At 54.3% G+C, this 135,680-nt stretch overlaps 11 protein-coding genes across 28 annotated transcripts; 7 read left to right on the top strand and 4 right to left on the bottom strand.

Moving 5' to 3' along the window:
* The first annotated feature begins 5,638 nt into the window (after positions 1-5,638).
* Positions 5,639-21,978, top strand: PWWP3A (PWWP domain containing 3A, DNA repair factor). Of its 4 annotated transcripts, none has more exons than XM_080935417.1 (14): positions 5,639-5,666; positions 7,326-7,439; positions 7,998-8,083; positions 9,054-9,124; positions 10,761-11,582; positions 12,667-12,768; positions 14,810-14,880; positions 16,714-16,790; positions 17,215-17,275; positions 18,322-18,397; positions 18,789-18,839; positions 19,142-19,578; positions 19,978-20,066; positions 21,631-21,978. In XM_080935417.1, the coding sequence occupies exons 2-14, from the start codon at positions 7,386-7,388 to the stop codon at positions 21,686-21,688; spliced, it is 2,055 nt and encodes a 684-aa protein (XP_080791543.1). In that variant the 5' UTR covers positions 5,639-5,666; positions 7,326-7,385; the 3' UTR covers positions 21,689-21,978. The 4 variants fall into 4 exon arrangements, with proteins under 4 accessions (XP_080791543.1, XP_080791544.1, XP_080791545.1 ...); XM_080935418.1 differs by lacking the exon at positions 5,639-5,666 and adding an exon at positions 5,730-5,770; XM_080935419.1 differs by lacking the exon at positions 5,639-5,666 and having other exon boundaries at positions 6,461-7,439; positions 10,761-11,456.
* Positions 21,979-26,711: 4,733 nt separating this feature from the next.
* On the top strand, positions 26,712-33,678 carry NDUFS7 (NADH:ubiquinone oxidoreductase core subunit S7). 2 transcript variants are annotated; one of them, XM_080935496.1, is made up of 8 exons: positions 26,712-26,769; positions 29,456-29,492; positions 30,109-30,168; positions 30,443-30,566; positions 31,837-32,016; positions 32,087-32,133; positions 32,861-32,949; positions 33,521-33,678. In XM_080935496.1, the coding sequence occupies exons 1-8, from the start codon at positions 26,754-26,756 to the stop codon at positions 33,616-33,618; spliced, it is 651 nt and encodes a 216-aa protein (XP_080791622.1). In that variant the 5' UTR covers positions 26,712-26,753; the 3' UTR covers positions 33,619-33,678. The 2 variants fall into 2 exon arrangements, with proteins under 2 accessions (XP_080791622.1, XP_080791621.1); XM_080935495.1 differs by lacking the exons at positions 26,712-26,769; positions 29,456-29,492 and adding an exon at positions 29,509-29,611.
* Positions 33,679-34,235: 557 nt separating this feature from the next.
* On the bottom strand, positions 34,236-37,091 carry GAMT (guanidinoacetate N-methyltransferase). The gene is made up of 6 exons (XM_080935492.1): positions 36,853-37,091; positions 35,893-36,038; positions 35,729-35,792; positions 35,310-35,377; positions 35,089-35,199; positions 34,236-34,497 (listed from the first exon to the last, which is right to left on the bottom strand). The coding sequence occupies exons 1-6, from the start codon at positions 37,031-37,033 to the stop codon at positions 34,357-34,359; spliced, it is 711 nt and encodes a 236-aa protein (XP_080791618.1). The 5' UTR covers positions 37,034-37,091; the 3' UTR covers positions 34,236-34,356.
* A 489-nt stretch (positions 37,092-37,580) lies between these two features.
* On the top strand, positions 37,581-61,259 carry DAZAP1 (DAZ associated protein 1). 5 transcript variants are annotated; one of them, XM_080935468.1, is made up of 12 exons: positions 37,581-37,666; positions 47,771-47,811; positions 48,125-48,291; positions 48,470-48,535; positions 50,678-50,788; positions 51,479-51,527; positions 54,148-54,230; positions 56,150-56,303; positions 57,426-57,455; positions 57,593-57,733; positions 58,355-58,531; positions 60,396-61,259. In XM_080935468.1, the coding sequence occupies exons 1-12, from the start codon at positions 37,662-37,664 to the stop codon at positions 60,566-60,568; spliced, it is 1,197 nt and encodes a 398-aa protein (XP_080791594.1). In that variant the 5' UTR covers positions 37,581-37,661; the 3' UTR covers positions 60,569-61,259. The 5 variants fall into 5 exon arrangements, with proteins under 5 accessions (XP_080791594.1, XP_080791592.1, XP_080791591.1 ...); XM_080935466.1 differs by lacking the exon at positions 37,581-37,666 and adding an exon at positions 40,611-40,785 and having other exon boundaries at positions 50,681-50,788; XM_080935465.1 differs by lacking the exon at positions 37,581-37,666 and adding an exon at positions 40,611-40,785.
* Positions 61,260-65,633: 4,374 nt separating this feature from the next.
* Positions 65,634-67,155, top strand: RPS15 (ribosomal protein S15). Its single transcript, XM_080935503.1, has 4 exons — positions 65,634-65,659; positions 65,966-66,051; positions 66,690-66,924; positions 67,013-67,155. The coding sequence occupies exons 1-4, from the start codon at positions 65,657-65,659 to the stop codon at positions 67,124-67,126; spliced, it is 438 nt and encodes a 145-aa protein (XP_080791629.1). The 5' UTR covers positions 65,634-65,656; the 3' UTR covers positions 67,127-67,155.
* Positions 67,156-69,188: 2,033 nt separating this feature from the next.
* APC2 (APC regulator of WNT signaling pathway 2) lies at positions 69,189-87,735 on the top strand (the record flags this gene model as incomplete). 5 transcript variants are annotated; one of them, XM_080935402.1, is made up of 15 exons in its annotated part: positions 69,189-69,242; positions 74,669-74,827; positions 74,981-75,071; positions 75,162-75,342; positions 76,845-76,953; positions 77,056-77,169; positions 77,347-77,424; positions 77,572-77,670; positions 78,167-78,554; positions 79,128-79,223; positions 79,431-79,570; positions 79,872-79,949; positions 80,140-80,256; positions 80,990-81,204; positions 82,752-87,735. In XM_080935402.1, 15 exons carry the CDS (start codon positions 69,189-69,191, stop codon positions 87,733-87,735), a joined length of 6,903 nt encoding a protein of 2,300 aa, XP_080791528.1. The 5 variants fall into 5 exon arrangements, with proteins under 5 accessions (XP_080791528.1, XP_080791527.1, XP_080791526.1 ...); XM_080935401.1 differs by having other exon boundaries at positions 77,053-77,169; XM_080935400.1 differs by lacking the exon at positions 69,189-69,242 and adding an exon at positions 74,049-74,132.
* Positions 87,736-89,806: 2,071 nt separating this feature from the next.
* Positions 89,807-91,965, bottom strand: LOC308434988 (UPF0449 protein C19orf25 homolog). Of its 3 annotated transcripts, none has more exons than XM_080935505.1 (3): positions 91,609-91,965; positions 90,882-91,060; positions 89,807-90,072 (listed from the first exon to the last, which is right to left on the bottom strand). In XM_080935505.1, exons 1-3 carry the CDS (start codon positions 91,736-91,738, stop codon positions 90,037-90,039), a joined length of 345 nt encoding a protein of 114 aa, XP_080791631.1. In that variant the 5' UTR covers positions 91,739-91,965; the 3' UTR covers positions 89,807-90,036. The 3 variants fall into 3 exon arrangements, with proteins under 3 accessions (XP_080791631.1, XP_080791630.1, XP_080791632.1); XM_080935504.1 differs by having other exon boundaries at positions 89,807-90,067; XM_080935506.1 differs by having other exon boundaries at positions 89,807-91,060.
* Positions 91,966-92,646: 681 nt separating this feature from the next.
* Positions 92,647-100,256, bottom strand: PCSK4 (proprotein convertase subtilisin/kexin type 4; the record flags this gene model as incomplete). The annotated part of the gene is given in 16 exon segments (XM_080935931.1): positions 92,647-93,226; positions 93,349-93,379; positions 93,382-93,479; positions 94,044-94,168; positions 94,311-94,496; positions 94,749-94,866; positions 94,939-95,042; positions 95,119-95,219; positions 95,948-96,160; positions 96,250-96,422; positions 96,587-96,675; positions 96,773-96,849; positions 96,940-97,068; positions 97,150-97,242; positions 99,764-99,868; positions 100,077-100,256. Coding segments are annotated over 16 exon segments (1,965 nt in total). The 3' UTR covers positions 92,647-93,083.
* Positions 100,257-101,049: 793 nt separating this feature from the next.
* On the top strand, positions 101,050-107,086 carry REEP6 (receptor accessory protein 6; the record flags this gene model as incomplete). Its single annotated transcript, XM_080935498.1, has 6 exons — positions 101,050-101,164; positions 104,415-104,508; positions 104,601-104,739; positions 104,834-105,002; positions 105,549-105,629; positions 105,907-107,086. The coding sequence occupies 6 exons, from the start codon at positions 101,050-101,052 to the stop codon at positions 105,942-105,944; spliced, it is 636 nt and encodes a 211-aa protein (XP_080791624.1). The 3' UTR covers positions 105,945-107,086.
* A 1,958-nt stretch (positions 107,087-109,044) lies between these two features.
* On the bottom strand, positions 109,045-117,393 carry ADAMTSL5 (ADAMTS like 5). 3 transcript variants are annotated; one of them, XM_080935455.1, is made up of 14 exons: positions 117,097-117,393; positions 116,384-116,456; positions 116,123-116,225; positions 114,570-114,763; positions 114,379-114,470; positions 114,108-114,168; positions 113,892-114,000; positions 112,740-112,867; positions 112,088-112,199; positions 111,539-111,625; positions 111,289-111,452; positions 110,972-111,170; positions 110,818-110,889; positions 109,045-110,681 (listed from the first exon to the last, which is right to left on the bottom strand). In XM_080935455.1, the coding sequence occupies exons 4-14, from the start codon at positions 114,699-114,701 to the stop codon at positions 110,380-110,382; spliced, it is 1,458 nt and encodes a 485-aa protein (XP_080791581.1). In that variant the 5' UTR covers positions 114,702-114,763; positions 116,123-116,225; positions 116,384-116,456; positions 117,097-117,393; the 3' UTR covers positions 109,045-110,379. The 3 variants fall into 3 exon arrangements, with proteins under 3 accessions (XP_080791581.1, XP_080791580.1, XP_080791582.1); XM_080935454.1 differs by lacking the exon at positions 110,818-110,889 and having other exon boundaries at positions 114,570-114,761; XM_080935456.1 differs by lacking the exons at positions 110,818-110,889; positions 110,972-111,170 and having other exon boundaries at positions 114,570-114,761.
* Positions 117,394-125,371: 7,978 nt separating this feature from the next.
* On the top strand, positions 125,372-133,784 carry PLK5 (polo like kinase 5 (inactive); the record flags this gene model as incomplete). 2 transcript variants are annotated; one of them, XM_080935453.1, is made up of 15 exons in its annotated part: positions 125,372-125,476; positions 126,740-126,847; positions 126,979-127,095; positions 127,516-127,645; positions 128,009-128,096; positions 128,179-128,274; positions 128,815-129,013; positions 129,099-129,225; positions 129,416-129,484; positions 129,813-129,881; positions 130,116-130,193; positions 131,622-131,778; positions 132,511-132,640; positions 132,718-132,828; positions 133,593-133,784. In XM_080935453.1, 15 exons carry the CDS (start codon positions 125,372-125,374, stop codon positions 133,782-133,784), a joined length of 1,776 nt encoding a protein of 591 aa, XP_080791579.1. The 2 variants fall into 2 exon arrangements, with proteins under 2 accessions (XP_080791579.1, XP_080791578.1); XM_080935452.1 differs by having other exon boundaries at positions 127,504-127,645.
* Positions 133,785-135,680: the final 1,896 nt, after the last annotated feature.

The raw sequence follows: 135,680 nt of genomic DNA, 5'->3' as shown, positions 1-135,680 counted from the left end.
GATTAATGTCATGAGAAAATAGGGGACTTCTGGCACAGACCTAGAAGCAGTGTGGAGCAGAGGCAGGCCTGAAGCGAATCAGCTACCAGCCAAGGGATGTCTGTAGCCCCAGACCCCAAAAGTGGCAAAAACCTTCTCCAAGCCCAGAAAGGAGCCATAATCACAGAGACTATCCACAGCTGGCACAACCACACCTCTGCTAGAACAAAGGGCAAACCGTAGTCAGCTGCTGTGGTCGGTCTGAAGCAGCCCACTTCCCACACCTAAAATGAAAACTTATTCTCACCACATCTCGGTATTTTGGATAAAGAGATGACAAATTTCTCTTTGTGTTGTGTCGCTATGGCATCTCCAGGACAGTGTTGTTGATCTCTGTACTGTAACGTGGGTGGGGCACGATGTCACTGACAGATGTCACTCTGCTTTATGTCTCATGAGGAGTGACATAGAAACTGACCACCACAATTAATTCCCAGGGAGGATTGCTCAGTAGTCTTCAAGTGCTGGGGGAACAGAAAAAAGCTAAACATCTTTTGTGGTACTCCACAACAAGATGGAGGGAAAAGGGCCGGCCCGTGAGCACACAGAAAGCCGGCCCAGACCCTCCGTCTAACCCAGGGCTTCTCAACCTTCCTGATGCTATGATCCTGCAGCACAGTTCCTTATGTTGTGGGGACCCCAACCATAACATCATTCTTGCAATTTTTAAAAGAGATTTATTTATTATATGTGAGTACACTGCAGCTGTCTTCAGACACACCAGAACAGGGCATCAGATCCCATTACAGATGGTTGTGAGCCACCATGTGGTTGCTGGGACTTGAACTCAGGACCTCTGGAAGAGCAGCCAGTGCTCTTAACCACTGAGCCATCTCTCCAGCCATTTTTGTAATTTTATAATTACAAAATTTAATAATCTTAAAATTTATAACTGTAATTGTATTAGTTATGAATCACAATGTAATTATCCATGTTTTCACATCATCTTCTGTGGCCCCTGTGCAGGGGTCATTTGGCCTTCAAAGGAGTCAAGACCCACATTGTGTCTTTAGACACGGTTAGGGTTAGTGTTCCTCTAGCCGACAAGACCTCCTCATGTTTCTCCCTCCGTGGAGAAGCATTGAGATGTGGGGTTCCCTCGCTGTACCCTTATTTCTGCATCACAAACAAGGTGCACAGCACTGAGCAATCTTGCTGCACCAAGGGCACCTGCAGGGGCCAAAGGCACTTACATTCCACAGCTGTGTTGGCAGTCAGGGCTGATCTGGCCTCTCCTCCCTGGGGAGCTCTTGGAAGCCGCAATGTGGGTGTTCACACTGCACCCCAGCAGAACAGACATACACGGTGTGTCTTGGGGACTGGGTGCTCCCCTGGCCAGAAAGTGGTCTCAATGGAGGTTTCCTCCAGTGGGTGCTGGGTGAGGTCTGCACACATGTGGCGGGTACAATGGGGAAGCTCCTGGTATGGAGTGTGATAGGGGCTCAGGACACCTCACCCTAAGCCTTCCTAGATATTTTTATAGACTAGCTATGGGTTCCTAACATACGGGCTTATTTACTGTCATCGTTATTTGTTGAGACAAGGTTGCCTGATAATTCCCTGGCATGGGTGGTGTAGACCAGGCTGACCTGGAACTCAGAGACCTGACTGCCCCTGCCTTCTGAGTGCTGGGATTAAAGGAGTGCACCACCATGTCCTGATTAAGTGTCTTATTTCTTCCAGCAACTCAATTACTGCAGGTCCAGAGTAATACCTTCGAAAAGAAACCAGATGAGCCTGCCCTCGGTCCCTCCTTGGTGGCAGCCCCACACTTGTATCCATCCATGGCCAAGGGCAGTTGACGGAACCAGCGTCTTGCTTATAAACCAGGATGTGCTGTGTGGTGGTACATGCCTTTCACCCCAGTGCTTGTGGGTTAAGGCAGGAGAAGACTCTGAGCTTTGACCTACATTCTGTGTTTCAGAGCCACAGAGACACGGACTTGAACTAACAAAACCCAAGCAAAACAGCAGATCTAATCCCAGCACTCACGAGGCAGAGGCAGGTGGATCTCTCTGAGTCTGAGGCCAGCCTGCTCTACACAGTGAAACTGTCTCAAATTCGCAACCCACCCACACCCACCCTCACCAGGAGCTATGCATGGTGGTGCATGCCTGTCGTTCCAGCAACGCTGAGGCAGGGGAGTCAGCAATTCAAGATTCCACTAGGCTACATGAGACCTTGTCTTAGAACTGAAGCAATCACACTCACACACCCCTCACCAACAAAACAAAGGGCAGGGGGCCTTGGTCACAGACTCATTTCCGTGAAATGAGGCACCAGAGAAGGGAAGGTGGGAGCAGCAGGGGCCCATGAGACCCCGTTCTCCCCTAATCACTTGCCTGGTGTTCCTGGAGTGTCTCATGGACTCAGGACTTATGAATAACCATCTTGGCATCCTCCCTTTGTGGGAGACACGCATGTGTCACTTATCTGTGCATGTCAGCCCCGGGCCGGGCTGGCTCTAGCAGGTCCCTGAATCCTGTCTTCTCTTCCTCCTTTCTGCACAGGTCCAGCTCAGAGAAAGGTCTCGCCAGCCCTGCACTGTAGCCTGAGGGCCTGAGGTTGCGTCGTGGAAGGTGGAATACCACCCCATCTGTTCCTGGCTCTTGATCTCAGGCCCCGCCCCTCAGAGCTGCACTGGCTGTGTCTTTGCAGGTCCTTTTATCTCCTGTCCTTCAGGCCTCCCTTACCACCCCCAGGACTAATTAAGGCATTTTCCTAAACAAGCCTGGTTGCATCTCAGAAAATGAATTCTGAAGCCAGCTGGTGAAATGAATTCCCTCCCCTATCTTCTGTCACACAGAGTGAGTGACTAAGGGGTACTTGCAGCACACCAGCATTCCAGGAACAATGACACACCGCAGGCTGATGATTAGATACTAAGAAGTATCTCGCCTGCATTACAAGGTTGGAAACAAATGACCCCAGGGCTGTGACCAAAGACAACTAAGTTTTTACCTTGAACTCCTGATCCTTGAATTCCTGCCTCTACACCACAAATGTTAGGATTACAGGCATGCGCAGGGGTGAGTTGGCTCTTCTCCAGGCTAGGACGAAGCGTGACTGGCCCTTGCCCAGACAGCTCTGGCCACTGATCCTTCCTCAGGGCAAATCTCCAGGAGTGAGATTCTCTCACTCTGAGGGGTTTGAATTTGAAGGTGTTTGCTGGACTGCACCAAGACACAGGAAGAACTGAGTCCAAAAGTAGCCCAGGGGATGCTTTCTTTCTCTTACCTTTGCTAAACAGTGTGTGTGTGTGAGTGTGTGCTCACGCACACGTGCGTGTGCAGGTGCATGTGTGCCTGTGGAGGTCAGAAGAGGACATCAGATCTGAAGCTGGAGCTACAGGCCGCTGTTGGTTGCCTGATGTGCATTGATTCTGGGAACCAAACTCAGGTCTCCAGAGAGAGCAGCAGACTGCACTGTTAACCACAGCCCACCCGTGTGTGTGCATCTCGGTGTCTGTGTGTGCACGTGCACATGGAGGCCAAGGTCACTCTCCAGTGTAATTTCTCATATGTTTTCCACTCTGCTTTTGAAGACAGGATCTCCCATTCACCACGGAGTACAGCCAGCCAAGCCAGCAAGCTCCAGGCATGCAGAGGAAGCACTGGAGGCGTGCACCATCATATCTGGCTTTTCTCATGGGTTCCCCGGGATCGAACTTGGGCCCTCATGTTTGCACAGTGCTCTACTGCCAGAGCCATCTCCCCAGACTCTTCCTTTCTGTTCACTGAGGGCTGAGAGACGCACTGCAAGCAGTTAGTGAGCCACGGACTCAATCTGAGACTGAGGCCTGCACGCACGGCTAGTCCAGGGAACTTCCAATTGTGGCTGCTCTGGAAGATTACATGCGAACGTCAAGATCTCCTCCGAACTAAGGTGGCTCCAGTATTCCCAACATCCATGACCCCAGTTAGGCTATAAGGGATCTTGGGGGGAACCTAGACCCCTGCCCCACCCCCATTAACAGAGTTACAACACCCACCTACACTGCCCTGTGTCCCTGCTCAAGTTTTACAGTTGGTAAATGGCTAAACTAATTGTGACTGGTTTAACTAATTCCTTACATTACCATATCTGGTCCTCACTGCTTCTGCCATGTTTCCCAATTGTAAACCTACGGAACCAGCCTTGCCAAGAGACCTGCCCATCCCACGAACACCATGGACCTGACACTACCCACCTACTCAGGTTACCCACACCACTGACCCACGCACACCATCTGCCCACTCCACCACTCATAATCTCTAAGCTTATGCAGGCCAGTGTGATGATTCTCACCTCAAGAGAATGACCTGTGGTGCACACACACGGCTCCCTTTAGCCAGTGCAGCTAGGAGGCCAGAGAACTGTCATCTGGGCTTCTGGGCCTGTGATTCCCGACCCCATGGACCTTGGGGCACAAGCCACCATCCATATGTCATCTCACCTCTGTGGCCAACAAAGCTTGTTCTCCATCTGTAATAAGCATAGTAAAAATCTTTATTTTTAGACAGAGGCTGGAGAGTTGATTCAACGGTTAAGAGCATTGACTGCTCTTCCAGAGGTCCTGAGTTCAATTCCCAGCAACCACATGGTGGCTCAAAACTTTCTGTAGGACTCCAAGATCTGACACTTTCACGCAGACATGGATGGAGGCAAAAAAACAAACAAACAAAAAACAAAACAATGGAAGTAAGTAAATCCTTCAAAAAAGGGAAAAAAAGTAGTGAGAGACCAGAGCCTTAGTTAAGAATTTGAGTGTGAGCCTCACCTGCAGTGCTGGTGCAGGTCTTTAATCCCAGCACTTGGGAGACAGAGGCAGGTGGAGTTTGAGGCCAGCTGGGTCTACAAAGTGAGTTCCAGGACAGCCAAGGCTGTCTCAAAAAACAGAAACATCGTGGGCAGCCAAACTGAAAGCTTCCAGTTCTAGAAAAGTCCATGGAGGTCCTGGATGCAGCCCTCCCGCCCCTCCCCCCTTGGCTGGCTACACTTGGGGACCTAGGTCAACTCACATCCTGTTTCTACTCCAGGACAGGCCACCCTCACTGGATGGCTTTTTTTTTTTTTTTTCTCACATGGGTGGCAGAACTGTTTTCTGGGGTGGGTCACCTCAGAAACTGGAAGGTACCAGAAATCTGTTAGGAGCTCGTGAGGCCTTCCTCTTCCCAAGCCCCCTCTGTCTTCACAAAACCGCTCGCAGGCGGGAATCTTCCCTGGAAAAAGGGCCAGCTCTCCCCCACAGGAACCACTGCAGGCGGTGGGAAAGCGGGGGCGTGGACTACGGGCTGAGGCGTGGTCTTGTGAGGCCACAGCCGTCTGTGGGAGGGGTCAAGACGTGAGCTCCGCCTTCTTATTGGCCAGCCGCGGGGGGGTGGGACTTGGAGCGGGCCTCGGGGTTTACCCTGCCTCGGGCCCAGGGAGAGCCCTCGCTGCGCGCTCCACAAGTTGGCGGGAGGGAAGGCGGTGGAGGGCGTGACCCGTGGGTTGAGGCGTGGCCCACTGGAGGTCGCGCGCTCCTGGGGGCGGGGTTGAGGCGCAGGTACGCGGCTCCCATTGGGCGGTGGTGTGGGCGGGGCTCGGCGCCGCTGTGAGTCAGGCCCCGCCCCCAGCCCGCGGGGATCTGCGCGGCGGCGGAGGCGGTGAGCGCGCGGGCTTGCGGCGGCGGTTGGCGGGCGGGTTTCCGCCGTTGGGACCGCCGCGGCCTGGTCGCTCAGGCTCGGACGCCGCGTCAGGCGGGCTGGGGGTGGGTGAGCCCGCTGCGGCCTTGGGAGGGCCGGGCAGGGTGCAGGCGGAGAGCCTGGGGAAGGGCGGCGGCTGGGCCGGACCAGCTGGGCCGCGGCTGGTTCTGCGCAGGGCCCACGTGCGTCTGAGGCCCTTGGGGGCTGAGAACCTCCAGTTTCCTGCTGCGAGCCCTGTATTTCTGACCTAAATCCCCTTCTCTGCAGCCTGAGCCCCCATCCTTGCCGAGAGCCTTATATTTCCAGCCTAATCCCTATCTTCTGCTGCCTGGACCCCGTATTTCCGGCCTTATACCACTCTTCTGCAACCTGAGCCCCGAGTTTCCGACCTTATTCCCCCTCTCTGCAGCCTGAACCCGTGTCCCTGCTGAGACCCTGAGTTTCTTGCTGGAAGCCCCGTATTAACCTGATACCCCGACCTCTGCAACATCAACCCAACATTTCCCTTCCTGAGCAGCCTGAATCGTGAATTTACTGCTTGGTACCCCATCTCTGCAGCCTGAGACTGTGACTTGTTGAGGATCCTGAATTTTCTGACTTATTTTTTCCATTTGGACCCTCTTTGCAGTATAAGCCCCTAATTTGCTGCTCAAACCGTATCCCTGTTGTGAGCCCCGAGTTTTGTGTCAGAATCGCAGTCTTTGTGGCCCACACCCTCTAGCCTAACCTCTCATTCATTCCTGTAATCCCTGTATTTCCTGCTAAACTCAAGTTTCTGCAGCCTGAATCTCAGTTCCTGTATGAACCCCATGTTTGCTTCCTGAAGCTCCCCACTTCTGTGGACCTGATCCCTGCTGCAAACCCCTCCTCTTCTACCTGATTCTCCTACCTGAGCCGCCTCTCCTTGCTTTGGATCCTCTGTTTGCTGCCAGAGCCTCATCTTTTGTTATCTGAATTCCTGTAACCTCTGCAAAACCCTTGCTGCCTGAAACCCCGGCCTGCTTTAATGAACTCCTGTTTCTCCCCCGTCTGCTGCCTGTAATGGTTTTGGGAAGCCTCTCCTGCTTCTGTGAACCCTTCCACCACACAAACCCTTGTTTCTGCTAGTAGGCTCCCTTCTTGTCCCTGCTGTCCTTCCTGCTGTTTTGGTACCCCTCCCCCACCTTTCCATTTCTGTCCACAGCCCTGGCTGCTTCTGCCAGAGGTGTCATGGCATGAGCCCTGCATCTGTCCCCTGTCCTTCCAGGGAATGGGGAAGCCGCATATGTGTAGTGTGTTGTGTGCTGCAGCCGTCCTTCAGGCTGAGGCAGTAGGGTTGTGGGTTTTGCTTGTTCAAAACACATGGCTGCTGCTGCATGTGTCCTGTCAGAATATTCTGTGTGCAACCTTGAAGAGGGAATCTGTTGAATTTTATTTATAGAAAACAAGACATTTCCTCAAAAATCCCAGGACCTGCACTTGACTGTCACTTGGCTTTTTGCCCAACGTCTCAAGACCAGGCTCTGAATTGACCTGTGTCCTAGAAGCTGTGTGTGAGACTAGCCTCTGCTCTCGGGAGATTGTGTCTGTATGAACCTCACTGAGTGCCAGCAACACCTTTCTAAACACATTCTGTTGTAGGACTGCTGGCTTCAGTCACGGCCTGTAGCCCTGTGAGCCCAGATACTCCTCTGAGTCGCGATGGATGCCAAGTATGTCCTCTGCCGATGGGAGAAGCGATTGTGGCCTGCAAAGGTGACAGCCCTTATTCTCTTAATTTTGGGGATTAGAAATGACTTTTGGTGACAATAAAGTCTTTATCAGGCTCTGTTCCCTCGGAGTGACTCTGGGAGAGAGCTGAGCCTAAATGCTTGGCACTGGGATCTGTTGGCACGAGTCCCAAGATTCCCTCTTCTCCACGGGGTTTTGGTCTGGTGCTTAGGAAGCCCTATATCCAGAATTGTCTTTAATTATTTTCACACTAAGGGGGGGGAGAACACCTTTGAAAAAAAGAGTCAGTTATAAAAATTCTTAGAAGGCTATGACCACAGGAAGTGCCTTGCTAGGAGCTCCAGACAGGGAGTAACTGTGGTGTTTGGGGAGTTCTTTCTAGCAAGTCAGCAGAAGTGTAGACCTCCTGCTCTATCCTGGGATGGTAGTGGACTCGGGTGCCTCAGTTTATGCCAGAATGAGAGGTGTTCATATCAGGTTTCTGTTAAATCCTGTGGCTGCCGCCCGTGAAAGTCTTGCCGCCCTTGGTTCCGCCGCTGCCGTAACGAGTTCTTTTTTAAAATTTTTCTTCTTTACACTTAGGTTTTGGCCAGAACTGAGACTTCAGCAAAAAACAAGAGAAAAAAGGAATTCTTTCTAGATGTTCAAATACTCTCGCTAAAGGAAAAGTTAAGTGTGCTTGTTTTTTAATACTATCTTTCCTCTCTGTCTGAGGTTTCTGATATGCTTCTCACAAAAGAAAGACAAGCCTTCCTCTTCTGGGCTTTTTTTTTTTTTTTTTAAACTATGCTTCCGTGTTTTTACACTAAGAATCTTGTGGGGAGAACAACAGATTTTATTTGACCAGCTTCAGGTTGAAGGTCTCACTTGTTACATGAGGTACAGGGGATCTGCAGGGAGAGAGGGAAAGGACTCTCAAGGACGGAGAAATAGAAATTATCCCTAGGGCTCCATCCTGGGGTCTCTGATTTGCCTTTGCCGGGGCTCACTGCTCCACTGAGGAAAAAAAGGTTTTTAATACTGGAAAGGCAGATGGGCGGCAGGACTCTTGTCCTGTGCCTGGTGACCCTTCATGGGTCACCAGCAAGGACGATGTGGGTATGGGCTTGTGGTGCGGTCCTTGCTTTTGAAGAGGCCACTGGCCGTCTCCTGCTTCCCTCCTGGCCCGCTCCTTCCTGCCACTGTCTTCAGAGTCCGCCACCACAAGAGAGTCCCCAGTTTCCTGCTCTCCCTGCGGCAGGGAAGGTAATTGAATACTTGAGTTTAAAAGGAAAGCAAGTTCTTTTAAACTAAAACGCGCCTGCTGGGCTGTAAACAGCTCTCGGTGACATTAGCTGATACTCAGGAAGCCTAACAAAGGAGTTATTTGTGCAGTTGAAAGTCAGATTTGCCTCATGAAAGTCCCAATTTGAATTTATTTTTACTCTTAACTCCAGCAGACTTTTTTTTTCTTAAAAGGGGCAAAAATGGGAGAGTGGGGGCATACCCACCCTGGCTGGCTGTGTCTGTTCCTTTGGGCAGAGCGTCTGTCCCTGTCCTTCCTACATAGTGACTTTGGATGTTAGTAGAAGGGTGAGAGGGACATCTGGACAGTTGGGCTGCAGGCTGCTGGCGCTAACCAGCTCATTGTCATCGCAGGATCCAGGTTAAGAGCTCAGCTGTGGAGGCACTGCAGAAGTCACACATTGAGAACATTGCTGCCTTCTTGGGTAAGAGCTCCAGCCAGGCCACCAAGGTGCTATGCCACAGTCACAGGCTGATCCTTTTCATGAGCTTTGTTGCAGGGAACCTCACAGAAGGAAGATGTGTTTGCTTGCTTTCCGCTCCCTTTTTAAGGCAGGGTCTTGTGTAGTCTTGTTGGTCTTGAAAGCACCTGACCTTCCTGACCCTCCTGCTTTCACTTGCCCAGGGCCTCGGGCACATGCTTGTTAACGCCCCTTAGACCCCCCCCCCAGTGCCGGGATGACGACAGCCACTGAGCTTTGCTGTCTGTGTGTGTGTGTGTGTTTCTTTGCTTTGAGTTAGAGTCTCACACTGCAGCCCAGGCAGTCTTCCTGCTTGAGCCTAGGGCTTGGTCGCCACGCCTGTTTCATTGACTTCCGCCTCAAACCAGATCTGCTAGATGGCAGGAACCATCCTAGAGCCTTGAGATGGGCATAGAAGACGGAGAGGACGCCTGCCCCACAGGAGCAAAGAGCCCTCTGTCCCCTGAACCCCTGAGGACACAATGTGGGGATGGAAATGGAGGCTCGGTCAGGAATGACTAGGAAGTCAGAGTGAGTGGGCTCTCACGTCCTGTCTTAGCTGGGTCACAGACACTCAGCATCTTGAGCAGTAACTAATAGGCTGGGGCTGTTGCCTGTGACAGAGGGAACCCTGCTCACGGGAAGCTTTATACTCAATCCCTGGGACCACGGCATGTATACATAACCTGCAGAAATGCATGCATGCAGACATATAAACAGATACACACATGTGTACATAACAGACAGTTGTATAACATACAGACTAAAAGACAGACATACATGCATATATACATAATATACATAAACTGCCGACTATAAGAAGCCCAGGGGAGTAAGGACAGAGTGGTTAGCTTCCATGCTGCTACCTTTGTGTCATCTGCAGGTGCTGTGGGTGAGTCATGGCGGTTGGGACAGCTTCCTTTGTATGTGTAGATCCTCAGTTCAGCACTTCCCACCATTTCCTCTTGTGGCTGAGCTAGACTTCTGTGCTTCCCGCTCCGGACCTGGCACAGGCATGCATGGCGGGTGAGGGTCACCACACAGCAGAGCGGGTGTTAGCAGCTTTTCCTTAGATTGAGTCACAGCAGCAATGACAGGCCAGCTCAGGGGAAGCAAGGGCTTCATCCTCGGGAGTCCACGGCTGCATGGGCAGCTGCAGGCCGTGCTACCATCTTGCTTATTGGGTACGGGCATCCTTGTTTGATCCCAGAGTGTTGGGGGCTGCTTGCCTGTGAGCAGTGTTTGTTAAGCAGTTGCCAAGTGTCGGTCTGATAGCAGGAGGTGGTGTGCCCAGCAAGTATGAAGCTGTTCTGCCATCCCATTCACATAAACAGTGCTGCTTACATGAGACCTCCATTTATGCAGTGTTGCTCTAAGACTTGGAGGGATTTAGCATTTAGCCAGTCAGGCTGAGGTCCATCAGGGAATGTTGTCTTAAGTCATAGCCCTGAGTTCCTCGTGGCCATCTTTTAGCTTTGTCCTCTTGTTATGGGGATGGACGTGTGACACTCAGTGGTTACTGAGTCTCTTGCTCCATGGCTATGATCCTGAGCCCTGGGCATCCAAGTAGAACCATCACTGTGTGTCTTTGTCCTCACAGCCTCTCAGAATGAAGTTCCGGCTACTCCCCTGGAGGAGCTGACTTACCGACGCTCCCTGCGAGTGGCCCTAGATGTCTTGAACGAGAGGACCAGTTTGAGTCCTGAAAGTCATCCAGTAGATGGGACCACACCGTCTGAGAATCCACATGCAGATGTGGCCTTGCAGGTCTCCAGTGCTCCTTCTCTATCTTTTCTCAGTGAAGATGAGGCAGCCCAGTGTGCATCCAAGAGGAGGTGGGAGTGCAGTACAAAAAGCCTGTTGCCATTGTCTGCCTTGGAAGAGGATCTCAGGTGCGAAGTGGGCCCCAGGACAGGCCTCTCAGAGAATGGAGCCCCAGGAGCTGAAGTGCCTGCCCCCACTGGAGACGAGTCTCAGGATGGTTCTGGGTTACAGCTGGACCATGGACAGGAGAGCACAACCAAGCAAAAACGGAGGAATTTAGGCGAGAAACCTCCCCGGCGCAGAAGAACAGAGTCTGGCCTTTCCAAGGGAGAAAGTGTCACCGAGAGTGAGGGACAGGCAAGCAGCTGTGAGGCCCTGGCTTCACCTAGGCTGCCCTCCGAAACCTGGGAGGACGATCCCTGTGCTGGGGTCAAAGGCTGTGACTGGGTTGAGTCATCAGGCAACATGGAGCTGCTCCCGGCCTCTGAGAGAAGCAAAGGACGCCCCACAAAGAGGCCACGATTAGATGGAGGTCAGAACCCACCCACAAGGCACCTGGGGACTGGATCTGAAGTAGGGACAGCACCCTCCCCTAGGAGTTGTTCTGGGGAGGTCATGATGCTGCGCAGCTCTGGAGACAGTGACAAAGCAGAGGAAGGTAACCATAGGCAGGGACCCCTGTTAAGCAATTCTATGTTGTTCTTGATCACTGCAGAGTTAACTGCATGCTCCTGGTGAGGGTCCTGCCAAGGGGATAGGAGGCCTGGTGTCAGGAGCTGTCCGGAGCTCACACTGAGACCGGTGTGTGGCTTCAGCCAGGGCTTTTTCCCCTCTGAATCTGTCGACCCATTGAGCTCTGGCAGGATGATTCAGAAGTTCAGTGTGTGGTCGGGTGGATGTGAGACACAGTGGGACCCTTCACAAGACCATACTCTGCCCTGTGATGGTGGGGAGCAGCCGGCCCCTCCACCGTTTCTCAGGGAAAAGGACACTGTTTCCTGCCTTATTTGCAGTCATCTTTTGGTTCTAGGGGCCCATTGTCTGCATCCTCTGTGTAGCCACATTAGGCAGGGGCCTCCTGGAGTCTGCACGTTTTCTGAGCACTGTTGGTTTCTCTCATGTTTTTTTTTTTTTTTTTTTTTTTAATGTACTGAGCTGGAGCTCAAAGCTAGGGTGCTTGCCTGACAAGAGCAATACCCTTTGTCCATCCCCAGCACCAGAATTGAAACAATAAAGATGGAGGGCCATGGTGAAGGCTCAGTAAGTGAAGATGTTTGCCACTAAGCCTGGTGACCTAATTTTGATCCCTTGAACCTATAGGGTGGAGAGAACTGAATCCACAGAGTTCTTCTGATCTCCATGTGTGCTCTGGTGCACATATGTGCATACACACATACATAATACAAACAGATATTCATGCACATGCAAACACATGTGTAGGCATATACACACAAAACTCACAAGCATGCATAATATATGCATACATGTACACATACATACAAAATGTACACAGGCATGTACAAACACAACAAGCACACACAAACACAAAATGCATGCAAGCATGTACATAACACAAAAACATGGAGACTTTTTTTAAAAGAAAGACAAACCCAGTTCTGGCCTCAGGGTACACCCTGATTGAATTCTGCTCGGGACCTGTCCTTTTGTCATGGACAGCCCTTTGTTCCTAGCCCTCTGCAGGGTGGAGTGATAGCCTTCTTGGCGATCCTCTGTCTCCGCAGATCCAATGTCTTCAGAAGAACCCACAGGGTTCAAGTCCATCCACTCTTTGCTGGAGGAGGAGGAGGAAGAGGAGGAACCACCACGGATCCTTCTGTATCACGGTAAGAGGGTGTTGTAGTTGAGAGCTGTGGGTTAGGGTACTATGCGCTGTCCCATAAAGCCAGCTACTCGCTTGGTGCTGGTGGAGTTTTTGTTTTTAGACAGGGTCTTACTGTTTACCTCTAGTTGGCCTGGAACTTGCTACGTACACCAGGCTGACTTCTAAGCAGAGGCAGCAGTCTGGGATGAAAATCAAGTGTTCCATACCTGGTGCTGTTTTGGTTTCTATGCTCTGACCTGAGACATGTCCAGAGCCTTGTGTCCTCCTGTCTCTAACAGAGGCTGAGGACCTGGGAGAGGTAACCATCCCTGCATGGAGGCTGGCATTGGTCTTGCCCCTATCCAGCCACTGAGTACAGAGGTAGGCTCCTTTGCCTTCTGTTGGATGGAGCTCCCTTTACCAGCAGTCCAGGAGTTCATGTCAGTCCAGTGTACGTCTGTTCAGTGAGCTATAGGTGTGCAGTAAGAATGACATATGAGTTGGGCTCACAGCTCAGCCACTGAGGAACCCATGGACTGTCCTTTAGCGCACAGCACATTGTGGTGGGGGGCATCAAGGCCCAGCAGGATGTGGCCCTGGTGATGTGGGGCAGGCCGAGGGGCCTGCAGCGTGTTAGGGTTCTTAATGAGAACAGCCAGACACCATCCCCATCTTACCTCCTTTCCCTTCTTGGGCATGTGTTCCCAGGCTAAGTGCTCTGAGTACCCCTGGCTAAGTACTGCTGAGTACTCTGGTCTAAGTACCACTGAGTATCTAGACTGTTAGAAGGGCCCAAGTGCTGATGTGAGCTGAGCTGTGCCTCATAAGTCCTCAGCATTTGGGTCAGATCTGAAAACCATCTCAGATTGGCTGTGGAGAGACCCCAGTTTCCTGACCTTAGGGTCTTCTGTGTCCTTCTATGGCAGGCTTGAGCTGATGGCTTCAGTGACTCACCAAGCTCAAGACAATTGCCAGTTCCCAGCCAGGGTGTCTGAGGTGCTTGGTGCTCTCCTTAGTGGACTGTCACCTTTCTAAGAGCCTTGTCACTTCCTCCTCAGTGACTCCCAGCCTTGGGGAGCCCATCAAAGCCTCTGGGTTTTATGGCAGAGGGACATGATGCTCTCTCCTCTCGCTTTCCTGATAAAGCTTTAACAGTCTATACCAGCTGCTCACCCTGGTATCCTTGGCAAGTAGAAAATGTTCAGTTTTATGCAGAATCCCTGTACGTTGAAGGCCAGTTTGGACTACATAATAAGATCCTGCCTTAAAAATAAATAACAGGCCGGAGAGATGGCTCAGTGGTTCAGAGCACTGGCTGTTCTTCCATAGGTTCTGAGTTCAAATCCCAGCAACTACATCCACATGGTGCCTCACAACCATCTGTAATGTTTTAAAAAAATGACAAAGGCAGGGCTGTGGCTCTGTAGTAGAGAACTTGTCTAGCATTGACAAAAGCCTAGGTTCCAGTCCAGCCTCAGCATCCCGTAAATTAGGCTGTACACGTCATCCCAGCACTCTGGGGCAGCACTGTGGATCTCTTGAGTTGCAGGCCAGTCTGGTGTAAGTAGAGAGACCCTGTCTCAAACAACAGCAAAGAACGTTTCCTCCTCTGAGAACGTATGTTTTCTGCATTTTGTGACCTCTGTTCTCAGATTCTTTGAACTTGCTGTTCCTAGAGAGGGCAGTTTAATTTGTGAGCCTCATGATGATATAATGTACATTTTGGTTCAGAGTTGAACTGGACATGAACCTTACCTGGCGTGGATGCAGGCTTCTAAATGTCTGCTCTCAGAGGGTGCTAGACTGAGAGGTGGGGGTTTTGAGATGGAACTCATCCATCCTGCTCCTGGCTTATCACAGTCATGGCCACGCCCCATGGTGGGCACCGAGACACTGTTCTGTGTGTCTGTGCCCACCCAGTGTCTGGGTTGCTGGGTAGATGAGATAGGTTAGGTTTAAACACCGTGGTGATGGTTGTAGATCTTGTTTCTTCTTGTCTGTACTGTACTTGTGTATGGCAGACTTGACTCATCTGGTTTTTCCCCCCTTTCTTTTAAACACAGAACCACGATCATTTGAAGTAGGAATGCTGGTCTGGCTGAAATACCAAAAATACCCATTCTGGCCTGCCGTGGTAAGTACACCTGCCACCTGCCTTGGACTCCGAGTCCCTCATCCTCAAGCCTGCCCCCCACCCCCTGCTCCAGGAGGTAGTTTGGTAGCTCTGTTAATGCTAGAAGGCTGGGATGCTAATGACTCAGACATGGGCACACAGCCCCCCAACAGCAGGGCCTGGCCATTTGATGAACGCCATTCACATGGCATTGAGTGAAATTCATGCTCAGCCGCCTCAGGGTAATCTGTGAGCAGTGCGCTGCTGAACTGCACAAAGGCACCAGCTGCCGCCTCAACCCTGAGCTTGGGTCCTGTGGTAGCTGTGGGCTTGGTGGCACATGCACACAGAAGGCTGAGGCAGGAAGATCAGGAGTTCATCGTGGTCCACATGACAGCTGCCTCCAAATGTGTCTCAATCCCACTGAAGTTCTGTCATGTGGTCTGTGAGAGAGTCTGCTCTATGGGAAGTCCCTTAGCTACATTTATGCTTAGCATTGGGAACACTCCTGTGGGGACTTCTCTAGGTAGAAATGTTCTGTGCCTGTCTCCTCTGTGCCTGCCCTCATTCCTGTCATGGAAGCTCTCTGCACAGCTAGGCTATTTTGTGGGTTTGTGTCTTGTCTCTGATTTTTTTTTCTTAGCTTTTTCAAGACATGGTTTCTCTGTGTAGCCCTAGCTGTCTTGGAGCTAACTCACTCTGTAGACCAGGCTGGCCTGGAACTAAGAGGTCCACCATCTCTACCTCCAGAGAGCTTCGACTAAAGGAGAGCACCTCTGTCGCCCTCTTGTGGCCATTCTTTAAAGGTGGAGATCCGGGCCTGGAACACTCTAGCCCTAAGACAAATGCTGTGTTACCACAGCCACTGTCCAAGCCCCAGTTGAGTTTTGTCAGGAGGTGTGGGTTTGTAATTGGAATGTTGGCTGTGTATGGTGCTGTGGGAAAAAGGATGGCGAGTCCAAGACCATCCCGAAAGAGGAACAGAGACAGAAGACCTGGGGTGAAAATAGCCGGAATGCTAGTAGCTTACTGATTGGTGTGGGGGCAGGTGGCCTCTCTCAGCCCCGTCTTCACACCTTTCTGGTATGTTTTCTTACAGCTGCCTGTCTCCAGTGTGTTGCAGGGCTGACAGGTTGCTGGAGTGGTAGTCTCCAGGCACAGGGTTGGACCCGAGGGTTGGTGTCTTTGGGACCCTCTGTCTTGCTCAGGAAGACAGATCAGGCTCACTGCTTCATGGCTCCATAGTGGGCTGAGTCGGCTATATACTGTGGGTTCTGTGGTCCCCAGTGCCTACCCCTGAACAGTTTCCATTCAGCCCAGAGGCAGCACCTGGTATTTAGGTAGAGAGACACAGGCCAGAGACATGGACTGCTACTAAGAGACTAAGATGGCATGGTGGCATACACCTGTCACCTTCAGCCACACAGAGTTCAAGTCCAGCTTGGGCTATGGGAGACTTGTGGGTCTGCTCTGTGAGTGACTGGGCTGGAATGTAGTGTGCCTGCATTCTGGGAAGATGGAGGCAGAAGCAGGAGGACCCTCTAGACCCTGTGTCTGGAATGTGCAGTTGCGGTGACAGAGGCCTCATCTCCAGTAAGGTGGCAGGTCAGGGGTGATACCTGAGGTTGTCCGTGGCTTCCACATGCACCCCTTGCACACATGCACCTCGGCACACATGCACAGACAAGGATTTAAGAACAAGATCCAAATGGAGAATTATGGATTTTGCCTCGTAATACCACAGAGCTATGGGAAGTCACACACGCCCTGTCCCAGTCCTGGGAGGGCCTTGGAGGAGGTGGAGACCTCCCGCTTTGCTCCTGTTAATTCTCTGGTGCCCCAATCTGCCCACAGGTCAAGAGCGTCCGGCGGAAAGACAAGAAGGCCAGTGTACTCTTCATTGAGGGCAACATGAACCCCAAGGGCCGAGGGTTAGTGATCTCATAGTTAGGGCATGGGCAGGAGTGGGAAACCTTTGTGTGCCCCTGACTTGAGCTGCTGGAACTGTCAGTCCAGAGTCCACTGTGTCCCTTGGTGTCTCAGCCAGAACCCATTGTTCCTGCATGCTGTACCAGAGCAGAACATGGTTCTTAGTGAACTGGATCTGGCCAGTTTGGCTGAGGGTTCTCACCCCCACATAAGCAGCACACATGAGCTGGCCAGCCTGTTCACAGTGGCCTCAGATCCCCCTCAGGTACCTGTGTGCACCCAGGGTGGCTGGTTGGAGTAGGGACCTGGACCCACAGGTCCCTATGCTATGGAGGTGCTCCAGGTTAGAGCAGGGTTAAGTCTCGGAGGAGGGACCTCTCCTGGGTTGAGGTCACATGTGCTCACCTTGGCCTCTGCTCTGTCAAGAATCACTGTGTCGCTGCGACGCCTCAAGCACTTTGACTGCAAGGAAAAGCACGCACTTCTGGTAGGTGGGGCCGTGCGCTGTTGGCATTGAGAGTTTTGCTTTTGGGGTGCTTGTGTGTGCGTATGTGTTCTTATGAGTGCATACATGTTTGAGTGCATGAGCTTATGTGTGTATGTGCACAATGAATGTGAAGGTGGGTGTGTCCGAGACACCCCTGGTGTTGTCCCCCTTATTTGAGGCCCCATGTACCCCAGGTTCACTGACCCTTGAGCTTCTGTGGACTCCCCGTTGCTGAGCCCTGGCTCACCCTAGAAGAGGTTCAGCACTACCACATCAATTTTATGTGGTTTTGGAGATTTGAACTTGTTTTCCTGAATAATCTTTAGCTCCCTAGCCAGGAAAAATATTTTGTTCTATTGACTCAAACCAAAACCAGATTGTGGGGTGACAGTCTACCCTGTGCAGTTAGGTGCCACGGCTCCTGAATGTGTCTATTGTGGTCAGTCTCTCTGAGAGACAGTCTTGGAAAACACTGAGGCAAAGGCAGGTGTTTGCTGTAGAGGAACACAGATGTGTCTCATCACACATCCAGTCAGTAGTGTGTGCCGGGATGACGCGCTGTCTCACCAGACCCCACCATGGCATGGTCCAGCGCCAGGGAACAGATGAGAGGACCCCTAGTGCTCACTGGCCAGCCAGGATCAGTGAGAGACTGTCAACAAAGAGGTGGCTAGTGATCGGGGAAGGTGCCACATCAGTCTCTGGCATTCACACCTGTGAGCACATACACAAGTCTGGGTGTGCGACACAGCAGCCCCAAGGTGACTAGCGAGTTAGAGGGTGGCTAGAAGCTGAGTTAGGAGGATTGGGTGTTGAAGAGCCAGGCTACTATACAAAGCCTGGACTGCATGAGACCCTGTCTGAAAAGACCAAAAGTTGAGTTAGTTCAGTGGTTTCCTGAAGTCTGAGACTGCCTGCCTGCCATCCCCCTGTAGAAGCCAGGCTGCAGGGGAGTGACTGAGCCCTGGCCACACAGCCTAGGAAACTAAGGTTGAGCGCTTTAGTGCTGCTACAGACACCTCATACCTAGCTTTTGGGTTTTGTAGGACAGAGCCAAAGAGGACTTTGCCCAGGCCATTGGCTGGTGTGTCTCGCTTATCACTGACTACCGTGTGCGGCTGGGTATGTGGGCTGTACCCCAGGGTGTGGATGGGGTGAGGTGGGGTGGTACCATGTCATTGGCACCTATTGAGGGCAGGATGGAGGGGCAGAGACAGATGTGGTCCTAGCCCTATATCCCCTCTCAGTCTTGCTAATCTGTGATGGATGGTACTGTCTCTGTGGAAGGCCTCCTGATTGAAGACCCTATATAGATAGTATACTGCTTCTGTGTGGTGACTCTGGCTGTCACTTGAACCCCTGGCAGCTCCTTCCTGGGGCAGTGGACAGACTCGCACCCCACAGACCTGCCTCAGGGTAAAGCACAAACCAAAAGGCTCCTGGCCAGGAGTCTTGAGCAACAGAACCAGTAGTGCTCAAGTCTGAGCGCAGCCTTCTTTTGTGCCCTCCACAGGCTGTGGCTCCTTTGCTGGGTCGTTCTTGGAATATTACGCTGCTGATATCAGTAAGTATAAATGTGGTCTTTCCGAGACTCCTGCTGTCCTTGGTGCCAGTTCCATCTTGTGCAGAGCTCTGTGACCTCAGCTGCCATCATGCCTTACGTCCCTGTCAGGTGGGCAGCTGTGTGCCGGGCAGGGGCAGAGGGATTTAAGGAATGCTGCTTCACGCTGAGACCTTCAGCGGGCACACTGTGGTTCTCAGGACATTCCTCTGTGTGCACGAGATCTCGGGAGAAAGGCCGGTGAAGGGAGCCAGAGGCTGGGCTGAGGTGAGAACATAGGCTCCGAATTTGTGCCCCTCTTGCAGGCTACCCTGTGCGCAAGTCTATCCAACAGGACGTCCTGGGGACCAGGTTTCCTCAGCTGGGCAAGGGAGACCCTGAGGAACCTATAGGGGACATCCGGCTGGGACAGTGGCGGCCATGCAGGAAGGTGCTGCCTGACCGCTCCAGGGCTGCACGGGATAGAGCCAACCAGAAGCTGGTGGAGTACATCGTAAAGGCCAAGGGTGCAGAGAGCCACCTGCGGGCCATCTTGCACAGCCGCAAACCCTCACGCTGGCTGAAGACGTTCCTGAGCTCCAATCAGTATGTAACATGCATGGAAACATACCTGGAGGACGAGGCGCAGCTGGATGAGGTGGTGGAGTACCTGCAGGGCATCTGCCGCGACATGGATGGCGAGGTGCCTGCGCGAGGCAGTGGAGACCACATTCGTTTCATCCTGGACGTGCTGCTGCCTGAGGTGGGTCCAGGGCCCCGTGCTCAGCACCAGCAAGGCCTTGTATGTGTCCCTGCTTGGGGTTCCAGGAAGAATAAGTGTGGAAGTCACGTAGAGAAAGAAGCTGCCAGCTTGTATCCCGTTCGTCACTGTGATGCTGTGGGTGGGACATGCTCACATAAGTGGGAAGATAAATAGGGCTGTGTGCTCACGTCTTGGGCTGGCCTCAAACTGGCGAAGCTCTTGCCCCCAGCCTCCTATCACCATACATGACCCCTGGAATCACTGTGACTACTGCAGTGTGTGACTTTAAAACTGGGTGGTTTTGACCATGACAGGGCTTGTGACACTGGAAATGGATCCCAAGGCCTCATATCTGTCAGGTTAGCTCTGCCCACTGAGCCATGGCCCATTCTCCCACAGGCCATCATCTGTGCCATTTCCGCAGTGGAGGCGGTGGACTACAAGACAGCTGAACGGAAGTACATTCGTGGCCCCACACTTAGCTACCGGTAGGTCCCTTTGTCGTTTGCTGTGCTATGTCCCCTGTCCACAGGTAGTACAGGTGCTGTGTGTCAGTGTGCAGGTGTGGTAGGGTCAGCTGGGCCTTCTTTCTAGGCAAAGGCTGGACCAAGGCCCCAGTGTGTGGCCTGTGTTTCTTTATGGGCCAGGCTAGCTGCAAGCCAGGCCCCTAGGGCAGGGCCACAGCTTCTTGTTCAGTCCCAGCCCTATTGCTGCTCTGCCGAAACCCCTGTAATCTTGTGAGGACGCTGTGACTGCTGGAGAGTACAGAGCTAGATTAAGAGGCAGCGCAGCCGTCAGCAGGGCAGCAGGTTGAAGCTGCCTCTCCTGTCACCTACAGCACTCCTAAGATGTGAGGCCTCGGAGCCTCTAATCCACCTCTGGGCATGCTGCCAGACTTCAGTGGGAGGCAGGCAGCAACGCAGGGCAGTGACAAGTAGAGGATGCCACTGTAGTCACAAATGGGGGTCTCCATCTAGAGCCACATGCCAGATGCATTGCCTCTAAAAATAAGTTAGCATTCTCAGGCCAATGGGACCACTGGCACAGGGCCTCCTGGTGCCCAGGCCAACCATATTAGGTGGCGGCATCTACTTACCTGGTCGCTCAAGGGTGTTAGCTCCTGTCATTTGCAGGATTCTGACTCTGAGAGAACATTGCGGCCAGGGCCTCAGGACAGACCGTCAGGCTGCAGTCGCAGCTCCACAGTTGGGGCTCCATATCTCAAGTGCTGGAGGATAGTGTTCTCCTTCCCAGCACTTGTGAGGTAGGGAGGAGCCTATCTGGGATGGAGACGCCCTGCCCTCTCAATCAGGAAAGTGCTTGGAGTTGCTGCCCTCAGGCCTAGTGTGAAAGGCTGGGGATGGTTGTGTGTGCCAATTCCAGCCCTGGGAAGATGGAGACAGGACATTCTGAACTCAGTGTCAGCATCTTAATGAGGAAATACCAGGTTCAGAGTTGGAGTCCCCTGTTTCCAAAAACAGGGTGGAGGTGGAGGGACATGCCTGATGTCACCCTGTGGCATCCATATTGTGCATGTGTGTGCGTGGATGCCTGTGTGTGTGTCTGGAGATCAGCAGGTTGCTCCAGTCTGAGCCATTTGTCCAGCAGCTCCTGAAATAATTCCTAAGAGTGTGATTAGGCAGAGCGAGGCCGGATGCTTGCCATTTATTAAGGCCAGCCTGGGCTATGTGAGACTTTGTCACACACATAAAGAGTCAGTCTGGGACTGTGCTCAGTGGTCAGAGCACTTGTCTAGTTTGCATGGAGCCCCATGTTTCATCTCCAGGCCTCCTGGGAAAGTTTAAGGCCACAGATTGAGTGCAGTAACATTTACTGTCTTTGTGGAGTCAGCAGCGCTTTCTGCCCCTGTCACCCTTCCTTCCAGACTGCAGTGTCCCCGTTGGATCAGCCATGGCAGAGCATCTTCCTTCTTCATGGCCTGTTTTCTTTAATGCATAAACGCATGGTGCTTGGCCTGCGTCACTGCCAATTGTTGTAGTTCCTGGTGCCCACTTGGCCCAGAGTCTCATGGCTGTCTCTTGTTTTTTGAAGGGAAAAGGAAATCTTTGACAATGAACTCCTGGAGGAGAGGAACCGTCGCCGTCGCTGATGCCACAGTCTCCACCTGGCCAGCACTGTCTGTGGCCTTTCAGAGGCCTGTGTGAGGATGTGCTAGAAGCAAGAGGCCCAGGAGTCTGCCGACTTTGATCTGTGCATGGGTTCTGCATCTTCAGCCCTGAGTCTGGGAGATCAGATGCCAGCTTCACACTTGAAGCCTGCTGGCATCTATGAACACCTGCTTTCTGGAAGTTTTTTTTTGTGTGTGTGTGTTTGTGTGTGTGTGTGCGTGTGTGTATGTTTTTTTTTTAATTATTAGTTTATAAAATGCGTTTGAATGCACATGTGTCGTGGTCATTGCACTGTGTGGCTGGCATGTGCGCTTAGGTCCCATGTTGCTTGGTGTGTCAGCCCTACAGACATTTCTGGAAAGACTGGTTTGAACTGGCAGCTTCCAGAGCATTGACATGTTTCCCTGGCATTGTTTTGTGTATTTCCTCTCTATGGTTTCTGGAATCTTCTGCAACTCCTGCGTAGTGAGCAGGAGGTGAGGACCCTTGTAGCACAAGCTTTGCAGGTGGGAGATGTTAGGAAGGTGGGAACACATTTGTCTACTGTCCTCGGTGTACTCTTGCGAGGATGGGCAGGCCAGCTGCACTCAGCCCCCACCCCACGCTCCCTGGCCCACCACCCACTAGAAACCTCCTTGGCGGGGAGGGTTTTGGGGATGACAGCAGGACAAGGCAGGTTCCCACACTGGCTGCTACACTGGATGCACGGGCTCAAGGTGGCCGTATAGAAGCTCTGTACCAGGAACGAGGCTGGAGCTACTGGCGACAGCAGCAGTGGACGGTCCTGAGCTCACGAGCTATGCCTGCCAGCCACAATGCCCCATAGGGACACTAATCCAGGTGTTTGGTTACTGGATATGGAGCTCGTTGGTGCTCTTTACACTTGTAGCCATCCGGAGTGAGACAGAGACATGGTTCGATGGGTATGATTAAAGCATCACCCCAGACACCTGCAACTGACAGCACAATGTACCAGGCTGGTATGGGCCTGGTGGGGACAGAAGCCTGTCTGGACAGGCACAGGTAGCGTGGTCTGCTAGCCTCGAGGCTAAAATTATCTTTTTTGAAATTAGGGGTGGGACACAGCAGGTCAGAGGCCTGGTTCAGGCTGTAGCTTGTTCTGTCACCCATAAGGACCACCTGTGGAAGGGACACTGGATTCGAAGTATCAAAATATTGCTGTCGGGGCCTCTGGGCAGAATGACCAGAGGAGGCCTGGTGCCAGGAACTCGGCTTCTAGTTGGCACTGGGAAGTGGAGCTCTGGTGGGAAGTGGGAGGCCGTGCATGTCCCCGTGTGTGCAGGCTTCACTGCTGTGCACCTGGTGATGGCTCTCCAGAACAATGCCCCACTGCTGCCCCTGTGATGAGCCTTGGGTGAACAACACCCGGCTCTTGTCCTGGGTCCCACAGACTGGCCATCCTGGAGACAGACACAATGGTCACAAATTCAGCCAGGGCCTGCAGTAACACCCTTAAAAAGTCCTGCATTCTGTGGGTGACGATGGCCTGTATTTCAGCTTGTCCAGAGGCCAAGTTTCTCTCTGTAGTTGGGGACTTAACACTTTGGGTTATGAACTGGATGCTTTGGAGGGGGTAAGATACCAGATATGATCTGCTCACCCCTGTCTTGAGTGATGAGCCCCCACATCCTCCATGACTTTCCCATGTGCCCTGAGCTCAGGGCCTCGGACCTTCTGGCAGCAGATGGCATCTGAAGCCCTATAGCCGATGATAGATGCTTCACTGGCCAGCCTATGACAGGGATGTCCCCAGTTGGACACATTCCATAGACATTGCCCAGTGTCCCACAGCTAGGATGCAAGTCAGGAAGAGGCCCGTCCTTCTATCCCCATTGTGGTGGAAATGGGCCTGAGGCCTCTTCTGCACATTAGCAGCCCCCTCCAAAAAACCCCTACAATCCCTAGGCTCCCTGGTGCCATCTAGCGGTCTTTTCCCCACCTGTATTTTAGGGACCTTAACCTAGTGTCTCACTGGAAGCTCAGGCACCATAAGGGAAAAAGATTCTAATTCCCTCTCAAGAAGCAGCAGATTGCCAGCAGAGATGTAAGGAGCCTGGTAGCCAGGCATATTAGCAAGTGGATTGTGTATCTCTGACCCTAAGTCTGCCTTGCCTGTCCTGTAGTACCTTGTCCTTCCCCATCCACCCCTTCCTTCTCATCTCTTCCTGTCCCATACTTCCTAACCTTGTCCACAGCTATTGATGAAGCCCCATCTGCTCTTTCATTCCCTCCTGACCTGTTCCTGTGATGTCCTTGAAGCTCTGGGTTCTTGAGCACTACCCTGTCTGCCTGACTACTGTTTATCTGTCAGGCAAGTGGACACGCTGACCAGTCCCCCACAAGCCACAGCTACAACATACTACGCAGAGTCTGGCAACAGGAAGCACTCATTCATGGTTGATTTCTGGAGATCAGGGACTCGAGTGGGCAGTTGCTAGTTCCTCAGAGCTAGGCATGGAAGATGTATTGTCAGGCTGAAGGCCCTGAGCTCGCCTGGATTCATGCAGTGCCGAAGACGAACCAACATCTTGTCCATGCCTCCCGGCAAGCTCCATGGTCTACACTCCTTGAGAATACATAGCATTTATTGTGTGTGAGGGAAGAGGGTAAACAGGAGTGGGTATGGGTGTTCAAACGTGTGTGTGTGTGTGTGTGTGTGAGAGAGAGAGAGTCAGAGGACATCTTTATGTGGGTTGAAATAGGTAGTCAGGCTTGGTAGCAAGTGTCTCTAATGTACTAAACTATCTGGCTGCCTCTCCCACTGTTTAGTCCCAAGTGTGTCTCAAACACTGTGACACAAGGTGGCCTTTAATTCACTTTAGTCACTGTCTCTGTTTCTTTCTTGAGACAAGGTCTATGTATACAGCTTTGGCTGTCCTGGTCTATTATGAAGACCAGGCTGGCTCCAAATTCACAGAGATCTGCCCACACCGGACTGTGGCTGCTGAGTAGCCAGCACCTTTGTGGAGCCAACATTGCAAGGATACCAGGGAGAACATGAGGGAAGCCCAGTATAGAGGGCGTCCAGGTAACTGGGTCCGTGTACCTATCAGCACTCAGGCCAAGCTGCCTTCACACTGATGGGAATGGGTTGGGTATGTTTCAGGCACAGAACACTTGACTAGTATGTTCAATGATGAGTCCCAGCACTGCTAGTTCTCTCACACACATGAAATAATTAAAATCCAACATGGCTCAGAAGGCTGCTGCCTACTTAGGCTGTCTCTGAACCATCTTTGTAAGTTTTCTGTAAATCTAAACTTCCGGATGGGCAGGGTAGGATCAAAGCCTGAGGCCCATTGGCTGAAGGCCAGTCTGGGCTAAAAAGTGAAGCTCTGACTCAAAAGCAAGCAAGCCAAAAATCCTAAACATTATTTTCCTCTAGTTCATAGCTCTCTCCAGCCATAGCCAACCTTGTAACACACACACACACACACACAGCCTAAAATAAATAAATCGTTACAAAAATGGAAACGAATGAAAGTGTGTGCTAGGTGCATATGACTATTCAGTTTACAACTGGGGGAAATAAGACCCAACCAAGGCATTACTGACTTCCTACCAAATGACAGCTCCCTTAGAGTCAAGCTAAACTCTGGGGATGAAAGGCAGGGACTGTGCATGTGTGTGCGTGTGTGTGTGTGTGTGTGTGTTTGAGTGCCCTCGTGATCATGTGAATGCACAGCATGAGCCGCTGTACCCATGCTTGGGACTTTCCAAGTCCGTTCTCTCCTGCCACCTTGTGGGATCTAGAGATCTAGCTCAGATAGTAGTTCCGGCAGCTGACTGCTTTTACCTACTGAACCACATAGTTCCAGACATCATCGTCGTTATCATCATCACCATCAATCGTCATGATGGTTGGCCTTGAATTTGCTGTGTAGCCAAGTAGTACTCCTAGCTCTCCTGCCTCAACCTCCCCAGTGATGGAATGACAGGCATGCCCCACATGTCCTGTTTGTGTGGTGCCAGGGTGGAACCAGCATCTTCAGCATGATAGGAGTGTTCACACACCACCCAGATTTGATTCATTATTTTATATGTGTGGGTGTTTTGACTGCATGCATGCCTGGTGCCTTGAGAGGTCAGAAGAGGCATCAGAGACCTTGGAATTGGAGTTTTAGAAGGTTTATAGGATGCTGAGAATCGAATCCCTATCTTTTGAAAGAGGAACCAATGCTCTTAACTGCTAAGCCATTTTTAAAAATGTTATTTAAAAAGCCAGTACTAATACTGGCTTTGTGAGAGGAAGAGCCTGATCTTGTAGGCATCCTCCCGCTTCTCTGGAGTGCTAGACTAACAGGTGTGTAACAACAATTCACCGTGATATTTTTACATTTCATAACGTAAAAAAAGACATTCTCCAAGTTTGAAGAAGGTAGGACTGGCTGCTAATATCTGAACAGAACGAAAAAGTTCAACATTGGATTGGACGAATTCGACATTTGTGGGTCAAAACGAATCTAAATCTCAAAAACTGCAGATTGATCTAAAAACTGAGCTAAAAGTCTTCTGCCGAAACCCGGGATCGAACCAGGGACCTTTAGATCTTCAGTCTAACGCTCTCCCAACTGAGCTATTTCGGCTGCGTGTCAGACGCCGCTATTGCTTTGCCTCCGCCCCGTGCCATTGCTGCTGCGCGCAAGCGCACTTCACACTTCTTGAGTTAAGCCTCGTAGGTTTATACTATAGAGGTTTGTACGACGTTGTCTCTGTGGCGCAATCGGTTAGCGCGTTCGGCTGTTAACCGAAAGGTTGGTGGTTCGAGCCCACCCAGGGACGAGCAACGTCAGTTTTTTGTTTCCTAATTTTGAATAAAATCGAAGTTTTTGCTTTTGTCTGTGTTTCATGTTTGTCACAGGAGGATGGTGGTGCACACTGCCCTGGCGCTATCTCGGGTAAAAAATGGATGGGAACCACTCAACTTGTGGTTCCGGTTTCTGATGGTGTCTATTTGGGCGTTGGACCAGAACCGGAACTCTTCGGAAGACGGACCGCAGAGGTTGTCTGAAGGCCGAGGCCAAGATGGCGGCGCTGTCGGGTGAGTGAAGCTCTGAGATCGGAGTAGTGGCGTAGTCCTGCGCTTCGAGCTGTGGCTGCGGGATCTTGGAGCCCAAGCTGGGTATTTAGAGGCATTGGAGCCGCAGAGACCAGCCCGCGATAATGTCGGGGTCTAGGATTGGGCCGATGTCCACTGCACACAGTTCTGTCTGGTCAAATAGCAAGTTCCAGGCCTCCTATTATCGCAGCAGATTATAGTCGGGGGCGCTGAGGCCTGAATATCTCCCAACCTCAGGAGACTGATTGCAGGAGCCGGGCTAATGTCCCTGAAGCACAGAGGCCCAGGACACTCAGGCCCCCCACCTGGTGGCTTTCACCTTCATCACCGCTCTGGACAGCTAGGGCCACTAGAGCACTGTTAACTTAAGGAATGGGAGAACTCAGGCAATGGGGTCTAAGTCCATGTATGTTTTGTTGTTGCTTTGAAACGTTGATGAATCACAGGTTGGCCTCAAACTCACTGTATACTGAGGGTGGTTTTGAAGGCTTGATCTGCTTGCCTTTACCTCTAGTGCTGGGATGGCAGGTGTGCACCATCATGGATGAAACTTATGGGTTTGGTGCATGCTAGGCAAGGACTATGCCAACAGAACTCCACCCCAAATGCCTGTTTTTGAGACAGAATCTCATGTATCAGAGGCTGATTTTGACCTCCTGATCCTCCGGGCTCTATCCCCAAGTACTAGGCTTATGCTACTATGTCCAACATTATTTCTTCTTTTTAAGATAGGATCTTCCAGTGAGTCATATCAAACTCATAATATTCCTGCCACAATGTTCCATGCCCGGGTTACAGACCTCATCACTAATGTAGACCCCTTGAAAAGTGGGGGGCATGGATTCATGGTGTTGACTGCTGGTTTCTGAATTCACTCAGGCTCAGCTTGTGAGCATGCCAGTGACAGTTAATAGACCTTACTCTAGTCCAATTTGAAGGAGAAAGTAACACCTTAGAAAAAACAGAGGACGTTTGCTTAAAGCATTGTGAGGTACAGCTGTGATCCCAACGTTTGGGAGGCTGAGGCAGGATGAACTAGCCTGGGTTATACTGGAAAATTGCTTCAGAAGAAGAGAACTTGGGATTTCTGTGAGTTCTAGACTGGCCACGCATATGTAGTAATAGCATTTTAAAAGGCAGGAAGAGGAGCAGGCCTAGAGATGTGGTCTAGTATTAAAGCACTCACTCAATGTGTTCAAGGCTTCACATTTTCTTCCCAGCATGACAGCACCAAAGTCTGGTCTGAGCCAGGCCTGCTGTGCCTTCATGCGGTCCTTGCTGCTCAGGAGGCACTCCTGAAGTCAGAGTTCAGAGACAGCTTGGGCAATATAGAGAGACCCTGTGCTAGTTAAAACAAAAGCCTGCTGCTGGCACCTCCAGCCACTCGGTAGGGCATTTATTTTGCTGTAAGTAAATAAACCAAGGCTTTGGATAACCAAAGCCTTGAGTGTTCAGATGGGGAAGACCAGGGCCTGGTGTGTGCCACTCAAAGTCTAGAGACTGTCTTTGGTCCAAGCAGTCGTGTCCTTGGGAAGCAGTAGCCCTGAGCAAGACTGAAGTCAGAGTGAGGAGGGCTGAGGTAAAAGAAGGATCATGGAAAGTAGCTGTCAACCTGGCCCCCGGTGTTTTAGGCAGGATAACCACCATGTCAAGGCGGGTGTCCCTCTCCCAGTCCCACCTTTCTGTCATGGTGGGGCAGTACCAGATGAGACCCTTCCCACTTTTTCCTTTCAAGACAGGATCTTGCTCTGTAGCTCTGGCTGACTGGAGCTCACAGAACTCCATTCGCTCTGCTTCCTGGGTGCCCAGCCCCAGGTGACAGAAATTTATCCTGTACTCTTGGAGTCCAAGATCAGAGAGTCACAGGGCTGGGGTTTGGTGAGCTCACAGATGTCTATCCTCATGAGACTGTCCTCCTATCAGTCTCTAAATACCCTGCCCATGGTTGGTTTTGTTTGTTTTCATGTTTTTAAGTGCTGTTTGGGATTTTTCTAGGTGTTCCAATGTAAGCCAGGCTGTTCTAGGACATACAGCACCCCTGCCTCAGCCTCTGGAATGCTAGGATGATAGTTGTACATCTTCAGACCTGGCTCACACTGTCCTAACCAAGAATATCCCTCTTACTACCTCTGGGCACATCTTAGTGACCTCATTGTAGCTTTTTTGCCTCCAGAGAGGCTTATGCATACAGTCAAATTCCATTCTGAGGCGCTGGGGCGACATACTCATACAGTTTCAAACACTTGTGCAATTCTGAGATACTAGGATGAAGGTTCAAATTCATGCAGATATAAGTAGTGTAGGGCATGGCTCCATCCTGGCCTCAAAGCTGCCTGCCATGTCTCTCTTCCTCCTTCTCGTTGTTTCTTTTAAAAAGTCCCCTTGAGTTGATTCCTGAAGTGTGGGAAGGGCCTGCTGTGTGCAAACATAGGGCAAGTTGTTCAGGAGCAGCTGGCTGGGGTAGAGGAGTGAGGCATGAGAGGCAAAGGAAAAGGCGACTTACAAGGGAAGGTGACTTGGTGTGGAATTTGAGCCAAGGGTAAGGAGAGTGTGATGGAGCCCTCCAGGGAAGGGCTGCGACCGGAACCTGGACCCCTCCTGGGGACTAAACTGTTGGGCCCACGCTGGTGCTGCCCGCAGCTCAGAGCTCTGTGCTTTTTCTCTCCAGCTCCTGGCCTGCTCTCTGTACGGATCCTGGGTCTGCGGTGAGTGCGTGGACTGTTTGTCATAAGACTAGATCTAATTGGGTGTCAGCAAACAGCATGGAGCTGCAGAGCTTGGTGCTCAGAGGGCCCCCAGCAGTGTCTGGGGAAGGGATTGCTTGGTGAGGATTGCACTGTTCAGTGGGGTGTCCAGGTGTCTCACGTGGTGTGCAGGGACTGTCTAGGAGGGCAATGGCCAAGGCATGACAGTGCTGTCCACAGGCTGTCGTAGGAAATATACCACCTATCCCAACAAATTGTTCTGTGAGCCTGCCAGGTGGGCCTCCACAGACTGGCTGCCTTGTGACAGAGCTTGTGTCACTAGCCCAGGGGAGCTACCAGCTGTCTCCTGGGCTTAACACACAGCATCTTAGTACCATCTTTGCTAGGACATTTGACAACCTTTGACCAGTTGTCAAAGAGCCTCTGCTTACGTCTGAGTTGTTACCAAGGATGGTGGCAGCGTTGTCCCTATGGAAGAGCAGGGCAGCCTGGAGATGGGCAGAAGACAGTGGGTGGGCAGAGAGATCACCTGTGCTGGGTGGGGATGGTGGTGGTGGTGACAAGGAACTGCTGATTGGCTTGGTGGCCTCTGAGCATCACCCATTTGTATCTCCAGCACAGGCACAGCCCAGCTGCGCAGAGTCCATCAGAGTGTGGCCACTGAGGGCCCGAGCAGGTAACCCATGCTCTGAGAAAGTTCACACACTGGCTTCTAGGGCTTTGATTCTTGTCTGCTGCCTGCACTCCACCCCAACATGTGGCCCTGGCTCCGGCTCTTACCTCCCTAGTGTGGCTGCTTCTCCTTTCTCTGTGTAGTTTCTACACAGGCTAGTGAAGGCCTTGTGGTTCTGTCCTGGGACCCTGTCTGTCCCTTCTCACTGGGTACCAGGGCAGGGACACTGGTGGCGCCTGGCTAACTGTCCCTCTGTGCCCACCTGCTTTGCCTTTAGCACACAGTCTGCTGTGTCCAAGGCTGGAGCTGGAGCTGTGGTCCCCAAGCCCTCCCATCTTCCCAGAAGCCGGGCTGAGTATGTGGTGACCAAGCTGGATGACCTCATCAACTGGGCACGTCGGGTAAGTCCTGCCAGAGCTGACCCTCCTCAGGGCTTCCTCCTGAGGGCCTGACTGCCCTCCAGCCTCCACTCAGGGTGACCTGGACCCTTCAGCAAATTTTATTTATTTATTTATTTACATATTTGTGTATGTGTGCTTGTGGGTAGTACATACATGTACATATGGATGCTTATGCACCATAGTATGGGTGTGGAAGTCAGGGATAACTTACAGGATTTGGCTCTCTTCTTCCACCTTCCTGGGTTTCAGGTTGTCAGGCTTGGTGGCAACTACCTCTGCTCACTGAGCCATTCCAACTGCTGATAAAAATGCCTTTCTTTTTTTTTTTTTTTTTTTTTTTTAGGATTTATTTATTTATTTTATGAATGCACTGTAGCTGTCTTCAGACACACCAGAAGAGGGCATCAGATCCCATTACAGATGGTTGTGAGCCACCATGTGGTTGCTGGGAATTGAACTCAGGACCTCTGGAAGAGCAGTCAGTGCTCTTAACCGCTGAGCCATCTCTCCAGTCCACAAAATGCCTTCTTGTCCATTTATTGTTTTGTGGTGATTTTGTTTTTGAGACAGTCTCTCTACATAGTCTTGACTGCCTTGGAACTTCCTATGTACCTCAGGTTGGCCTTGAACAGAGAGCTCTGCCTACCTCCTGAGCTGAAAGCCGTCACTATGCCTGGCTTTAAAACGCCCTTTAAACTCCTCTCCTGGCAGAGTCTGGCGAGCTATAGGTTCTCTCCGTGTCTGTCCGCAGTTGTCCTTACAGCATATGTCCCTCTCGTGTGCACTCTGATGTCTAGTTCACAGCTGCTGGGCAGCATTCTTGGCTCCCGTGCCTGGATATGATAATGCCTGTCTGACAGTTGCCCAATGACAGGCTGCCCCTGGGCCTGCCTTATTCTCCTGTGCTGTGCCCAGGGCTCTGGTGGGTACCCTACTGGAGCTTGAAGCTGTCAGGACCAGGTGCTCACTGCTGGGGCCAGACGCAGGTACAGGGCCGGCTGGGTCCATGAGGAGCTTAAGTGCCTGTGGACAGAGGACCTTGAGGGCAGCCAGTCAGTCCCAGGAGATTCCTGAGGGACAGTTGTGCCTGTCTAAGGACATCAAGAAGGGTTAGTCATGATGGCCGTAGCAGCAGCTAGGCCTAGGTGCTACCTAGAGTCCTGGGCATAGGACAGCCATTAGCTTCAGGCGCCTAACAAGCACTGGGCGTCACTGCGCCCACGAGGTGGAGGGATAGTGTCTGAACATGGCTGACTGTCGTGTCCTCCAGAGCTCCTTGTGGCCTATGACCTTCGGCTTGGCATGCTGTGCTGTGGAGATGATGCACATGGCCGCGCCGCGCTATGACATGGACCGGTTTGGGGTGGTGTTCCGTGCGAGCCCACGCCAGGCTGATGTGATGATTGTAGCTGGCACGCTTACCAACAAGATGGCCCCCGCGCTCCGCAAGGTACGTCTGGTCCCCTTGGCCCCTTCTGCTGCTTTGCCACCTGCAAGCGTCTGACCTGTGTGTCTTGTAGGTATACGACCAGATGCCCGAACCCCGCTATGTGGTGTCCATGGGAAGGTGAGTGTGTGCTCAGCTGCCTCGGGGAGCAGGGACACTTCCAGGGCCCACAGCTGTCACCTTCTTCCCAGCTCTGCTCTGTAGACAGGCAGGGCTCCCCTGTGCTTTCATTTCCCTCAGTCTCTGGCAGCTCATTGTGTAGTAAATACAGGCATGGAGCCCAGGACCCTAAGCCCGCCAGGCAGTGCCCTGCTGCTGTGCTCGGAACATCCTCAGCTGTATGGCAACTGCCTGTGACAGGAGCTCCAAACGATCCAATCTTTACAAAACAAAATAAACCTGGGTATGGCCACCGGCCCTCAGAGGCGCTGGCAGTCAAATCTCCTCAGCTCAAGGCCAGCTTGAACTGCATAGTGCGACCTGGTCTGAAAAGCTAAGGAAAAGAGGGTAGCAGTGGGGTTATCAGAGGCTCACCCAGCATGCAGGCAGTCCTAGGGTCCATCCCCAGCACCAAGTAACCTGAACCTGAACCGTGCACTCCTGTCACCCTCCGTGACAGGGTGATTCCATTGCAGCCTTTTGGGAGACCACCTTAGATTCCACAGTCCCACCCCAGGTCTGTCATCAGAAACGTTTGGCTGAGTGCAATTCCTATGAATTATCAGTCGCTCCTTGTATCCAACATGTCCCATGAAGGTTCTGGAAGTCCCCTTTACCTCAGTCAGTGCCAAGGTGTGGGCTGGGCTGGTGGCCATGCATCTGAACCTTCTCCCTACCCTCTCCCCAGCTGCGCCAACGGTGGTGGTTACTACCACTACTCCTACTCGGTTGTCCGTGGCTGTGACCGCATTGTGCCAGTGGACATCTATGTGCCAGGTGAGGTCAGCCACCTGCCCCACCACACCAGCTGCAGAGCTAGCCTGGGCAGGGGACCTTGATACCTCCTGTGTCCCACAGGGCAGATAGACTGTGCCTTGTCCTCTGTCCCACCCTCCCCAGGAGTGCTGGGTGTGCTAGCTTTCCTCTGCTGCCCTGGATGGGCCTCAGCTGAGCTGAGCTGTAGAGCCGTCTTCCCTGTGTGTCACTGCCCCTCGTAAGGCTCTGTCCTCAGACTGCTGGGCAGCAGGTTTAAGACTGCAATCTGGAGGCCTCTGGTATTCTGAGACCTGGACTCTCAAGCTGCCTCCTGACCCTTGGCCCAAGCCCATCTCCCTAACCAAGTGGTCTAGTTTTTGTGACTGTTCCCAAGGACCAGGCTGGTCACTAAAATCACAACCTGGCCGTTTCCCCTGTGTAGCCAGGAACAGCTCAGGGATAGAGTGGGTGTCAGGAGGCCTGGTACAGCAAGGATCCTTGTCCCTTTGACGCTAGTGCCAGGGTAACCCATGAGTCCTACATGTGGGTTGGCAGAGGCAGATGGTGGGGTCTCAACTGTATGTGTCCTCAGGCTGCCCACCCACGGCCGAGGCACTCCTCTACGGCATCTTGCAGCTGCAGCGGAAGATCAAGCGTGAACAGAAACTGAAGATCTGGTACCGCAGGTAGAGCTGCCAGGCAGAACTCGATAATCCCAGAGTCCCTTGTGAATAAACCCATCCAACCTGATCCAGCTGTGTGCTTTGTGTGGACCGTGGCTGACGAGGCACCTTCTGTACCCCGTGAAGACTCCTGAGCCTGAGGGCCTAGCTGTGGACAACAGAAGCTGGTGGCCCGTAATCATCTCAGTGACTTGTCCCCTCACATTTGAGCTTTGTGGCCTCTGCCCACTGCAGCTGAGGCCCGTCACCACCCCTTCTGAGCAAGAAAGGACAGTAGGTCTCTTAAGTAGAAGACGTATCTCTGGCCAGCCGCCCTTTAGGGCTGTCAGCTCCTGGGAGGAGGAGAGACCCCGCATGATGCTCTCTTGCAGAGTATCAGCCTAGAGTGTTTCATGACTCAGCCTTGCTGCCTTCCATTCTGTGGCTCTCAAAGGCCCCTGTGACAGGAATGTGTCTGGGAACCAGCATTTCAGTTGCTGGACTGGGGTGGCACACCCAGGACATGGGAGAGGCAGGTAAGCCTGCCCAGTCAAGAGAAGTGTTTTGTCTTTTGAGACAGGGTTTCTTTATGTGTAACCCTGGCTGTCCAGGGTCTCACCTCTGGCTCACTGCCAACCAATCCACTAGTCTTGTTAGCATTTATTTTACTCCTGAGCACTGGGAAGATGGCAGTGCCAGGCAGAGGTTAGGATGTCACACTGCAAGGATAGTGAAGAGGCTGGAGCCCACACTCTGGGCCAGCTGTTCAGTGCTTGGTTACCAGGGGTGTGATCATCTGGGGGAAGGCATAGTAGCGGCAGTCTGCTGGGGGTACCAGTGCCATCAACTCTGTGCAGATGTTCTCTCTCTGGAAGCCAGCTTCCAGCAGTGCAGGCACCTGCGTCTCCTGTAGAGAGGGGTCACAGGTCACCCCAGATGAGGGACAGGACCCGGGTGTGAGTGGGTTGTAGTGCAGGCAACAATTTCCCAATAACCTCAGCTGCATCTTAGGCCAGCAACCTTAAACAGGACTGCTGTGACAAGAGCTTCCTCATGGGTCGATGGGAAAGCTGTCCTGCTGGCCCTGGTACTCCTGGTGGGCATCTATCTCAGACAGGCACAGGCCCACAGGAGGGCAGTGGGCGGGGTAGTACAGAGGCACTGGGAAGCTTTAGGAAGCCTGAACTAGTGGGGGCCTTCTTGGTTTCAAAATCGCTGCACTGACTGCTCTTCCAGAGGTCCTAAGTTCAATTCCCAGCAACCACGTGGTGGCTCACAACCATCTGTAACAGGATCCAATACCCTTGTCTGGTGTGTGTCTGAAGTGACAGTGTACTCATATACAATAAATAAATCTTAAAACAAACAAACAAACAAAAAAAAATAACGCTGGCCCCTGAGGCCAGTGAGCAGAGGGGCCTCCCCCATGTCATGGGTCTCCATAACCGGGCCACTGCCAGGCTTTGGAGTAAGACCTTCCACTTGCAGGTAAACATACCTCAAACATGGTGGTAATGTCCGTGTACTTGGACTTCATGAGTTCCCCCCAGGATGTGAGGTTGCAGTAAGTGAGGATACCCTGGGGCTTCAGCAAGCGGAAAGCATGATTCTGCAAAGAGAGGCCAATGGACAGGAAGGGGTAGAGGGACTAAGGGCAGAGGGCTGCTGGTCTGTAGATGTCACATGCCCCAGCCACCATCCCTGGCCCTGCGGTCCCACCTTAATGAAGTTGAACTGGTGAGTGTGCCAGGTCTCTTCAGACAGTGGGTACGTGTCGTATAGAATCCCTGCAGTGTAAACACACGCCTGCCAGTCAGGACTGGCACAGCCTCGCCCAACGTCATCCAACCCATCCCATGGCCGTGGAGGTCAAACTCTATTAACCCCACACGGCTGCCCTTAGCACCTTTGTCCCTGTTCATGGAGTCTTTTCCCTAAAGCTGTGTCCCCAATGCACATTGGAGGTGCATTTTTTTGGGGTAGGGAACAACTCAAAAGCATATACTCTCTCCTTACACCACACGCATCCTGGGGCTCAGACTCTGGTCTTCTTGATGGCAAGCTCTGCCAAGCAGTATCCAGAGACCATTGCGTTCCCCAAGCTCAACCCCTTTGCCAGGCTCCCAGAGTGCCCTCACCATCAAAGTGACCATCCGGCAGTGTAGGTGCCACCTCCTCCCACAGGCCTTTCAAAGGAACAACCTTGGAGAGGAAAGGGACAAGAAAGGTTGGTCACATGGGACCCCATGATCTCCCAGCCCCAGGGGTTACTCCCAGTCTGCACCCCAGTGGCAGGAGGTACCTTATGTGGCTGCTGCAGAGCCCAGTCTTGTAGACGCTGGAAGACCCCATCATTGCATTCAATAATCCAGTGTTCCTCTATGGGGGCCTGCTGCACCCTGGAGGCTGCAATGGCCATACCAAAGCCCACTTCCAGGACCCGGCCCCCTAGGAGGACAAAACATGACAACTGGCTTGAGTGGGGGAGGGGACTTGGATGTGAGGCCTGGCTCACACATCTCTCAAGGACAGGCAGCCAGCAGGACCATGTGGGTGGACAGAACAAAGTAGCACAGAAGAGTGTAGGCACTGGCCAGCTGCCAATCAGAGCAGCTAGCCTGGGAAGCCTAGCGACTGGCCACTGCTTTTGAGCCTGGCCCCAGGGATCCCTGGACTCTGAGCCCCAGCCACGGCCACGCTATTTGTGCTATGGCCCTAATTTGTGGGGTTTATAAAGAATCAAGCCTGGCTTGGAGGCCCAACACCTGCAGCCCCTTCATCTTTTATCCTACACATGATACCAGGTCCTCGTTTGCTCTGGGTGAACTTTGAAGCCCAATGCCCATCTGCCCTGTTTGAGGCTGGGGTGCCCCAGACACCACCCAGAAGTTCAGGGCCACAGCACTGGGACAGCTGCCGCTCTGCTCAGTTTTCCCAAGCTATTCTTAGCAACAGGCGGGGAGATTCTGAGGTTCCCGACTACACAAGCCCCACGCCCCTCCACTGTCTCTATGGTCCACTCAAGGCTGTGGTCCGCAGACCCACCCTCCAACCCAGCCTTGTGAAATATTAGTCTTTTCCCCCAGAGAGAGGAAGTTCCAGTTCGGAGCCGTCACCTTTTGCCTGCGTCCACATTTTGCCAACACCCTTCCCTTCCCCGCCAAGGCAGCTCAGTGCCTCAGGAAAGGAAACTGAGGCATACAGCATCCAAGAGAACTCCTGCACTCCTAAGCTGCAGCCTCAGTTTCCCCTGGCAGAGTACCTCTGGAGGCAGCCGCCGCCGCCAGCGCATGCATGTAGGGGGTCTCCCAACGCTCCATCACTGGCTTGCCCAGGATCTGCAGGTGCGTGTCAGACGCATCATAGGCCGCGGGGGCCGCGCGCCACGCGGGGCCGCAGTCCTCGCCGGGCGCGAAGAGCGGGCTGGCTGCAAAAGAGTTCATGACGAGGCTGTGCACACCAGACCTGGAGAGTTCAGCAGCGGAGCCTCAGCCTCGGGGCTGGAGGAGGCGGGGTGGGGTGGTGCCTCTGCACTGGGTGGGCAGGAGGCGGGGGTGGGGCCTGTGTGCCCTGGGGGAGGGGGTCCAGTGCTGGGCGGGGCCTGCCCGCTGGGGCGGGGCCTTGCTGAGGTAGGGTTGGTCCAGTCATTAGAGGAGGGTTGGGCCTTGATCTGGGAGACTGTCCAGCCTGGTGCCGGGCTGGGTCTGGGTGGATGGAGCCTGAGGGCAGGGTGCTACTGGCTGGAACCCGGAGTAAAGTTCTGTGAGGGTCGGATCTATGGAATGGGATAGGTCCTGCACTGGTGGGCTGGGAAGGAGTCCAACCTTTTGCTATGGATGGGGCCAGACCTGTGGGCTGGGACAGAATCCAGACTTCTATGAGGGATGCAGGCTGTAGCCATACAGGATGGAGCCTGTAGGGTAGGGCAGAGTCCAGCCTTCTGCTAGGGGCGGGACCGGAGCAATGGGGTGGGGTCACCGCTCTGCTAAGTATGAGAGAAGAAGCTAAGGAACGGGGCCAGCCAGCTGAGACCGTGGTGTCCAGTCTTTTGCTACGGATGAGGACAGAGCCATGGGGTAGGTGTTTATGGGATAGGATGAAATCCAAGCCTTCTGTTAGTGGCAAAGCCAAGTCTTCGCCCATGGCTGGGGCCTAGCCTGGTAGATAAGCTAAACAGGAGCCCCGGCCTAGCTTTCCGCTAGGGCTGAGGTTGGCGCCAAGGAGGCGGGGCCTGAGGACTAGGGTAGCTGTCGGAGGGTGGAGCTGATTCCAGCCTTTTACTATGAATGGGGCGGAGTCTATGGGCCTGGGCGGGGCCTAGTTGTCTAGACAGAAAGTTGGAGCCAAGTGCTGCATTGTAGGGAGGGATGCTTAGAGACTACCAGTGGGGCCAGTGCCATGGAGAGTCCCATATGCTAGCATGTGCACTGTTGTGGCTTCTGTGAGGGGCGGGGGAACTCCATGGCACCAGACGTTTGGAATGATTCTTGACTTTTTCTGCATTTGCCTGGCTGACTCTCAAGGGTACTCTATTTACTGTCTGAAGAGGCTGTGAAACTTGACCTCCACGATGCTCCTCCAAGTTGATTTTTTAATTTTTATTTGTTTATTTAGAGACAGGAGCTCCTCGCTGACCTGGGTCTTGCAATGTAGACTAAAATGGCCACGAACTCAGAGTTCTGCCTGATTCTACCTCTGAACTGCTAGGATTAAAGGCATGTGCCACCATGCCTGGCTGGATGCCTCACATTTAGACACTCATTGGCCTGGTGAGGGCCAATAAGCGCGTCCTCTCTCAGCTACTCCAATCCACATCTGTTATTTACTGGCTCTAGCTTACTCCTGGGTCACCTGGGTGTGTTAGGTGTCTTGATCTGATGATTTTTCTGAGAACTGCTGAAGAACAGTGAAACGCTTAACCCTTAGAAGGTGCTACAGCGGTAACTGTTGATACACTCATTTTACAAGTGGGAAAACCTGCTAAAAACCAGGAGTGGAGACCAGGGCTCCAGTTTAGAATTGTAGCCATTAACACTTGTTTTTTGGGTTTTTTTTTTTTTTTTTTTTTTTTTTTTTTTTTTTTTTTTAATGAGTACATGGTAATTGTTTTCAGACATACCAGAAGAGAGCATCAGTTCTCATTATAGATGGTTGTGAGCCACCATGTGGTTGATGGGATTTGAACTCAGGACCTCTGGAAGAGAAGTCGGTGCTCTAACCACTGAGCCATCTCTCCGGCCCTTAGCTTTTTTTTAAATGTGCAGTGTAGAGGGCACCAGATCCCCGAGGCTCAGTCACTGGTATTGTGATCCCCACGTGGGTGCTGGGAATCCACTCTGGTCCCCTGGAGGACCAGCCAGTGCTCTGAACTAACTCACTGGCCTCTTGCTGTTTGGTTTTTTAAAACAGGTTCTCATGTAGCCCAGAATAACCTTAAGCTCTCACACAGCTAAGGGTGACCTGGAACTCCAGATCCTGGTGCCTCCATCTTTCCAGTGCCAGGATTAACAATGTGTGCTGCCATCAGGATGGTCCCTGGGCTTTGCGCCGGCCAGGAGAACACTTTCCCACTGAGGCCCACCCAGCTTCTGCTGTTCCACTACTCTGAGTGTCCTATTGATGATCTCATGTGGTCTAATGAAAGCATAAAATGGGTAGCTTTGTAATCTCAGCACTCCAGAGTCAGCAGCAGGACAATCAGGGCTACATAGGAAGATTCTGTCTCCAAACAAAAGCTTCAGCCTGTCTTTATAATCTGAGCTGCTAATACCCAGCACAGAAATGAATTATTATATTTTGTTTATTGATATAGGGCCTCCCTGTGGAGACTAGGTCAGGTTACCCTCAAATTCAAAGTATTGATTGATTGGGGTTTTTGTTTATTTGTTTTTGTTTTGAGACAAGGTTTCTCTGTGTAGCCCTGGGTGTCCGGGAACTCACTCTGTAGACCAGCTGTACTTAATTCACAGAGATCAACCTGCCTCTGCCTCCCAAATGCTGGATTTAAAAATGTACACGAGCAATGCCCTGCCTCTAGGCTTCTTTTGCTTGTGTGTTTTGTTGTTTTTTTTTTTTTGTTTGAGAAAGTCTCATGTAGCTCTGACTGGTTTCACTATGTATCTGACCAAGAGAGGATGACCTTGAATTCCCAGTCCTCCTCTCTAACCTATGATGGGATGGATGACTTGCCATGTTCCGTGTTAGTGGTGCTGGGGATGGAACCCAGGCCTTCAGCCTGGAAAGACACTCCACAAACTAAGCCATTACCTCACCTTATTCACTTACTTAATTATTATGTTGCTTCTGCTGTGACTGTTATTACTATTATTTATTATTACATACCTTTTTGAGACAGGGAACTCGTTATAAGAGGAAAGGCAGACTATCCAATTGAGAAGTCAGCCAGCAGACAATAGGCAGTAGTAAGAGTGTGGCTGACCATGTTAGTGGTACTGGGGACAGTGATTTTTTTTTTTTTTAAATAACCAGTGAACTTGATAAATTTTTCCTTTGAACTTATTGAACCTTAACTGAATGACCTTGGACAGGTGTCAGCCTCTGTGACCCTCTGTTATCATCTTCTGGGAAAAGGGAAGACTAAGAGGTGACACAGTTCAGAGCATGAACTTGCAGCCTGTTTTATGCACCAGACTCTGAGGGACGGCCTGGACTTTCTCCTTACAGACCCCCACATGAGACCTAGATTCACGAGAGGAGAAAGGGGAACCCACGTTTGCGCCTGCGCGCGCCATGAGCGCTCGGCGCCACATGCACGCGCACGCACGCACGTGGCTGCCTCCCTCCGCGCGCCTTGTGAAGGCTAGATAATGCAGAGGACTGCATTTCCCAGAAGGCTTAGACTCGATGGGGCGGAAGCGCGTTTCTAGGTCGTTCCTGTCGCGCCGGCGCAGAGCCCTGCGTCTCTCTTGCAAGCGTGCACGCACGCGCGGCGCGCCCCTGGCCCCGCCCCCGGAGGCCCCGTGCGGGAGCGCGCCCGGGCGTGCGCAGGGCGGAGGCGCGGAGGCGCGGGGACGCGCAGCGACCGTTGGCGCGGAGGGAGGAGGCTCAGCGCCGCCGCCGTTGCGCAGATCCGGGCCGCGGCTGCGGGGAGGGACGAGCGGTGACCTTCCGGAGGAGCGGGGCGCAGCGGGCCGGGACGGGGCGCCATGAACAGCGCGGGCGCCGACGAAATTGGGTGAGGCTGTGGGGGCCGGCAAGGCCCGGAGCGAGGGAGGCCGGGGTGCCGGGCCAACCGGGACGGCATTTCAGAGAAAAGCCGGGGTGCTGGGGGTCGCCCCAAAGGCAGCCCATGGGTAACTGAAGGCACTCAAGATGATAACTCACGAGTCAGAGAAACCATAAATGAAGGTTCATGGGTCAGGGCGATCTCATAGGTTAACTCGTCAGACTGAGAGACCCCGAAATGATCGATCAGGGTGTTGAGGCCCCCTAAGTGGATCCTTGGAGTCAGGAAGGCAATGTAGGATAATTTGGGGTGCTGAGAGATCCCCCCATAGAGTCTAGGTGGCAGGGAGATCCTAAAAATGGACCAGGGTCCTTGGGAACCCTAAGTATTGGATTGGCAAAACTGAGGGGGTCTCCAAAGAATAGATTATAGGGCAGAGAGACCCCATAGAGTTACTCTAGAGAGTTGGGTTCTAAAAGATAGATCACAGTCAATGGAAACCCTGTAAGATAAATTAAGGATGCTCAGAGACCCTAAAGAATACATAGGAGGTCAGATAACCCTCCCCACCATAAATTAGGTTTTGGGTTCTGAGGAGCCCCAAAGTATAGATTACGGCTCAGAGAGACCCCATGGGATAACTCAGGGATCTAAGGGATACCCCCAAAAGATTAGGGTGTTGGGGTTATCTACTAGAACCACAGGGATGAGGAAGACCCCAAAGAACAGATCTGGATGATTGGGGTCAAGGAGTCTGCAGATAATAATTTTGGAGGTTCTGAGACGCTCTCCAGAGTTCGGGAATTAGGGTGACTATCACATCAGGGGACTGAGACAGTAAAGGACAGTCAGCTGTTAGAGGAACCCTAAGTAGAGTTAAGGAACTAGGGAGGCCTGAAAGGCTAATTCAGGAGGCTGGGGGAACACCAGACGGGGGCTCAGGGCCCATCAATACTCCAGGAGACAGTTGGGCAAACTGGGGGCCACACAAATGGAGACCCTGAACCAGTGAGGCCTAGAAGGTAAGGAGTCAAAGAGAGCTCTTTTGTTTTTAAATTGGTTGTTACTTGTTCATAGGAGAAATGAGAGGCTGGGAGACTCCAAATTAGAGCTCAGGTCATAGAGGCATCAAGAGTTGGCTCCATGAGCTTGGGATTCCAGCGGAGTTCAAATGGTTAGAGGGAAACAGCAGTGATCACCAAAAAATAGGTTAAAGTACAGGGAGACCCCTCGGGACCTAAGAGACTCCAAAGGGGGCCTTAAGGACAGAGAGACTCCCCCAAAGGATTCTTCAGTGGGTAGGGAAACCATAAGGGGTCTGGGAAAGCTGAAAGAGGAAGAGCTCCCATCCCTGAAGCTGCTCGGTGAGCCAGGCACCCAGAATTGAACAAGAACTCAAGGTCCTGTGGAGCTATGAGGGGGAGTTTGAGGTCTGGGAGACCTTAAATAGTAACATGGTGGTATGGAGACTCATAGGAGCCTGGGGTCAGGAAAACCCCAACAATAGTTCAGAACATGGGGTTCTATGGAGACGCAGAAAGAAAACAGACGACTAGGGCGATCACCAAAGGGAACTTTTTAGAGCTGTGGGACCTGATCCTGAAGTCTGGAGGCCAGGAAGATCACAAAGGAGATTGAGGAACCCCAAGTGGTGACTTTGTGGGGGTCTCTGTGATATCAACTAGAGCTTGAGGCATCCAGACAAACTTGGAATTCTAAAAGGTCCTTGTCTAGGAGCCTGGGTTTTGTGGGACACTTTGGGCCTCCCCAGTAGGCCTTGAATTCTGTTCCCCTGCTGCTTTGTCAGTTTTCTGGCCCGGGGAGTGCAGAGCAGTGTCCTGAGTCCCCCTGACAGGTGCAAGAACTAAACAGGTTGGTACACGAGACCAAGCATTTTGGGGTTCCGTTTTCCTGCCTACAACTTGTACCACCTGGGCTGGGGGCCAGCAAGGTTCTCACGTTGTACTCTGGAATGCCCTCATTCCTCTCAGCCCTTCTTTTCCCTGCATCATGGTTCCTTAGCAGGTGTCTGTCTCTGTAGGAAGAGGCTGGCTGCTTGCTGTCTTGCAGACTTTCTGATGTGGTAGGTGAGCTGCCTAATGCCCTCTGTGTTGAGTGTGGCTGGCACTGAGGTCCTGGGCCTAGTAGGCAGTGTGTTTGCTTCATGAGGTGAGCAAGGGGTGTGCTTCCTGTGGTTCTGTCCCAGAATCAGAACACCTTGCTATAGAGAAGGGGGCTGGCGCCTGTGCAGGGGCTGGGTCTGCATCATGCCCTTGGGGTCTGGAAGACAACTGTAGGCCTGGGAGAGAGGTCAAAGGTTGCTGGCTCTATCATCTGATCACAGCATGTGGCTCCTGGACATTAATGAGGTGCCAGACCCTACTTGAAGCCTCACATAAACCCACTGGGCACTAGGAGCATGTGCCTAGACTGGACCAGGCTGGGAGTCTGCTCTGTAGTCCCCAGGAAGCCACCCAAAGGACAAGTTTTGTGGTTTATTTTGGTTTTGAGGCAGGGTTTTTCTGTGTAGTCCTATAGTGCTTGCTCTTCAGACCACACCAGCCTTGAATGTACACAGATCCACCTGCCCAGTCTATCTCTGCCTCCTGAGTGTCGAATTAAAGCTGTGCCACACCACACCCGACCTTTATTTACAAAGGGAGGTTTGAATTGTTTTGTTTTTAATGCTGGGAATGAACCCTAAAGTTGCACATCGCTGAGCCTCCAAGTGCAGCGGTTGATTACTAAGGAAGCGGCTGTGCCGGCAGTGGGGCATCTAAGGTCCCTGTTAGAGCTCCTTGCCCTGGGATGTCTAGATGTGGGGAGAGGGGGATAATTGGGGCCTTTTGCATTTTTCCTCTACTGACTGCTGTCCTGGGTCCCTGCCCTGTTCAGCCAAGGCAGTCACCTGTAGATGAGTGGCTGGCTGCTTCATTTGTGGGACCTCTACCCTCATACATGCATGGACTGGAGGCTGAGCTTATGGCAAGAGATACCCCTTCTTTCTCAAAACCACTGCTGGCCAGAGCCTGTGGTGTGACTGTCCTCTCTCCAGGAGAAGGTAGGCAGAAGGTAGCAGCGGTGCCACTCTTGGGGTGACCTCCAACTTGTGCTGCTCTTAATTTGTTTGTTTTGTTTGTTTCCTAAGACAGCCCTGGCTGGTCAGGAATTTCTTATGTAAACCAGGTGGGCCTTATACTCAGAGAGATCCACCTGCCTCTGTATCCTGAGCTCTAGGATTGAAAGTATTCTCCACTATGCCTGGAGCAACTCCTGTGTATGTGTGTGTGCACATGTGTGTATTTGTTGTTTTTCTGTTTTGTTTTTTGAGACAGACAGTTCCTGGCTGTTCTGGAACTCACTCTGTAGACCAGGCTGGCCTTGAACTCACAGAGATCTGCTTTTGCCTCCTGAGTGCTGGGACTAAAGGTGTGCACCACCATGCCCAGCTCCATTTCTTTTAAAATTGTGTGTGTGTTTTTCAGGCAGTCAGGCTTGGTGGCCAGTACCTTTCTGAGATATCTGGTTGGCCTGGAGGGGTCCAGATATTGGGAATTCTGAAGGGAATGTAGAAGTGGGAACTGCTTCCTGAGTGTGCTTTTCTGCATTCTGTCAGCTAACGCAGGAGGTTCGCGTGCCCGCTAGCGCTATCACAAGTCGCCTGGCAAAGTCTTTGCCCTGAGTGTCAGGCTCATGCCCATGTTGAGCAGAGGTTCCTGCAGTCCCCTTGGGTGGCCCAGGCCACTCTGCTCTCCAGCTCCTCCAGTGACAAGCCTGTGGGACAGGGTGGTAGGAAAGGTCCATCTGACATGACAGCTGGTACACTGACGGTTGTCAGTGTCACCTGGAGAATAAAAGGCAGATATGCCAGGTATCCTGGAAGCAAGGTCTTTCCAGGAAGACCTGGGTTTGTAGCCTAGGACTCCTCTGCTTACCCGGATGAGGGTCCTGGCTATGTGGGCTCTGTGTAATCTGCTTTATGTAGATGCTGGGCATGTCAAATTGGGTTGAGTGCCTTCTTGCTGCACCGATGGCAGAAGGTGGAATGGAGTGAAAGGCCTATGAGAGGAGGGCAGAGCTCACCCTTCATGTATGTCCCACCTAGAGGCCACCACTGCTCAGTGTCCCTGACCTAGGAACCAGCTGCCTGGCCCTGAGCACTGGAGCACCTCAGACCTCAGCTAGGTCATCTGCAGTAGCTCCTTCTCACACAGCTTACTGGAGGGTACAGAGGAGGCTGGGAACCTGCTGGGTGCTGTTCACCCATCTGGGAGTACAAAGTGAACATAAGTGTCCCCCTTAGCCCTGGGGGTGCTTCTTTGGTGATTTTCTCTCTGTGTGTGTATGTGTGTGTGTGAGTGTGTCCTGTTGGCTGCACGGTGCTGAACGATGGTCCAAGGTTCCCTGGGTTCAGAAGAGCTAAGCGTGACTGACTGTTCTCTGCCAGCCATAGTGGGCTGCCTTTACCCAAGGCCTTTGCTCCCTGGTTACAGTCCAGAGGCTGTAGATGTTGTGTTGTAGGTGTCTGCTGTGAGCCTGGCTGTGGGTTTGAGCTGCTTCCCTAAGGGCTCTTGAAGATATGTCTCTTTCTAGAGATACTTAGTCTCAGGGCCTCAGGCTTGAGTGGCCTTGGGGAAGAGATGAATAGGACACAGGACTGGAAGCCATGACAGAGCAGGGTGTCTGTAACACCACCGTTTGTCCCCAAGGGCTGCCGTCATAGGAACTGAGGTTGTGGTTTAGTCCATGTGACTAGTTCATGTGCACTGAGGACTAGCTGGAAGGATGGGACCACCAGAGGAAGTTAGTCACTAGAGATGAGGCCCTTCACATCCTCCTGTTTTCTATCTGTGAGGGTCATGGGCTTCTCTCAGGTGAGTTGTGGAGCCAGCCTAGGGACAGGCAGCAGGGGCTGGCCTCTCAGGCTCACCCCTGTGCTGTGGAGTCTACTAGGCCCTGTCAGAAACCTGTAAAGGCTCTTTTCTGCCTCTGAGACTTGAAGGGAGGAGATGGCCTCAGGTTCCGGGTTCAGCAGCAGGATGTGGGGTGCAGGTATACAACCATGGCAGGTTTCCCATAAGTGGAGTCCACTAGCTCCCCCTGGAGGCACCTTGATTGTTGCTGTCACTCTTAGTCTGTAATGCGAGCTGAGTGGCCTTCTCTAGTCCCTAGTCTGCATGTGCTGGCTCCCTGTATGGCTGGGGGCTGATCAGCAGACCCTTTCTAGTCTCTGGCTTTTGTTTCTCCTTCTTATTTGATGGAATACTTTGCAGTCACCTCAGGCTTAGAGGTCTAGCCACAAGGGAATTGAAATCTGCATTCTGGAGCCTTCCAGAACCGTTGTGAACATGGGCCTGTTTCACCCGATGAACTCTTCTGGTCTAGGCAGAAAGCCTTCGTGCACACAGGCCAGAAGCCTGCTTTCCTCAGAGCTGGTGCTATACAACCTCAGTAATGTCCCAATGGGCTCCATGGGGAGCCTTGCCTGCAGAATGACATGTCACCACAGACATGGCCAAAACAATAGCCACACCAATATATGGCCCCTCTTAGACACCTGCAGCCTGTGGCACTGCAGGGCGCAGGTGCACTCTGCTGCCTGAAGCCAGGAAAAGAAATGGGGCATTCCTAGTGTCTTGTGTATGTCTGGTGCTGCTGACATAGCTGCTTTTCCTTTCTTTCTCCTTTTTTCTTGTTAAAAGCCTTTTGTGGTCTCCAGCTTCTCATTCTTCCACAGCTCCTGAGTGCTGGGTTTCTTCCATGCGTGTACCACCACACCTAACGCTTCCCTGGTTTCTGTGCCTGAAACTACACCTGGGCCCAGAGCCTGGACCCATCTGACCGGTTCCTCTTCCTGTGCCCTGTGGTTAGGAAGCCCCGCTGCCAGTGGCTGGTGTTGTCACAGGACTATCACAGGCTGTGTTTTGGTTTCAGTGGGCATTGCTATGGTCTGAGGAAGCATACGGCTTTATGTTAATGAGGCCAGGTCCTGAGCCACCTGTGCTGGATGGATCATTTGCAAAGATTTGGCTTCAGGAGGTCAGTGGGCTGGCAACCTTGCTGGACAGGGCACCTTGTCCACAACTGGGAAAAAAGGAACTTATGTGGTTACTATGGCTGGCACCTCTATTGTGGGACTTTGCTGTGGGGGTCACTTGGACCGCTTGAGGACTCATGTCTTGAAGCTCCTGGTTCACATGTAGGGCCTAGTTACATCATGCAAATCAGTAATATGCCTGTGTAGGGCTCTTTGGTTTTTAGCCTGCCATGGTATAGTTGGGTGCCCATAAGGGCAGGGGGTCTGGCATTTCCTGTAAGATGGACAGGTTTCTTATGTCTGGAGTTTGACTGTGGTACTGGTTCTGGGTACCCTTCCTGCTCAGAGATTTGCCCCTAGTATCCTACCTAGGGTTGGCAAACAGAGCTTCAGTATGGCAGCTGCAGGGGGCAGGCTCTTCTTCTGGGCCATGCACCATGACCCAGAGCTATGGAGGGATTGAATGATGCCTCAGGTGACACAGTGTCACTGCTGAGGCCAAAGGGCCATCTGATACAACTGTGCCTTTTCACTCGGGATGCAGCTGGCCCTGGAGATGATGCTGTACAGATGGGCTCCAGGTATGACAGGGGCCACTGCTGAGGCTTTGTCACCCGCTGTTGTCCAGCAGCTTCATGGAACCACATCCTAGGCTAGGGTCTTGTCTAGTTGGCTGAGCATCTCTTAGGCTTAGGCTGTACTCTTCTGGTGGCTAGGTCTCGGCAGAAGCTGCAGACAGTGTGGCCTGTCATGGGCCGGTGGCTCTTGTCCTACCAGTATGGCTCTGACAGTGCTATCTCTGTGGCAGCAAGGGCAGATATCTCTTACCTGTGGGAGTCCTTGACTGAGTTCTGTGTGGGTCACAGTTTGACCGAGCACATCCCTCTTCCTGTGAGCCTGGTGTGGGTGGGACAACCCTAAAGGGGTCAGCTGATCCTGAGCCTCTTTTCCCTACAGGAAGCTCTTTGTGGGCGGCCTGGACTGGAGTACCACTCAAGGTAGGAGCTATGGTGTCCCAGCCATGATCGGGCTTGGTTCTGGTGCCTCTGGACCTAGCCTTGTATCCCCAAGCAGATCTTACTCTAAAGTCAGCATGTCTGGGTTCTGTCATGCTTGTCTGGCCCTGCCCTCCTGTTCCCTACAGCTAGCCTGCCTTTTCTAGCACAAGGCCATCCCTTGTACCCTGGACCCTCTCCCACAGAAGTTAGCTGCCAAGCAGCTTGGATGAGGCTGGTGTGTGCGCGCGTGTGCACGCGGTAAGGCTATGCCTAAGCTAGGGACATGTGTGCTTTTGTTCCTGTCTCCGAGCAGAGACTCTGCGCAGCTACTTTTCCCAGTATGGTGAGGTTGTGGATTGTGTCATCATGAAAGATAAAACCACCAACCAGTCTCGAGGCTTTGGATTTGTCAAGTTTAAAGACCCCAATTGTGTGGGGACAGTGCTGGCCAGCAGACCACACACCCTAGATGGCCGGAATGTAAGTGAATTCATGGGTCCTCCCATCTTAACTTAGTTGGCTGTAGGGTTCAGACTATTGAAGGTGGGGTATATTAGAGGGTAGACCCTGGAGGCAACAAGCCCTGGGGTGTGAAGCAGTCAGGTACCATTGGCAGAGTAGCTTCCTGCTCACAGCTCTGGCTTGACATTTCCCACAGATTGACCCGAAGCCATGCACACCTCGGGGGATGCAGCCAGAGCGAACACGGCCCAAGGAAGGCTGGGTAAGGCTGGGCTGGGCTGGGCTGGGCTAGGTGCTCTTTCATGCTAGAGGGTGGCCACCATTATCCCAATCTGCTCACTGACTTAAGGGAAATGGCATTCTGGTAGATTCTGGATCCATTGAAAGCCAAGTACCACTTGAGCTGGGTGCACAGTCCTACCAGCCCCTTAGCAGCAGGAGCTGACCACCTGTCCAGCTGTTCATACCTCAGCAATCCCTGCCTGGCAGCAGGCTGTGTCTTCACTTCCACGTGAGCCAGCTGTGGGGGCAGAGATGGCTGCCTGGGATGAGTCTGCTTATACTGTGAGTGGCACCTGAGGCCTCTGCAAGCAGTGCATTTGTTTGGTGAGCTGGCCTCAGCCTCTCAAGTGCTGGGACGTTAGCTGTAAGCTGCCATTCCCCAGTTACCTTCCAAATTTATGTGTATTTTCTACTTGTGGGCATTTTCTTTGCATGTATGTCTATGCACTGCTTGAATGCCTGATGCCCATGGAGCTAGAAAGGTTGTCAGAGTCCTTGGAACTGGAGTTGTAAGAGTGATTCAGCATGTGGGTTTTCAGAATCAAGTCCTGGTTCTCTCTCTGGTAGGGCAACCAGTGCTCTTATCTGCACTTTTCCTGTTAAGACATTCCCTATATGCCTGGTATGCTTTGGACTCAGGCCTAGTAAGCTTCTGGCGGTCAAGAGCTCCACCCCTTTTTTCATTTAGGAAAGCCAGTTCCCAGGGGTTGTAGACCAAGGACAGCACTGTGCTTCCTTAGAGGTGTCCACATGGCCTCAGCAGGGGTGGGGTGGGAACCACTGTCAACTCCATGGCACTGGCTGGCTAACTTTGCGACTCCTCAGTGTGGACCTGCCTGCTGAGGCTTACTGCACATATGAGCTCCTGTCTGGGTGAACCCACAGTCACTAGCAGAATGGTGTGCGCCCCAAGCCAGCCTGGAACCCAGGATCCTCCTGCCTCAGTCACTAGATGCTGGGCCGACAGGCCTGTCTGACCACAGCCAGCTCAGAAGTTCAGTCTTGGTTGTGTCCTTACACGGGACAGGGTTAGAGCCACGGGCAGAAGCAGCAGTGGGGGCAGGTCAGGCAAGGCTTAGGTCCTCCACAATTGCTCTATTGCCAAAGCTTTCCCCTGTGTCCCCAGGTTTTCGCACCCTGCTGGTTTTTTGTTTTTTGTTTTGTTTTTTTTTAACCTTGCCAAAATTTCCATTTCACTGGGAATGTAGGTCATTGGTATGCACTTCCTAGGATGTGGAGGGCCCCAGTTTTGTCCCAAGCACTGAAAAAATAAAAAGTCAGGCCAGAAGCCTTGTCTTCACATTGCAGGTTGTTTTGTTGTTTTTGAGATAGGGTACTCTGTAGCCCTGGCTGTCTTGGAACTTACTGTGTAGACTAGGCTAGCCTAGAACTCAGAGATCCAACTGCTCCAGACACTGCAGGCTTGTTGTGGTGTTGTTAAAAGTGTTCCAAAGTGTTTTTAATTCCATTTATATGTTTGGTGTCTGTGGACATGAATGCCATAATATGCATGTAGACAGCAGAGGACAACTGTGAGTTGGTTCCCTTCCATGAAGTGTATTGCAGAGATCAAACTTGGGTTTGGTTTGATGGCAAGTACCCATATCCACTGAGCCATCCTGCCAGCCCAGAGTGCAGGCTTTCTGTTGGTTTGAGACTGGCTTTTGGGTGGCCTCTGCAGCAATCCTGAGTGGCAAGCGTAGGCCCACGTGTACCTGCCCTGCACACAGACCTTCCATTCTTTGGTCCAAGGCAGTGTGTGTAATACCCAAGGAAGTGCTACAGGTACCTGTCCCCAGGGGAGCCCTGCAGTCAGGATATGTCTGGTTCTAGCTGACTCAGAAGCTTATAAGCTGTGGTGGCAGAGGCAGGTGGGTCTGAAGTTAAAGGTCAGCCTTGACTGGATAGTGGGTGTCTGGAGGACTAGGAGTACATGGGGAGGCTGCCTCAATCAAACAAAACGACAAGAAAAGACCATACAAGGGGCAGGGCCAGTGGTTTGCATCTGTTATCCTGGGCTCATGGTGAGACCCTCTGAGAGAAGTACAAAGCCATGGAAAGGGTTGTGTTAGCCTTTGGGGGAGTAGTCCTTTAGAAGTCACTGACCACCCTTTTTTGACAGCAGAAAGGACCCAGGAGCGACAGCAGCAAATCCAACAAGATCTTTGTCGGGGGCATTCCCCACAACTGCGGCGAGACGGAGCTCAGGGAGTACTTCAAGAAGTTTGGAGTGGTGAGCTCTGTGCGCCGCCATGGCCATTCCTGCCCACATTTCCTGCCATACCCTTATACCTGCTTCTCCCCAGCAGTGTTGCATGGGGTTTGGGGAGAGCAGGGCAGTAGACAGTGAGGAGCTGGCCATGCCTGTGGGAGGCAGTCATGCTGCCTTGTAGCCAGGCAGCTGCCCCCAGGTGGACCACAGCCTCTGAGCCCTGTGCCTCCTAGACACCTGGGTTTATGCCCACAGAGGATTCTGCAGTAGGAGTGGCTGTCCTCGTACTGAGGTGTCTGTGCTGTCTCACCCAGGTCTTCCAGAGGCTGGAACTCTTGGGGCCTTGCTTTTGGGGCAGGATGAAGCCCTTTGCTCACTGTGGGGAATTGAGCAGCTGGGTGGGGCAGACAAGATTGCAGGGCCTAAACTGCTAGGTAGTGAACTGGGGAGGGCTATCAGGCGTGGCAGCATCCTGGTGACCCTGGGTAGTATGTGTCCCTTGGACAGGACAGAGGAGCACAGGCCAGGGGAAGATACCTGGCATCTCCCAGACTTTATCCCACCTGGGGCATGCAACCCAACACAGTTGCTAGTCTGCTTTAGCAAAGTTCTCCTTTAGCTGGTACCCTGGCCCCTCCTGGAATGGGCTAAGTGGGTCTGTGCTGTGGCACCTGCTCCACAAAGTCTGCCTCAATCACACTTTGTCTACAGGTCACAGAGGTGGTTATGATCTATGATGCAGAGAAGCAGCGGCCTCGAGGTAAGGGCTGAGCCTGTTCATCCTGACCCATGTTCTCCCCTCAGATGGCAAACTATCTCACCCTAGACAGGCCACGGTCAGATGCTGCACTGCCACTGGGCCCCGTGCCCAGACACAGTCTCCATCCAACACTCACATCACATCCTCCCCATGGGGCATCCCGGCCCCTTCACATGAAGATGAACACAGCTTTGTATCTAAAGGTCCTCCAGAGCACAGGCGCCTTACCCTCATCCAGCTGTCCCAGTCTGCCATGCTGGCCGCCCCTAGACTCAATCCACCGCCCTAGCTACCCACACTCAGTCCACGCTGGCCAGGGAGCAGGAGACAGCCCTTTTCCTTTTCTGGCTGTTGCTTACCCACATTTTTGGTTCATTCTGTTTTGGACCAAGTGCTCCATGCCACAGGACCCTCACCTCACACAGCCCTCCCTTCACATTCTGCATCTTCAACTCACACAGCCTTCGTCCACATGTCCCCTGTCACCAAAGACCCTGTTCAGGTGCTCGTGGTGCGCCACCACTCAGGAGCATAGTTTGCCATTTGAGCCTCCTCACTCGTCCAGGACGCACTGCTCACTCGTGTGGTTTAGCTGTTAAGTCTTAGTCTTAATTTACGGTAGACATACATGCTTAATGACGTACGTAGTATCATAGAATACGGTACCGTTAAGTAAGCTGTCTCCTCTCTCTGTGATTGTCTGTGATTAACGATGTCTCTCTAGATCTCTCTCCAGGTGCTAAGTTAAGTCACACAGGTACAGGCCCGCCCGCAGTCAGAGGACGGAGCGGCTTTGCTCCCGTGGGGTGTAAACGAAGTTTCAGTGTGTTTGTCCCGCTGCTGCCTCTGACACAGCGCTGTAGACAGCCTGCCCCGGCTCTTCCCCCACGACCCACGGCCTCTTGCACTGTGCCTGGACCCAGCCAGCCCGGTGGCTTCAGACACTTCCCGCCGTTTGAGAGAATGTCAACTTTTCACATGTCTTCATCACTATGTTGTGTTCCAAATGCCGCCTCTGACTTTGCGAAGCCTCGGTGTGCGGGACTCTGAGGGCAGCTCCTAGGTGTTTCCGCCCATGGCTGGCACATCTGCTGCCGCCCTCCCGCCACCCAGCCTATCCAGGCCCAGCTAGTGTTGCTGACCCGTGCTGGAGGGGCTGGCGTGTAGACCTGTGTCCCCTGGGGGCTTGGAAGTGTCCTATTGGGTGGCAGATAGCAGGGTTTGGGTCAGCAGGCCCCCCCTTACAGCACTTCCTGTCTTCTTGACTTTGCTGACTCCTCGAGGGTCTTGGTGGATCTCAGTGTTTCTTTTCCTTCCTGCTTCCTGTCTGCTGACTTGGATAGCAGGCCATCTTGTCCCCCTACCTCTTAGTCCCCAAGCACCCTGTCTGCAGTCTCCTTTACATCCCTCTGTCCTTTGTCCCTGGTCTTGTCTCTTCAGCCTCCAGCTCCACTAGAGTTCCCCTTCACCATTCCATCTGGCTTCTCTCCTGCCCTGACACCATCTGCGTATGGCGCAGGAGCCCCCAGCCCCTCCCGCCCTCTCCCATCTCACCTCTGGTTCCTCACTGCCTTCTCTTCCTGCTTCCATCTCTCTCTCTCTTGCTGTGTCCTCTTAGGGTTACTTTCCTGGTTCGGCCCCAATACTGCATCTCATCAGCTTGTGGTCCTGTCCCTAGGCCACTTCTTCCTAGCTCCCCTGTCACAGTGCACAGGGACCCTTGTCACACATCCTTCTGTCTGCTGTAAAGTTAGTTCTCTTGGAGCCCTTCTGGGCCTTCTGTCTGGAGCCTCCTCAGCCTTTGTTCCCTGAGGTCTCTGGGCCTGAGCGCTGCTGCAGGCCATGTTAGCGCTCCAGTTGGCCTCAGTGGAGGCCAGAGACCCTGTCCCTCCTGCCCCTAGTCGGGTGGCCGCGCTTGCCCCAGACCAACCAAACTTCGTTTATACTGCCACTTTCTTGTGTTTGGGAAATGCTAAATTTTTTTTCCTTTGAATTTTTCTTTTTACTTTTTTTCCTTTTTCTTTTTTTTTTTTTTCTTTTTTTTTCCTTTTATCTTTTTTCTTTTTTTCTTTTTTTTTTTTTTTTTTTTGATGACACCATGCCTCTTGCTGTTGCTGCTGACAGCAGAATTTGACCTGCTGGAACCCGTTGTGGCCTGTATCTTTGTGTATTACTGTATTTACCTATATCGTCTGTGCATAGAGGAGTAGGACTGGTAGACATAGGACTCCGCGGGCTTAGCCAACAGTGTTGGATAAGCCTGGCGAGACGCAATAGGAACTGCACTCGGTACCGCCTAGAACAGCGGGGGCTGCTGTCAGCACTAGCTGCGAAGCGAATTGCAAACCCCAGGGGAGAAGCTGGGTTTCAGAAAAGCCAGAGCACACCACACACAACATCCCCCACCTCCCAGGCACCCCTCTTCCCCATGGTGGCACTCAGCCTGGAGAAGGGTGAATGTCACCCACTGTCCCCAACCTGCTGTGGGCCATAGCTAGCCCCTCTGCACACAGGCTTTGTCTGAAACCCAGCTCTACCCTGTGGCCGCCCTGATACTGTTCATCATCCTGTTTTGTGTCACACGCCCTGCTACCTTGATTCACTCTTCGTCGTTGGCTAGGTTTTGGATTTATTACTTTCGAGGACGAACAATCAGTGGACCAGGCTGTCAACATGCATTTTCACGACATCATGGGCAAAAAAGTGTGTAGTTGTAGTTTTATTTTACCTTAAGACCAAGCCAAGCCTTAGGCAATGAGGGGTTTCACTGGAAAGTGGGCGCGCCCAGCAGGACATCCATGGGTTGCTGCCCCTGGATGGGGGTGGGGTGGGGATGGGGTAGAGGGTGGGGCCCTGGGAGGTGGGGGGCCTTCAGTGAGACCCTAGTGTTGCCTCAGGCTTGGTTTCCATGACCACTCCTTCAGATGTGGCCCAGCCCCTTCTGTAACAGTGACCTTAATGTGATGAGCAGGAGCCTCCATGAGCCTGAGGCCTAGCTCCAAACAGAGACTGAAACATCCTGAAGGATTGGTTTCCTATCGGGTCACTTACTGTGAAACTCCGGGACCAGCCACATGCTCTGATAGCACTTAACCACGTGCAGTCAAGTGACCTCTGGTGTTCCGTCTTCATACTGTGTTGCTGCCAAAGTGGGCAGGGCAGGCCCAGGGCCTCAGCTCTCTGTAGCCGCATGTGCAGGGTTCCCATTCAGACCTTCTGAGGCCCCTCCATCCTCCTTAGCATGCATGATTGCCCCAACTGTGTCAGGCCTTAGCCTTGAGACTAGATCCACCAGCCACTCCTGTGGCTGCCTGTCTGTGCTGGGCCCAAGTACAGAGGGACAGGGAAATCTTAGGCTCTGGGCTTCCTGCTCTCTTCCTCCCAAACACACCCCAGTGAGATGGGGCAGCCTTGTTCTGACACTCCCTGCAGCCTCAGTTTAAGCTAACATGCAAACTGAAGAGCACAGCAGCTGGCTAGCAGTGGAGAGTGCTGTGTGTGGTATGAAGGTCCCTATGGTCCTCAGGTCCTCTTCCCCTAGAGAGCCCAGCCTGCCCATTGCTCACCTTCACTGGACACTGCAGCCTCTGGGGGACTAAGTGTCCAGAGCTGGGCCTGCATGATGATTAAACCCCAGACTGAGAGAAGCCACAGCCCAAGTTGCTTGAGTCTTGAGTACACGCTGCTCTGTGAGCAGGATGAGTCCCCAGGGGCTTCAGGAGCTCATTAACTCTGAGCTGTGTTTCTGCTTTCACACTGCCCCAGCTCACAGCATCTGCTTCCCCAGTTTCCACCATCAGACCACTCTTGGGCACTGGCGGGGGTGGGGGTGGGGCTGTGCTTCTCTGCTGGCAAAACACTAAGCACTGTACCTGAGTGCTTAGTTCCTGCTCTCAGGCCTACTGGAGGCCGTGTTCCCTCAAAAGAGAGTGAGGTCCCACCCTGGCCTAAGGAGGCCATGCACACACCAGCTTCTGTTAGGGCCCTTGTCTGCTGTCCCCTGTCCCCTTGCTGGGCCAGGGCTGGGCTGCTGCCAAACACAGTATGAAGGTTGCTTACTGATCCCAATGTCCATTTTATTGCATGTTTGTTGACTTTTTTGTTAGCTGTATCGTAAGGCTCTTCCATCCATTCCCTCTGACATGCCTTTGAGTTAACTGAGGTTCTTTAAGCATTAGCCTGGGGAAGGTAAGTCTTTATCTTCCACTAGACATTTTAAATAATTGAGTTAAAGCCAGCGTGTTTCTCAGGTATGCTGGGGGTGGTGGGTGTGCTCTTTGGGTGCAAGGAGACTGCCTTCTCTCTAAGCAGGGTACCCGCAGTGCCCCATCTTGGCTGTCTCTCCAGGGCTCTTAGCCTCCTGCTGCTGCTTGCAGTGGAGGGGGGCACAGGGCGTCTTCCAGATGCATCTGTTGTACCTGAGAAACATTTTTTTTTATAAAAAGAAATTAAAGAGCAAACTTTTTTTTTTTTAAAGAAAGAAACTTACTGGCCTAAGTAAGCTTATCTTAAGTACTCACTTTAAGTCTTAAGGCGTTAAGTGTAGTCATAAGTCACCACGGGTGTCTGAAGGGCAGGGGTGCCACCTTGGCTTCTCCCTAAAGTGCACTCGGTTTGTTTAGGTGGAGGTTAAACGGGCTGAACCTCGGGACAGCAAAAACCAAGCACCAGGACAGCCAGGAGCCAGCCAGTGGGGCAGCCGTGTGGCACCCAGTGCAGCCAACGGCTGGGCAGGCCAGCCCCCGCCAACGTGGCAACAAGGATATGGCCCACAAGGTAAGGCACAGGTGTGGTTCTATCCCTGCTAGCACATCCTGGAAGTGGTGGCTGCCTCCCTTTCCCCAGTAGTGGGGCAAGAACCACCACAGAAGTGGCTACCTAGGAGCCAGGCTGCAGGAGGCTCAAGGGCCAGGTAAGCATGTGTTGTGGCTCTTGAATTATCCTTTGAGGACCATGTGGTATCACTTTAGCTAAGTGTGTCACCACCGCCTGTGCCCAGTCCCTGGCTAGCAACACAGTGGCTACGTAGGAGGCCCCAGTCTGCAGGTGACCTCTCCTCCTCTATTTCTATAATTCCCTCTGACCTAAATAGAGTGTGAAAGTTGGTTTCCCTCAGTGTTGGACATGAGCTTAGGTCACAGGCTGTGTTGATGTTTACTGCTGACAGGACATCACAGCCTCAGGGATAAGTTCCTTCTTTCCCTTCCTTCTGGAGACAGGTTCACTCTAGCTAGGCCATTGGACTTTTTCTAGTCTTCCTGCCTCAGTCTCAAAGGGCTAGGATGGCAGACCTCTATCACTCCAACACCAAACCACCCACCATACAGGGCACACTGTACAGGGCAGGCTCTTTGGCCACCGTGTAGAAGTTCTCTCCTGACAGCCTGCAGGTTGCTCTCCACACCCTCTGCTAGGGTGTGTATAACCTTCCCGTACCTGTTGGTGATGGGGTCAGCGGCAGGCTTCATCCAGGAGAAGCACTTTAAGGAAGTTTGCAAAGGCTCACAGTTGAAGAGCACAGGCCATCTTGACAGAATAGGTGCAGCAGAGAGGGGACCTGTTGCTTGTGCTTTTTTTAAGATTTGTTTTGTTTTGTTTTTTGTTTATTATAGATAAGTACACTGTAGCTATCTTCAGGTCTCATAACAGATGGTTGTGAGCCACCATATGGTTGTGGGGATTTGAACTCAGGACCTCTGGAAGAGCAATCAGTGCTCTTAACCTCTGAGCCATTTCTCCAGCCCTGGGCTCTCTCTCCTTTTTGTGAGGATAAGACTGCAGCTGCAGACAGCTCTTCCCTCCTTACTTAGACCTTTTGGGTACGACCACGAGTCTCTGGGTAACACAGGGGAAGTCACTGACAGACTTAACTGGCCCTCTCTTCTGTTTTTTGTCTAGGAATGTGGGTGCCAGCAGGACAGGCTATTGGTGAGTCGTGTGAAGGGGGTCCAGTGCATACCGCAGGCCTGTTGCTGTGGGCACTGGTTACTGCTGTTGGGAGGAGACCATGGATTTGACCCAGGTCTGGGCTGTGCCAGGCGGCTTACCCCACCCTTGTGTTGCAGGTGGCTATGGCCCCCCCCCTGCGGGCAGAGGAGCCCCACCCCCGCCCCCACCCTTCACCTCCTACATTGTATCCACACCGCCTGGAGGCTTTCCCCCACCACAGGGCTTTCCACAGGGCTATGGAGCTCCACCACAGTTCAGTAAGTGCTACCCCTTCAGAGCAGACCCAGCATATCAACTCTCATCCCGTCGGGGCTGGCAAAGAGTCCATGGGAGGGAGGTTCTTGGATTATTGGGCTGTGCTTCGTATAGGCTTGGACCGGGGATGCCTACAGACCATGCAGGCAGTTAGTGTATGGTAGGACTCTGGGAGGGATGTCCCCCACATTCCCTGTGGTCACATACTGATGAGACTTGCACCCCATCCACATTGCCCAAGGCAGAACAGCAGAACAGTGGCCTGGGTCTAGTTCACCTGGCCTTGCTTGCCTGGTCCTAGCAGACACAGCCAGCTCAAGTGGCTGACCTTTCTGATGCTGTGTTCAGTGGCAGCTTCTTTCGTCTGGTACTGGGGTGCAGGCCAGGGTCTCCTGTAGCTACACGGGCATTTGGTTTGTAGCTACATCTTTGCCTTGAAAGTAGCTAGCTGTGGCTTCCAGAGTTTACTACCTGGAGCTCTGGTCTGGTTCTGTCCTGACCTGCTGGCCCTGGGCTGAGTCCCAGCCTGTAGTGTCAGGTAGGACGTGCTGGGTGGACACTACATACTCAGTCAGTTGTGTAGCTGGCACTGCTGTTCATGCCCTGCTCTCCTATCTCTACAGGTTTCGGCTACGGTCCTCCGCCCCCACCCCCTGATCAGTTTGCCCCTCCAGGGGTCCCTCCACCTCCTGCCACCCCAGGGGCTGCCCCACTGGCCTTCCCACCACCTCCATCTCAGGCTGCCCCAGATATGAGCAAACCCCCAACAGCCCAGCCGGACTTCCCCTATGGTCAATATGGTAAGTGGCTGTGGCCAGCTGCTCCCAGAATAGGCAGGAGCAAGAGAGGCTAGCAGCCTTGATTCTGGGATGCGGTACCCCCATCTGTTGCCCCTGTGGGAGTGTGGGCTCCCAGAGGTCCTGTTGAGCCCTTGCTCAGATTTACTCTAGCCTCTACTTTTTGCACCTGTCTTCCTGGGGAAGTTCCTCTTTGGTGCAATCATAGCCCAGGACAAGCAGTCTCTGGTGTGCAGGCAGAGGGTGTGAGGGAGGGGAAGGGGGGTGCCTGGGAGGTTGTGTCTGCTCTTGCCCCTTTACAGCCCAGTGCTTGTCCGGGGAATAGGTCAGGAGTGGCCAGGCTTTGTACAGGCAGCTTCTTGTGGCACTGGGACCTTGTCGTAGTTGATTTAGGGCTGTTGTGGAAGGCTGCTTTCTCCTCTGCCCCTGCCCTTTGCTGCAGGAACTCTCTCCTCACTGAGCTTCTATGCTGTGCACAGAAGTGAGCTTGTGCCCTGGGTTTGAATAGTCATTCTCACACATTAGGCATGTGTCCCTCAGAGTACATCCTCAGCCTTAGTTGTTTTGTTGTTTTTTGTTTTTGTTTTTTTTATAAAGATGTTTTCATTTACAGTTTGTGTGTGTGTGTGTCCTGGCACAGGAGGGCAGTCAGAGGGTACCTTGGTGATTTGTTCTGTGCTGTCATGTGTGTTTAAGAATGGAGCTCACACAATCCTGCTTGGTGGCAAGCACCTTACCAACCAAGTCTTGCCAGCCCCTCCCTCCTCCTTTCTTGTTCTTTGCCAGGGTCTTTCTGTGTAGCACAGGTGGCCTTGAACTCAAACTCCCCTGCCTGTTTCCCAATGGGCTTCGATGACGTCTGTGTTCCACCACACCTAGGTTTGGTTCTGTTGCTTCTGTGTTTTGTTGGTTTCGTTTGGTTTCTTTTTTAGAACAGGGTCTCAGCCATGTAACCCTGGTTAGCCTTGAACTCACAGACATCAGCCTGTTTCTGCCTTCCAGGAGCTGGAATTGAAAGTGTGCCTCCATGCATGGCTCCTGTTCTGTTTTGTTTAGAATGAAATTTTCTTTTTAAAAATTACTTTATTTCATGTGTATAGTTTGGTGAGTTCATGTGTAGCACACTCGTGTGAAAGCCATCTGAAGCCAGAAGGCATCAGATCTGAGAACTGCAGTTACAGGCAGGGCTGAGCTGCCACATGTGTGCTGGGAACTGAGCCCGCCTGGGTCCTCTTGTCAGACGTGATGCAATGTGCTTGGTCCTTCTCACATAGCCTGGGCCCCTGAAGCTGAGGGTGAGCACTGCAAGCAGAGCGCTGCTGTCTCGTGCCTGCTGGAGTAGCACTGAGCTGCTCACCTGCTGCCCTGGGCAACAAAGTTCAACAACCAATCCCAAGCCTGTGGAGCCTGCATCCACATGTGCTGCTGCTCAGGCTGGGAAGGCCTCCCATTGTTGTTTTGCCTTCTGGTTGGTCAGGCAGGAAATGGTGTCATCTGCCCTTCACAAAGCCTAATTTCTGACAGAGAGTGGCAGCAATTGTTCGGGAACACAGGGCTTAGCTGAAAGGGTTATTGGGAAGTTAGACGGAACCCAAGACTGCTGACCTGTTCCTGCCACAGCCCAGGCTGTACCTTTACAATGGGACTGAGCATCCTGGAGCTCCCCAGTTCTTGCTCTGTGTGTGTCTGTCTGTGTGTGTTGCATCACAGTAGGGTGACAGGCCACCAGGGCCACCATGGTATCCACAGATGCAAGTCTAAATAGCAGCCCCTCTCCTTGGGACAAAGCCAGACAGTATGCTCTGGCAGAACCATGGGGTGGGCCACTGTCCTCTGACCCTGACCTAAGCAGCCTTTCTCCCAACAGGTTACGGGCAGGACTTGAGCGGCTTTGGCCAGGGCTTCTCAGACCCCAGCCAGCAACCACCCTCCTATGGGGGCCCCTCTGTCCCAGGCTCAGGGGGTCCCCCTGCTGGTGGCAGTGGCTTTGGACGCGGGCAGAACCACAACGTGCAGGGCTTCCATCCCTACAGGCGCTAGCCAGGGGGATGGCAGCAGGGCAGGATTCGGGACTGGTGAACTTGTGACAATCACACACTTGGGACAAAATAAATGACCACTCGACCTGGGGGGGAGGGGCAGCGGAGGCCGCATCTGGACTGAGGTTTAAATATATTTCTTTTCTCTGACCCATCAGCACAATAAAAACACGTCACTGGTTCAACAACAGGGTTTTAAAAACGCCTTCAGCTTTAATTCAGAATTTCAGGTTTCTTTTTCTTCCTTTTTTTTTTCTCCTTTTTTTGAGATTATTTTCTTGAGCCTTTTGTTTTGCCGTATATTGTAAACTTTTATGTTAAAGAAAAAAATATACATTTACAAATTGTGAGATTTTTAAGAGAAATTTTCTACGATGTATACTGGCTTATTTTTTAATTTAAAGCAGGGTTTGGGTGTGGGAAGCGGGGGCCCTGGCTCCCGCCGGCGCGGGCTGGGGTACGGGCAGAGACTACTGCGTGCATTTGGTTTTTTGTTCATTCCTTGCTTTGAGCGGCTTGTGTAGCTGCGGGTGCCATAGGGCCCCTGGCACAGGTGGCAGTGCTGAAGTCACTGGTGGCCTGGACCCCACACAGGTGGCAGGCAAGGCCTTGTTGGAGGCCCCTCAGTAGGGCTCAGGTTCCCATTGACCAGTTTGACCCGGTTTGAATAAAGCAGCGTGTTTGGATCAGAACCTGAGTGCTGTCTGCTTGTGTCTGTGATTCTGGCCTGTTCCCTCTGCCCTTCCTGTGCTGTGGAGGGTCTGTGGGTACCAGGGTTGGGGGGACCTGTCCCAGTTGAGAGAAGTGTGTTGTGCCAGTCTGAGCCCTCAGAAAGCAGGAGACAGGGCTGGCTGGGCACATGCAGTCCCATCTTTGGCCTTGAAGTGACACCCACACAGGTGTATTTAACACTTTTTGGTGTGAAGAGGGACTTACATTTCTAGTGGTCAAAGGGCAGGTCTCAGCGTGGATCCCCCAGTTGTCTACTTTTCTGTACCTGGTCGGCCTCTGTCTATGCACCGTGTGTGCAGTGCTGACCCTCCCTCATGCTCAGGTCCTCTGGAAGAGCAGCAGGGCAACCCCACCATCTCCCCATCCTTCCTTATCTGCCCTCGGCCCTTGCAAATCTCTCCCAAAAGGAAACATGAAAAGTTAGAAAACACCTTGCCATGGAAGCTCTGATGTGTCACACAGCACACCCTTCAACCACACTCTTGCATGTGTTCATTGCCAAGAGTCACAGGTCTGGTTCCTGGCCTCTGGCTTCTACACTGTAACACTAAACCTCACCAGGAAGCAGCCATGCTCTAACTGCTGAGCCATCTCTCCATATCCTTATATATACCTTTAAAGTGTGGACAGACACCAAACAGCTCAGGGAGCCTTACTGAAGCATTGGCAGAAAGAGTTGAGGGACCCAAAGAGAACAGGGACTCAGAGTCAGCGAACCTGGACTCTTGGCTGGTTACAGAGACTGAACTATCAGCCAGGGATAGTACAAGCTAGCCTCTAGCCCATATGTAGCAGATGAGTGAGCAGCTAGATCTGTGGGTCCCCCAAACAACCTGAGCAGTTGTCCCTGAGCCCGTTCCCTACCTGCATGTGGCTTCCAGACCCCTAAATGGACAGTCTTGTCTGACTTCAGTAAGAGATGACTTGATGTGTGGGGGCGGGGTGGAGGTGGACACCAGAATGAGGTTTCCCCTGCTGAGGAGAATAGGGGGGAGGGGGCTGGGGGCAGAGAGAGCACTGATATTGGGCTAAAAAAAGAATAAATTTAATAAAATTAAAATGTTTCCAGGTATGGATAAATTTTAATTTAAAATTTTTCAGATGAACGTGTTTCCAGGCATAAATGCTCACACCTTTAATCTCAGCATTGGAGAGGCAGAGGCAGGTGTCTCTTGAATTCAAAGCCAGCCTGGTCTGTGAAACTCAAGAAATTAAAAAAAAAAATTAACAAAGGCTAAGGTATCAGTTAAGAACACATGCTGCTCTTACAGTGGACCCTGGTTCTGTTCCCAACACCTACATAGATAGATGGCTCACAACTCCAGTCCCAGGGGGAGTCTAGCCTTGTGGTTCCCATGGGTACCACACACAGGTGCAAAGAAGATAAAATCTGTGATTCAGTATTTTCCTTCAGCAGTTCACGGTCATCCTTGGCTACATGAGATCCTACTCCCGTCACCTCCCCAAAAACCGTCAGTACCAGCATCCCTGAGGGATCAAGTGAGACATCTCAGTCACAGCTTGGGAGAGGGGCCAGAACCCAGTAGTACAAAGGGAGATGGGACCTATGTAGATTGCATACAGGTGCTGTGACTAAATGGGGTTGCCCCCAGATTATGGAAGACCTTAAGGAGGCAAAGACAATTGGGGCTATGTATTTGAGATCAGCAAGGTATACATATACCCTACACCACCACCCCCCAATTTTTTTTGTTTTTTGGGTTTTTTTTTTTTTTTTTTTTTTTTTTGAGAATGCAGGTGGAGAAACAACTATCTTAACTCCAGCTCCAAGGGATCTGTGTACCTAGCCCAGGTGCAAGCATTCATACACACTAAACTACATACGGACACACACACCCTTATTAAAGCTATTTAATATAAAAGCCCTGCCTTAGAATAGGTTGGGGCACATGCAGGGACACGGAGCCACACTGCCATCCTTACCGAAGAGCAGAGCCTTTGTCATTGGTTAAAACCAGGCTGGCATTTCATATCCCTGCTCTTTAAACGGGCAGATGCTTTTGTTATTTTCTGCAGTTAACGGCTCCTTTCATGTTAATTGTAGAGTCTTAACAGTTTTCACATGTGCATTTATGCAGACCACCCCCCCCCCCACACACACACACACACACACACGGCTGCATGTGTTGGACAGTGCTTGGGAGCTAGATCGGGATCTCAAAGGCTTCTCCCCCTTACTGAAGGAGGAAAGGTGTCTGGTTGTTTCTGGGTTTTTTTTGAGACAGGGTTTCCCTGTGTATTAGCTGTCCTGGAGCTAACCTTGTACAGCAGGCTGGACTCAAACTCACAGAGAGCCAGCCCTCTGCCCCCTCTCTGCCGTGCTGGGATTAAATGTATTCATCAACACCACCTGAAGCAGGGTCTGCTAATCAAACCTGGAGATCTGTCTGCCTCTGGGGCATGCTAGGTTAATAGGTATGTGCAGCCAAGTTTCCTGTTTGTCTAGTTTGTTTTAAGGTAAGATCTCACAGCTGGGAAGTGGTGCCTCAAGACTTTATCTCAGCACTCCGGAAGGCTGAGGCAGGCAGACCTTGGAGTTTGAGGCTTTATGAGCCAAGCACTTGGCAAACCCCAGGAACTCACAACAACCCTGCTTCAACCTCTCTAATGTGTGTTACCATCTGCCTGCATGTATGTCATTGCATTGTGCCTGTGCCTTCTGCTGTCAGAGGCCAAAAGAGGACATCACATGCCTTGGCCCTGGAGTTATGGGTGGTTATCAGCCATGTGGATGCCGTCGATGTTCTGTAGAACAGCAGTGGCTCTAAGCTGAGCCATCTCTAGAGCACCCACCACCCACTTTTATTTTTGAGGTACATTCTCACAAACCTCAGGCTGACCTGTAGTAACAAGGGTCTCCTGCAGCTCTTGGTCCTGTCTACGAGGCGGGATGATAGGCCAGGATGACAGGCAGGAGCCACTACACCTAGTTATACTGTGGAACCCAAAGCTTGGTACATTCCCTGCAATCACTGCCCATTCCCAAGAGCCGCTGCTGCCTCCTCCTCTTCTTAAATTCAGATGTACGTATTTTATGCATATGTGTTTGGCCTGCATGTGTGTGTGTGTGTACTATGTATGTGCCACCATGCCTGACCAAGGGACATAAAGGGACATCAATGGCTCGGCACAATCAGTTCAGTGGCACAAACCTGTTGTACCAACTCTCTAGAGGCAGAGGCAGGAGGATCACAAACTAAAGGTCATTTCCAGCCACACAACAAGTTTGAGGCCAGCCTGGGCTAAACAAAATCCTAAAGAAGTAGGCAAGGACATGGCTCACTGTTGGCATTTAGTCTAGCCTCCGCCCACAGTTACCAGGTATGCCCGGCTCACTATAAAAGGGGCTTCTCTTCCCTTCCTGCTCTTGATCTGCCCCCTTGCCCCTTTCCCTCTCTTCCTCTACTTCACCCCCCCTCTGCCTTTCTTCTTGACTCCCCTCCCAATGCCCTGAATATTCTATATCTTCTGTGGCTGGTCCCTCAGGGGGAAGGGATGCCTCAGCATGGGTCCGCGTCGGCGCCCCCTTCCCCTCCCCCACTCCTGACTGCACCTCCACCGATCATATTCCTAATCTCCTTATCTTTTTTATAAAGCACGACACTGGGTCAGAGATTTTGCTGCCAAGGCTGACGACCTGAAGCCAATCTCTGGGATGCTGGAAACAGGACTGATCCCACACTTTTGAGGTGGCAGGCTCACACAAAGTAGACAAGCTAAGCTAGGTAGGCATGGTGGACACCCAGGAGACAGTGACAGGCAGATCTCTCTGAGTTAGAGGACAGCCTGGTTTCACAGGCTGGGTGCTTAGAGGCAGGAAGATCTCTGATTTACTGTACAGACAGTCTGTTCTACAGAGCGAGTTTCAGGACAGCCAGGGCTACACAGAGAACCCTGTCTTGAATCCCCCCTCCCAAAAAATGAATGTATATATTTCGTGGCTACTTCATAACTATAATTTTGTTGCTACTAGAAATCGTAATGTGAATATCTGATATGCCACCTCCAAAGGGTTTGTGACCCACAGGTTGAGAATCGCTGCTTGAGACCTTGTATATGAGACAGGAACACAAGAGACAGAGAGAAAGAGACACACAGAGAGAAACAGGAAGAACAGCGAGAGAAAAAGGAACAGACACACACACACACACACACACACACACAACCCCCAAAAGAGGGTGACGGCGCTCTACGCTCTGCCCTCCGGACAGCAGGGGGCGATAGCGAGTCTCCGGAGAGCGGAAGCTCTTGTGCGATTGGAGGCGGGGCCTCCCAGCACAGCTCGCGATAACTGCGCAGACGCTGTCCTCACTTCCTTTTCCGAGCCGCCGCCAAGATGGTGAGTATGAGTTTCCTGCTCTCTCTCCCCCGGTGTATCCTTCGCCATCCTCCCGGGGCCCTTTCGCAGGACTCAGGAGTCGCTGCTCAGGGATGGGGCGGTGTGCTCGGGTTCTCAGAGACTGCGGATGGCGGGCGCGGAAGGGGCTGGAAGGCTGCGAGCGGCCGCGGATCTGTGTTATGTCCGGGCCGCCGGAGCCGGGAGCGCACAGCCTTACCGGGCGGGAGCACAGCCTGCGCAGTGCGCCCCCCGGCCTCCCGGGAAAGGATGGCGAGCCCCTGCTAACCCCAACTCGCGCTCACGCAGGCTGAAGTGGAGCAGAAGAAGAAGCGGACCTTTCGCAAGTTCACCTACCGTGGCGTGGACCTCGACCAACTGCTGGACATGTCCTAGTAAGAGAGGCCCCGTCACCTTAGTCCTGCCGGGTTTCTGTTTGTTCGCGCGTTTTCTTTTTCTGCGCGTCGTTCTGGAGATAAAGCCAGAACCTCTGCACATGCCAAACGGGATTGACAAAAAAGGGCCTCGAGTAGCTTGCTCCAACTCCTGATCTTCCTGTCTCCACCTCCCGAATGTTTGGGTCGCCACCGCGGTGTAAAACATCAAACTGGGGTTCCCTGGCCTCTTAGGCAAGCTCTCTATTAAGTCCCTGCCACAGCTTTACAGCATTTGACAGTCTTCTATAGACTGAGCTACTCTGCCTCAGTCTCCCGAGTGGTTGGGCTGACAATCCTTCCTGTAATCTTGGGGAAAATCAACCAGGGATTGACAGTTGGTAATCGGTCTGAGAGCTACGTTTTGATTGGGTGGGCTTGCAAGCATCTTCAGCTTCCATTGCCTGTGGAACATTCATTTTGGAGGGCTGTGCTGAGGGTTGGTGCGGTACTTGGCTGTTTCATTGAGCCTCGCCTACTGGCATGCTCCTTGCTGAGTGTGAAAGAGATGAGGAGTTGGTGCGTTTGGTGCAGCCTCTTGTCCCTTGGGTGGCCCACATGGGAGTGATGAGGGCTCAAGCCACCCCTTTCTCCCGCAGTGAGCAGCTGATGCAGCTGTATAGCGCCCGCCAGAGGCGGCGCCTGAACCGTGGCCTGAGGCGGAAACAGCACTCACTGCTCAAACGCTTGAGAAAGGCCAAGAAGGAGGCGCCACCCATGGAGAAGCCCGAGGTGGTAAAGACCCACCTGAGGGACATGATCATTCTGCCTGAGATGGTCGGCAGCATGGTGGGTGTGTACAACGGCAAGACCTTCAACCAGGTGGAGATCAAAGTGAGTGGTCTGGGAGTGTGGCTGGGCGGGCGGGTGACTGTCCTCTATGCCACAGCTACTCACATGCTCTGCCTACTCTTCCCCGCAGCCAGAGATGATCGGCCACTACCTGGGCGAGTTCTCCATCACCTACAAGCCCGTGAAGCACGGCCGGCCCGGTATCGGTGCCACCCACTCCTCCCGATTCATCCCCCTCAAGTAGCGGAGGCCAATAAAGACTCATTATTTTAATCCCTAGATTCTGTTTCTTCTCTGGGGCCTGGGGGTTGGACCTTGTGCTTAGAACCTGGAGCCTTACTGGCTGTCAAGGCAAACAGAATGAGGGCAGATCGAAGAGCCACGCCCTCCAGAGGGGCGTGGCTCCCTTTGGGGGTTAGTTTGTCCTGTTTGTGTGTCTGCCTCTTGTACAAGGTCTCAAACAGCGATTCTCAAGCCTGTGAGTCACAGCCCTTTTGGGGGTGCCATATCAGATATTCACATTACGATTTCTAAAGGCAGAATTAAAACAGTTATGAAGTAGCCACGAAATTTTTGTGAGGAGGATTCAAGACATTGGCTCTCAGAGCCCAGCCAGAGTTAAACATTTAGGGAGGTTGTGTGGCGGCTCCCTAAGGGCGGTGTCTTATTTGAGCAGGACCTGAGGTGAGAGGCCAACTGTCCGCTCTGGCTTCAGGTGAGCTGGTGGGGACTGCAGGGTTGCCTGAGGCCTCAGTACTGTTCCAGACTTGACCCTGGTGCTTTCTGTGACCTGGGATAGCAGGTGTCTGCCAGCACATCTAGCAGTGGTCTGGAAGACTTCAAGCTTGTCACCAAAGCTGTGTGGAAGGTTTGGTGCCTCCCGCTTGTGGTATTCTGACATTTGCAGTGGAAAGAACCTCTGGCCCATGTTAGTGTTTCCGGGACAGGCTTTCTCTGCCCACCAGGCCATCCTCATAGTCCCTGGTGCTGGAACTAATTCCATGCCATCAGTGGCTTGTTTTCCTTACTAAGTCTAATGTAGCCTGGAACGTGGGTGCATCTGCCTCTGGAGTCTGGGACTAAAGGCACACTGGCTTGCTTGGTAGGAGTCATTTTCTGGAGAACCTTACGTTTCTGGGGATGTAAGTCAGTGTTGCTGAAAGTTTCCAGTCATCCTGCCTCAGGGAAACATCACCATGTGGGTGCTGGGCCTCGTATTCACTACATCACACTAGCTACAGGGTGCTGTCTTCTGCCACTGGTGTTGCTGGTGGGACTGAAAGGAAAAGATCAAATTAGAGCTTGTGGTACCCTTATTCCAGGGGCTCCAAGGAGGTGTCATGGAGGGGCAGTCAAAGCCGGGCCCCTCCCATTTGGAGGCTGGGTGCCTAGCCGCCACCATCAGGTTCCCAGCGCATGCTCATCAACCGAGTGAAAGTTTGCCCTGCAGGCTGCCCAACCTAAGTCCCACTGCACAAGTCAGCAGCGCCCCTCCGGGTTCAGTTTCTAGCAAAGGCAGGCCAGATGTGCACCAACCCCTCAGCCAGGTCTGTACCTCCAGTCACTGGGGGTCGCCAACTACACACACTTCCGTGGTAGCTCAGATCACACCTCTGGCACCTGGAACAAATGATAGTCCTGCCTCAGTCTCCCAAGTGAGCCACCACATCCGACTTTCAACCTGGTTTTGGCTTTGGAGGCAGGGTTTTTCTGCATAGCCTGGCTGTCTTGGACTTCACTCTGTAGACCAGGCTGGTTTCGAACTCAGATTCACCTGCCTCTAGATGTCCATCACCCACATGGCCGACTTTTATCCTGTTGTACATGGTAGAGAATTTCAATAATGTTCACACGACAGAGTTCACAACCAGCGGCCCCTCCCGTGCCCTGTGCCCAGTTCAAGGTTGGCACCCAGAACATTTTTCTTGAATGACTTGTGAATCTTAGTTGGTATCTGGGCACCCAGGTGACTATCCACGGGCGGACGCACAATGTCCTAACCACAGGGTGGCGCTTCTAGCTCCCACAAACCGGGTTCTCCATAGGTCCCCTCCTCTTCACTGTGAACCCCTTGGACCGGTTCCAACCCTTAGGGTGCTCCAGGCCCATCAGAAACACACTTTGTCGTTCCCTGCAAAGGGGTCCTGTCTTATATTTCTATCTTCAGAGTCTTGGGTCACCTTTCATCAGTGGATTGACACCACCTCCTCCGGCCTCTGTCTGTGCGCAGGCGCAATACTCCCACTCCCCCCTTCCATCCCTGCGGTGGAGGGCGGGGCGCGCACTGTCCGGGCGGCCGCAACTCCATGGGGCTCTTGGGACTCCTAAGCCTGCTGCACTCAACCTTCTTTGGGAACCAGGTAAGATGCAGGGAGTCCTGGTCGGAGATGAGGGTGGGGAGAGAGCCAGGTGAGGTCTTGACTGTGGGAATGGCGGCCCCGAGGACAGTGGAGGACGCTCATGTTAGAGCTAGCCAACTTGATGAGTCGGGGGTCTTCCGTAGTTGCTCCGGAGACAGTTGCCAAGGAAACCTCCTAAGCATGTGCATAGGGCTGGGTTCCCCTCCCTTGTACTGCAGCGACCCCTCCCCCGTCCTGCGCAGGCGCAGGCCTTCCCTGTGGGAGCATCCCTCCGCATGAGACCCTCTCCTCTCTTTCTTCTCTTCTGCGGAGACCAGCAGGTCTCCAAAGAACAGAGAGCTGCAGCTGGTGCACACCGACATCAGGCTCCAGCCAGGGCAGAATGCGGGCCTCGACCACACCCTACACTTGCTAGGCCTCAGTTTCCCTTTGGACATACTGAGCTAGGGCCTCCATGCTTAGCATCCATTAATATGATATTCCAAAAATTCTGTTCTGAGTCCCGGAGCATTACAGTTCGGACATGTAAGGGGAAACTGAGGCTGGGGCGCAACTAAGGAGTCAAGGTCACATGACAGCCAAAGAAAAGCTTGTGTGCTGGAAGTTTCGGGAGGGACTGGCTGTGTCACCAGCTTGCTCCTCTCTGGGGAGAGTGAGGGCCATTACTCTGGTCCAGCGGCTGCTAATTCCTCTCTATTAGGGCTGTGCTCACAGCTATGCCCAAACGATAGCCAGCATGTGGTCATGCACTCTGCACTCCGTGGAGCCCACATAGGGGAGGGTGACTAGTGGGACGCCAAGAGGACACCTGCAGTCATCAGAGAAGCCCAATGACCTCTGCAGTGTCAGGAGAGAGGTCCAAGGGCGCACAGTGCCCATCGGGAAGCCTGGAGTGCCCTGGAGCTGGGCGCGGGTCGACAGAGTCTCCTGTGTTACTTGAAAGTCAGGCTTCAGGTACTTGGTGACTGGAGGTGTCTGTGCATCATCCGCAAGGAGAGGTTCAGGGGTGAGGGATATTCTAAAGGTTTGAGACTAAGGGCATTTTGCCTACGGGTCCTCATAGCCTTCCAAGGAGAGAAGGCCGGAGAAAAGCCCATCTTCCCCAGAGATCTGAATGGAGCTGCGCTGTGAACTGAGGCTGTTTTCTAGCCTCAGTTTGTCTGTATGGGAGCGGCTAGTCTTCCCTTTCAGCCCTTGCCTGAGAGCACCTGGTGAGCTGTGGTATCCAGGAGGGAACAGACTAGACTCCCACTAAGGACACTGCAGCCAGAAACAGGAATTCCCAAGGGAGGTGGAGGCAGAGCTGAAGCCAAAAGCTCTGAGCTCTGTGCCCCCACCCACAACACTCCAACTCCAACCCTGCTCAGCTCTGCATTTGGACCTTCCAGCTTTCCCAGGCTTGACGGCTTGCCCTGGCTAAACCTCATGCCCCACTCCTCCAGTCCTGTGCCGGAGTCCCACCATGCCTGGATTCAGCCCTTGCTCATTCCTCTGTGCTGGGCACCTTCCCCTCCTGGCCCCAAGCTGACTGCTAGTGGGCCACGCCAACTCCGAGTCCCCATTTTATGTTTGATACAGGGTCTGACCCTAGCACAAGCTGATCCGAAATACTATGCAATCCTCCTGCCTCAGCTTCAGTCCTGAGATGACAGCCAGGAGAACAGCCTTCCCTACCTCCAGCAAGAGCCCCTTTCACACCTCCTCCCCAGGGCAGCAGGGACAGCTGTGTCCAACTCTAGATGCTACTGTTCAGTCAGCTGATACTTCTGTTACTGCAACTGCAGGTTTAGGATGGGCCTTGGCTGGAAGCCTTTCAGTCCCCTGCTGCCCTAGGTGTTTACAGCCTGCTTTCCCCCCACCCCCGTGTGTGTGTGTGTGTGTGTGTGTGTGTGTGTGTGAGAGAGAGAGAGAGAGAGAGAGAGAGAGAGAGAGAACTCGCATGAGCAGGTGCAGGAAGTCACTAGAGGTGTGGGATCCCATGGAACCTGAGTTCCAAGAAGGTGTGAGCCACCAGACTTGGCTGTTGGGATATGAACTGTATCCAATGGGAGAAATGTGGACTGTTAACCACTGAGCCATCTCTCCAGCCCCAGGCTCTGAAGGTTAAGCATCTTCAAGGACCCTTGGGCATCAGGGAGCTGGAGAGAGAAACAGGGACACAGAGAGGGGAACTGTCACATAAAATGGCAGGCCCTGGTACTTATACTCCGTCAAAGGGTTGGAGAAAGATGGGGAAGGGTTGCCAGTATCTCTCCAGAGTGCCTGCCCATCTCCCAACCTTCCAAGTCCCTGGTTACACTGGACCTCTTGGCTTTGCTTATCCCCAGCCCCTCCTGGTTGACACTTCCACACCTGGCAGGTGGATTGAGTCGTCCCCTCCCCCAAGAGTTTGGTGTACTATTTATCAATTTGATGTTTTGCATGGGGTCTTGGTCCTCGGGGAGTTCCCTTTCCCCCTTGATAAGGGTTTGCCAATCCCACTGCCCCCCATCAGCCCCTGAGCCCCAAGACGAGGCCCGATGCTCCACGGTCAGCATGGGTCCCTGTCCCGGGTTGCTATTGGCTGTCGCCATAGCACCAGCTCGTCTTCCCGCGCCGCCATTGGCCCAGGCCCCTGCATCCCGCATCCTCCCCTGCTTGCTTGCAGTGGTCTCGCCCAGCGCCAGAGCGGCAGCGCCGCCTGGCCAGGCCGGGATCCGGCTTTGTCCCTCTGGAACAATCCCCTCTGCTGTGCTGCCGAGACCCCCCCGGAGACCTAGACACCTCAGGTCTGGCTTGTAGGCCTAGCCAAGAGGAGGGAGAAGGCCCTGGGCTTTACAGCTACCCCAGACGCAAGTAAGCCGCGCGTCTTCCCCGGGGATTAGGGCAGGGGTGCAACCTGCCGCGCCCTGTCAGTACGGATTCAAAGGCAGAATAGGAGCCGAGGGGAAACTGAGTCCGGATGAAGCAGACAGGCATCTGAGTCGCTGCGGCTGGTCTCTCTCTCTCTCTCTCTCTCTCTCTCTCTCTCTCTCACACACACACACACACACACACACACACACACACACACACACACGGTTTCCACAGCGGATCCTTGGGAGATGATGCTTAAGGAATGGAGGAGAGCAGGATGCTGTGCGTCCCCGGGGAACTGTTGTGTGCCCTGGTCTGTTTCTTTTTCTCTCTGTAAAGGGGACGGGATGGCAGGAAGTCAGAGAGGAGCCCCTCTGGGTGTTGTGCCTCCCTCCTATGAATCACGCTCAGTAGACCCACGTCCCATTATTGCTGTTTCCTTGTCTGTCATCTGCCTAGGTAGCTTCTTGATAGAGGTTTGGGGCTGGAGGTAGGCGCGGGGTGGGGGCTTTCTGTAGGGAGATGTAGGGTGTGGGGCTACAGGAGTCAAAGGTGGCCTGGTGTGAAAACCTGAGGACAAGTGCCTCTCTGTCCCCAGCGAATCTGAGTGTGCCTGTGGGGGTCAGGGTTTGTCCCGAGGGCATTGGGAGCCTGAGTGCACGGGTGGAATCCTCATGCCTTCCTCTGGAGGGGAGAGGGACTTCGGTATCAGCAGGCAAGAGGCTGGAGGAGTGGCCTGGTGAGAGGGGTGCAGAGGCCTGGTGGAGGGGTGTGGAGCAGATTTGAATGCACCAGCTTAGAGGGCTGGCAGCTCCCATGGAGTCTGAAGAACAAGCTACACTGAGGAAGGGTATCAAGTGTGGGCCTGAAACATCTGCACAGGTTAGGGTGGGAACGGATGTCAGTGCCTGCAGACCCTCATCTTTCTCCTGTCTGGGCATGGCATGGGTGACTTCAGCTCCCACCAGGGGTTAAATTAGATATGAGCCTTGGTCCTAGCTGGGACACCCCAAATTTGGTTTGGATAGGATGAGCAGGTTTCCCCTGGGATCTCCTGTCAGCCCTTGGACCAGCCAGGAGTGGATTTTCCCCACCCTTCAGATGGATACACAAAGGCATGGAGAGAGGACAGGTCTGCTTTGTTGTAATTTTTGGTCTTTTGAGACAGAGCTCTATGTAGCCCAGGCTAGCCATGAGCCCAATATGTATAGCCTAAGGTAGCCTTGAATTCTTGATCTTCCTACTTCCATCTCCTGAGAGCTGGAATGACAGGGGAGTGCTACCATGCCTGGCTAACTGCCTGGACTTCTGAGCATCTCAAGGTCTGGGTTCTGATTACATCTGGCTTCCTTCCTACCCCTCTGCTTTCCCACTCACCCCCAGCCCTGGACCTCAGTTTCTCTTTTCTGGGAACAGTTGTTGTATGAAGAAAACAGAAGGCAAGGCTAGACCCATAGCAGGTCCTCCCAGGGGCTGGGACTCTCTAGACATTCACTGGTTGGTATCCTCTACCCATGTCCTCGGTGACATCAGGGTGGGCAGGGGCTTTCCAGAGAAGGAGAAAAAACAGAGCCTTAGATTATGTGTGTTGGAGGGGAGGCCAAGGGGGCAGGTGTCACCTAAGCAGGGCGGGTGTGTGTGGTTGGTTTGGGATGAAGCCTCAAGGCTGTCAAGGAGAGGCAGCTCCAAGGGGGAGGGAGCAGCAGATAGCATGAGATGCTATTGGTGGACCTCAGACAAAGGCGGAGGGAGGGGGCTCCCATAGATGGAAGGGAACAAAGACGGAAGGAGGATTGGTCATGGGGGTTTCAGTATAGCTGTGGAGAGAGAGCCAAGCTGAGGGAGGAGGCACCAGCCAGCTGGACAGAGGGAGGAGGCTGGACATAAGAGAGAGAAAAGGCAGACAGAAGCACAAAGAGCCGGACTGTGACAGAGCGGAAGGGAGGTATCTGGGCTGGAGGCTGCTGAACCATGAATAGGGAACCTTGCATGAATGGAGGGGTGTGGGACCACAGAGGGTCCCGGCCCAGGTCACAAACTGGTGGGATGATTGTGGTGAGTGTGGATCTTCTCCGTCACCCTCGCAGACCCCTCACAGCTCTCTCAGCCAGGGCTTCCTGGCTTTCACGGTGTTCTGGGCCAGCTAGTGACCCCTCTTTACCAGTGTGTCTGCTAGCCTGAGCTGTCCGGTCTGTCTGTCTGTCTGTCTGTCTATCTGCCTGCAGTCAGCTTCTCCTGTGTCAGTCTGTGAGCCTGGTGGCCTCCAGGTGGCCCTGATGACTGAAGACTGCCAGGGTGACAGATGTCTGTGTGTCTCTCTGGCTGTCAGTACAGATGTCTTGGAGTCTTTCTGTCTGTCCACCCATCAGTTAGCCTTGTACACATCAAACAGCAATTGGCAGGCTTCCAGCTTCAATTACTCCTGCTGCCGTGTCTGTTTCAAGCGCTGGCCCCCAGGTGACTGGTTCACACTAGACAGCCATTCCTGTCTCAAGGGCATACCCACAATGGGTGGAGGGCTGGGCTCCAGTCCAGGACTTTCTGATGGGGTCCAGTGACCAGCAACCACTCTTGTGACCCCTTGGCCCCAGGCACTGCAGGAGTTGAAAATGACCAGCTCCATGGCCTCGTATGAGCAGCTGGTGCGCCAGGTGGAGGCCTTGAAGGCCGAGAACACTCACTTAAGGCAGGAGCTGAGGGACAACTCTAGCCACCTCTCCAAGCTGGAGACAGAGACTTCTGGCATGAAGGTAAGAGCCTGCAATGAGGCATGGGTCAGAAAGACAGACTCAAAAGTGTGGATGTCTTGGAAAAGCTAAGAGAGGGGTCCCCAGGGCATGTGGACTGCCAGGGCGACAGATGTCTGCATGTGCATCCAGCCCTATTCCCTACGATGCCCACAGGAGGTCCTGAAACACCTTCAGGGCAAGCTGGAGCAGGAGGCGAGAGTGCTGGTGTCCTCCGGGCAGACAGAAGTGTTAGAGCAACTGAAAGGTGAGTGGACGACTTCCAGAATGGCCCATGGCCAGCAGGGATATAGCAGAAGCAGGTAGCTGATCTTCACGAGTGCCTCCCTCCCTCCAGCTCTTCAGACTGATATCAGTAGCCTCTACAACCTGAAGTTCCATGCCCCTGCCCTGGGCCCGGAGCCTGCCGCCCGGACTCCAGAGGGAAGCCCAGTGCACGGCTCTGGACCATCCAAGGACAGCTTCGGAGAGCTGAGCCGGGCCACCATCCGCCTGCTGGAAGAATTAGACCAGGAGAGGTGAGAGGGCGTGGGAAAGGACCCGCCCCCAGGAACCTCTGCCCTCTGATTGGGTCGCTGGAAGTGGCTCCGCCCCAACCAGCCACACCCACCTCCAGGCTTTTTCATTCTCATCTCCCTTCTGCCCTGTCTGGCTGACCCCGACTGGTGGACAGAGGATATGGGGGCATTCCCGGCAAGGGGAAAGGCTCCTGGGAGAAGAGCCTCCACCCCCATCCCCGGGTCAGAGACATACAGGCGTCTCTAGGAACAGAGCCGCATCTTAAGTAAGGGCACAGAAACAGGCCTAACGCCAGAGATCCTCATTGAGGCCTTTGTTGATGGAAGGACAGAAGCCCAAAAATTCTGGGCACAGGGCCAATGGAGGGGCAGCGCCGGAGAGGGCAAACCGGCTCAGCCCCTCTGGGTTGCACGAGATCCCTCGACAAACAGCTTACGTCTGCTCTGTGGAGCAACTTTTCAGACTTCTCTGTAAAATGGAAATAGTTTTGTTAGTTGGTTTTTTTTTTTTTTTTTTTTCCTTTCTGGCTCCCCGACCACATTAATTTCTTTGGGGGACACCATAGCACGTGTCTGGAAGTCAGAGAACGCTAAGAGATCCCTGGGGGTCACACTCAGGATTCTCAGGTTGCCAGCAATGACAGTTATCTTTGCCCACCTCCCTAACTTGCCAGCCTACTTAAACAAAACCTTTAAAGAAAGGGGTCTCAGTGTAGTCCTAGCTGGTCAGTCTCCTGCTTCAACTTCCTCAGTGCGGGGCTGACAGGGTTAATGAAGGGTCTCCTGCGCCTGACTATGTGTATGTTGGAGATGAGCAGGTGTTGGAGTGCTTCTCGGACCTTCCTAGGATGCTCTTTCCTTTTTATCTGGTTATTTGTTTATTTTTCTAGATAGGGTTTCTCTGTGTAGCTCTGGCTATCTGTAGACTAAGCTGGCCTCAAACTCAGAGATCCACCTGCCTCAGCCTCCCAAGTAATGGGATTACCACCGGGCTATTTTATCTTTTTTTTTTTTTTGAGCCAAGGTTCTTTAGTAGCCCTCAACTTTGCCAAGTAGCCAAGGCTGCTGGTCAAGATCTCTTCCCAAACTGCTAAGATGGCAGGTGCATATCCATAGCTTTACTCCTTAACAATTATTGTATGTGCTCCAGTGAGCATGTAGGTAACAGGGCAACCTTCACAAGTTCCTTTCTTTCCATTATATGGGTTCTGAAGATAGAGCTTGGGTCGTCAGACTTAGCCACAAGTTATTTTACCTGCTGAGCCATCCCGCTGAACCTTTGTTTGGGACGGGGTCACACTCTGTGGTCAAGGCTGGCCTCAAACTCTTCTATCCTCTGGCCTCAGCCTCCCAAGGGATTTTTTCCCCCTCGCTTTCTAGTCACTTTTCCTTCATCCACTCAGTTCCTTCCAGTGTCCACCTCAGAGCTGGGAGCAGGGGCGGGGGGATGGTGTCCCTGAGAATGACACCTATAAGGAGGTCCCGTGCACCCCCTCCCCCAGATGCTTCCTGCTGAGCGAGATAGAGAAGGAGGAGAAGGAGAAGCTGTGGTATTACTCTCAGCTCCAGGGCCTGTCTAAGCGCTTGGATGAGCTGCCACACGTGGACACGGTGAGCTCCCAGGGCGCCCCTAAGGAAGGTGCAGGAGTGTGGCGGTGGTAAGGGGGCCCGGTCAGAACGCACCTCACCACAGCCTGTGCCCCCTCCCAGCAGTTTTCGATGCAGATGGACCTGATTCGGCAGCAGCTGGAGTTCGAGGCCCAGCACATCCGCTCGCTGATGGAGGAACGCTTCGGTACTTCGGACGAGATGGTGCAGCGCGCCCAGGTGCACACCCGGGCTTCGGGGAGTGGGGGGCAAGCTAAATGGGAGGAGTCTGCGGCAGGGCGGAGAATTAGAAGGTGGAGTCAGAGGTGGGAGGAGTCAAGGCTGGGAGGAGGCGGGGTCCTTCAGGAGCCTGTAAGTCTAAAAGAACATGCTTATTTCGGGTTCTCTGTTCTCTAGATACGGGCTTCGCGCCTGGAGCAGATTGATAAGGAGCTGTTGGAAGCCCAGGACCGGGTGCAGCAGACGGAGCCCCAGGTACCAAGACAAGGAGAGTTAGGGCTGAGGGGGTGATGACAGATGCCAGTCAACTCAATGGTATTACTCTATTCTGGGCCCAGGAAGGGGTCTGCAGCCTGTGCGTGGTGCAGCCTGAACCGCCAGGCCTATATGCTCTTCCTGCAGGCTCTGCTGGCGGTCAAGCCTGTGGCAGTGGAGGAGGAGCAGGAGACAGAAGTCCCCACGCACCCTGAGGATGGTACCCCTCAGCCTGGCAACAGCAAAGTAAGAAGGAGGAATCTGACGATGGACTGCCAGCGGCGTGGCTGGGGGTCCCCAAACAACCCCCGTTGCTAGAAAGCTGCTCAGGATTGAGGCTCCCTGTGTGCTGGGAGGTCTTTGTTTTTCTGAAACAGAGTTCCACTGTGTAACCCAGGCTGGCCTGGAACTTTCCATGTACCCCAGGCTGGTTTCAAACTCAAGAGACCCACCTGCTTCTGCCTCCTGAGTTCTGGGAGTGTCCTACTTAGTGTGGGCGCCCTGCGGGGGGGGGGGGATCATGCTTTGGTGTAAGTGTGGAGGTCAGAGGGCAACTTGTAAGTGTCTTTTCTCTCCTTCCATTATTTGGGCCCTGGGAATAAGGTCGTCAGGTTTGGTCGCAAGTGCCTTTATCTACTAAGCCGTCTTACTGGTTCACAGCGACCTTCTGAAGAATTGCCAAATCCACGTGTGGAGCACAGTTCCCATTGTGAGCCTGCAGTCATCCTGTGTTCCCCTGCAGGTGGAGGTAGTGTTCTGGCTTCTGTCTATGTTGGCAACCCGCGACCAGGAAGATACTGCACGCACGCTGCTGGCAATGTCCAGCTCCCCAGAGAGCTGTGTAGCCATGCGCCGCTCGGGCTGCCTGCCACTGCTGCTCCAGATCCTTCATGGCACCGAGGCTGGGTCTGTGGGGCGCGCGGGGACCCCCGGAGCACCGGGTGCCAAAGATGCACGCATGCGCGCCAATGCGGCCCTGCACAACATCGTTTTCTCCCAGCCGGATCAGGGCCTGGCACGCAAGGAGATGCGTGTGCTGCACGTGCTGGAGCAGATCCGAGCCTACTGCGAGACCTGCTGGGACTGGCTTCAGGCGCGGGAGAGTGGGGCAGAAAGTAGTACAGGAGACAGTGAGTATACCCCTTTCACGGGGCCTGGATAGGCTTGGGAGAGGGAACCAAAGAAGCCTCGCACCTTCTGTTTCTAGCTGAACCCAAGGGACCTTAGGACAGTGTGGCAAAGAAATGAACAAGACTCTCTCTACCCCCTGACCACGCCCTCAAAACCTCACTGGGAGATTTTAAGAGGGACCCTACCCATGGCCACGCCCCCAGGCCCCTGACCACGCCCCCAGCCCTTCACTGGCGGATTCTAGGCAGGGATGTATTGTTGATGCAGACCACCAGTCCTGTTTCTTCTGGTCTCACTAATTTATCATCGCTGGTCTTGAACCTGCCTTATAGCCTAGGGCCTATAAAGTCACAGGCCTGTGCCACCAGCAGGTTTCTTTGACCTGTCCCTGCTATGGAAGTATGTGAGCAGCAGCAGCCCTGCTGCCGTGAGGCCTCTGCGTGGGAGGCCGTGAGTCAGGGAGTGTATGACATGCCACAGATTTTGAAGCAGTAGATACAGCATGGGAAGAGGCTAGGGTGAACTTAGGTATCACTCCAGGAGTGGGAATCTAACCTCATGCCTACCCACAGCCCCTGTCCCCATTGAGCCTCAGATCTGCCAGGCCACCTGTGCGGTGATGAAGCTGTCGTTCGACGAGGAATACCGTCGTGCTATGAATGAGCTAGGTGAGTGTCCCATCGAGGGTCCTCTTCTGGGCCTTAGCCACAGCTGTTGACTGACCTCTTTAGATGCCATGATACAGGATAGGCTGGGAAGTGTGTATGGGTGGTTATAAAAGAACTGGGAAAGTGGTGTCCATGGGATGGGAGACTGGTCCCTTTGACCGGCCTCAGCCCTTTTATGACACCCAGCTTCCCTCCCCACACCTACAGGGGGGCTGCAGGCTGTGGCAGAGCTACTGCAGGTGGATTATGAGATGCACAAGATGACCCGGGATCCACTCAACCTTGCCCTGCGCCGCTATGCTGGCATGACCCTCACCAACCTCACCTTTGGAGACGTTGCCAACAAGGTTCCTGGGGTGGGAGGAGGATGGGCAAGGGTCAGGTACCATCTTGAGGAGTGCCTCACCTAACCCCAGACTAGATATGGTCCTGAGAGGTGGGGACCGTCATTCCCAGTGTACAGATGGGTAGAGCGGGCAGGTGATGTGGTCTGGAGAATTGTGACCTCTGGGCTGGCAGAGTCCAGATGTGTCCATCTGTCTGAGGCTCACTTTCTGTAGCTGGCCAATAGGGTGAAGGTAGAGAAAGGGCTGTGAGTCCCCTGTTTTTACCTCTGTGACCTCAGCTGTTCAATGTCAATCCCAACAGGCCACACTGTGTGCCCGCCGAGGCTGCATGGAAGCCATCGTGGCCCAGCTTGCCTCTGAGAGCGAGGAGCTGCATCAGGTACACAGGGTGGGGGAGAGAGAGGTTTGGGCTGTTTTTTCCAGGTTGGGACGACTACCAGAGGTCTCTACCTGATCCCTTCTAAGAGTAATACCCCGAGTTTTGTTACTTGCCATCTTCCAGGATCATAGTGGGTGGGAGGAAACCTTTGGAACCTGGGCTCGGGGTCCACTAAAGCTCCTCCCCCCAGGTTGTTTCCAGTATTCTTCGTAACCTGTCATGGAGGGCGGACATCAACAGCAAGAAGGTGCTGAGGGAGGTTGGCAGCATGACCGCCTTGATGGAATGTGTGCTGCGGGCCTCCAAGGTGAGCATGGGCAGCCTGGGACTGGGGAGGGCAGAGGCTCAGAGTGGGGAGACAGCCCGCGGCAGGCGATGGGCACCCTGTCTCTGGGGTGGGGGTGGGGAACCAAGGTAAACTGGATGGATGAGCATGGTGCTCCCGGCCTGTAGCTCTGAAACCTCCAACACTACACACCACACCACTCCGAGGATGAAAGTACTGACATTCACGTGCAGGGCAGAAACCTCGCTGCTGAGCCACGCCCTCAGTCCCTCACTAGGCGACTCTAGGCGGAGCTCCACCTTGGCCACTCCCCAGTCCCTGATTGGGAGTCTGGGCGGGGCTCCACCTTGGCCACGCCCCAGTCCCTGATTGGGAGTCTGGGCGGGGCTCCACCTTGGCCACGCCCCAGTTTCTGGTTGGGAGTCTGGGCGGGGCTCCACCTTGGCCACGCCCCAGTCCCTGATTGGGAGTCTAGGCGCGGCTCCACCTTGGCCACGCCCCAGCCCCACTGGGAGTCTAGGCGGGGCTCCACCACTAAGCTACTTTAGCAGCATTTTTTTGCGTATTATTCATTTTACAGCTATTCCAGGCTCGACTAGAATTTGTAATCCTCCTGCCTCAGGCTCCTGAGTACACAGTGACAGGCCTTCGCCACCAGGCTGAGCTGTTGATTCTATGGAAAATCTCTTGGTCGTAGTGGAGGCCCATGAGTGGCTACATCCTTCATGTTGACCATTCTTCCCTCCCACTTCAGGAGTCCACCCTAAAGAGCGTGCTCAGTGCTCTGTGGAACCTGTCGGCCCACAGCACAGAGAACAAGGCTGCCATTTGCCAGGTGGAGGGTGCACTGGGTTTCCTGGTGAGCACCCTCACATACCGTTGCCAAGGGAACTCGCTGGCAGTCATCGAGAGTGGCGGTGGGATCCTACGCAATGTGTCAAGCCTCATTGCCACACGGGAGGACTACAGGTCAGCTCACATCGTGATCCATCCAAGTATAGAGGCTGGGACTGGGAGGCGGTGGGGCAGCAGTGGCTGCTCTTGCAGAGGACCTGGGCTTGGTTGCTAGCACCCCATGGCAACATACAATCCTTAACTCCGGTTCCAAGGGATCCTGTGCCCTCTTCTTATGTCTGTGGATACCAGGCACACATGTGGCACACAGGAAAACATGCAGGCAAAACGACCATACACAGAATAACATAAACCCCGTTATTAAATTCTGTTCATAATAAGGCAGACATGGCAGGGGATGCGCCTCAGCCCAGCACCTGGGAAGCAGAGGCAGGATGCCCTATAAGTCTGAAGCCAGCCTGGCTTTTAGCAAGTTCCAGGACTGTCAAATGAGATCTTTTTCCAGAAAAAGAAAAAAAAGGAAAGCAAGGGGGCGGGAGTGAGTTATGGGTGCTTCTCAGGAACTGTACAAATGTACTACTTTTACTGAGAACCTGGGTTTAGTTCTCAGTGCTCAGGATGAGCCACTCGCCACAGGTAGCTTCAGTTCCAGAAGCTCTGCTGCCCCCTTCTGGCGTCGGTGGGCACTTCACATATGGTGTACAGACAGCCACACCCATCCCTATGAAATAAAATGATAAGAATTTTAAAATTAAGTCTTAAAAAACAAACGAACAGCCAGGCAGTGATGGCACACAGCACTTTAATCCTAGCTCTGGGGAGGCAGAAGCAGGTGTGGCTCTGAGTTCGAGGTCAGCCTGGTCTACAGATCGAGTTCCAGGGCAGCCAGGGCTATACAGAAAAACCCTGTCTTGAAAAACAAAAATAAAAATCTTAAAACCAAGCAACCTAAATACATACCCCAGAAATGGAGGTTCAGGAAACACAGCTATGAGCCTGGCACAGGACAGTCACCTTCAGCTAGCTACGGGGCTGAAAGTTAGCCTCAGCTTCCTCAGAATCTACCTCAAAACAAACCAAAACCCAAACAGCTTCGGGGAGACGTTCATGGGGGGGGGGTCGTGCAGGCTGGGAAAACTTAGGCTAGAGCTATTTCATTTTTCTTAAACTCAAACCTAAAGGGTGGACGTGTTTATCTACCGTATCCAGTGGTTTGAGTCTGGGGGTAAGGGGCGGGCAAGCAGGGGCGTGGCTAAGCCTTGCTAGCAAACTGGGGTAGCTCAGCTAGCTGCTGGCACAGTGGAGGTGGGCAAGGTTGAGCAGGGCCTGACACGTGGGTATCGACAGGGCAGGGCGGGGCAAGCCTACTTGCATAGCAAGGCAGAATTGTGATTGGCTGAGCAAGGGTGGACCTGATTTACTTGGCTAAGAGTTCAGCAAAGTAGAGGTGGGTAGAGCGGAGCTTAGGGTATGGGTGACCAGGGGTGGGCATGGGGCATAGCTAGGCTAGAGGAATGGCTGAACCAGGCAAGCATGGCTGGGCTGGGGCTGCTGTACTAAGAACCTTGGGGGAGGAGCTCTCGTGCCGTGGGTATGGCTAGGGGGCGGGGCCCCGTGGCACTGGGCTAAAGTCCACGTCCCTTTACTCTGGGTTCCCCCAGGCAGGTGCTCCGTGACCACAGCTGCCTCCAGACGCTGCTGCAGCACCTCACCTCCCACAGCTTGACCATCGTGAGCAATGCCTGCGGCACCCTCTGGAACCTGTCTGCCCGCAGTCCCCGAGACCAGGAACTGTTGTGGGACCTGGGGGCCGTGGGCATGCTCCGCAACCTCGTCCACTCTAAACACAAGATGATCGCCATGGGCAGCGCTGCCGCTCTGCGGAACCTGCTGGCTCACCGACCTGCCAAGTACCAGGCCGCGGCCATGGCCGTCTCCCCGGGCACCTGCGTGCCCAGTCTGTATGTCCGCAAGCAGAGGGCTCTGGAAGCCGAGTTGGACACTCGGCACCTGGTGCATGCACTCAGTCACCTGGAGAAGCAGGGTCTGCCTGAGGCAGAGACCACTTCAAAGAAGCCCCTGCCGCCCCTCCGCCACCTGGACGGGCTGGTGCAGGACTATGCCTCTGATTCCGGCTGCTTTGACGATGATGACGCACCGTCCCTGGCTGCTGCGGCCACCACAGCTGAGCCCGCCAGCCCAGCAGTGATGTCTATGTTCCTTGGTGGTCCCTTCCTTCAGGGCCAGGCACTGGCCCGCACCCCACCTGCCCGCCAGGGTGGGCTGGAAGCCGAGAAGGAGGCTGGTGGGGAGGCAGCTGTGGCAGCCAAGGCTAAGGCCAAGCTGGCGTTGGCTGTGGCTCGGATCGACCGGCTGGTGGAGGACATCTCTGCCCTGCACACCTCATCTGACGACAGCTTCAGTCTCAGCTCAGGGGACCCAGGGCAGGAGGCACCAAGAGAGGGCCGTGCTCAGTCCTGCTCTCCGTGCCGGGGCACCGAGGGTGGGCGGCGTGAAGCTGGCAGCCGGGCACACCCTCTTCTAAGGCTCAAGGCGGCCCACACCAGCCTCTCTAACGACAGCCTGAACAGTGGTAGCACCAGTGATGGCTACTGTACCCGGGAACACATGACACCTTGTCCACTGGCTGCGTTGGCTGAGCACCGTGATGACCCTGTGCGGGGACAGACTCGGCCCAGCAGACTGGACCTGGACCTTCCCAGCCGGGCTGAGCTTCCTGCCCGGGACACGGCAGTCACCGATGCCCGAGTGCGCACCATTAAGTTATCCCCAACCTATCAGCATGTGCCACTGCTTGATGGGGCTGCTGGGGCAGGTGTCAGACCCCTAGTTGGGCCTGGAACCTCCCCGGGGGCTCGGAAACAGGCGTGGATACCTGCAGATGGCCTGAGCAAAGTCCCTGAGAAACTGGTGGCCTCCCCCATACCCATAGCTAGTAAGGTGCTGCAGAAGTTGGTGGCACAGGATGGGCCACTGTCCCTCTCCAGGTGCAGTTCTCTGTCCTCTCTGTCTTCCACGGGCCATGCCATCCCCAGCCAGGCAAACCTTGATGACAGTGATTCATCCCTGGAGGGGCTTGAGGAAGCTGGTCCTGATGAGGCCGAGCTGGACAGGGTGTGGCAAGCATCCGGGTCCACCTCTCTTCCGGTGTCCATCCCAGCCCCGCAGCGGGGGCGCAGTCGAGGTCTTGGGGTGGAGGATGCTACACCATCCAGCTCATCCGAGAACTGTGTCCAGGAGACGCCCTTAGTCCTGAGCCGCTGTAGTTCTGTGAGCTCCCTGGGCAGCTTCGAGAGCCGCTCCATTGCCAGCTCCATCCCCAGTGACCCGTGCAGTGGGCTGGGCAGTGGCACAGTGAGTCCCAGTGAGTTGCCAGACAGCCCGGGGCAGACGATGCCCCCGAGCCGCAGCAAGACTCCACCAGCACCTCCTGGGCAGCCCGAGACCAGCCAGTTCAGCCTGCAGTGGGAAAGCTATGTGAAGCGCTTCCTAGACATTGCAGACTGTCGGGAAAGATGCCAGCCGCCCTCGGAGCTGGATGCGGGAAGCGTACGCTTCACGGTGGAGAAGCCAGACGAGAATTTCTCTTGTGCCTCCAGCCTCAGTGCACTGGCCCTGCACGAGTTGTATGTTCAGCAGGATGTGGAGCTGCGTCTGAGGCCACCAGCCTGTCCAGAACGAGCGGTGGGTGGTGGGGGCCACCGTCGGAGGGATGAGGCTGCCGGCCGCCTGGATGGCCCAACACCAGCTGGTTCTAGGGCTCGGTCAGCGGCTGATAAGGAACTGGAGGCATTGCGTGAATGTCTAGGGGCAGCCATGCCCGCTCGACTCCGCAAGGTGGCTTCGGCCTTGGTGCCTGGCCGCCGCGCACTGCCGGTGCCTGTGTACATGTTAGTGCCTGCCCCGGCTCAGGGTGATGACTTGGGCACAGACTCTGCAGAGGGCACACCTGTCAACTTTTCCAGTGCAGCCTCGCTCAGTGATGAAACCTTACAGGGACCCTCCAGAGACAAGCCGGCCGGGCCTGGGGACAGGCAGAAACCCACAGGCCGAGCTGCTCCTGCCAGGCAGACCCGTGGGCACCGGCCCAAGGCAGCAGGTGCTGCTAAGAGCACAGAGCACACCCGGGGGGCTAATAGGAACCGGGCAGGATTGGAACTACCCCTCAGCCGGCCCCAGAGTGTTCGGTCCAACAGGGATGGCTCATGCCAGACCCGGACCCGTGGAGATGGTGCCCTGCAGTCACTATGCCTCACGACACCCACCGAGGAAGCCGTGTACTGCTTCTATGACTCTGATGAGGAACCACCAGCCATGGCACCACCACCTCGGCGGACATCCGCCATCCCACGGGCTCTTAAGCACGAGAAACCCACAAGCAGGAAGGAGACCCCAACCAGGGCAACAAAGCCTGCAACACTCCCTGTGAGGGCCCAGCCCAGACTGATAGTGGACGAGACCCCACCCTGCTATTCTCTGACCTCCTCCGCTAGTTCCCTCAGTGAGCCTGAGGGCTCTGGACAGCCAGCCAGCCATCCTCCAGGCCTGGAGCCGGGCAGAAAAAAGGACAATTTTCCTAGCCCAAGGGCAGAAGAGGAACTTCCGCAGGGTTGCACCAACTTAGCCATGCTCAGGCGCCGGACCCAGGCACCTGGCTCACGGCGTCGCAAGCCAAGACCTGTGAGGTCAGACACGAGGGCCACTGAGATGCCACGGAAATGCCATGAGGAGGTGCCTGGCTCTGATCCAGCCTCCGACCTAGACAGCGTTGAGTGGCAGGCTATCCAAGAGGGCGCAAACTCCATTGTCACATGGCTGCATCAGGCAGCGGCCAAAGCTAGCCTAGAAGCTTCTTCTGAGTCTGACTCCCTCTTGTCTTTGGTGTCTGGGCTGTCAGCAGGTTCTCCCCTCCCGACCCCCCAGCTCAGAAAAGGGCGAAAGTCCACAGCCGAGGCTGGGGGTGCCTGGCGTCCTAAGAAACGGGGCACAACTTCCACTAAGACCAGTGGAAGTCCCCGGTTTCCTGGTGGCCCTGAGAAGGCAAAGGGTACCCAGAAAACAATGGCAGGGGAGTCAGCCATGCTCCGGGGACGGACAGTGATCTACACGGCCAGCCCAGCCTCCCGGGCTCACTCCAAAGGTGTTTCTGGACCTTGTACTGCCAGTAAAAAGATGGTGACATCGGCTACCACTCAGCCAGAAACTGCCACCAAAGTCCCCAGCCCTGAGCAACAACGTTCACGGAGCCTCCACCGACCAGGCAAGATCTCTGAGCTGGCAGCCTTGAGCCACCCCCCCAGGAGTGCTACACCTCCAGCCCGTTTCGCCAAGACGGCCTCAAGCTCTTCACAGACCTCCCCAACATCCCAGCCTCTGCCTAGGCGATCCCCTCTGGCCACTCCAACAGGAGGGCCTCTGCCTGGCCCTGGGGGGTCCCCAGCGCCCAAGTCACCAGCCCGGGCCCTTCTGGCTAAGCAACACAAGACCCAGAAGTCACCAGTGCGGATCCCGTTCATGCAAAGACCAGCCAGGCGGGTGCCACCTCCACTGGCCAGGCCACCCCCAGAGTCTGGCTCCAGGGGCCAAGCTGGGGCTGAGGGAACTCCTGGGGCACGTGGCAGCCGCCTGGGCCTGGTGCGCATGGCCTCAGCCCGCTCCAGCGGCAGTGAGTCCTCCGATCGCTCAGGCTTCAGAAGGCAGCTGACCTTCATCAAGGAATCCCCAGGTCTCCTTCGTCGCCGAAGATCCGAGCTGTCGTCTGCGGACTCCACGGCCTCCACCTCCCTGGCCGCTTCGCCCCGCCGTGGACGGCCTGCACTCCCTGCTGTCTTCCTTTGCTCCTCTCGTTGTGATGAGCTGCGGGTATCCCCACGGCAGCCCCTGGCAGCACAGAAATCCCCCAAGCCAGGTCTGGCCCCACGTGCGCCCAGACGCACCAGCTCTGAGAGCCCCTCACGCCTGCCTGTGCGGGCGACCCCTGGTCGGCCTGAGACAGTCAAGCGGTACGCATCTCTGCCACATATCAGTGTGTCCCGCAGGCCCGATAGCGCTGTCTCTGTGCCCACCAGCCAGGCCAATGCCACTCGCCGGGGAAGTGATGGCGAGGCCAGGCCGCTGCCTAGGGTGGCTGCACCGGGTACAACCTGGCGTCGTATCAAAGATGAAGATGTCCCCCACATCCTGCGCAGCACGTTGCCTGCCACTGCCCTGCCTCTCAGGGGCTCATCGCCTGAAAACAGCCCTGCAGGAACTCCACAACGCAAGACCAGCGACGCAGTGGTTCAGACGGAGGATGTGGCCACCTCTAAGACCAACTCCAGCACGTCACCCAGCCTGGAGAGCAGAGATCCCCCACAGGCTCCGGCCAGTGGCCCGGTTCCTCCACTGGGCAGCGATGTAGATGGACCAGTACTCACCAAGCCTCCTGCCTCAGCGCCCTTCACCCACGAGGGTCTGAGTGTTGTCATGGCGGGCTTTCCTACCAGCAGGCATGGCTCCCCCAGCAGGGCTGCACGGGTTCCCCCCTTCAATTATGTGCCCAGCCCTATGGCAGCTGCCACAATGACCAGTGACTCAGCAGTGGAGAAAGCCCCTGTCACCTCTCCAGCTAGCCTCCTGGAGTAGTGGGTATAGGCCTGCCTTCTGGAACTTACTCTCCTCACCCTGTGGCCCAGGCTGGCTTTGCTGCGGGCCTGCTCTCTAGATGCTCTGAGTAGGTACATCTATGCCCTCAGAGCCCCGTCCAGCTCGCATCTCTGCACCTTAGGGCCAGCCCTTGCTTCTATCTGGGGCTTGAGGGAATCCGCTATAGAGGGGCCTCAGGGCACACACAGTGCCATTTTTTGAGGTTAGCCTGGGAAGGGGTGGACAGCCAATCTCTGAGGGCCACTAGCTGTGGGCCCATGCAGGACCTGCCCTGAGCTGCACCCAGCGGTAGGAGGGTGGACAGGCTTGGGGGTAGGGCAGTGAGCCTCTACTTGGCAGCTGGGGCCGCCTCAGCCCTGCACTGTGGAAGCCTGTAATTAGCGCTGGAGTAATTGGTTAATGATGACTCTGCCAGGGGTGTTTGCTTTCTCTGAGGCAGCCGAGGAGCTGTAGACTGAACACTCATCATGGCCGTTGAGAGACTGCCAAGGTGAAGAGCCCTTGTGACACAGGAGCTGCGGAGCAGCTGACACTATGTCCCTTGACTGACAGAGGGACACTAATTCCAAGGACAAGCTGGCTAGGCTCTGGGGGCCCTTAAGGGAGGCCGATCCGTCTGGGAAGGGACAGTCTACCCCTTCCCAGTCCTGCCTGTGTTATGATGCAGGTGTCAGGACTAGAACAGAGCCTTGGGCCTCACTCAGACACAGCCCGAAATCAAACTGGGGACTTGGTGACAGTGAGGGGAGCCTGGAGCTGCTATGGAGGGCAGGGATCCAGATGTAAGGTAGCCTGTGCGTCAGGTCTGTGTGTGTCCGTCACAGGGACCTGGGGCAGAGTGAGGGCTCAGCTCAGTCTTCCCACAGAGAGCCAACAACCTCTCTCCTGTGGGACCCCAGGCTGCCCTTTGTAAGGGGACCTATAGTCAACAGCCACCTGCATGAGCTGTTCCCAGAGAGCCAACCTCAAGTCCCTCTTCTGAGGCGTTGAGAAGGGGTGGGGAGTGGGGGCCTTGGGAGTAACTAAGGACATTGCTGCCCTTTCCCGAGGGTCCCTTTTTTGGCAGGGAGCTGACACTCAAGCTTGCCACCTCACCTCAGGCTGATGACTAGGTCATGCCATGTGTGGGGTCATGTCACACCTGTCCAGTGCTTTGAAAGCCTACAGCCTAAGCAATGCCTGATGTTTCTTTGTCTGGGGCTCTGGCCCTAATTGTTGGGGACAGTGTCACAGCAGAAACTCCAGGCATCAACTGGTTAGTGCTAGGACCTTGCCTGCCCAAAAGGGCTGCTGGCCTGTGGGTGACTGGGAGGGGACAAGGACAGGGCAAAGTGGCTCTAGAACACCCTCTCTAGGGCACCTAAGACACGCCTAGGATGGCTGTACTGGGGACAGGTGATGGACAGACTTGCAGCTGGGTTGGAGGTAAGCCGCATCTCTGTGGACTGAGCCTGCATACCACGCACTGTGAAAGCCCAGGTGTACACACACTGCTCTGTGCCTTGGTTTCCCCATGTGGGCCATGGGGAGGACTCAGAGTGGAACATCAGAGACGTGTGGGCTATAGCACAAGCATGCAAGGGCCATCTTTCTTCTAGCCACCTCCTCCTGTCCGGTCAGCCTTGGGCCCAGCAACCATGATTGCCTTCTCTACCCCACACAGTGTAACATCCAGCCCAGGGTAGGTAAGAGCGGTTATGGGACAGCAGCAGCCTCTGGAGTGTCCTTAGAGGCAGAGCAGGAGGGGTCTGCTGTCCGCCAGGCTGCTGCTGCTGCCAACTGCTAACACCCTGAGCTGGACACCAGTGGTCTACTGGAGATTAACCACTGGGTGCTTGACCAGGGCAACGTGCCCACCAGTTACCTCACTGTGTGTCTGTTGCACTGTCCCACGCCAGTGTCATCCCCCCTGCTCACACCTGGTCGGTGTGTCCTCTGCTGCAGTACCGTCCCCGCCCTGCTCTACGGTGTTACACCTCTGTACATACTGACCCCAAGAGGACACCCAGCCTGGCTTCTGATTCTTGTTCATATCTTTAATAAAGCGAGCCACTCAGTCAGTCGCACTGGAACTTTATCTGTAGCATGGGCTCTGGAGGGGGGAGGTCGTTCCAGAACCTTCTTTCTTCTGCAGCTGCTGTCCAACCTCAGAAGTTGGTTCCGAGCTCGCCGCTGACTGGACAGTGTGTCAGGTCCCCACATTCCGGAGCCAAGGTTGGTTGAGGGTCAGCCGAGCCATACCTGGCCATCAGCCATTGGTCACTTGTGGTGGTGGAGGTGTCAAGATGGAGGTGGGGACCAGGATTCCAGGCTGTACTGGTCAGGGCAAACCAGACTCGGTGACCATCAGGAATTTGGAGTGTCAGGAATAACATGGCCACAAGCTAAGGCCATTTGTGACAGAACAGTTCCAGCTTGGGAACCGAGAAAGCTGGTGCGGGGCCTCTGCCTGAGCTGCCAGTGATCTAGTCTGACTTAAGGGAGATCCGTGTTGTTTAGACATCAAACATCTTTGATCTGCCAGAATTAAAGTCCAGCCACCCCAAGAGTAGTGGGCCTTCTGCAAGAAGGCAAACCGAACCCCAGGTCCAGAAGGGGCAACGCCCACCACACACAGGGCTCCAGTCTTTGTGGGGCTCCTCTTGGACCCCTGGACTCCCCAGAATGAAAACCCCCTTGTTGAGTCCTGCCAGCCCCAGGGAGAGCTGGGAAGGCAGTGGGGCCCTGGAGGACCTGAGCTAGGCTCTAGGAAGGGGGCAGCCAGCCCACTCTCTCGACCAAGATGACAGTGGCTCATCTGCTGTGGATGTTGGGGACAGAGAACTTCACTGCCCAGGGTGACACTGGTCACTATAAGGCAGACTGCCTCTGACCCCTGACCTACAGTCAAGTCCTAGATGTAATCTAGGCAGGTGTCCCCGGAATGAGGAGGTGGCCATGTCAATTAGAGGTCATTAAGAATGGAAGAGGGGACAAAGCCCCAAGCTGGCAGCGTGGGCCACTGGATCCCCCCAGGCCAGGGTTGAGGCAGCAAATATTGACCCAGACCATCTGGCTGCCACGTGCCCAGGCCTGGGCCAAGGACATCAGGTGTAACCTCGGCTCTAAGAGGTGGCTGAAGTCACCTGGCTAATATCCTGTTCCAGCCTCTGACCAGCTTGCCGAAGGCCATCGAACTTCTGCCTCAGCGCATCCCCCACCTGCTGCAGCCTCTCATTCATAGCCACATAGGCCCGGCTCTGCTGGTAGATCTGCTCCTGCTGTATCTCAGAGTCCTCAGCCCTTGGGGATGGGTCTGGGGGGTCTGAAAAGAAGAAACAGTGTCACCATCCCCAGGCCTGATCTCCACCAATCCAGAGGCAAGAGGACAGTGATTCAAAGTTATCCTTAGCTACTTGGTGAATTTCTGGCGAGCCTGGGCTACACAGACCTATCTTGGTACTAGAAAGTAAGAGTCAGTTTCAGGCCTGAAAACCTTCAGGGTTTGTGGGTCACGGAGATGACAGGACCCCTCCAACCACCCTGGCCTTGCTGTTCTACCCAGGACTGCCTGGGTTCCTGGATTCTAGGACAGGACTCGCACAAATGACCCTGCACCTCTGGTACCTTCCCCCCATTTCCTTGTAGGAGCAACTGGCCACGCCCCCTTGAGACAAGTTCCAGAACTCACAGCAATCCTCCTGCTCCAGACCCCTGGGTTGGTTTAAATCACCAAGTTTTGCAGCACTTCAGCTTTATTTTTGATGACCTCATTTTGCAGTGGGAAAAAAGGCCAGGGACAAAGAAGATTTGTCCCTAGGTGTCTGGCTGCAATCCAGTTGTTCCTGACTCGGGAGTCTTACGTTCTCCTACCTTCTGGGGCCAGAGCAGTGAAAATAGGATCTTGGGCGGGTGCCCGTCGCACGTCCTCCAGGATCTGCTCCACCGTGGGAGGCGCGGGGCGAGTGGGCAGCACTACGCGTTTCTTGGCCTTGGAGCTCATCCTGTGGGCGGAGCGCGCGCTAACTGGGGGTGCACTCTCGGCTTGGCCCTCCGGCCCCGTGAACGCCTACGCATCCGTTACGGACCTGCGCCGAGGTCCCTAACCCGTCTCGCTTTGCCTCCTCCCGGGACCTCGGCGTTTGGCTCGACCACCACTCCAGTTTGCTCTAGAAAAACCCTGCTGCCTTTCTGCGCTGCAAGAACCTAGGTGGCCGCCACCGCTTCCGCTTCCTGCTTGAGCGCCACTGCGTTCTGGCACTTCCGGTCCGCTCCAGCTCCACTCCTCGCGAAACCCCTCCCCCGTCTTAAAAAGCCCTAGGCCTAGTTACTCCTAGGTGCTATCCAGTAATATCAGACTTACTGGTAGGAGGCAAGGGGTGAACTTGAGTTCGAGTCTCCCTGGCTGGGCAGCAGATAGTAATCTGTGTCCAACCATTGCCAGGTACACAGTGGGCACTCAATAAATGTTGGATGGAACCTAGCTACAGGGTAACATATTCAGAGAGCCTTGCTTCCTTGTGGTAGAGCTTTAATCTCAGGAGGCAGAGGTAGGCAGACCTCCGTGAGTTCAAGATCAGCCTGGTCTTTATAGTAAGTCCAGGACAGCCAGGACTACACAGTGAGACCCTGTCTCAAAAGGGCAGTGGGTGGTGGTGGTAGTGGTAAGCTAGCTTTCTGTTCGTGGCACTTGGTAGATCCTCTTGCCACGGGTGCTGGGCCCGGAGCAGTCTTTCTTCGTGGTTCTTTTTCCTCCAGGAAAGGTAGTGTCTCACCCTGGGTTCAGGTTCATTCTACCCTCAAGGATACCACAAACTCGACATCTTGTTTAACTTTTATTTGCCAACTATGAGGTTAGACATGGGGCTATAGATGGTTTGGAGACAGGAAAGGGGCAGATGGTTGGTGGCTTTGGTCTGACCTCTTGCCCACTGTACCTGCTCCAAAAATGTAAGGAAGCATCTTTTCCACAGGGAGCAGCTAAGGCCAAGCTGTGGGCTGTCATGTAACCCCTGCAGATGCTCTGCAGCCTTCTGGGGCAGGCTCCTTTTCCAGCCTGGGAGGGGAGCAGGGCCTTGGGGCACCAGCTTTCTGTCTCAAGAGTCAGGCACCTCTGGCTCTCCAGCCTTCAGGGTGCTGTGCGTGCATGGTTTTGGACATTGGGGTATCTAAGCTGGGGTAAGTGGACCTTCCTCAAGACGAGGGACCTCCCAAAGGTCCTGGCCAGCAGGGCCAGCACCATGGCCTGAGACTGGTAGCCGGGGTGGCTGCCAGAGGTGGCAAACCTTGGAGGGGCTCCGGAGCTCTTCCAGCATGAGAGACAGGGAACAGGCGGTATAAGTTGCTGGTCAAGCTGCCGCAGCAGGTGATAGAAGGGTGACAGCCGCCTGTCCCTCGGTCACTGGCTGTTCTGTGTGGCTGTAGAGCCACCACTGCTGCTGGCTGGAGACGGGGTAGAGTCCTGCCAGGACGGCGAGGGGACCATGACTTTCTGCATAGGGACAAAATGGAAACAGAGAGTGAGGCTGTAGCTGGTGGGTGCCAGTGCCTGCCCGCTCATCCCTGACCACTGCGCCTCCTCCCCACAAGTGACCATGCGCTGCGGCCACTCACCCTGGCTCAGCCCCTCTGTGTCCCTCTGCACATACACGCGCGCGCGCGGCTGGTCACCTGGGGGGCCTGGGGCCGCGCTGTCATGTCCTCTGTAGTCCCATACAGCAGCAGTGTGTAGTAGTACAGAGTCCCTGGGCAGGGGTCACGGTGGGCACCAAGGGAGACAGGCTGCGGTGGCTTGCCAGCCTCAGTGCTTTGGGCCCCATATCAACCAAGCCTGGCTGCGACACACCTACTTGTGCAGTGGTTGGAGGCCCCCACTTCCTCAGGGCAACTGCACCTACTGTGTGCTAGTGGCCACATCCTCTCACACCTCCCAGGTAGGTGATACCTTATTGTTTGCCACTGGTCAGACCACCCCCATGGTTGCTGCACATCTACTATGTGCCAGTGGCCAGACCCCCTCCCCACTTCTCTTAGGTGACTGCACCTACTGTGTGCCACTGTGCTCAGAGTGCCCTCCTCCTTTAGGTAACCTTATACCTGATTTGCACCACTGGCCAGATCCTCGCTTTCCCATGAGTCAGATTCTCCTTCCTCTCTCCCACTCCCTCCATAGCTGTACACCTACTAGTCACCGATGGCTGAGCCTTGCCCATCTACTGTGTGCTAGAAAGGCATGGTCTTTCCAAGAAAACCCTTAGGACCCTCTGTGGCTGAGGGTCAACCAAGGCAGGGTCACAGCCAATTCTCACCGGTGTTAAAATAGTAGCCCTTGTTCTCCAGGCCCAGGGTCCACAGGCCCTGTGGGTCCTCGTCCCAGTAGTGAGTGGACATGAAGATCCAGTTGTTGTAGCCTTGGCCGCTGATATCCAAGGGTCTGTGGCCAGTGAGTGGCACAGGAGAGACAGGGCTCCTGGCATCTAACAGGAGTCTTCTGAGTCCCACCCAGGTAGGGTCCCACCTGCAGGAGGCTAGGGAGGGGACCGCTGGCTCCCAGGGCCCTTGGGAATTTCCCACACCTGATGGCCACAAGCGTGGAGCGCGTGCCCATGGGGCTGATGAGAAATATCTCCAGGTCCCCGCGGCGACTGTAGGAGAGCGACAACTGGACCTGCACGTGCTCGAGTGAACGGATGAGGCGGCGACGCGAGCCATCAGAGCACACGGTCACATTCTTCGGCACCAGCATCCGAGGCAGGATGGGGCTGGTAGGGTGAGGATGGTCCCGTGGGTCGGAGGGTGCTCTTTCCTCAGATGGTAAACTGAGGTTTCAGGGCATCCTCCCTGCCTTGGACTAGGGTGAGGAGGTAGTAAAGAAGCGGGGGGGGGGGGGCTACAACAAAGTGCAGGGTGGACACCTGGGCAGAACCGCCGGCGTGGGCGTGGAATCTGGACCTCGGGACCTCCCTCCAGTGAGTGGGCGGGGCCTCCCTCCAGTGGGGCGGGGCCTCTCTCACGTGGCGTTGTGCACCACCCGAATGGCACATTTCTGCTGAGGCTTAGTGGGCAGCCACACGCGAGCCAGGTCCACCAACAGCCCCGCGTCAAGCAGCCCGTAGCCATAGTGGTGGCTCACTGCGCGGGAGGGGTAGCGGTCACTGGTCCTGCGTGCACCGCACCCCCTTCCCCTGCCTGGCCCCGCCGCACCTTGGCGCCCCACGCCGTTGATCCTCCAGTCCTCCGCCTGCAACTGCGCCGGCCTGGACGCGCGGACCACCAGGTGCTGTAGGTCCCTCCAGGTCAGAAGCGGGCTGGGGGGGCGAGGGCGGGTGAGCCGGGAGTCACCCGTGGGGGCGGGGCGGTGGGCGGAGCCCCACGATCACCTACTTGGCCTCCAGCGCCAGGGCAATTATGCCGGCAGCCAGCGGGGCGGAAGCCGAGGTGCCCGTGTGCTTGTTGGTGCATTGGTGGTGCAGATCTGTGGTGACCTGGAGACAGAAGGACCTTGAGCTCCGAGAACAGCCCAGTTGGAACACTGTGTGGAAGGGACTAGGGACTAAGTTTACAAAATGCTGATGAGGCTAAATAAGACTAAGCTGGAGAAACACATGTAGGACTAAGTCCAAAAGGTACTGAGAGGGCAGGCATTTAATTCCAGCACTCACTGGGGCAGAGGAAAGAGAAGCTGTAACTTCCAGCCTCGACTGGTCTACACCGTAAGTAAAGAATACTAAGGACCAAGTTTAGCTCCTACTGAGGACTGTTCTTCAGTCACTCAGGGTCTGCTGAGAACTAAGTTCCGAAACCATTAAGCACTGAGTTGAAAATGATTCGTGGCCCTACATCTAAAAAGTGCCAAGACTCAAGACTCAAAGGTCGGTGAAGTGGCGGCGGGGGAAGAGAGGCCACTCAGGCAATGGCCCTCTGGTGGGGAACCTCGGAGCGAGCCGGTGCCTTAAAGTCTTCAGGAAGCCTCCAGGTAGCAGGGGCACAAATAGCCCAACCATTGGCACAAATTTTGCCCAAGAAGGGGGACAGGAGGGGCAAGGCCTTTGTGGCCAGGTCTTGTGAGGTGGGATTTGCTTGGGGACCGGTATCTGGATGGATGGGGCCCGCTGCTAGGTTGATGCCTGGGGGTAGAGCCTGAGGAGGCGGGGTCTAGGGGAAGACCCTCCTGCAGGCGGGGCCTGTGGTGCGGACTTGGCTGGATGCTCACGATCTGTGGGTCGGTTACCACACCGCTGCTGAAGGTGGTGGTGAACGTGGAGGCGCAGGCCTCGCTGTACCAGGGCACTTGGCCCTGCCGCGTGGTGCTGCCCACTGACATCGTGTGGATGCTGTTGGTGTAGCCGTCACAATTGCAGTTGTCGTAATGGAGGCCACCATTTCCCGAGGCCCAGATGAACAGTGTGCCCAGCCCTTGGCGGCCCTAGGTGTGGAGTGACCCGCGAGAACAGAGTCAGCCCTCCAATCCCCGGGGAACCTGCCCCCTCTGCCCAGGGTATGGTTCCTGTGCACCTTGGTTACACCACGCCTGAAGGCCTCCTGCGTGAGGAAGCCGGGTCCGTCCACCGTGCGGCCATCATCCTCCGGGCCCCAGCTGGCGCTATAGATGTGTATGTGTTGCGGCTGCAGGCTGAGGGACTGAGCCTCCACGATGTCAGTGATGGCTCCATCCAACATACGCACGCCTGCGCGGGTGGGCGTGGGCCTTGCGCCAGCACCGACTCTGGTTACCCTACCAGACCACCTCCCCACTACCCTCAGCCTAGGGCCTGGCACTGCTCAGCAACCAGTGATGGGAACAGGGTCAAGCTTCACCTGACACCACACCCCCAGCCTTCACCCCTGGTACCTCCAATTCTGGCATTGAAGGCCACACCAGCACCACAGAACCCGTTGTTAGCTGTGGCAGACACCTCCCCAGCGCAGCGGGTTCCATGCCTGATTCCAGAGCAAGGAGGAAAACAGACATTTGTCCCTTCCCACTTTGGCATCTCTGCAGACCCCAGGAACGCCTGGGACACAGCATCTAGCTCACCGATTTTCATCGTTAGGTGTGTAGCGAGGCTGGGGATCTGGGTCATAGTCATTGAAGTCATAGCTGGCCAGAGGGTCCTGGAGGGCAGGCAGGGGACGTAAGATAATAATGAAGTGAGGCCAGCTGTGTCGGGGGGTGGCTTCTGTTCTGATCCCTGGACAACTCACATAATTAGCCCAGAGGTCTGGGTGGTCCTTCTCAATGCCATCGTCCAAGATGGAGACCACCACGCCCCGGCCGGTCAGTCCTTGGTTCCAAACCTTTAAGATGTTGAGATCTTGTTGTAGCTCCTTGTTCTATGAGGGACAAGGAGGACCTGGGGTCAGAGGGGCTCAGGATGGTCCCCCTTGTCCACTCCACCCAATCCAAGTGCTCACCATGTACCACTGCTTGGAAAACCAGGGGTCTGTGGGAACCACTAGGGAGCGCTTCACCCGCCGCCTCAAAGTCTGCTGCTCAAACCACCGCACCTGCAGGGGGCGCGGGGGCTGAACCAGTTACCGCCTCCAGGGGTGTGGGACCGCGGGCAGAAGGGCTGTAGAGCTCCAAGGAGGTCCTTGTTAATCGACAGGCATGTTAGCGGGGGCTGCTCTTTGGGTCCCCCATGATCCTCAAAGCTGCGTTCTCAGACACCGCGGCCTGATGAATTGACAAGTAAAGCCGCTGGGGGCAAGTGTGGCTCTCCTGCCTTACTCCCTTCTCCTTTTTTTCTAGGGTCTCACCAGGTCTTATTGGCTTTCTCCAGCAGCGTGATTTTATTTTTTTCTTGAGACAAGGTCTCACTGTGCAGCTCTCGCTGGCCTGGGGCTCACTATGGAGATGAAGCTGGCCTTGAACTCAGAGATTCACTTGCCTCTGCCTCTGGAGTGCTGGGGTCAAAAGTGGTGGGGAACTCCAAAAAAACCCACCACCCGTGAAACTCTTCCTGGGTCACAACACTCTTGGCCCATGTCACACAACCTCCAAGACCTCCTAGTATCTACCCTTGCTCCTGTTTTCCATTTGTATTCTCAGCCCTTTCTCCCTCCCTCTCCCTCCCTCTCCTTTTCTCACTCTCCCTCCCTCCTTTTTCCTTCCCTCCCCCTCCCTCTCTCTCCCTCCCTTTCCCTCTCCCTCATATCTCTCTGTGTACCCCCCTCACATGTGTGCACCATAGCATATGTGCAGAGGTCAAAGGACGATTTGTGGGTCTAGAGAGATGTCTCAGTGCCTAAGAGCACTGGCTGCTCTTGCAGAGGACACAGGTTCAATTCCCTGGAACAAGTTCCTACTAGATCCCATGCCCTCTTCTGAGCATCTTTGGGCACCTACATGCATATGGTACAGTCAGGCAAAGCACTAATCCATGTTAGTAAGAAAAAATACAAAGCAGAAAATTCTAAATCTTTTTAAAAAAGTAACGGTGGGGCTGGGAGGCGGTGGTGCTGGGAGGTGGTGCTGGGAGGCGGTGGGGCTGGGAGGCGGTGGGGCTGGGAGGTGGTGGCACACATCTTTAATCCCAACACTCAGGAGGCAGAGGCAGGCTGCTCTGAGTTCTTGGGACAGCCAGGGCTACACAGAAAAACCCTGTCTTGAAAAATAAAAAACTAACTGTGGGAGTCAGTTTTCTCCTCCTACTTGGATCTGGGGCTTGAGCTCAGCTAGGCTGAGCACCTCTACTCTCTGAGCCATATCACTGTTTATGTCTTTGTTTTCAGAGATGGGGTCTGATGTAGCCCAGGTTAGCCTCAAATTCTATGTAACTGAGGATAACTTTGAATTCCTGATCCTCCTGCCTCCACTTCTCCAGTAGATGACTAGAGTGTGCTACCATGCTTGGGTGGCACTGGGAGGAAATGCAGGACTTCTGTCTTAATGTGCACCCTACCCATTGAGCCTTAGCCCCTATCTCCTCCACTTTCATCCAGCATGCCTACTGCCTGGCTGGTCTACAGAGATGAGACAAAGACAGAGGAGCAATCAGCCTGCTCCTCTCAGAGCTACAGCTATTGGCCTGGAAAAAGTCCTGTCTTCTACCCCAGGGCCTTTGCATGTGCTGTTGACCAGCTCAAACCATCTGTCCTCCTTACACCCCATCTGAGTCTCTTTCAGGAGCCATGTTCTCCTGGATTACCTGGCTTGATCTCTGTCCACCCACCATACCTCTCCTCTCCTCTTGTCCCCTCCCCCTTTCCTCCACTCCCCCTTGCCCCTCCTCCTATTTGTTAGCATTCTCTTCAGAGGCTTTGGTCTCTAAAGATACTGAGTCCCTGTGGTGGATTGAATGAGAATGCCCCCATGGGCCTTTACATTTGCTTGGTTCCTAGTAGGTGGACCTGTTTAAGAAGGATTAGGAGGTGTGGCCTTGTTGGAGGTGGTCTATTGCTATCACTGGTAGGTGGGTGATGGGCTTGGAGGTTTCAGAAGCCCATACCATTTCCAGTTAGCTCTCCCTGCCCGCTTGTGAGCTATCAGTGCCACCTGCTGCTGTGCTCCCTGATCATGGTGACCACGGACTCACCCTCTGAAGCAGTAAGCTCCAATAAAGTCTTGCTTCTGTAAGTCACTTCAGTCATGGTGTTCTGTCATAGCAATAACTAAGACAGGTCCTGGTGCAGGCGAGCCCCTCTCCAGCATATCCTGTAACCCTCTACCACACCTTCATGCCTGTGTTTTAACTGCCATCTAAGGGCTGTTCCCAACGGCAGACTGGCCTAACGTTGACCGGACACCTACAGAAGCACCAAAAATTCAGGCTCTGCCCCTGGGTCAGCTGCACACTCACTGACTTCAGCTTGCCTGTGTGTTGAAATGGACCAGTTACCTTCCCTACTTCTTGTGGCTTGCAGTGGGGGAAGAAACAGTGCATGAGACCTTCCATCCATGACAAGCAGGGCAAGGGGTTCTCAGAGTCTCCCAGATGCTCACACATGGCTTCCCCAACTAGGCCCTACTTCACAACTGTATAGCAGGCCATTGGTTAGGACACAGCAGACATGAGCTCACTCTCACCTTGGGCTCTCTCTTCAGGCGCAGACGGTGGCCCCAGTGTGGAGTCAGGGACTGTTGGGCCACACCCCGGTGCCGCAGATGGAAATACTGGTCATCAGGAAAGATCTGGCAATGCGATGGACAGGGGCATTGCTGGGATCCTGCTCCTTTGATAGGGTCTCCACGACTTTATACACGTCAACCAGGGGTCCAGATGAGAGCCATATTGAACGTGGAGGGGCACACAGACACATATGTGGGGAGGTCTTGGGGACACCCTTCCATTTGTCCAGGTCTGAGGGTTGTTCAGGCCCACATCCCATGTCCCACCCACCTGTCCCAGGTTGACGAAGCCAAATTTACGTGCCAGGCGTTCAGCCTCCTGGTAACCTTTGGTCACCTGCACTGCCCAGCTGCTGACATAGATGGGGGGTCGGGCTGAGACCCACCCCACAGCCAGGAGGGCCAAAGCCAAAGCCAGACCCAGCCGCAGCACTGTCTGGGAGGGCCGCATAGCGGGGGGCGGGGCGGGGGCGGGGCTTCAGGAAGTCACCCCAGCCTGAACACCATGGCAACCCTAAGCTTTCAACTCCCAAGGGGCCTTGCGCTTCCTTCCTCCCCACCCCCTCCCCACCCGTGAGGGGTGGAGATATCCCACACGGAGAGACATATCCATAGGACTAAAGCCTTCGGGAACCTCACTTTCTCCACTTACACAAGGACAACCCCTCCAACTGTCCCTTAGGAGTAGGTTCCAGGTAACAGGTGCCTTCAACTTTTTTGGCCCCGCCTACTTTTCTCCACGCCCCTCCTTCAAAATCAGCTTCGTTTTTTCCAGTGTAGTCCCGCCTCCTTTGTGATCAACCCTGTCTTTTCTGGTCTGTCCAATCAGCGCTGAGCTTAATCAGGCCCCTCCCACCTGTTTCTCAACTAGCTCCACCTACCTCAATTGCTCTCCGTCAATAATCTTGTCCAATCAGTATTGTGCCACACCCTCTTGACCAATCAACACGCCAGCAGCCTGGTGCCCCGCCCCCTCCGGACTCCTCGCTGCCGCCCCGGCCTCCACCCTGGCCAGAGGGCCATGCGGTCGAGGAGACGGGGCAGGCCCCACCTCCTTTGTCCGCCCTGCCCTCCCATTGGCCAGAGGCAGGGGGCGGGGGCGGAGCCAGGGTCTGGGGCCGAAAGCAGCGGGCCGGGGGCGGGGCAGGGCGGTGCGCGGGTGGCGAAAGTGGTGCGTTCTCGGCGGGACCGGTGCGCGAGGCTGCGGGCGTGCTTGAGCGGCCTGCCCCCCGCCCGCCACAGCCATGGACGGTTTACGCCAGCGCTTCGAACGTTTTCTGGAACAGGAGAACGTGGCCACCGAAGCGCTCGGGGCGCTCGAAGCCAGGACCGGTGTAGAGAAGCGGTATCTCGCCGCGGGTGAGCCTGGAGAGGGGTGCATGTCGCATGGTCCCCAATGGGCACCATGAAGTCCTGAGTCCCGTCACTGTAAAGGGAGCTTGTCATGGGTCCTAGACGAGTTCCAGGAGGCCCCGGGAACCCATCCCGGGCTCCTGGGTCCCATCCTTGGATAAATTGCACGACCCAAGTACTAATTGGGCACCTTGAGGTTTGGGTGCCCTCACCCTGGAAGGGGTTTACATCTTAGGTTTCCCACGGGTTATGGGGAGGCCCTGAGAGCTCAGACCTAGCCGCTGCATCCCATCTCTAAAATGGACTCTCATCCCAGGCCCCTGCTTAGGCACCGTGGGGTTTTGTGGACTCTGACTTGGAAGGTTTGTGCTTCTTAGGTCCCTGAGGGCCTCTACAAGACTCAGACCTAGAAGGAGTGCATACCTCAGGTCCCTGGTGGACCTGGCAAAAGGCCTCATGAGGTACTAGGCACCTGGACTGGACTTAAGGTCCTGCCTGGGAAGGCGGGCACAGCTGGGTCCTCAACAGACAATCAAGATGTCCTGAGTCCTTATCCATGGAAGGGGAAAACATTCTGGTTCCCCTGTGGACCCTGATATTATCTGGGAACTCTGACCTACCTGTGGGGTCTCATCCTGGAATCCTGTGAAGGGGGATTTTTATTTGCCTGCCTCTCCTCCAAGGTCTTTGGAAAAAGGCACCTTAGGGTCCTGCAGCACTCTGCATGTGACCTGAGCCTCCTCCTTGCAAGTCTGGTTTTTCCAGTGGCCCAACTGACCCCTATGTGGGTGAGAAAACAAGGGACAACACCCCCACCTCTATCAATCCATGTTCTCATGGAGAGATGTCCCATGTATCTCTGGGCCATCTGAGGTCCAGGCTGGCAGGGGACTGACCCAAGCACCTGGGCACTCTGCTTCTCTTCCTCTGTGCCCCGGCGCAATAGCTTTGAGTCAATATTTGTTGAGCTGAGGTGGTGGCTGGAATCTGGGGAGTAGGGAAGCCTGTAGGGAGGGACCATCCCTCTAAGCACCCCAACTGTATTTAGGTCTATTCTTGTTCCAGACCCTTTCTGCAGTGTGGTCTAAGTGCATCATCTTTCTGAAATGATTATAGTGTGCTTCTTTTGGGGTCTTCAGAAGTCCACAGCCTTGTTCTGAAGTCCCTCTCCCTTCCTGAATCACCAGGCCATGGTAACTGTGTGAAAGACACGAAGCCCTTTGCTACAGATCCCCAAGATTCCATGTACTGTCACTTCCTCACCAGCTGGAGGGCGGGCTCTCATACCCTGTGCTTGTGGGGGTTCTGATATCTGTGTCCAGACTCTACCTGTGACTCAGCACCGCAAGTTAGCCCATTGTCCCGTGTGTGACCCAGGTACAGACTTCAACCTCTGTCCTGGCTTTCCACATCACTAGGCAAATTGCATCATAGTACCCTGAGAGGGGGCAGCCAGGAGAACTGAGGCCCAGGAGGCAGGTCTGTGTTGGGAAACCCCTCACCTGTCCTGGCCATCTGTCTCTGTGCCTCTCTCTGCTCCCTGCCCTAAGTCCTTTATCCAAGGTTATCTTCCTCCTGCTGAGGCTGCAGTTAAAGAGATTGAGGGGCCAGGACACTGGGAGAGCCCTTTCCACCCCCATAATTGCCAGAGACAGGGTGGCATCCCTCACTTGCTTCAGGACCCTTACCTCAGCTGCCCCAATTGGCTACTCTGTGCCCTCAGACACTAAATGAGGCTGGCGATTAGACTTGGGGCAGTGGTACAAAGGTCACTGGGTCCAGCTGCAGCCCCTCCTTCATCCTCAGGTCTTAGGTGATAAGACCCAGAGCAGATGGGGGGAGGGGCAGGGACTCTGACCTTAGACTCAGAAGCCCTTGTCCCTGTGATAACAGTCTCTGGGGGAGGAAGGAGGAGGAGATGTCCTGGTCCCAGCTGCCCCTAGGGCAAAGGTCCGCTCGTGTGGATAAGCCTTCCCACCTCCTGCCTTTGCCCAGCCTCTGACCTTCACCGGAGCACAAAGCCCTAGATCCTCCAAATACTTTCCCATAAGCTCCTGGCTCTCCCTTGGCGCCTTCTAGAGACAAGTTCGAAATGGTGGCTCCCAGCTTTTCATTGCCAAGAATGTCAAAAGGCTGCTATACAGAGTGTAGTGAGGCAGTTACCTAACCACAGCCAACCACAGCCCCAGACACACCTGCACATAGACAGCAGCTGAAACCGGAGAACAAGAAACAGCTCACCTTGTTTGGGAGGTGGGGAGTTCTAGCTCACTCTGGAGAAAGACAGGGCCAGACACAGAAACAGGAAGTGAGAGATCTTCCACCACATGGCTCCGGCAATCAGATTACATGGCCCACTTGTTTGGCAAGTGCCTCTACCTGCTGAGCCATCTGGCTGGCCTCTCTCCACTTGCTCTGTGAATCTGTAGACTGACGGTTCAGCAAGGTCCAAGGATCTGTCTCTGTCACCCTCTCCCAAGTGCTGGGGTTTCAGACACTGCAAACAAGCCTGTTCCTTTTTTTTTTTCTTCTTTTTTAATTTATTTATTATAAGTACACTGTAGCTGCCATCAGACACACCAGAAGAGGGCATCAGATCTCATTACAGATGGTTGTGAGCCACCATGTGGTTGCTGGGATTCGAACTCAGGACCTCTGGAAGAGCAGTCAGTGTTCTTAACTGCTGAGCCATCTCTCCAGCCCAGCAAGCCTGTTCTTGTTGGTTCTGTTTTGTTGGTATGTGCTGAGTTTCAGACTCTCATCATTGGTCCTTCATAGGAAGCATTTCGCCAACGGAGTCGTCTCTCCCCTTTTTGGTGGTAGGTTTGAACATGGAACCCCGGGCTGCACTGAATTCACTATGTGGTCTGTGTGCTCTGTCATGCAGTGCTCCAGATGCTGACCTGGGAGGGGCCAGAGTTCAAGGCCAGCTTGGGCTACACAGTAAGACAGTCTCAAAAACCCCAGAACAAAAGAATACCCAAGAGGGTCAATGTGGCAGAGCAGCCTCTCACCTCAGCGCTCAGATGGCACAAGAGGCGGATCTCCACGACTTTGAAACCAGCCAGCACTGCACTGTGAAACCCTGTCTCGGAAAGGAGGGGGAGGAGGAGGAAAAAGGCTGAATTCTTAACCTAAAATTGAGCCATGGGCCACAATAGGGATTCGCTGCCCAGGGCATCACGAGGAAGGAGGTGCAGGAGCTGTCAGACAGGCGCAGTGCCTCAGGCATTGCCTGATGTTCTTGCCTTTGCAGGAGCCCTCGCTCTTCTAGGCCTGTATCTTCTGTTCGGCTACGGGGCCTCTCTACTGTGCAATGTCATCGGATTTGTATACCCCGCATATGCTTCGTGAGTACAGCAGGCAGTCCACAGGGGTGGGAGGCTGCTGGTGCTCCTAGAGGGCACCTAGAGGGCAGACATGTGCATTCCCATCTGGACAGAGTCAAAGCTATCGAGAGCCCAAGCAAGGAAGACGACACTGTGTGGCTAACCTACTGGGTGGTGTACGCCCTGTTCGGTCTGGTCGAATTCTTCAGCGATCTACTCCTGTTCTGGTTCCCTTTCTACTACGCGGGCAAGGTGGGCAGGCTGGTTAGCCCTGGGAGCAGGTGGGGAGGCATAGGGGTGGGCAGCCTGTGAGTGACAGCTCAATGTCCCCAATGTCCCTGTGCAGTGCGCCTTCCTGTTATTTTGCATGACCCCCGGACCCTGGAACGGGGCGTTACTACTGTATCATCGCATCATAAGACCCCTGTTCCTAAAACACCACGTGGCTCTAGACAGCGCCGCGAGCCAGCTAAGCGGAAGAGCTTTGGACCTAGCAGCTGGGATAACCCGGGACGGTGCGTACTTGGGGCAGATGTCCATGGGGCTTGATTTGGATACTGCATTTGTTTTGTTTTCCCCACACACACTTTTTTTTTTTTTTTTTTTGAGACAAGCTGGCTAGGAACTCACTTTGTAGATCGGGGTGGCCTTAAGCTCATACAGATCCACCTGTCTGAGCCTCTCTCCCTAGAGCTAGGATTAAAGGTTCATGCCACCACATGAGGCTAATTAGGTTATTTTGAGACAGAAAGGATTTCATGCAGCCAGGCTACCCTCCTGGGTATTTAGCTGAGGTCATCTTTTGTTCCTGATCTTCCTGCCTCTACCTCCTGGGTGCTGGGGTGACAGGCATGACAGAATCACCCCGCCCTAGCTTGCTCCTGGGTCTTGATTGACCCTCTTGTCTGTGTCTGTCCCCGTGACTGGATTTGCCTGTCTGTTCGCCTGTCCTGAGCCTCCTGACTCTGGCTACACTCCTTGTCTTGCGTCTCGACCACCCCCTGCGTGGCTCCACTATTCTCTTACTGTCCGCCTCTCTCTCCTTGGCTGTCGGGAACCAGTACTGCAGGCCTTGGCCCGGGGCCGGGCTCTCGTCTCCCCAACATCAACATCGGAGTCCCCAGCCGCCCTGGAACCGGACCGTATGTAATTCTCTCGGAGGGATTGTGTAGGGCATAGTCATTCAGTGTGTGGTGTGAGTGTCTGCATGTGTGTGTCTGGGGCATGCTGCTCTGGGTATGCATATGTGCATGTGCAGGTGTCCGTGAACAAGCATGTCCCACGAGGAGCAGAGTGTGCCGGTCTATGTTCAGATGTCTGCAGAGGATGGCAAGCTTGCCTGAGGAGCAGAGCTGATAATACATTCTTCCATCAGGGCCGTGCTGGCGGGAGGTCACACACCATCTTTTCTCTCCACAGCCAAGTCAAGTCAGACCCCACTCCTGAAGCACCAGTGAGGTCTGCTGGCAGTCTGTGTGCAGAGCCCCCAGCCAATAACAAGGCACACACAGCCAATGATGTCCAGGCCTCTGATAATTCCTCAGACTCTCAGACAGAGGAGACGCAACCACAACCACAACACAGACCCTCAAGCCCAAGTAAGCCAGTAGGAAGCCCCTCACGGGCCACGCATGGGCAGTCCCCATCACCGGTCAGCCCAGGCTCCGCATCTGCATCCCGGGGTCAGCTGGCCACTGGCTCTACCAGCCAGATTCCCAGCAAGACCCGGCCCCATCGAAGCCGGGGCAGTTTGACTCCCAAGGCCACTCAGCGTGCTCGGCTGCCCAGTGCAACACTGGGGCCCGCTCAACTGCCCATGCGCTCTGGAGGTGCCTCACAGCCAGCAGGCCGGTCCTTGGGACCTAATCGGACAACTGGCCGCCGCCACTCAGGAACAAACCAGCAGACCCCCCAGGTCTCGGCAGCAGGCCAGTCAGCAGGCCGGGCGGCGGCAGCTGCTACAGCAGCACCAGCAGCGCCAGCACCAGCGGCTACATCTGCACCCACTTCCACACAGCGTGGCAGTGTCTCTGCCCAGGACTCACCTAGGGCCCAGTCTCCTAGTACACCACCTGACCCTAACCAGGCTGGCAACAGGGGTACCGCTGAGCCAGGGGATGCTGGTTCCAAGAACAAGCAGGGCTCGGTGGCTGAGGTCCTGGTTCCCTGTCACTCTGACTCCTCTCTGGAGTATTTGTCTGAGTCCACCACAGAGATCACTTGTAAATGGCCAGAATATACTCACCAGCTGTGCTGCCCGAGACACTGCTGGCTTTTGCCACACCTGGCATACTAGTGCCATGCCGGGACACCTGTGGGCCATGAGATCGCAAGAGACACCTGCCCAAGGGAGCCACACAAAACACTAGACCACTGGAGCACCATACGAGAGCCACATTGAATAACTGCCCGCCATCGAAACAAATCAAACATCTACCACAACGCCACGTGAAACATCCACCAGCTAGGCCATCACACGTCAAACCTGCCTGTGGACTCCCGGGTGAGACACCAACCACGCAGCCCCACGTGAAACATCCTCACAGCAGTACAAAACATCTATCAAGGTGCACGTGAAATACCATCAAGGGGTCCCCCGTGTAACATCCTCCAAGGCACGCAATAAAATCACCGCTCAGGCTCCTCCAATGTGTCCTCTGAGCTGCAGTCTGTGGGAACATAACCTTGGGTCAGGCCCCAAGGAAACTGAGGCAGTAGAAGGCAAAGTCATCTTCCCTGGGACCTGCCAAAGGGGCTGAGACACAAGCATGGCCAGGCAGGAAACCTATGTCCTCTTCCTGAGACAGAATTTTCATATATAGCCCAGGCTGGCCCAGAACATAAATGCTGTCCTGTCTCAGCTGCCCAAGTTCTGACATTACAGCTAGGAGCCATGATGCATGGGGTCCCTCTGCCTGGGATAAAAAGATAGTGTTTACTCCAAATAGAGAGGGCAGCTCCAGGCCAAAGACAAGCAGTGAGACAGGTCCACCTGTGACATAGAGCTTATTGGAGCTTCCCACAGGAGCAGGTCTGACTCAGGCAGTACAGGCTCTGTGAGAAAGGCCACCCCAGCATGGGTGAGCAGCCCTTTTCCTGTTACTGTTCAAAGACTGGAAAGGTTTCTTGGGATTTTCTAAATTAAAAAAAAAATAATAATGTCTGTGCTGGCCTGTGCAGTGGGCGCCCAGAAAAGGCAGAAGGGCCAGTCCTCTGGATGTGGAGTTGTAGGTATGAGCCAACAGCGTGCATACTAAGAGCATCTCTCAGTACCCTGTCAGTTCTCCTGAGCCTCCTCCTCTCTATTCTATCTTGCTTCAGGGAGAAGTGTCCATTAGGAGAACACAGCCACTTGCAGACCCATCACCCCTGTGGTGGATTCGTGGCCAAGTTCATTTCCTCCTCTCTCTCCCCAGAAGCAGAGGCGGAAAGAGTGCTGGGGTTAGCCTGGAGAAGGAGTGAGGACCAGCTCTTGACACACACCTGACACTTCTGCCTGGGCAGGTGGAGTGCTGGGCTGTGCACATGGGGTCAGTGTGAGACAGAGGCAGAGGCTGGGTGAGTGCCCATGTAGACAGCCGGGGTCACAGACTACATTGGTGTTTAGATTTTTTGTAGATCTGCAATGAAATCCAGCAATTTCTGAATACTGGGCCAGGGCCCCACCCCTGGCCACGCCCTCAGCCCCTCACTTTCACTGGGCTTTACACCCCTGGCCCTTAGATTGTCTGGTAGAAATGTAGCAATGAGGTCAGTCCTTAGCCCCAGTATATTTGCTGACAGGACTGTAACAGTGATAGGAGTAACTTTGTCCTGTACAGGCTAGGGTAATGCAGTCTCCCTTCCAAGGATCTGCAGGGGGTGTAGTTTTATGCGTCCAACACAGTTTCCAGAAAACAGTATCTTAGAGGCCAACAGTCCAATCATACCTCACCCTGAAGTGGAAACTAAGTTGGATCTTGGGGTATTGGGCTCAAAGCATTCATGAGTTCAAGGGAATTTGAGGCTAGCCTAGGCTACAGGAGATGTTCAGTAGCATTTGGGCTGTGTGTGGTCTAACAGGTCTTTAATCACAGCACAGACCAGAGGATGCCTGGGAATCTGAGCCAGCCTGATTTACACAGCAAATTGTAGCCCAGCAGTTCCAGAGCAGCCTGGTCTGTACGGTGGGGCAGAGGACTCAGCCTGAGTTAAGCTCTGGGGCAGGATGGGGCCCAGCAAGTTGGAGGGGCCCAGGCAGCTGGACCTGGAGCAGAGGCTTGGCGAGCGGAGAATCCTGGGAGCATGCGGCCCACACAGCTTTGGTCTTGGCTTTAGAAGGACACGGGTAATCATGTATGACCACCACGTCCAGGTGATGGTCCCCTTGGGCACTAGATATGGGAATTGTAACCACTGCTTTGAAAATGTGGTCTGACAAGTATGGCCAGGGCCATGGTGTATAGGCGTGCTCTGAGTCGAGGTGGAAGGAAGTCCTGGGTGGGGGCTCTCCAAAAGGGACCGACAGTAGCTCCTTCCTCAGGTCAGCGGCTGAGGAGGCAGTGGAATTCCCGGGAGCCCTCCTGTCAGGACCAAACCGAATGTTCAGCTTCTCACACTGGCCTGGATCCTAAACCACAGACGAGCCTGCTGTGGGTTAGGATGGGCTCCAAGGTCATTGTCAACTACATACTGAGTTAGGGTTCAGCCTGGGCTATGTGAGGTCTTAATGGCTCTCCATCTTAATTTTTATTTTGTGTGTTTTTTTAAAGACAGTTTATGTTTGGCTCTGGCTGTCCTGTAACTCACGCTGTAGACAAGGCTGGCTTCGAACTCACAGAGATCTGCCTCTGCCTCCCTCATGGTGGGATTAAAGTTCTGTGCCACCACTGCCTGGCTTCCATCTTGCGTTTTCCTTCTGCCATGTTCATCAGCCCAGCACAGAGATTCTGTCAGGGATGACCCTGTCCTGGTCTCTATTGGCACATTGGCCAGCCATTGTAAGTGGGTGAGGTTCCTAAAACCTGCTGCAGCTGGCCCCTTGCAGACCATCGCCCAACCTGGGAATCCATAGCCAGCCACCAGGGGGCGCGAGGACTCCACGGATCCCTGAAGAACGGAGCTGCGCTGTGTGAGGTTTGGTGGGGGAGATTCTTGGTGCTCTCCACACCCCAGTGCCATAAAACACCACCATAGAAAGCCCTGCTAGACCAAATGAGCCCTGCGTATTCTGGTACGGTTGTACCTGCCCAGGACCCGCTGCTGGTGCTCAGTAGATGCTCATTGGAGGGCTGAGTGCAGAGCTAGCAGATGTGAGAACTGAGGCAGAGGATGAAGGCAACTGGTAAGACCACGTGACATTCAGGACTCGGAAGGATAGCCTTAGGGGATGGTTTGCTGAGTGACACCCATGATACAGAACTGAGGACAGGAGGTGCCCCAGCTTCTCATACTCCCTGTGCTGGTCTCACAACCCAACGCGCTGGGTGTTGGGGCAGATCAGGAAAAGATGGGGGTGGGTCTGTGCACAGTGCGTGCCACTCCGAGGGTGGCCTGGAGTCCCTATAGCTCAACAGCCCAGGAGGAAGGGTTTCATTCTTTTTCCACGTTCTTGTACAGATTAAACAGTAAACGAACAGAAGTTGTTTAGAGGAAATGTAGCTCAGGATCTTGAAGCTCCTTAAAGTTCTCAGATATGGAGTACACATTTAATCCCAGCATTCACTAGAGAGACAAAGGCAGGCGGATCTCCGTAACTTAAAGGCCAGCCTGGTCTACACAGAGAGTTCCAGGCCAGCCAGGGCTGATGCACAGGGAGACCCTGGTTAAATATATATGAGCTTCCAGGTGGGAGATTTTCCCGAGTCATGCGACACCAGGACAGGAACTCGGTGAGGCTCCAACCACGGGGGTTTAGACTGGACAGCGACGGGCTGCCAGTCGAACCCGGCTGTCCTCAGCAGGACTCCAGAGCCGAGCATAGCCAGCGTAAGGCAGCAGCAGCCGGTCCTGGGTGCCATCAGGGCTAACGAGTCGCCTGGCAGCCAACAGATATTCTCGGTGTGGGGCCATTGGTGGGCATGGGCAGTGGCCTGGTGCCCACACATACTCTCGAGATCGCAGAGGGGTACGGCTTTTGTAGATGAGCAGGACCCGCACCTCGTAGCGGGTCTCCTGGGCCTGGCGGTGACGGCCCAGCACACGGGCCTGGAACACTGTAAGAGGAGACACAGAGGGTCATATGAGCCCTCAGGACGTTTGGGTCAGCTGAGATCGAGGGTGAGGGTCAAAGCAAGTATCTAGGAGGAGTTAAGGATCACCGGGGTCAGAGAAAGGGATCAAAGGTCTCACCAAAGTCACTGCCACAGTAGTGAAGAAGCCGGTGTGCGCGACCGCGGCTGTCAGGGCATGGCCCACAGGGGCCTGGAGGGGGGGCTGTGAGTGAGACGGGCCTTGCTCCCTGCCTGGTACTCCCCCCACCCCGGCACCGCGGTCCCTGCTTCACCTGGTGCCAGGGATGCAACCGGGGCAGGAATGGCCTCGGGGACCACAGGCGGCTCTGCAGGCTGTACCTCCACCTCCCGAGGCTGAGGCTGTCGCATGGGCCAGCCCAGGGCCTGCACCTGAGCCTGGAAGGGGCCATAGCGCTCCCGGGGCAGCCAGAACTCAAAGTGCACGCCTGGGTTGGGCTCCCGCAGCAGCACCTGAGCGGGAGAGCACACCGGAGCAGGTGGCCCAACCTCCCTCAACACCATGCCTCCCCAGCTAACTGACCTCAGTGTCCCGCCTGTGTCCTGCCCCAAACCGTCCACACCGGCTCACCTGCAACAACAGCTCCTGGGATGTGGGCCCGGTCGCCTGCAGAGTCTCCTCCTGGCCCTCACTTCGGGTATAAACCAAGCGGGTGCCCACAGCCTCATAGGTGCCAGGCAGGCTGAGCACCCCGTCACCGTTGAGCAGGTAGTGCCCGTCGCGGGTCACCAGCGCTGCAAAGAATCAGTCAGCCTGTGCTCTCGTGGGAACTGCCTGCCCCCAAGCCCAAGCCTCAGTCTCCCCAGAGGCCCCGAGGTACCCAGGTAGTTGTGGCTGCGCTGTGTTACGAGGATGTGCCTGGCGCCCTCCGGGATCAATGTCACGTTCCAGTAGCCGGCGAAGGCACCTGAGGCAGGCGGGAGGTTGGGGTGTAGCGCGACAGGATTTTCTGGGATGCCGTGGTGTGTACGGGGGCGCGCTGTGGTGGGATGCACTGGGACGCACTGGGGTACACAGGGCAGGGATAGTCTGGGGTACACAGGGCAGGGACGTTCTGGGGTACACAGAGCAGGGATGCTCTGGGGTGCGCAGCGGCGAGGTACACTTTGGGTACAATAGTGTGCTCAGGGACCGATAGCTGCAGATAAATGAAATGATACTGAGGGGAGGCAGGCAAGGAGTTAAAAGCTCAACTATTCGAGGGAGGGTGGGACGCCCTGTCAGAGGCCAATCAGGGGAAGGGCTCGAGGAGCCGGGCCTTCGTCTGCCCAGTCATCAAAAGTCTTGACTCCCTGGCGCCAAACTTGTTAAAGGGAACCCCCCACCATGTTTCTCAAGCTCAGGCGGTGAGGCGGGATCGGGTAGTCACCGGCGTCGCGGAACACGCGCTGAACGAACAGGCAAGAGTCATTAGCGCCACCACAGAGGCCGCAGCGGTCCTCGAGGGTGCCGGAGCCCAGTAGCCCGTCGCAGCCCGCGCTCTGCGGGGAACACCGGGTCAGGACGGGCGGGGCATGAGAGGGCGGGGCCGTGTGGAGGGCGGGGCTAAAACAGGGTTGGTAGGTGGGCGGGGCTGGTGGATTACGTGGGAGGGACTTAGTGAGAACAAGGCACTTGAGCAGTTTAGTGACAAGGCTTTATGGTGGGGCGTGACCTGGTGGTAGGCAGGGCCTAAAGATTAAGGCGGGATTTGAAAGGAGGAAGGGTCTAGAGGATGTACAAAGACTGGAAAAATTGGTGTGCTGGGCCTGGAGAAAAGACTGAGAGAAGCCACGCATAGCGTGTAACTGGAAGGGTGGGTGGAGCCTGGAGCCATTTGGGCGGGGCCCTGAGGGAGCCAGAGAGAAACCCCAGTGAGGTTTGGGGTCTGAACCTGACTGGTGGGTGCGTGAGTGGAGTGTAGGTTTGAGGGACGAAGGGGTTGGGTGGGAAAACTGATGTAATTGTCCTGAGACAGTTTGGAGTGGGGCCTACGTCTGCAGGGAAATGAGCGTAGAAGGGCAGGGTCAATGGGTCCTCACCAGACAGCGGCCTGCCACGCAGAGACCCTGGGCCCCCGGGGTGCAGGGGGTGCCATCCAGAACACGGCCAAAGCTGTGGTAGAAGGCGTGGCCTTCGGCCAGGCAGTTGAGGTCACACAGATTGGGCGCTGAGGGCGAGAGGGGTGGTGAGTCTCCGGCTTCCATCCCATTGCCCCAGCTCATTGTAGGTACCACTCTAAACCCCTACAGGCGCCAACGCTTACCAGGCGCCTCATGGCCCACCTCCACACTCCTCTGGCTTGCTTTTTGAGACAGGGTCTCTCTACATTTCCCTGGCTATCCGAGAACTATGTAGGCCAGGCTGGTCACCTGCCTCTGCCTCTCTGGTGCTGGTATTAAAGGTGCAAGCTACCACACCAGCCCATACATTTTCCTACACTCCCAGTCTTCTCCTTTCCTCCTCGCTCCATTTCTCCACCTTCTCTCTAGGCCTTCCCCTCTCAGGCCACACCCCTATTCTCTTCCATCCAGACCCCTCCCCTCCCGGACCCCACCCTTCTCCTTCCAAGCTCCGCCCTCCCAATCAGGCCCAAATAAACTTTTCTTTCTGTATAGGTTCAGTCAGTAGCCCCGGAACCTGACTGTACCACTAGCCTGCAGTGTACCTCAGTTTCCCCCTGCCTGTCAGATGAGACCCGCAGGCACACAGCCTTTATCTCAACCACTTGGAAGCAGGCTGGCTGGCAGACCCTGCTGGGGACAAGGCCAATTTAGTGGGAGGCTGTGGAGGTGGGCTGGGGCAAAAGCAAGGAGGCCCAGAGCTGGTGGACTGTTCTGCGTTCTAGGCTGGTCTTATCTGTCTTCACCACGCTAGCGGCTGAAGCTGCCTGTCTCCCTTCAATCTGGAGGCGTGATGCCCCGGGCACCCAGTTATATAAGCTGCTATTTTCAGCTCTGTGCGACAACATTTCCTGTTAGTGGGATCCGTTTGAAAACTGTTGGCCTCTGGATAAAACTCTATGTCAATTCTCAGCCTGGAGTTTGACCCTGTGCAAAAAGGACTGTATCCTTCCTTCACCAACTCCTACATATGCTTTAAAACCCCATTCCAATGCTCGCCTCTCAGAGTATTTCTTAACTCCTGTCAAGATTCTCTTTTTCCTTTGAACCCCAGGAGATCAGCCTACTCACCCCCGTGGAAGGGCACCCACTGGTAGGTTTTCTGGGTGCCCAGGACGGGGTGGCCATTGTAGAGAGAACACTGCAGGTCTCGGAATGGTATGGCCCCCAGAGGGCAGTCCTGGATGAGGATAAAGGTGGATGGGTAAAACAGGGTAAACCAACAAGGGGTATTTGGGGTGAGCAAAACCGAGCAAGAGGGATTTGGGGCAGGTTCGAGGGCCCTACCGGCAGCTGGCACACCCGGTATTCATGGCTGTCCCCCCAGCAAGGTTCCTCCTCAGGAAGTCTGCAAAAACCAGGGTGGTCTGAGTGTAGCAGGAACCCCACCCCCGCACCCTTTTGGGGACCCCTTTCCATCACCGCCAGGCCACCCTCCGCCCCCACCAGCTCCACCCGCATTCCAGTTGACTCTGTAAGATTAAAGGGCACACTGCGTGTGTGGGCAGGCAGAGGGCGCGGTCAGGCGTGCGGCGGAGAGGAGGGGCTCCCGGTTTACCGGACGCAGTGGCGTCTGCGCACTGAGACACCCCGACCACACGAGCTGGAACACCTGCTCCAAGACCCCCAGGGCGTCCATTCTCCCGGACCCTACTTGATGTCAGAGAGGAGGGTCAGCCAGAAGGAGAGTTGGGGTCCCCCACCTCATCCACCTTCCCATGTGCTTCCGGGACTCCTTCACTCCCTTACCTGAGCAAAACCCCTTAAATCACAGCTCAGGAGAGTCCACAGCAAGAACAGAAGAGGCGGGAAGAGGCGGGGTCTGAGGAAGCACAGGGTTCCCAAGAGCCAGCGATCAACAGGATCAGGGTGAACAGCCATCTCAGCCCTGGCTGCCTGCGTGGTGTCCGATGGTAGCCAAACCTCTCTGGGACCTCTTGTCTCTAAAAAGAAATGAGGTGACAGCAGCCTCGCCCCATCTCCGGAAAGCCTTGAGAGGGTTATAAGCTCAGGTCGGGCACATGGTGTGGACTAGGAACGTCATGTGTTGTCGTTTGTTTAAAACAAACAGTGGAGAGAGTCAGATGCAGATGTTCGCACCAACCAAAGGACAGGAGCTGCTGACCTTGTGGTTGAATTAGGGAGAAGCTGGAGGAAGCTGAGGAGGAGGGCGACCCTGTAGGAGGACCAGCAGTCTCAACTAACCTGGGCCCCTGAGATCTCAGACACTGAATCACCAACCAGGCAGCATAAAACAGCTGATATGAGGCCCCCAACACATACAGCAGAGGATTCTCGGGTCTGGGTTCAGTCAGAGAAGATGCTCCTAACCCTCAAAAGACTGGAGGTGGGGCTGGTGAGATGGCTCAGTGGTTAGAGCACTAACCGATCTTCCACAGATCCTGAGTTCAAATCCCAGCAACCACATGGTGCCTCACAACCATCTGTATTGAGATCTGATGCCCTCTTCTGGTGTGTCTGAAGACAGCAATAGTGTACTCATATATAATAAATAAATAGAGACTGGAGGCCCCAGGGAGCCCAGAGACATCCTCATGGAGACAGTGGGCAGGGAAGAGGTATGGGATGTGGAACGGTAGGCGGGTGGACTGAAATCTTGAGTGTAAACATAAAAATTAAGAAGAGAAAAACTTAATGTTATTTGTAGGAGCTCCTTTAATCTAGCACTTGGGAGACAGAAACAGGCAGATCCGAGAGAGGCCAGCTGGGTTCAAGGCCAGCCTGGTCTACAGAGTGAATCCCAGGACAGCCAGGGCTACACGGAGAAACCCTGTCTTGAAAACAGCACACACACCACACACACCACACACACACACACACACACACACACACACACCACCCATTGATGTGCACAAGGTGCTGTGCAGGAAGAGGACAGCATCAAGGACCCCCTTCTGGCCAAGCTGAGTGTACAGTTGCTCACAGCTTGGAACCAATCACGGCTTCTCTCAAAGAGCAGGTCAAGATCTTGAACCCAGCGTCTCTCTGGAGCTCCTCCTGTGTTCGTTTGATCTCAGGACCTTCCTGCCTCCCCTACTTGTGCTGGGACAGTAAGCGTTGGGCAGTTGCTCCAGGACCTGAAATAAGGGTCTTGATCTGTAGCTCAGGCTAGGCTCAAACTCTGAAAAATCCTCCTGCCTCAGTTTCCTGGGACAAGACTGCCATTATTGTAGATGGCGTGTTCTTTTACAGTGCACACAGTGGGTGCTAATGCTAATGACTGAAGGAACCCTTTAAGGACAGTGTTTCGTTGGCTGCAAGTTTTAACCCCTTTCATTTACCTTTCCGGGTGGCCAGGAACCAACCATTCCGTTTTTCCAGGCCTCAGTTTCCTTAACTGTGCAGTGAAAACTCGCGGGACCCGGTCCGTGAGTCTCTGAGACCCTGTAAAGGGGCAACCAGTGGGGGCTCATCCAGAAACTCGGGGTAGAATGAGTGTCCCCCGCAGCTGCACCCCAGCTTCTGGAGACTGCTGTACTACCAGACACCCCATAACCTCAAGGAATCCCCCCATCCCGTGGCAGGCGCGGGGGAAGGCTCACCTGGCCTTCTGCCAACATGTACGTCATAGTCTCTCTCATCTGCCAGGGGTGCGGGCTGCGGTGCCCAGAGGGTCTGCAGAGAAGAGGGGCAGGGTGGGGCTGAGTGGAGGCCTCAGTTTCCCCCAACTGCAGAGACAGGATGAAGTCATTCTCGGCCCACGCCCTCCTCGTGATCCCAGCCTGGCAAGACCGGCCAGGAGGGAAGGGAAACAAGATGAAGTGAGTCCCTTCTGGGCTCGGGCCAGGTTCTCTGAAGGGCACACAGGCTCTCAAAGTTCTGCGGCCCCCAGGGTCTAGGTACCTGAAGAACGGGTAAGGAAGGACAAGGTCCCCTAGCTCGGCAGGAACCAGGGTCTCTTCGGTTGTCAGTCAGTCTGATACCCTTTAGGGCACCTGGGACCCAGGTGGCTGTACAAGTTGAAACCCACGGGAGCTGCTTCAAGACACCCGTCGAACCCCTCCCTCTGCGGACTGGGCTGTCCCAGGAAGGAAGGAGGCTAGGGAAGGGCCATTCCAGTCTCCTACCCCTGTCTGTCAATGCCCTCTCCCGAGCACCGCATCCAGTCATGGGGTGCCAGTTTCCTGAGTGTCAGTTCCATCCCGGAGGAAGTGCGACCCCCCGAAACTCACCACCATCCTAGGGAATCACTGCTTTCGCTCCAAGGAGTGAAAGAAACCAATCTCATAGTGGCAGGATGCGAAGAGGGACTTACCAGCTGCTCAGAGCCCAAGGCAATGTGTCCAAGCTTCCCTGAGACGCCCCAGGGACTGGCGGAAGCGGCGGGGCCCCAAAGTGCGGGACTGCGAACTCGGTCGATCCCTCCCACTCGGGCCTCCCAGGCGCGCCCAGGCCAGGGTCACCAAGGGCGTAGGCCAGGGGCGCCCTCGTGCGGCGGGAGAGGGTGCACGCGTTGGGCCAGGAGCTGCGGCAGGGGGCTGACCTGCTGAGCCTCACAGCGCAGCGGCCCAGCGTTGGTCCTGGTATCCTGGGTGCCAGTGACCTTGGGAAGTCCAGCTGCAGGGCGGTGCGCGGGGGTGACTGCACTGCTATTCCGGGCGCCGCGCTCAGGGCCAGGGAATGTGCCTAGCGCTGGGACTTGGGGTGGGATAGTACATACCAGGGCGCCCTCCCACCCTCAGTACCCCGTCCTGCTCCGCATCACCCCGCAACCAGATTTCCTATTCTCATCCTCATCACCCGCTCAGGCCAGGCTCCTCGCTCTGACCCAACAACCCCATGGACCCCAACCCAGGTCTCCATCATCCCTGCAACCGGGACTCCCCAACCTATCCCCGTTACCTCCAATTAGACTTCTCCACTCTGGTGCACATCATTCCCCATTAGACCTCCCTGCCTTGGTTCGCATCTCCCCTCCACAACCGGCCTCCTCACCCAAATCCTCGGCATCCCCTCATGAGGCCCCGCGCGCCCGCTGGGAGCGGAGGGACCCTCCCTGCCGCACATTCCCAGGCGCTGCCGTCACCAATGCTCCACCCGGCCCCGCCCTCTAGTCCTGGGCGCCAGTGCAGCTTCCCTTGCCTGCCTTCGGCCTCAAGCCCTCTCTGCCTCAGTTTCCCCATTCTTGGTACCCTGCCAGCTTCTTGTGGAAACCCCGACCCCATCGCCTTCGTGGCGCCCCCTGGCAACCAGGCAGAAGGCCACAGCACTGTGATGATCAATGCTGTGTGGACCATGCTATTCCTGGGCACTAAACTCACCTCCTCTAGGAAGTCCACCTGGCTGACCCCTGGTCCAGAATACTTTCCTCACAGGGTACAATGCCTGCTGTATGTACTCCCTGAGAAGCAGACCGCCTGCATGGGACAGTGTCTGCTGTATGCAATTGCCTCAGGGCCCTCTGCAGATCAGGGCTCAGCAGGGGACAGCCACTGGAAACATCTCAGAGTATAAAAACTCCGGTGACATTATGCAAGCCACTGTGTGCCCATAGCTATGGGCACAGCAACCAACTCCAGTGCAGGGAGGTGGCCGCTCTGGGCCATGACTCCAATTACTAATACCCCTCATCATTGAAAAGAACATGTTAAGGCCAGGCATGGGGGGGTCTCAGGATAACTCCTACGGAATGGGTAACCACTGAAGGGTCAGAGGAAAGGGTGGCCTAGCCGGGTCAGCACGAGAATGAGGGACATTCCCAACATCCTGCTGTGAAAAGTAGGGACCTCAACAAAGCAAAGATGAGAACAATGTTGGGGACAGGAGCCCATGCAGCTGGAGTTCTGTCTTGGTATACAGCAGGCATGCACTCTGCATGGAGGTATACACAGACAAGGATTACAGGAGGCCATCAATGTACAGTAGCTACTATACACTCCAGGGAGTGCATATATTAGGCACTGAAGGGGAGTATACGTTAGGCACACGTCCTTCATGACACACATACACAGGGAACGCCGTCCGGCGGAGGGAGCAGACAGCCAGCGCTATGCCCTACATGGCGCACATACATAATAGGTCCTTCCCCTTGCAGGAATAGTACACAGTAGGCACTTTGCTGTGTGACCATTGCCCCTGAAGCGAGTATGTCCAGTGGACACGGCTCTTTCCCCAGAGTCCCTGCAGCAGTCTCTATCGCCTAAGGCCTGCACGGAGGCCATAAAGCTGGCCCTGTGTCTGACGGGAGCGGGAGCGCATACAGTAGGTGGTACGCTGTGCAGGCACTGTTCTGCACCTCCCTGCAGTTCCGACTCAGTCCAGCAGAGGGTGCACCAGGGCTCCAGCGCTCCGCTAAGTTTGCAGCCTGCTGGGGACAGCTCTGGTCCACACCCACTCCCAGCCCCGTCCCCACCCTCGGATCTCCTTAAGGACCCATTCGCCTCTGCCAGGACGGGACTGGGGAAGGGGACAGGGCTTAGTGGGGCACTTGGCTATCTGTAAGGTCAGGGTTCTGGGCTTACAAACCAAATGGCCAACGGCTTGACTTACCCACTTTAACATCTGTCAAGAGGTCACAATCACACACACTTGTCATCCAGTACTGGACATGGGGAGGTAAGAAGACCAGGAGTCTATCTATCCTCAGCTACATAGGATGTTTGGGCCAGCCTAGGGTACATGACACAGTGTGTCAGCAAAACAATACAGGGGACACAGCCGGAAGATGTTATATACACCTGGCATCCCAGAATCTGGGAGGGTGGAGGCAGGAGGATCATAAATTCAAAGTCATCACTGGCTACAGGTTGAGCTCCAGAGTGAGGCTCTCAAAAGTGAGGACAAGAGGCTCGTGTGAGGCCTGTTCACAAGTGGACATCGTGGTGCCTGTGCAGCCCTTGAGATTCCCCAAACCACCTGGTCCCCAAGATGCCGCCCAAGGACACTGAGGTCCTGTGACTGCTTTTCAGACTCTAACCTCTCTGGGGCTCCCAGCTGCTCCATGGCACAGGGGTGGGGACAGAATGAGGGCCCACAGTCGTGGTCCTCCTCCATATATATATATACACACACACATATATAGATGTACACACATATATAGATGTACACACATATATATACACACATATATACACACATACATACAAATATATATACATACACATATATATAGATGTACACACATATATAGATGTACACACATATATATACACACATATATACACACATACATACACACATATATATACACACACACATATATAGATGTACACACATATATAGATGTACACACATATATATACACACATATATACACATACATACACATATATATATACATACACATATATATAGATGTACACACATATATAGATGTACACACATATATATACACACATATATACACACATACATAGATGTACACACATATATATACACACATATATACACGCATACATACACACACATATATATACACACACATATATATATAGATGTACACACATATATATACACACATATATACACACATACATAGATGTACACACATATATATACACACATATATACACACATACATACACACACATATATATACACACACATATATATAGATGTACACACATATATATACACACATATATACACTCATACATAGATGTACACACATATATATACACACATATATACACACATACATACACACATATATATACACACACATATATATAGATGTACACACATATATATACACACATATATACACACATACATACACACATATATAGATGTACACACATATATAGATGTACACACATATATAGATGTACACACATATACAGATATACACACATATATAGATGTACACACATATACAGATATACACACACATATATAGATGTACACACACATATAGATGTACACACATATATACACGCATATAGATGTACACACACATATAGATGTACACACATATCCATGGGTATTGGGAGGCTCTGGGCTCCTGTCTTTCCCCTTGGGTGCTCACTAATGGAGAAGAGGTTTTGGTTTGGTTTGGATATTCCTGGTGGCTGACACTGAGCTCCTGGAACCTGATGTACTGTCAATCCCCGAAGAGCCGGAGAAAGATGCGGAGACAGGGTTCTTGCACCGAGCATGGCTTGAACAGGATGCTCGGCTGCTCTTCACTTTGCAACACCGGGCTTGGGTTGCTTGTGTGTGTCCCTGTTGTATGTGTGAGTGTAGAGGTCAGAGGTGAACATCAGGAGTCCTCAGTTGCTCACCCCTGTGTTCTTTCAGACAGGGTCTCTCCCTGGAGTGTCAGGAGCTTGGGATCCTCCTGTCTCTCCCCAGCCAGAGCAGGAGTTACAGCTGTGTATCCTGGGTAGCCTAGGCTGGACTCTGTAGAGAAGGATGATCCTGACCCTAAACCCTGAATTGTCCTGATTCTACCTTCTGAGTTTTAGGATGACAGGTGTGTGTCACCTGGACCCGTCTCCTGCTCTCCTCACCCCCATGTCTGCTGACACTCAGCTCTTTTCCTGCCATTAGCAAAAAGATCCACGCAAACAAAAAACGGCTCACTCCTGCAGAAACCTCGCCAGTTCCAATGTCCGTACAGCACCCTGCTCAGCGGGTCGAATGACATCTCTGCTTAGGTCTGCTTGCGCCTTGTGCTATTCCCTGAGTCGCCCATGTTGCTGCTGACAGAGCTGATGTCCTCAGGGGACCTACATCCTGAGTGCCACTGCCCAGCAGGTGGGACTTCTGCAACACAGGCCCCTCCCCTTATCTTTTCTCCTGCCGGCTGACATTCTGCAGATAGACTCAGCCCCAGCCCTTCCCTTTGGCTCTGCATCTGAGAGGCTCAAAGCAGAGATGGGGAGAGGTGTAGAGACTCTAGTCATCCACCCCTACTGCTGCCTCTAGAGTCACCTACCTTTCTGGGCAGTCAGCACACCGGGGTCCCTCCCACACACACTCAGGCTGGAGTGGATACTCATATCATCCAGATCCTGGGGTATCTGGGGTGTTCACGCGGTCATTTCCCTCCTACCTCCTTGTGCCTGGGACTCCAAGTCTCTGGGGACATTTTGTGAGTGGCTGAGGGCTCACCAGTGCAGCCATGTGGAACCCAGATAAGGACAAGGAACTGTTCCTCAGTCATGTGGCTGAGTGGCCTGGGTCACCTCTTAAGAACCCATACACAAGCTGGAGAGTCCTCTGGGGAGACTCAGCAGCAAGAAGCAGTCCCCCCACACCTGCAGCAGGTATTTTCAGCAATGCTTCCCAAAACTTCTCCAGAGAAATCTGCTGAGTCTCGGAGTTATCTCAGGTCAGCAAAAGAGCGGAGATGGGAGGGGCCAGGGCTAGGCACAGGGGCAGAGCAGTTTGGGCTGTTGGGGTGGGCAGTCAGGCGGAAGGTCATGCCTAAGGCCATGGGCCAGGGGGGTTCAATGGCTGTGACTAACAGAAAGCTGACCAGTGTTTGCCAGGTGTGATGGAGCACGCCTGACATCTGGCACTCAGCAGGCAGACAGGAGGATTAGGAGTTCAAGGCCAGCCTGTGTTACGTGAGCGTTTCCTACTTCTTAGTGCACGGCTCCGCCACACAACATTTATTGTCAGAACTTTCCATCCCCCATCCTGAAGCTCTGTTGCCATTCGATATGAACTCTCACCCACAGACCCACTTCCAGTCTTATCCCAAATGTTTCCTGTCATGGAATTCCAAGCTGTGTGGCCTTTGGAATCTGGGTCTCTCTCACTGAGCCTTAAGGGCCCTCAATGATGTGGATGTCAAAATCTTGTTCCTGTTCCTCCTGGCTGCATGATATTCCAGTGTGTGGGTAAGTCTCGTGTGTTAATCATCTATTCTTGCTGGCTGCTGTGGACACCTCTGTCTCTGCCCATCTTTCCCCCACCCCTCCTTCTTTCTTCTCTTTCTTTTCTTTCTTTTTCTCCTTTGACTTTTTGAGCACAGAGTGAACCCACTATCTACCCAATGCTACCTTGGAACTCACAATCCTCCTGCCTCAACCTCTTGAGCAGCTGGGATCGAAGCCCTCCTAACCTTGTGATGAGAATGGAGCTCACACCCCACGCCATTCAGAGCTTGCAAGCTCTGTGACCCTGAGGTACATTTCACTTAGAGATTGCTTGCCACCCCCAAAGGAGACCCCAAGCACTTCCTACAATCCCACCATCTCTGAAGACCTTTCAGGAGAGCCAGGGCTGGTGTTAGGCCGGTTGGAAGGGGCAGGCATGTGGGAGAGTGGGGTGTCCCTCCTCAGTGGGACACAGGCTGGCACGAGGCCACCTTGCTCCCCACTGCAGTCTCAGTCAGAAGCCCCAGGAGCGAGAGAGAGAGAGAGAGAGAGAGAGAGAGAGAGAGAGAGAGAGAGAGAGAGAGAGATCAGCTGACGTGCACGCTGCGGGGCTCCAAGCCAGGCACTTTGTCTCTTCTGTCCCAGGAAGTGACTATTATTCTGTGGACTCAGCCACCCACCCAAGTGCCTGTCTCTGCTTCTCCCTAGGGCAGGAAGCCAGGGGACCACAACTCAGCTGCCAGATATCCGGGGTCAAGCCCACTTTAGAGCCGTGCTGGGAGACCCTGAGTTTGCAGGAACACCAGTTACTTTGGGGCTGCCGCTTGGGGCATGGATGGCCCCTAACCTAAAGACCAGGTCCCAGAACAGGCCTTGAAGGAGTCTTAGGCTTTTAAAAGTCATCATTGTCCCTGCTCTGTGTCACTGCCAACACATGCATGCCACATACTCCTGCAGGGCTCAGAGGACACCTTTTGGGTGGAAGTTGTTTCTTTTTCAGTGTGGATCCCAGGAATTAAGCTCGGGTTGTCAGGTTTCAGAGGTGGGTGTTTTAACCTGCTGAGGCATCTCAGAGCCCCCAAAGGATGTCCTCTTTCTCAATGGGCTTGAACCTGGAACCAACTCATTGTAGCATCTTTTTTATTTAATTTTGGTTTTTATAAGACTGGGTTTCTCTGTGTAGCCCTGGCTGCCCTGGAACTCACTCTGCAAACCAGACTGGCCTCAAACTCACAGAGATCCCTCTGCCTCTGCCTCTGCCTCTGCCTCTGCCTCCGTCATGATCCACCCCTGCAGGGCTCTTTAAGCTTCTCAAACTCATCCTTTTATAAGGGCTGGGCTGGGGCTATGGGGGGGGGGCACAAAGAGCCCTTCAAAGATTAGCACAGAGTAGGTACTCAACCAACCCAAAGTTGTTTATTAAACACAGTAGGTGTTCAGCCAACAACGGACTGAGCTAACACAGGAAGACAGGTTTGCTATGGAGAAAGAGCTCAATGCCAGCCCTTTCCACTCCCTGTTTCCTCCCCACCCCCACCCTGACTGGCTTCCCTTTAGCAGGGGTCCTGGGCTCTCTGGCTGCTGCTCTTGCCTCTGAGCAACTGGGAAAGCTCACCCCAGCTCCAAAGGAGACACCAGTAAATTGAACCAGCCTCCTTCTGCCCAATTACACTTAGCTCACTCTCGGGGTTCCCGGGGTTCCACTAAGACTTGGGAGCACTCAAGGGGTGCTTCTTGTCCCCCTCGGTGCCACGGGCCAGGCCGGATTCCAAATTTGGCTCTGGAAAATTCCATAGCTTGAATCCAGCCACAGGAGTGAGGCTAATCCCTTCGCTTTTACTGTGTTATGTAATGTTCGGGATTAATACTAGAGGCAGATGGTGGGGCTCACACCCTGCCCTGTGCCTGCCTGGCTTTGGGAGTGAGGGGACTCCCACCTGGCACCCGCAGGCGGGGCCCAGGGCCCCAGATCCTTAGGTGCAGAAATGCTGCATTTAGCCCGGGGTGGTAGGGGCGGGGGAGGTGGGGTGGGCTGGGGTGAGAGGTAGCCTGAGGTTCTGAAGGCCCTCAGCTTCTTGCTCTCTTTTATCAGCCCCAACCAAACTTCCATCTCCACCTCAAGGGTCGGTGCTCCTTAGCCATCAGACCTGGCATCACACACATGCCCACATCTGCTCCTCAGATGGGAATGCAATGCCTTCCATGGCGCCCCATGCCACGGTGACTCATTTCTGCCCATAGCCTCCCAGCTCCGCTTCTTCGGTCTTTATATCCTCAGACATTCCTAGGCTGCCCTCTCTGAATCCCGCTGAGCCACGCCAGTGCCCAAGTTGAAGAAGCCCCACAGGTCGCTCCGGTAGCAAGGACCCAGACAGAAGTGCTTGGTCCGCTGGTCGCCGGCCTCCCGTGTACCCCAGAGAGAATCCTGGGGCGGGCACCTCTGCAAAAGAACCAGCTGAGTCCTCTGGACCTCAGTTTCCCGGGTGGGTGAACTGGGCCGCAGTTAACAAGTCCCAAGAGGTGCAGGGCTGGGAGGGCCACAGAACTGAGCCAGGTATCTGGCTGCCGGTTGGCTGCAGAGCACCTGCCACTCAGCTCCGAGTGCTGGCGGGATCCCACGGGCGTCCGTGCTCCGCCCCGCCCCGCCCCCACTCTCCAATAAGACCCGCTCCGGCTGCTCGTGGGCCCAGATCGGCAGCGCTGCGGGCATCACTGGCTTGCGCAGTCCCCGCCCGCGCCGCGCACCAGGCCCACCCCGCGCAGATGGAACCCCGGTTGAGGCGGAGGCGAAGCCGCCAGCTTGTGGCCACCTTCCTGCGTGACCCGGGCTCGGGGCGCGTGTATCGGCGTGGGAAGCTGATCGGCAAGGTGGGAGTTCCCGCGCGCGTTCACACACACACACACACACACACACACACACACCCGAGTTCAAAGCGCGGGAACGGAAAGAGCAGAGGGGGCGGAGGTCTCGGGCAGGACAGGACCCCGAGCGTCATGGCTGGAACCTCGAGTCCCCTGAGTTTGGGGTCCGGACTGCATGGTGGATGGCGAGGCGGGAACCGCACTTGGCGCTCTGTCTGCGGGCTGTGCGGACCGTGCGCAGGGCGTGTGCGGGTTGTATGCGTTTCCCGCGTTAGCGCGGGTGCTGTCGCGGGCTGTCATCCCTCTCCACGGTGAGCCCGCGTGGGATCCGCACCCTGCACCCAGCTCCTCTGCCTGGCTGCGGCTGGGGATTGCTCCCTTAGAGGCAGAGAGCGCGGTTGGTTTCTGGAGGGTGTTGTGTGCTGTGTTCAGACGTCTGAGTGATGGGGGTCTGGGTGTTGTGTATCCGGGTGTACCTGGTTGCTGTGTGGTGTGCCTGGGTGTTGTTGAAGGCATTCCTCTGTTAAATGTTTTATCCTGTCTGACTGTTATGTGTCTGGGTGAAGCTGTGCATCTAACTGCTGTGCATCTGGGTACTGCTTTGTGTATCTGTGCTGGGTCAGTGTTGTCATGAGTCTTGTTGTTTCTGTGGCTTGTGTGTCTGGGTATTTCGAGGCTGTACGCTGTGTTTAGTGCTGTGCTGTGCGTCCAGATGTTTTGTATGGGTGTACAGTGTGTGTTGTGTATGTGTGTGTGTGTGTGTGTGTGTGCTGGGTGTTTAAATGTTGTCAGTCTAGGTGTTGTGTGTGTAGTTGTGTTGAAGTGCTCTGGGGAGCTGCCTGGCTGGGTTGATGCTTTCTGTATATCAGAGTTGTGTGTGGACGCCAAGTCTGGAGTGTTTGTAGGTGTGTGAAGTGGTGTGGGGGGTGTGTGGTTGGGGGTGTGTCTGGGTGTTGTGTGGGGATATTCCGTGCCTGGATACTGTGTGTGTGGATTCAGTGTGGGGTGCCGTGTTTGTAGCTGTTGTGTGTGATCTATGTGGACGTTGTATATTTGGGTTCTGTGTGTGAATGTTCTGTGTGTGGGTTTTGTGTTTCTGGGTGTCACGAGTCCCTCACTGTCCTGGGTAGGGGAGTACATGCGCCTCCTGCTTTGGTGCGACTAGGGTGTTTGGGGTGTGATCGCTGCAATGTCTCCTCTTGGCTGTGTTGAAAGCCAGCGTCTCCTGATGTGATCCGCTGTCTACACCGTGCCTATTGTCCTCCGCAGGGAGCCTTCAGCCGCTGCTACAAGCTCACGGACATGTCTACCAGCGCCGTGTTTGCTCTGAAGGTGGTGCCGAGGGGCGGAGCGGGGCGGCTGCGCCTGCGCGGGAAGGTAAAGCCACCTTCCCCTCGCCCCCGTTACCCCCAGCCTGTCCCCGGGTTGCCCTGCTTCCCTACCTGCGAGCGCGCCAGGCCTAGGGCCTGCCTCCTACACTTCAGCTGAGGGTCCTTCATGGGACACAGGTGGAGCGTGAGATCGCCCTGCACAGCCGTCTGCGCCATCGCAACATCGTGGCCTTCCACGCACACTTTGCTGACCGCGACCACGTGTACATGGTGCTGGAGTACTGTAGCCGCCAGGTGGCCGGAGTGGGAAGGGGGCCTGGTCGGCGGGGTGGAGCTTGGGGGAGTGGGGCGTGGCTTGGTGGACGCGGGCGGGGCTTACTTGCGTGGGCGGGGCTTGGAATGTTGGCACTGTGTCTGCTAAGCCAGGCAGTGCGGAGCAGTGTAGAGCACCCCCTGTTGAGGGGTTTCTGGGGTAGGGCAGGGAAAAGGTCACTGAGAGCCAGGCAGGAGGCCTCTCCCCTGTCCCATCTGTGCCTCTTGCCCCTCTGTGACTATCTGTGTCTGATTGTGCTCACACCATATTCACTGTCCAGTCACCAGTGTCCCCTGTTCCCACATATGACCCTGTGTACCCACCTGGGCCTACACAGCCTCAGCCCTGCTCTCCCACCCAGAATCCACAGCCCATCTAATAAGTGCCAGGTCCCCCTACAGTCCTTGGCTCATGTGCTGAAAGTGCGGCAGACCCTGACGGAGCCTGAAGTGCGTTATTACCTCCGGGGCCTGGTCAGTGGGCTCCGCTACCTGCACCAACAACGCATCGTGCACAGGGACCTAAAACCCAGTAAGCATGAGGAAGGGACTTCCGGGGTCTGGGAGGACGGTGAGGGGGCAGGGAGGACGGTGAGGGGGCAGGGAGGACGGTGAGGGGCAGGGAGGACGGTGGGGGGGCAGGGAGGACGGTGAGGGGCAGGGAGGATGGTGAGGGGGCAGGGAGGACGGTGAGGGGCAGGGAGCACGGTGAGGGGGCAGGGAGGACGGTGAGGGGCAGGGAGGACGGTGAGGGGCAGGGAGGACGGTGAGGGGCAGGGAGGACGGTGAGGGGGCAGGGAGGACGGTGAGGGGCAGGGAGGACGGTGAGGGGCAGGGAGGATGGTGAGGGGCAGGGAGGACGGTGAGGGGCCCATGCTCTACTTCTCACCTGCAGGTAATTTCTTCCTTAACAAGAACATGGAAGTCAAGATAGGTGACCTTGGGCTTGCTGCCCGTGTGGGGCCCGCTGGTCGCTGCCACAGGTGATTGTGAGAGACTCTGGGTGGTCCTGAGTGGGTCCAGGGAGCCCTGGCCTTCCTGACCCTCCCATGATTCCCTCCCAAGGGTGCTCTGTGGGACACCAAATTTCCAGGCACCTGAGGTGGTGTCCCGAAATGGACACTCATGCAAGTCTGACATCTGGGCTCTGGGGTGCATCATGTAAGTGACAGTCTGGGATACCCGGGTCTAGGGAAGATGGCAGGTGTGGGGTGGGGATGTAGGGGTGGTGGCATGGTGGGCTGTCCAGGTGAGACCAGATATGGGCAGGGAGGGCAGTCATAGGCAGATGTGCATGCACACAGGAAATTCGGTGCATTTTAGCTAGAGCTGGAACTCGCTATGTAGACTAGGCTGGCCTTGAATTTACGGAGATCCACTTGCCTCTCCAGTGCTGAGATTAACGATGCCACCGCCCTTGGTTTCTGTTCCTATCTTGGTGCCAACAGAGTTAAAGTGGGGCTGGGGCTGGGGCTCAGTTGGTGAGGAGCTGGTATGAAAGCCCAGGATGCCAACCTCAGAAGCAATGGGCAGTGCCCTGTCACCCAGCACTGGGCAAGTGAGATGCAGTGGGTGTGTCTGAGATGGGGAGGCGAGGTACAGGGTGGGCTGAGTTTAGCCAGAGGTATAAAGAACAGTGTGCACGCTCCTGAACACCCAGGAGTCCCTGGCTTGTTCTTGTTCCGCCCAACCGGCGCCCAGGTACACGGTGCTGACAGGCACGCCACCCTTTGCCGCCGCGCCCTTGTCAGAGATGTACCAAAATATCCGTGAGGGCCACTACCTGGAGCCTACTCACCTGTCACCCAGCGCCCGCAGCCTCATTGCTCGACTCTTAGCACCAGACCCGGCAGAGAGGCCCAGCCTGGACCACTTACTGCAAGACGACTTTTTTAGTCAGGTGAAGAGGGGTTCTGAGGAGTGGGGTCCGGGGACCTAGGGCTCATCTAGATCCAGGGCTGACCCTAAGCCTACCAACTCCTCAGGGCTTCACTCCAGAGCGGCTGCCTCCACATTCCTGCCACAGCCCGCCCGTGTTTGCCTTTCCCCCACCACTGGGCAGGTTGTTCCGGAAGGTGGGCCAGCTCCTGCTGACCCAGTGCCGGCCACCTTGTGAGTTGTCCCATGGCCTGTCACAGCCTCTTCTCTGCCCCATACCTGCCATCTGTCACCTGTTCCCTCCTCATCTGTCACTGGTCTCTCCCTTCTGTGGTCACTTCTCCATGACCATGACAAAGTGTGTGGGGGAGGGGGTGGGTAGGATATGTCAGCATTGCTGTCCCCCAAACCTGTGCCTCCTCAGGTCCCTTTACCTCAGGCCCTGGAGAAGAGAGCACAGAACTGGACCACATGGAGACCAGCAACGAGGCAAGTGATTTAGTGGACGGTCTGGAGAGCTTTGAACGGCCTCTGTCTGCAGTGTAGGCTTCTGTCTGTCCACTGAAGGGGCCCCAGACCATGAGCACTGCTCTCCCTGAGTCACAGACCCAGCCCCTCACTGGGGGATTCGAGACAGGCCCGCTATAGCTTCTGACACCCCTTCCCCCGCCCTGCATTATAGAGTCCCTGCTGTGTGTCTTTCTGCACCTGCCACGTTTTGTCCACAGAAGAAACCTGTGTACAGTGGGGTGGGCTCCGGGGCTCCCTCGGGTGGAAGCTGCGTCTCACCTCCTCTCTAAATACCTCTCCGCCTCAGGAAGGGGCTCCTCCCCCCACCGAGAGCCAAGTCCACCACCTCACTCTTGGGACCCCTCAAACTGGCCTGGCCGGTGAGCAGCAGAGAACCTCGTCCCCAGTGTCATAGATGCCAAATGGACGGGACACACAGGAGGACACTGCTGGGGGGCACAGCCCACTTTGGCCTCAGTTTGTCCATTGTCAGAATGTGACGCCCGTGAGAACCGGGGTTTGATATAACAAACCATGGATACGAGTGTGGGGACCAGGCTAATGGGAGGGCGATCCTGGCCAGGCCCTGCTCACCTACAGGACTGTCTCCACAGGTCCAAAGGGGAGCCTGGCCGAGCAGCTGGAGGTGGCAACCAGAAAACTGTTTCTCTGCTTGGACACAGGACCCGTGGGTAGGACAGCCACCCCAAAGTGCAGGCCTGAGGCAGCCTGGAGGAGTCCTAAACTAGTCCAGCACAGCACAACACACACACTCAGCACACACACACTCAGCACACACATAGCATAGCACACACAGCACAGCACACACACATACAGCACACACACACAGCACATACACACACAGCACACACACATACAGCACACACACAGCACACATACACAGCACACACACAGCACACATACACAGCACATACACAGCACACATACACAGCACACAGCACACACACATACAGCACACACACAGCACACACAGCACATACACAGCATACACACACAGCACACACACATACAGAACACACAGAGCACACATACACAGCACACACACACAGCACACACACACAGCACACATACACAGCACACACACAGCACACACACATACAGCACACACACAGCACACACAGCACACACATATAGCACACACACAGCACAAATAGCACAGCACACACATACAGCACACACACAGTACACACAGCACACATACACAGCACATACACAGCACACACAGCACACACACAGCACATACACAGCATACACACACAGCACACACACAGCACACACAGCACACACACAACACACACACAGCACAGCACACACACATACAGCGCACACACACACAGCACACACATACAGCACACACACACAGCACATACACAGCATACACACAACACACACACAGCACACACAGCACACACCACACAGCACACATACAGTACACACAGCACACACACAGCACACACAGCACACACCACACAGCACACATACAGTACACACAGCACACACACAGCACACACAGCACACACCACACAGCACACATACAGTACACACAGCACACACACAGCACACACACAGCCCACACACAGCACACACACAGCCCACACACAGCACACACACAGCACACACACAGCACACACATACAGCACACACACAGCCCACACACAGCACATACACACACAGCACACACACATACAGAACACACACAGCACACATACACAGCACACACATACAGCACACACACAGCCCACACACAGCACACACACAGCCCACACACAGCACACACCACACAGCACACATACAGTACACACAGCACACACACAGCCCACACACAGCACACACACAGCCCACACACAGCACACACCACACAGCACACATACAGTACACACAGCACACACACAGCACACACACAGCACACACAGCACACAGCACACATACAGTACACACAGCACACACACAGCACACACACAGTGCACACATACAGCACACACACAGCCCACACACAGCACACACACACAGCACACACACAGCCCACACAGCACACACTGCACACACAGCTCAGGCTAGCCCCAGCACTGGCTCACGTTCTCTCTTTCTCTTATGCACAGCTGAACAGGACCCCCCAGGGGAGCAGCGGTCTGTCCTCTGGGCTACCAAGTGGGTGGATTATTCCCTCAAGTATGGCTTCGGCTACCAGCTGTCGGATGGGGGCAGTGGCGTGCTGTTTCGGGATGGCTCCCACATGGCCCTGCGCCCCCCAGGAGGGTAATTAGTGTGTCTCCTATCCCCAGGGGACCAGGCTTTACCCCATCTCTTGATTAATTCATCTGCCAGCTGGAAGACACACTGAAGCAGATGTTTTGTTTTTCCTACAGTTTCTTCATGTAGCCCTGGCTGGCCCCAAACTCACAGGGATCTCCTGCTTCTGCCTCTGAGTGCTGAGATTAAAGACCTGGCCACCACCTTTCTCTCTGTCTCTCTCTCCTTTCTAGTTTAACTTGTGTACAGTCGTACACTGTCTTCAGACACACCAGAAGGTGTCAGATCTCATTACAGATGGTCGTGAGCCACCATGTGGTTGCTGGGATTTGAACTCAGGACCTCTGGAAGAGCTGTTAATGCTCTCAACCACTGAACCACCTCTTCAACTCCTGTTCTTTTTATTGGGGAGGGAACCTAGAGCTTAGCAAATGTTCTACCACTGAGCCCACCTCCCAGGCCCTGATATTTTTACCATAGTGTTTTTGGTGGGTGGGCAGGGAAGAGGCTGGGCTGGCCAGGAGGGCAGTGGCTGTTTCCATGGAGACAGGAGATGAGCCGGTACCTGATGCAGATGGGCAAAGAGAGGTGCATCTGGGGTTGTCAGCATCCTAACTAGCCAGTGTTCCATATAGGCACAGTGGTACTCAGAGCAGCAGTGAGGTACAGCTGTGTGGGGACATGTCCCCAGCACAGGGTGTCCAGGACAGACACTCATTCAAGTCCCCTGATCCCCAGCCACGTCTCCTACCAACCTGACCAAGGGACTCTGTGGCTCTTCACCCTGAGGGACGTCCCCAGCCCACTTCGTGCCAAGCTGGCTGTCCTGCGGCTCTTTGCCTGCTACATGCAGAGGCGTCTGCGGGAGGTGAGGGCCTGGAGTGTGGGGAGGGCCAGGAGAGGGAGGTGGGGACCGGAGAGACCCTGATGCACATGTCCCCACAGGAGGGGACTGTGCCCATGTCTGCCACAGCTGCCTCTCCTGACTTCTCTCTGCTGAGTTTCATTGCTGACTCCAGAGCTATGGTCATGCTGTTTAGCGATGGGACAGTGCAGGTAAGTGACCAGAGCCAATGTTCAAGAAGTGGGGGTATGACCTCTGAGAAGTGTGAAACCCAGGGGTCGTATCCTGTGTCCTCAGCCCAGTCTCACTGCCCTGGGGGTCCTTATCTCTGGGCACAGTGGGAAGTGGGAGGGGCTGAGACCTGGGATGGACCTGAGTTGCCTGAACTTCCCATGGAGTCCTTGGCTGAAGTTGGGGCTGGGCTGGGCTTATGGAAACACCGTGGAGACAGGAAATCCTGCTGATGAGGAATCTCAGGAGCTCAGAGCTATCCTGAGTCAGGTGAGGAGTCGTGTGAGACCCTGTGAAAGGAAAACAAATACAAAGAACAAAAGAGAATAAAGGATGGGTTGGCGCAATGGCTCCGTGGTAAAGGCACTTGCCTCCAAGCCTGACAGCCTGAGTTCGAGCCCCAGGACCCACATGGTAGACCGCAAGAGCTGAGTCCTGAATGTTGTGCTCTGATCTCTCCACGTGCGCCATGATGAAACCGTGTACAAATACACACATTATAAAAATGCAAAAAAATGCAAAAAAAAAAAAAAAAAAAAAAAAAAGGAAAGGAAAGAGAGAGAGAGAGATTGAGAGTAAACAGTCTAGGTGTGAATGTGACCTGGTTAATGTGGGAGGGTGAGGGTCCCCAGTTGAGGCTGTTTCTCTGCCCTTGACCCTGAGTCTGAACTCCTACAGGTGCCTGTCCTCAGGGCCACCACAGGGGATGACTGCTCCTTTGGACCTTGGTGTCTCTCTTTCCCAGGTCAGCTCTAAAACGTCCCAAACCCAGCTGGTGCTGAGTGGGGAAAGTGAGGACTTAGTGTTCACCATCCAGGAGCCGGGGAGAACCGGAATGGGCATCTCCTACACGCTGGATGTCCTGCAGAATCATGGCCTCACCCTCGGCATCCGTCACCACCTGCGCCATGGACTGCATCTGCTACAAAGTGTCTAAGGAGCCGGGGGTCTGAGCCGACCTCTCCATGTTGGTGCTGGAGACCTGGGTCTGTTTCTGTCTGTGATACTCAGCCAAAGCCAGTGTCCATGGGGGTCTTTGATTATTTATAGTATGACTATTTAAGCTAGAATTTTGTTGGATTTTTCATTAAAGAAAAGAGAAACCTTTACACTGGTGCCTGCTTTGTTTTTGCTTGTTTTAGATTTCCTTCTTTTATGTGTGTATGCAGAGAGAATACCTTAGGTCTGTATGGATGTCCCAACTGTCAACAATAAATCTGATGGCCAATATCTTAGGCAGGAACTAAAAGGTAGAACATCCGGGAGGGGAGAGAATTCTGGGATAAAGTGAGATAAGAGATCAGCCTGGAAAGGTGTGAGGGGACAGACACATTCTTTCTGAGCACAGGTGACCGCACATGGCACAATGCAGGCTGGAATAATTGGGTTATCTAAGCCATGATCTAGGCAGGGAGGAGCCTAGCTATGTGGGTAAGACATTTGTATATGTTTTGAGTCTGAGTCTTATTTCTGGGAGCATGGCGCTGGGAGGAAGAACCAGCCCTAATTTCAACATAAGTTCTTGCATTTGTGTCTGGGCACCACATGTGTGCCTAGTGTCTGTGGAGATCAAAAGAGGGTGTCAGCCTCCCCAGAGATGGAATTGCAGACATTTGTGAGCCGTCATATGGGCACTGGGAGTGAAATCTGCCTCCTCTGCTAGAGCAGCAGGTGCCGAGCCATCGGGAAAAGGACTGTAGAACTTGGCAGGGTGAGACCTGGGCTGGGTCTAGAGGCATAATGGTTGTCACCAAAGGAGGTGCTTTTGTCACAGAGTGGGTGAGATGAGGACACTGTTCAGGGCCCAGGACACTTCACTGGGAACAACCTGGCACAGTTGTCCTCAATGTCTTGGGGAACTGCAGCTAAGATTTAATTTTTATTTTATTTTAGAAACAGGGTTTCTCTGTGTAGCCCTGGGTGTCCAAAAACTCAATCTGTAGACCAAACTGGACTCAGAGATCCTCTGCCTCTGCTTCTACTGGGATTAAAGGTATGCGGCAGCAAGCCCAGCGGGTTCTCGTATGCCCTGCAGCACCTGCCTACGGGTGGCACCACACCCCGTGGACAGAACTCCCCACACCAATCATTAGCCAAGAACATGCCCTGTAGACTTGTATACAGACCAGTCTGATGGCGGCATTTTCTCAACTGAGACTTTTCAATTCTGGTTTGTGTCAAGGTGGCAACAGCATGAACCTAACAAGGACTGTCACAGTTGTGATTTCTACTGCTGTGATGAACAGCATTTTTTTATAAAGGAAGACACATTTTTTATAAAGGAAGAATTGGGGCTGGCTCACAGATTCAGAGGCTCAGCCCATTATCATTGAGGTGGGAACACGGCAGCGTCCAGGCAGGCATGGTGCAGGATCTGAGAGTTCTACATCTTCATCTGAAGGCTGCTGGCAGAACACTGGCTTCCAGGCAGCTAGGGTGAGGGGCTTGAAGCACACACCCACAGTGACACACTTACTCCAGCAGGGCCACACCTCCTAATAGTGCCACTCTCTAGAAGGCCATTTTCATTCAGACCCCAAGGAGAGGTGCAGTGCCTGTGGTCATAACCCTGCAAATGACAAGCTTGGGAGGCCACGGTGAGAGACTGAGTCTGCACTGCTTCCCACAGACATGCTTGCCTGGGGCTGGGTGGGCTGAGGAGAGGTGGCGGGCCCGGGCTCCTCCGGGCCTTGCCTGTCTTTGGCTTTAGTGGGAGATGAACTGTTTTGTGCAGACGTCGGGGAAGGAGAAAAAACTGCACACATAGATGAAGTTGTGGTCACGCCAAGTGACCGTGGTGGGTGCTCATGGTGACCACGTGGCTTTCTGTGTT

Source organism: Micromys minutus, assembly GCF_963924665.1.
Source record: "Micromys minutus genome assembly, chromosome: 22".
Taxonomy (NCBI): Eukaryota; Metazoa; Chordata; class Mammalia; order Rodentia; family Muridae; genus Micromys; species Micromys minutus.
Note: the sequence above shows the minus strand (reverse complement) of the source record. Positions and strands in the feature narration are given on the sequence as shown.

Coding starts and splice junctions, on each gene's coding strand:
- PWWP3A (XM_080935417.1), top strand. CDS start 7,386: ATGGATGCCAAGTATGTCCTCTGCCGATGGGAGAAGCGATTGTGGCCT. Junction 14,881..16,713: donor ACCCATTCTGGCCTGCCGTG/GTAAGTACACCT, acceptor ATCTGCCCACAG/GTCAAGAGCGTCCGGCGGAA. Junction 18,398..18,788: donor TGACTACCGTGTGCGGCTGG/GTATGTGGGCTG, acceptor TGCCCTCCACAG/GCTGTGGCTCCTTTGCTGGG.
- NDUFS7 (XM_080935495.1), top strand. CDS start 29,550: ATGGAGCTGCAGAGCTTGGTGCTCAGAGGGCCCCCAGCAGTGTCTGGG. Junction 29,612..30,108: donor TCTGGGGAAGGGATTGCTTG/GTGAGGATTGCA, acceptor TTGTATCTCCAG/CACAGGCACAGCCCAGCTGC. Junction 32,134..32,860: donor TATGTGGTGTCCATGGGAAG/GTGAGTGTGTGC, acceptor CCCTCTCCCCAG/CTGCGCCAACGGTGGTGGTT.
- RPS15 (XM_080935503.1), top strand. Junction 66,052..66,689: donor CAACTGCTGGACATGTCCTA/GTAAGAGAGGCC, acceptor TTTCTCCCGCAG/TGAGCAGCTGATGCAGCTGT. Junction 66,925..67,012: donor TCAACCAGGTGGAGATCAAA/GTGAGTGGTCTG, acceptor TCTTCCCCGCAG/CCAGAGATGATCGGCCACTA.
- DAZAP1 (XM_080935465.1), top strand. CDS start 40,757: ATGAACAGCGCGGGCGCCGACGAAATTGG. Junction 40,786..47,770: donor GCGGGCGCCGACGAAATTGG/GTGAGGCTGTGG, acceptor TTTTCCCTACAG/GAAGCTCTTTGTGGGCGGCC. Junction 54,231..56,149: donor ACGACATCATGGGCAAAAAA/GTGTGTAGTTGT, acceptor CGGTTTGTTTAG/GTGGAGGTTAAACGGGCTGA.
- LOC308434988 (XM_080935504.1), bottom strand. CDS start 91,738: ATGAGCTCCAAGGCCAAGAAACGCGTAGTGCTGCCCACTCGCCCCGCG. Junction 91,061..91,608: donor CACTGCTCTGGCCCCAGAAG/GTAGGAGAACGT, acceptor TCTTCTTTTCAG/ACCCCCCAGACCCATCCCCA. Junction 90,068..90,881: donor TGGAACAGGATATTAGCCAG/GTGACTTCAGCC, acceptor TGACCAGTACAG/CCTGGAATCCTGGTCCCCAC.
- GAMT (XM_080935492.1), bottom strand. CDS start 37,033: ATGAACTCTTTTGCAGCCAGCCCGCTCTTCGCGCCCGGCGAGGACTGC. Junction 36,039..36,852: donor GGCGGCGGCTGCCTCCAGAG/GTACTCTGCCAG, acceptor TTGTCCTCCTAG/GGGGCCGGGTCCTGGAAGTG. Junction 35,378..35,728: donor GCCGGATGGTCACTTTGATG/GTGAGGGCACTC, acceptor TTTACACTGCAG/GGATTCTATACGACACGTAC.
- ADAMTSL5 (XM_080935454.1), bottom strand. CDS start 116,149: ATGGTTGGTTCCTGGCCACCCGGAAAG. Junction 112,868..113,891: donor GTGGGTGCCCTTCCACGGGG/GTGAGTAGGCTG, acceptor TCTCGCCCTCAG/CGCCCAATCTGTGTGACCTC. Junction 112,200..112,739: donor GCGTGGCAGGCCGCTGTCTG/GTGAGGACCCAT, acceptor TGTTCCCCGCAG/AGCGCGGGCTGCGACGGGCT.